At 43.0% G+C, this 119,793-nt stretch overlaps 3 protein-coding genes, 1 long non-coding RNA gene and 6 other non-coding genes across 19 annotated transcripts; 7 read left to right on the forward strand and 3 right to left on the reverse strand.

Annotated features, from left to right (window-relative positions):
* Positions 1 to 255: 255 nt before the first annotated feature.
* Positions 256 to 56,317, reverse strand: BRCA1 (BRCA1 DNA repair associated). Of its 7 annotated transcripts, XM_045526650.1 has the most exons (24): positions 56,168 to 56,317; positions 54,596 to 54,703; positions 47,974 to 48,027; positions 41,413 to 41,490; positions 40,381 to 40,469; positions 39,339 to 39,478; positions 38,216 to 38,321; positions 36,831 to 36,876; positions 35,772 to 35,848; positions 31,692 to 34,783; positions 31,406 to 31,613; positions 30,905 to 30,993; positions 24,373 to 24,541; positions 19,695 to 19,821; positions 17,871 to 18,061; positions 15,065 to 15,363; positions 12,724 to 12,811; positions 10,492 to 10,569; positions 9,942 to 9,982; positions 7,937 to 8,020; positions 5,031 to 5,085; positions 2,858 to 2,931; positions 2,099 to 2,159; positions 256 to 1,423 (listed from the first exon to the last, which is right to left on the reverse strand). In XM_045526650.1, exons 2-24 carry the CDS (start codon positions 54,673 to 54,675, stop codon positions 1,278 to 1,280), a joined length of 5,472 nt encoding a protein of 1,823 aa, XP_045382606.1. In that variant the 5' UTR covers positions 54,676 to 54,703; positions 56,168 to 56,317; the 3' UTR covers positions 256 to 1,277. The 7 variants fall into 7 exon arrangements, with proteins under 7 accessions (XP_045382606.1, XP_045382609.1, XP_045382604.1 ...); XM_045526653.1 differs by lacking the exon at positions 31,406 to 31,613 and having other exon boundaries at positions 34,667 to 34,783; positions 38,216 to 38,318; XM_045526648.1 differs by having other exon boundaries at positions 31,406 to 34,783; positions 38,216 to 38,318.
* LOC123621304 lies at positions 43,875 to 44,013 on the reverse strand. Its single transcript, XR_006729044.1, has one exon. It is a non-coding gene; the product is annotated as a U4 spliceosomal RNA (small nuclear RNA).
* Positions 56,318 to 56,541: 224 nt separating the features above from the next.
* NBR1 (NBR1 autophagy cargo receptor) lies at positions 56,542 to 85,761 on the forward strand. Of its 3 annotated transcripts, none has more exons than XM_045526655.1 (21): positions 56,542 to 56,744; positions 60,469 to 60,579; positions 62,455 to 62,517; positions 63,820 to 63,838; positions 65,242 to 65,264; positions 69,011 to 69,205; positions 69,536 to 69,613; positions 70,080 to 70,294; positions 70,801 to 70,968; positions 71,256 to 71,465; positions 72,653 to 72,812; positions 72,907 to 73,197; positions 73,963 to 74,112; positions 74,573 to 74,648; positions 75,481 to 75,591; positions 75,844 to 76,008; positions 77,866 to 78,298; positions 79,373 to 79,467; positions 80,138 to 80,195; positions 80,877 to 80,982; positions 83,979 to 85,761. In XM_045526655.1, the coding sequence occupies exons 2-21, from the start codon at positions 60,478 to 60,480 to the stop codon at positions 84,150 to 84,152; spliced, it is 2,892 nt and encodes a 963-aa protein (XP_045382611.1). In that variant the 5' UTR covers positions 56,542 to 56,744; positions 60,469 to 60,477; the 3' UTR covers positions 84,153 to 85,761. The 3 variants fall into 3 exon arrangements, with proteins under 3 accessions (XP_045382611.1, XP_045382610.1, XP_045382612.1); XM_045526654.1 differs by lacking the exon at positions 56,542 to 56,744 and adding an exon at positions 57,092 to 57,415; XM_045526656.1 differs by lacking the exons at positions 56,542 to 56,744; positions 80,138 to 80,195; positions 83,979 to 85,761 and adding an exon at positions 57,164 to 57,415 and having other exon boundaries at positions 80,877 to 80,977.
* LOC123621324 lies at positions 83,500 to 83,605 on the forward strand. Its single transcript, XR_006729061.1, has one exon. It is a non-coding gene; the product is annotated as a U6 spliceosomal RNA (small nuclear RNA).
* A 160-nt stretch (positions 85,762 to 85,921) lies between the features above and the next one.
* Positions 85,922 to 92,694, forward strand: TMEM106A (transmembrane protein 106A). Of its 2 annotated transcripts, none has more exons than XM_045526658.1 (8): positions 85,922 to 86,397; positions 87,388 to 87,604; positions 88,153 to 88,216; positions 89,128 to 89,281; positions 89,790 to 89,930; positions 90,040 to 90,083; positions 90,582 to 90,635; positions 91,006 to 92,694. In XM_045526658.1, exons 2-8 carry the CDS (start codon positions 87,400 to 87,402, stop codon positions 91,124 to 91,126), a joined length of 783 nt encoding a protein of 260 aa, XP_045382614.1. In that variant the 5' UTR covers positions 85,922 to 86,397; positions 87,388 to 87,399; the 3' UTR covers positions 91,127 to 92,694. The 2 variants fall into 2 exon arrangements, with proteins under 2 accessions (XP_045382614.1, XP_045382613.1); XM_045526657.1 differs by having other exon boundaries at positions 87,385 to 87,604; positions 91,006 to 92,693.
* Positions 92,695 to 102,163: 9,469 nt separating this feature from the next.
* On the forward strand, positions 102,164 to 102,354 carry LOC123621282. Its single transcript, XR_006729029.1, has one exon. It is a non-coding gene; the product is annotated as a U2 spliceosomal RNA (small nuclear RNA).
* Positions 102,355 to 107,344: 4,990 nt separating this feature from the next.
* Positions 107,345 to 111,112, forward strand: LOC123620999. The gene is made up of 3 exons (XR_006728988.1): positions 107,345 to 107,545; positions 109,500 to 109,619; positions 111,028 to 111,112. It is a non-coding gene; the product is annotated as an uncharacterized LOC123620999 (long non-coding RNA).
* On the forward strand, positions 108,212 to 108,402 carry LOC123621279. The gene has a single exon (XR_006729026.1). It is a non-coding gene; the product is annotated as a U2 spliceosomal RNA (small nuclear RNA).
* Positions 111,113 to 114,486: 3,374 nt separating the features above from the next.
* Positions 114,487 to 114,677, forward strand: LOC123621284. Its single transcript, XR_006729030.1, has one exon. It is a non-coding gene; the product is annotated as a U2 spliceosomal RNA (small nuclear RNA).
* A 4,117-nt stretch (positions 114,678 to 118,794) lies between these two features.
* Positions 118,795 to 118,985, reverse strand: LOC123621285. The gene has a single exon (XR_006729031.1). It is a non-coding gene; the product is annotated as a U2 spliceosomal RNA (small nuclear RNA).
* Positions 118,986 to 119,793: the final 808 nt, after the last annotated feature.

Here is a 119,793-nt window from a genome sequence, read left to right on the forward strand (position 1 = left end):
AACAAAGAAACCAGTTGAGTCACCTCAGACTTCTGACCTACAGACTGTGAAATAATAAACAGATATTGTTGTAAGCCATTAAATTTGTGACAATTTGTTACAGCAGCAATAGGAAATACAAAAGGTATTTAAGCTGCTTCAATAACCCTAGGAGGCAGATACTATTATTACCCCCATTTTTCAGATGAAGAGGCTAAAGCACAGTGAAGAGGCTCAGAGAAAGCTTGCTGGTACAAGTCTCAAGAGCAGTCGTTCTTGGTGGAAGTGTTTGCTACCAAGTTTATTTGCAGTGTTAACAGCACAACATTTACAAAACATATTTTGTACAATCAAGTCTGTACTGCCCTTACACACTGGGGGGTGGGGAAGACCTAGTCCTTCCAATAGCTATAAACAATCCTGGAAAATGAGTTTATATAAAACACTTTTTCTTCCTTCAGCAAGCAAAATTATTCATGAAGCTGTACGGTTCAGCAATAGGGAGCAAAGGGAAAAAAATTACCTCAAAGAAAGCAACAGCTCCTTTCCTGGTGGGATCAGTCATTTTATAGACATGAAATATTCATACCAGAGATCTTATATTTTAAGAGGAATGGGTTATATACCAGAGCTACAACAATAAACATTTTATTTATTACTAACGGGGAATTTAGAAGACTCTTTCTGCATACCAGTTCTTGAATATATTCTGCTGTTTCAGAGCATGTTTTTTAGACATCCAGCAACTATAGCCCAGACTTTTGGAGATCTCTTCTAATTAATCTCAAGTTTCATGTTCACATCCACTACCTGCCTCTGAATTTTCTCCCTAGTGCTCCACTCCAACATGTGAGAGTTGCCCAAGGACTGTTCTAAGTCACATAACAGATCCCAAGCACTCCTTCCACAGAAGGGTCTGACTCTTGGCCTTTGTGAACATAGGGCTTTAGAGAAACAAACTTAGGGAAACTAGCTATTCTCTTGAGGCCAAGCCACTCTCTGTGCCAACAGCCCTGGTAGGAGGAATAGGGCTGATAAATAATGAATCAGCATCTTGCTCAATTGGTAGGGTTTAAATGGTTTTAAAATCTTCTCAGGTGAAAAATTACTACAATTTTGTGCTCTTGGCAGATTTCAGAGGGAGATCTGAAGCAAAAAATCTTTAAGGGACCCTTGCGTAGCCAGAAGTTCTTTTCAGACTGATACACATCAAATATTTAGCAACCAGGACTACGGAAGGACTGAAGAGTGAGAGGAGCTCCCAGGGCCTGGAAGCTCATTCTTAGGGCCCTGTGGCGCTATACACGTGGCTGACTACAATCAGCAGCGGCTGTGGGGATCTGAGGTATCAGGTAGGTGTCCAGCTCCTGGCACTGGTACAGTGCTACGCTGTCTAACACCCACTCTCGGGTCACCACAGGTGCTTCACACATCTGCCCAATTGCTGGGGACAGAGAACACAAGCAGAGATTAGTGCCAATTCATTCTCCCAGACCAGACTCTAATCAATCTACTCTGGGGACCTGGTTGTATGAGGTCTTAGGGTTAATCAGGTAGGAGCCAAACTGTTTCTCTTAAGCAATGCTTCAGAACATAGAGCCTCAATTAGAAGCCTGAGGAGTGACTGCTGATAAAAGTCTGTAGCCTTTGGCAACTGTATTAACATGAGTTTCAATCTCTTAAAGAAAAAGCCACCAGAGAGAGCAAAATAGCATTGCAATTTAATGATGTGGAAAAACGTCTGCAATATCTTAAGTGAAAAATCAAAATAGCATAAATATCACATTTGTGTAAAATACACATGTGTACATGTATGTACACAAGCTTGAAAGAATTTTCCAGTGATCATTTCCAAGTAGTGGGATTATTTTATTGTTTTTGTGCTGGTTTATATTTTCTGTGATGAACATTCATATTTAAAACCCCTCCCATTTGAAACAGTTCATGTATTACTTCTACAATACAAAACAAACAACAAAAATTTAAAAAGACATTTTAGCCATTCAACAAATATCTAAAATGTGCTAAGAATCATGCTACTCAAGCACCAGGAAATGAGTGGTGAACCAAACCCATCCAATAGGACGCTATATAATATAGGTGTACACAGGCATCTTACCATGAAAGCCATCGTCCTCTGTCCAGGCATCTGGCTGCACGACCACAACTGGGTGAACACCCTGCATCCCCAGGAAGGAAAGAGCATTGTGTGTGTTAGAGCAAGATTTTTGAAACAGTCACTTCACCATTTCTTGATGCTTTGTTGAAGCATCAAGACTACTTTGGGGACAGCAACAGAAAGGCAGGGAAGGGCACATAGCAAAAGGGTTGGGGGAAAAAGCTTTCCCTCAGTATATCAAATACTTGTGCCTGGGCACAGTGGCTCATGCCTGTAATCCTAGCACTCTGGGAGGCCGAGGCGGGATGACTGCTTGAGGTTGGGGATTCGAGACCAGCCTGAGCCAAGAGTGAGACTCCATCTCTACTAAAAATAGAAAAATTAGCCAGGCATGGTGGTGTGTGCCTGTAGTCCCAGCTCCTCGGGAGGCTGAGGCAGGAGGATGGCTTGAGCCCAGGAGTTGGAGGTTGCTGTGTGCTAGGCTGATACCACAGCATGGCACTCTGGTCCAGGCAACAGAGCAAGACTCTGTCTCAAAAACAAAACAAAACAAAACAAAACAAAAAAACCACAACAACAAACAAATAAAACCTTGTAGTTCCCAAGTCCTTACTCATCCCTTACAGATGGAGGCGCATGGTCAGAGAAGGCTTCTGAGGCTACATTAGGGAGGGTCCATGGGGACTGATGGGTATCAGCCTTACTCAGTCACAGGAGAGAATTATATTCTCCCTCTCTCACTGAGCACCAAACACTTACTGTGCCAAGGGTGAATGATGACAGCTTCTTCACCACAGTAGCCCCACACAGCTGCACCATCCACTCCAGTTGATCTAAACAGGACATTTAGACCTAAAATCACCACGGTATTCCGAATACTTAACCTGCACCCTCTACCCCCTACTCCTCTGGATGAAGGCTAACAGCAAGACTTCTCAGTGGGAGAGTCTCTGTCTCTCTGCTCCAAAGGACTGAAAAGCCTTAAATTAGAATCTATATCAGGGATATGGATTCTAAGTCAATTTGCCACTGATGTGCTGCCTACTCTAGTTATCAGTTTCCATGTGGCCACTTGGTAGATAAGGTTTGATAGTTTCTCAAATAAAACGCTTAAGGCCGGACACGGTGGCTCACGCCTGTAATCCTAGCACTCTGGGAGGCCAAGGCGGGTGGATCGCTCAAGGTCAGGAGTTCGAGACCAGCCTGAGCAAGAGTGAGACCCCGTCTCTACTAAAAATAGAAAGAAATTATCTGTCCAACTAAAAAAAATATATATATATATAGAAAAAATTAGCCGGGCATGGTGGTGCATGCCTGTAGTCCCAGCTACTCGGGAGGCTGAGGCAGAAGGATTGCTTAAGCCCAGGAGTTTGAGGTTGCTGGGAGCTAGGCTGACGCCACAGCACTCACTCTAGCCTGGGCAACAGAGAAAGACTCTGTCTAAAAAAAAAAAAAAACCCAAGATCTAATTTCCACTAATTCGATAAATTGCTGGCTAAGACACTATGTGCAAAAACATCCACCTTCTTTCCCTCTCTTCCTGCATCCTAATTCTGTTTTGGTAATTGATAATCACGGCCACTGAGAGCACCATCCTTGCTGGTAATTACTGTAAATGTCAAGAGACGGGAAGATAATTCATCTAGTCAAAAAAAAATACATGTCATTCTGGTCAGAGACTCAGTGGGAAAAGGCTACATGCTGGGCTGGAATCAACATACTGAGGGGAATAGAAATCAGAAGATAGGAGGCCCAGGTGGGAGGATTGCTTGAGGCTAGGAGTTCAAGACAAGCCTGGGCAACACGGCAAGACCTTGTCTCTGCAAAAAACTAAAAAAATGAGCTGGGCATATGGCGTGCGCCTGTAGTCCTGGCTACTTGGGAGGCTGAGCCAGGAGGATGGCTTGAGTCTGGGAGTTGGAGGTTGTAGGGAGCTGTGATTGTGCTAGCAAACTCTGGTTTGGGTGACAGAGTGAGACACTGTCTGGAAAAAAAAAAAAAGCAAAATTACATTGCTGGGCTCTCTTGCTGCCACTAATCCACCTGTGCCCAGAAGCTAAGGCCTTCCTCTGAGGAGTAAGAGGACCTATACACACAACAGGGCCTTTGTGCTGCCCAGCTCCAGAGGTGAGCCCCACAGTAGTACTAAACATAACATCACATTCTGTGTCAAGTTTAATTAGAAAATGTTCATCAAGAGTCTCCCCCTAGGCTGGGTGTGGTGGCTCACACCTGTAATCCTAGCACTCTGGGAGGCTGAGGCAGGAGGATTGCTGGAGCCCAGAAATTTAAGACCAACCAGAACAAGAGCAAGACCCTGTCTCTACTAAAAATAGAAAAAATTAGCCAGGTGTGGTGTCTCATGCCTGTAGTCCTGTAGTCCCACCTGAGGCAGGAGGATGGCTTGAGCCCAGGAGTTTGAGGTTGCTGTGAGCTAGGCTGCCATGGCACTCCAGCCTGAGCAACAGAGCAAGACTCTGTCTCAGGAAAAAAAAAAAAAAAAAGTCTTCCCCTGCTCTGTGCCCATGTGTGTATCAGCCCACAGGTCTGATGCAGCTGCTGTGCTTTTTCTGTGTTACATGAAGATGGTTAGGAAGAACACAACTTTTTCTCAACTTACAAATCCAAAGGTATCTTCTCCCTAATATGTATAGCACTAACAGCAGCTTGACCCCACCTGAACGCAAAATATATGTGTCCTAGATATTAAATCTTCATTGCCTTTACGTTCTTGAGAAGGGACACAAGGTCTAGCTTTTTGCCATAGAGTAACATTTAGGTGCCATTTTGTGTGGAGGGTGGTAGAGAAATAGAATAATCTGTAGAACATCTCACCAATCTGAGGAACCCCCATAAGGTGATCTCACTTAGTACACTCCCCAACGTAAGAGAAAGGTAGTGCTGGAACTTGGCAGCTCTCCAAGGCTCTTACCTATGGACATGTTGGTAAAGCGCCCATAGCAACAGATTTCCAGGCCTCTGAAGATCTGGAAGAATAGAGGAAGAGAGAGAGGGACAGGGGAATGGAGAGAAAGAAATACTAGTTATAAAAGAGTATGGGCTTTTATAAAAATAAAATAAAATAAAGACTCTCCCAAAGGAAGAACTTTTTTTCAATCAGCCTTCTTAGGTTGAAGAACTTTTTTCTTTACCACCTGACAATTTCTGCTGCTACGTCCCAGAGACAATCAATCCAATGCTGATGGATTTCAGAAGGCTTTTTTCAAGTGCCTCTATAGTTGATCTACACTGTACAGTCATTCTTTGTCATTCAAGGACTGAGCATCCCACTCTGCCACCAATCAGGCCCAGGCTCCTTCCTAATGACATCTGCAGAGATTTCACTTCTTGTTAGACATGAGAGGGGGAAAAAAGCATCCTTCTTTTGTTTAGTAAAAGGCTTGGATGGGAAGAAGTTCAAAGCTATTGGCTGAAGTTTCATGTTTATCCAGACTTGGTACATCAATACTATGATGCCCTCAGCAGACAGGTCTATGTTGATTTTATGTGTACACGCTCCTTTTCTCCTCTGACTTTCTTCTGGTCCCCAAACATCTGTTCTTTCTTTCACACTGCTCTGGGAATGGTCATTGTATCTTCAGGTAACCTAAGCAGTTTTAATCTAGAAGTGAAGCCCCATTCTGTCTCTCCTCATTAACCTGGCCTGCCTGCCTGCTTTCCTGAAGACACAGATCACGCTGCACCTCCTAGGGGCCTCTCCTACTTACACTGCTCAGCAGCACTGTTCAAAAGAACTTTCTGCGATATGGAGATGTTTTATGTCTGCGCTAGTAAGGTAGCCATGAGCCATGTGTGGTTGTTGAGCACTTCAAATGTGGTTAGGGTGAATGAGAAACTAAACTTTATATTTTAGCTTTTTAAAATTTAAATTTAAACAGTCCCATGTGGCTGGTGGCAACTGTGTTGACAAATTTGTACACATACATTGGCATGGGTGCTTATGAAAGAACTTGGGTATCATTTAAAAGAAACCTAAATTTGTGTCAGTGAATGGATATATTTGGGTAACTTCTCATTCTCCTTACCCTTTCTATTCCACTAAAAAGAAAACTGCCTAAGCCTAGAGTTCACCTGGCCTCAAAGAGACTGGGATAGAGAAAAATCAGGGAGCTAAAAACACAGATGGCCTTTTAAGAAATGTCCCCCCCCCACACACTCTTTCTCTCTAACTGTAGCCAGAGGGAAAAGAAAGGACAGCAGGACAAGTCTGTTTCTGTTTTAAGTGACAGTCTCCATCTGTGCCACTCTCACTATGTGTATGAATAAACTGCATTCCCAACCTGTTGACAGGACCTAGAGGTTCATAATGCTAAAAGTTCTTCCCAGGCAGCCAGTTGGAGCCAAATGCTGCCATGAAAAGTACAAAAGATTAAAATTTTTTACATCCAGGCTGACACTCACTGATGAGGATGACTAGCTATAAGATAAATTCGAAGTTTCACCTCTACAAATACATTTCTCTTCCAGAAGAAAATACAGTGGTGACAGTATCTTCAGAATGCCATTACTCTAACCAGGTACTTTCTATCATTACTATCCTGAATAGAGGAAAAAACCCAAAGCACTAGAATTTCCTTTGAATCTGGTGCTAATTCTGCCTTGCACACAGTGGAGTCAAAACAAATGACTGGCTCACATGGAGCTCCCCTGGGGTGAAGGCAACAGCATAAACAGGGCCAGCATCTTTTCTTGGCATCTGGAACAGTTACTTGATAGGCTCAGAGGGTGAGGATGGGCTGACCTCAAGGGTTCAGAACTCTAGGCTTGGTTTGTGATCATTTCTCAAAGCAATTTTCCTTGGAAAATCACCTCTACAGGTTCTCTCTCATGTTTCTGTCAAAGGACAGAAGGTGCTCCGTATGGGGATGTTCTGAAATCACTGGCGGTGCACACTTGGAAAAGGAGGAAAAGCAGACCAGGAACATAAGCACTTAGTCAGAGACCTGAGAAAGCAGCCAGCTCAGGCCTGACATGCAGGTGCGAAATCTTGCATGGACTTCTCCCTGAGCAGAGGACATAGTTCTGGCTACATCATCTGCTACAATATGATCTGGGGAAAGTCATTGAGTCTTCCTGGGCCCTTGCAAAGTTGTTGGGATAAGCTATTTTTCTCCTCTGTGAAGCCTTCTACAACTTTTCAAGAAACTATAGTATTAAGATTTTAGACTTAGAGCTAGACTGTCTGGGTTCAACTTCTAGTTCCATCATTCACTAACTATGTGACCTTGGACAACTTACTCAACCTCTCTGAGCCCCAATTTTCTCATCTGTAAAATAGGCATAATTACAGCACACACTTAATAAGGTTGTTGTAAAATTGCTAATTAGTTAAAATACAGTCAAATATTTAGGGAAGTCCTCTGCATATAGTGAACATTATATAAATGATAACTATTATTGGTTATTAATCACTTCCTCTTCTATGCATCCATAGACAGCAATGTGTAAACCCCACTCAGATCACTTACCACACTGCTTTAGAGAAAGACACACCAGTTAAGTGGAAAGAGCAAAAGCTTTAGATCCACATCTGTTTGGAGTCCTAGCTCTGCCACTTATTAGCCGAGATTTGAAGCCCAGACTAGAATCCAAACTACACAGCCTCTCTAAACCTCTAAGTTCCTTCATTCATAAAATAGAGACAATACTTATTTACCTTGTTGGGCCAGAAGAAATAAAAAAGCTCTGTGAAAGCATCATGCTAGTGCTCTAGCAGCATATACATAATGAGCCTTACAAGATGAAGGGGACCATCTCCACAGAGGGAACTGAAATGCAGAATGGTGGGGTGGGGTTTTTGGGGAGAAGGAGGTTTACCTTTCTGTCCTGGGATTCTCTTGCTCGCTTTGGACCTTGGTGGTTTCTTCCATTGATCACATCTCCTCTGACTTCAAAATCATGCTGAAGGAAACCAAATACAAACCATCAGGATCAGAGAAAGAGAAGTCTCTTTCAATGGAAGTAGAGCAGACACATATTTAAGGCATTAGGAACTGCCAGGCAGAGCCTTGACCAAAAATAAATAAACAAAATCATTCTTTTTGGTGGACTGGGTGAAATGACCAGAATCTCAGCTGTTGAAATCAATTCACTGAAGCAACTCTTTGTGTGCAGAAATTAACAACTGGCTTTTCACCTCACTGGGACTTAATGTATTTTAACTCTCAACATCTATCTCCTCTGAAAACATTCACTTAGCATTTAAACTGCTTATACTGTGCTGTTATAAAGATAACTGAATAATTCCCGATCTCCTAAATCAATTGTACATTATTATGCCATCTAAAGAAATACAGGCTTTTCAGATTTCCATTGAGAGGTTTACAAAGTTAATGAAGACAAAATGATAAAATATACATTTAATACACTGAAGAAAGAAGTTTTTCACAATCACTATTGTGACTGGTCAAGGACTACAGAATAAAGAATGGGATTGGGGAGGTTAGAGGTTTGGGGAAGAAATCTGAGGAAGAATGCTTTGAAACAATTCTGACTGAAACTCAGATTATAGGCAAGACTGTATGTATTGCCAAGAGTATTATGAAGAAAAATAAAGGCAAGAGTATAACCACAGGCTGTTACAAGGGGAAGAACACTTAACATTTCCTAGTCACTTGAGCAAGAGTCTAGTGATAAATTTGTCATTTATTTGAAGATGCCTCCCATATTTATAGTCCTGATTGCACCCCTGAGCTTCATACAATGTGTCCAATTGCCTACTTAACCTCTCCTTCCAGATGTTTAGTATAAATCTCAAAATTCATGCATCTAAAACAGAGCTCCAGATTCCACTCCTGCCCTCCCCTCCACATGCTCCTCCCCAATGTCTTTCCTTTTCTAATTTAACATTACTAACATGACCCATTGTTCAGGCCAAAATCCAAGAGTCACCCCTTTGATTCCTCTTTACCTTATCTTCCAAATTTAACCCACTAGCAAGTCCTATCTTTAACAAACAAATCCCAAATCAACCTTTTCTTATCATCTCATGCCTCCAATTACCGTAAGAATAAAATGTGAATTCCTTACCACGGATTACACTAAATACTACCTGATCTGGCCCTTGTCTATGACCTTCTCCCATCCCTTGTCTCAACTCTGCCTTACATGATCTGCTGGTCTTGGCCTCCCAAAGTGCTGGGATTACAGGCATGAACCACTGTGCCCAGCCTGGTCAGCCTTGCTTACTGTTGTATTCCTAGTGCTCAGCACACAGTAGGCTCCCTATAAATAGTCACTGAATGAAAGCTAAAACCAACAAAAGTGTGATTTAATTAATTATGAATATACTGAATAGTGCATAATAGCTTAAAACTGCTTTCACTAATTTTATTTTGTCTGATCTGTCGTCACCAGGAGCTCTTAGATGGCTGTTCTAAAATTATTCCTCCTCCTACACTCTATCTTATTTACCTCTCACTGTTCTCAGTATCATAAAGAGCAACATCTCTTTGAAGGAGTCTGATTTCTAAACAGATACATTTGCATATTAATGTGAAGAATTCTTCAACAACAGTGAACAGCCAGTTTTCTACAAAAGTATATGCACGTAAGATTCAGGTGGGCCTGTTTCTTGTCTCTATGAATCTTTTCTTTCCCACTTTCTAAAGTCCTAAAGAAAGGACTGTTTCTTTTGAAATATAGGACACATGAGAACACAGAATGCCTGGTTTGCTCTGCATAACTCCTGATGATCCCCATCATCAAAGAAAATTCGTGGGAAGTAGTATGTTCATGGAAGGAAGCAGACAACATTTTTTTGTGACTATGTGACTCAATGGCACCAAGTCTCTCTGATTGGTTTGTAACATCAAGTACCTACCTCATCCAGCATCTTTTTTTCTTCAATTGACTGGGTCACCCCTAAAGAGATCACAGAAAAGATAGGTCACATAGAGCAAAAGAAAGTGCTCTCTTCAAGGAGGTGGAGAGGTCAGCGAATTACAAAAGAGCACAGGAAGAATGACAGAGGAGAGGTCCTCTCCCTCTAAAGTCACAGCTTTTTAAGAATAAGGCTGATAGGAGAGATTTCCTTCTGGAGACACAGTTGATGTTTATATTAAACATTATAAGCATGCCTGCTGCACATGGATTTCTGCCCACTATTAAATAAATCCCTAGTTCATATGCTAACATCGCTAGAAGCAGATTAGGTCCTATTAGTTATAAAAGAAATCCATTTTCCCAACATGATCAGCTTATCTGAACAAAGCAATAAGCATTAAAGATAAAGGTAGTTTTGTGTCACCATTAAAGATCTTTTGGTAATTCAGACTCAGTATCAGCAAAAACTTTAGGTGTTAAAACGTTAAGTGTAAAACTGCAATTCTGAGGTGTTAAAGGGAGGAGGGGAGATATTGTATTGTACTTACAGAAATAGCTAACTATCCATTTTCCTCCTGCAATTCCCAGAAAATATTTCAGTGTCCGTTCACACACAAACTCAGCATCTGCAGAATGAAAAACATTCCGAAGGATGAGAAGTAGAAAACAAAATCGAGAAGTGCTGCCCTAAGAACCTACTACTCACACTCAGCTACTCACACTCTCAAGATCAATCTGGATTGATGATTCTGACACCTCTGGTGTTAGAATCAGAGGCCAGAAATGCCACTAAGTATAATCTGTAGGTGTGGATCTTCGGAAGCCAAGAAGAGGCTGATACAAAGTTAAGACCAGAGGAAATGTCTGCCTCATCTTTTAGATGCCCAGGCTAGCTACATATTTCCATTTTTGTGTTCAAGGAATCATCCACATCAGTAGTATTAATTAATGTGTATGGAGAAGATCTATCTTACTGGATAAGAATATGTGAAAGGAGAAGAAAATGGTATTGTTGAAATCCTAAATCTAAAATGTCAACATAACAAATTTTCACCCCCAGAACTTCTACCTGGGGAATCCTAACCTCCTAATACTTCCCTGAGAGGGACAGGAAAATATGAAGTGTTTTCATAGCTTTTCTCTTATCTACATAAGTATTTCAGAAAGCAGTCTCTGAAGAATCACTTCTGTTTACTTCCTAGTGTTTCAAAGGCCCTTTTGAAGAACTAAGCAAACTGAGGAAAGACCATTTAGTTTTAAACAGGAGAAATGTATTTAACTAAATCCTAAACACAGCAGGTCATCTGCAAGCAGTAGCAGCAGCTCTTCTCCCTCACTGAATTCTTTACAGTTTTTGAAGCTTTTATTAATAAAAAAAAATGCTACAAAACTGATTTAATAATATGCTTTAAACTTAGAAATTTTAGCTCACTTTTAGTTTTAAAGTAGCAAATGTGGTATTATTGCCTTTGAGTTTAAAGACTGAACTAGAATAATTTAGATTTAATTTGCATTTTAAAGTTTTCTTTTCACCTTTCATCAGCTTTAATCCAAACCTATAGCCTAAGATATTAAACTTTAATGACATTTGTCTTTAAAATAGTAATTAGTTTGTAGTAACTTGTTCCAGTACTTGGTACCAGTGAGTCCTACCCTCTGACCCTGTGGTACAATTTTCATACAGTAGAAACCTAAGATCTTAGAGGTTCTAAGCCAATGTGTCCAACGGGTATAGACCCTCTGCTCAAGCAGCTGAAGCACTGTGAAAAGAATCATCCTGGAGAGGACCATATTATGTTCAGTGAATCGATTTTGTTAGAAAGCTGTCAGAGTTGAGTCACAATCTGCATCTCCTGTGTCCTCCACGCACTGGTCTTTGCTTTCTGGAGCTCCAGGAGTGAGTCTAACTCCTTTTCTAGAAAACACTTCTTGAGATATTTGAAGACAGTGTGTTTTATTCCCTTAAATCTTCTCATTCCTTAATTTCTTCTTCAAAAGACATTATTTTGAGTTTTTTCCCATCAATCTTTGGATAAACACTCTAGTTTGTCACTGACCATATTAAAAAGAAAGCTTGGTGCTCAGAGCAGAGGACATTATCTTCCAGGCAATCACTTCTGGAAAGAATACAGTGGGGGTCTGGATTTTACTTCACTTGCTTCAGATATTAGAACCGTATTAATAAGGCCCAGTTTCAAAGAAGCATTTTTTAGCAGCCCTGAAATGTTTACTCAGATTTAGCTTGTAGTTGACTAAAAACTGCCAAAGGTCTCCTTTATCACACAGGTTATAATTAAAATTTAAAAGGGGGAAGGTGTAGGACAAATGATCTGTCCCCTTTTTGTCCTTTTTCACACGTTAGGACTATCTCAGACTGTTATCAGATTTGTTTCCTGAAAAACTCTCCACCACACTCAAACTAGGTATTACACAAAGCTAGGGTTTCCAGATTTTGAATGAAGATTTGCTTCTGCCCCATTCCCCTCTTTGTCTCACTTTCAGAACTTGAACTCCGCCTTACCAGAAAGGCCTTCACCCAATGCACTGCAGGCAGGTAGACAGGAAGAAGTGGTTCTTCCTTCTGGCTCACCACCCTCTAAATCTCAACTCAAAACAAAAGGGGGTCAAGAAGTAGCAAAACTATTATTTGTCTTTCATAAAGTAATAACTGATTGACTATTAGAAGACTATCATTCATGATATGCTTAACAAATATTCCTATTTCTTCATGTGGTTTTATGCAGCAGATGCAAAGTATTCTGTAAAGGTTCTTGATATACCTGTTTTCATAACAACATGAGTAGTCTCTTCAGTAATTACATTCGTTAAAGTGATGTTGTGTTCTGTGGCAAACTTGTGCACAAGCATCTGAAATCAAATCAAATATTACATTATAATAAATTACCTTTAGTACACAGCTTAGAATATTAGTTATCCTAAGCTTTAGGTAGCCATTATTCTCAGAAAGCGTGCATCTTTTTTATTCTAACATGCCTGAAATCTCAAAATAAATAATTTAATAAAAATTATGTACAAAACAGAGGAAGAAATTCTAAAATAGTCTATGCTAGAAGACATGGAATTACAACCAAGGATTCAAAATAATATTAATTTTGTCTTTAATAGCAGATATCATTTGATTTCCTAAGATAGTTTCTTTGCATAGTGACACTATACTATACTATAGATTTATCAGCATATACTTTATAAGCTGAGAGCTAACTAGCCCATACAGAGTTATGCTAAAGATACATGTGGCTTAAAACCAAGATTCAACCCTCTGATAGTCACAAAACACTCAAATCAAGATGCTTCTGAAGGTCAGTGCAAAAACTATCAATTCTTTCTTTAAAGGAGGATTGGAAGAGACTCATATTCTTCCTAAAATAAGTCTAGAGTCCTCTAGCTATTGTCTATCAACCACATAAAAATCAATAGCCAGTAAAAGAAATTAACCAGATTCATTATGGGCACAGTTGGCCTAATTGGTAGCTACTGTCTGGTAAATAACTTTGTTTACGAAGGGCCATCATTTACTAGCCGTCGCCACCCACACCAATACTTATGTGCTGCGCAATATTGCAGTGGAGGTCAGGCCATCTTTCTTTCATGCTGCCTCGCTCCATACTGCCACAGAGCACTGAAAAAAGGCAGGCTAGAGAAGCTAATGACATCTTCCCCCTTTTGCCACTGCCCTCTGCCAGGATCATTAGCAATTCTGAACTGAATAATTGCTGAAATCCCAGCCTTGAAACAGTGTTCAGTTAGAAGAGTAACTGCTGAAAAGATCATATTAATATGGGCTTCAGAATTAATCATGTGTAATACAGTCAGTAGCTTTCATCATAAATTTACCACACTTCAGCAAGCCTGAATAGAGCTCAAAGTTTTCCTCTTTGCTTGTTTAAAGACAACATGTACCCAAGCCACTTGTAGTCTAATCTGCAGCTCAGAATAGCTCATGGCAAGAAAGATTAGACCATTTTAGCCATCTCTGAAAAGCTGAACTCCCCAAACAAAGGGATAAAGAATGCTAATTTTCAATGAATAAATAGGAATTCTAGATGTGTAGGCATGTGATCAAAAGCCATTTAAACAGACACAGGTAAAATTTTTTAGAGCAAAGTGCTGATCCCGGCATGGGGTTGTGAGATGAGAAGGTTAATAGCAACATGCACTTGTTTGTTGTATCTACCAAGGCAGACACAACTTATTTTGTCCATTTAGTAGTGGGGCACATCTGGCCACAGAGAATGTTATGCTGAATTATAACCTATGGAGAAGTTAGGATGAGAAATCTTATGAAGGATATATTAAGAAAGATATTTCAGAATGACTTAGTTATCTCAGTGCATAATTAACAGCACCCACTACTGAATCCATTTGACAGTCTGCTGTTATCTCATCATAGTCTTAAAAATAAATTTTCACTCAATTATTTTGTTATGAAGCAATGCCAATGATAATTAATTACAGGGGAGGTAAATTTCCTGGGATTTCTGAAATCTATAAACATCAAAGTAGAAGCAAGGCTTTAGTGGTTTTAATATTTTAGTGAGTATTTTCCACAATGTGAAACAATTTTCACTTCTGGCATGTGGAGGCTGAAGGAAATACCAAAATCCTAATAGTAAGGGGTGTTATAGGGCAGGCTATTGAACTATCTTACAAGCCAGGAAAAAGACAAACAAATACTGGAGAAATGCTACTGTCTGGAAGTATGCTTGAAACCAGTCTGGATTTAGTTAAACACGCTGGTAAGTTCATTCAGAAGTGAACCAAGGTGGGAAAGAGATGCCTGTTGGGGAGTAGAGCTATAACAACTTGCTTTTGTAGATAAAAAGATAATTCAAATTCAAAAGTGCTATATTATACCCCAAAGTGTAACTTTTCTGCTAATATTTACTAATTATTTTCTCAAGTAAACATATAGAAAATAATCCATATTATAGCTTTCTCCAGATCTAAATTTTCACTAATTACTAATAGAAATTAAATTATATAGGATTATAGTTGTTTCCTGGATTTCTTCCTATAGGTTATTCATTGCTAGTACTTATATAAAACTGCAGTTTGTTATTAAGTAGCAGTCATTAGGGAGATACATATGGAAACACTCACAGATTCTTTTGGGGTCAAGCCTGATACCACCATGGATATTCTTTTGTTGACCCTTCCTGTTGAGGATGTCAATTCTGGCTTCTCTCTGTTCATACTTTCTTCCCTCACAGTCTCAGTATTATGAGTAGCAGCTGGACTCATGTCAGAATCTGCAACTTGAAATTGGGGTAATTTCAATACAGAAGTTGAAGCTGGCATGCTGCAAATATGAGCCAAGTCTGGGGCTTTGTCTTCTGAAGGATCAGATTCAGGGTCATCAGAGAAGAGGCAGACTCCGGATTCCAGGCAAGGGCTTCCCTCTGAAAGGATTGGGAGAAGTAGTTTATTCTCATGACATTGAATCTTGAATTACAATGTTCCAGTCTCTGCTACGAATTAAAAAGACCTTCTGTGAAGTGGGATGTAAAACATAAATAAATAAATAAAAATAAAAAATAAAAAGACCAAGGAATTTAGGTTAAGAGAAAAATGGGTACGCTAATACACTGTCGGTGGAAGTGCAAAGTGGTTTAATTTTTCTAAAAAAAAAAATAATAATTTTTTCAAGGGTATTATAGGCTGGGCGCAGTGGCTCACACCTGTAATCCTAGCACTCTGGGAGGCTGAGGCAGGAGGATTGTTTGAGCTCAGGAGTTCGAGATCAGCCTGAGCAAGAGTGAGACCCTGTCTCTACTAAAAATAGAAAGAAATTATATGGACAGCTAAAAATATACATAGAAAAATTAGCCGGGCATGGTGGTGCATGCCTGTAGTCCCAGCTACTTGGGAGGCTGAGGCAGGAGGATTGCTTGAGTCCAGGAGTTTGAGGTTGCTGTGAGCCAGGCTGATGCCATGGCACTCTAGCCCGGGCAACAGAGTGAGACTCTGTCTCAAAAATAAATAAATAAATAAATAAATAAATAAATAAATAAATGGTATTAAATAGCATAAGCCTTAACATGTGTCAGTCAAAAATGCTAAGTTTTTAAAAATATTTTTATGTTTTTAAAGATGGGGTCTTTGTCACCCAGGTTGGAGAGCAGTGGCACGATTACAGCTCACTGCAATGTCGAACTCCTGGTCTTAAGCGATCCTCTTGCCTCAGCCTCCCGAGTAGCTGGGACAAAGGCACGCACTATCATGACTGGCTAATTTTTAAGTTTTTTTATAGAGACAGGGTCTCACTATGTTGCCCAGGCTGGTCTCAAACTCCTGGGCTCCAGCAATTCTCTTGCTTGGTTTAGTCATAGGGATGTTTCCTGCAACACTGTTTATATAATAATAGCATAATTTTAGAAACAACCTAGATGTTCAAAAATAGATACAGTGATACAAAATAAAATGGAAAAATGTTTCTAATATATTAGATAGCTAACAAATGTTATTTATCATGACTATATTTTAAAAATAAAAGTTTAAGTAAAATGACTAAAGAAACATAGCAATGTCTTATTGTTAACTTATAGGAATACAGGCAATTTTACTTTATTTTTAATTTTTATAGAGATGTGGTCTCATTATGTTGCCCAGGCTGGAGTGCAGTGGCTATTCACAGGTGCAATCATAGCACACTATGGCCTAAAACTCCAGGGCTCAAGCGATCTTGCCACCTTAGCCTCTGGAATAGCTAGGACTATAGGTGTGCACCACTGGGCCTGGCAATATAGGTAGTTTTAAACATTCCTCTTCTTTATTTCCTATATTGTCCAATTTCTGGACAATGAACATATAGTACTTTTGTAAGGAAGCAAAGAAAGGTTGAAAAATACTCTACTTCTGTTTCTTCATCCATGATGACATCATTACCTTTTTCACTTAATAAACCAACAGATATCATTGCCAAATTAAAAATAGCAGAGACATCATCCCCAAATCATTTCAGAAAATGTCATGCTGTCAGGAATTATATGTAGCTAAGTAGAACGTATGAGATTCCTAAGATGACCCTAATGAATATGGCCAAATACCACATTTGTTGCCAAATAGTACCTTTTATGATAATGTGTTTTTGAGGATTAATTAAAAACTTTCTTTACAGATTTAAACTTAGATTTCTAAGTCATAAAACGTACCATTCATTAAAAGTAATTTATAAGGCATAAAAAACATAGTCATTATATTAATTAATTAATAAAAGAAGAGCTTACTTCAGGATTTGACTCATTTTTCAATAAAGGACAGGACTAAAACTTCATTCTATGGCCTTAGGACTCCTGCCTAACAGTTGAATTAAAATATTTAGAGCACATCAAGACTCTCACATCCTCAAAATCATCAGTTAAACCATTTATTAAAATATTTTTTTTTTTTTTTTTTTTTTGAGACAGAGTCTCACTTTGTTCCCCGGGCTAGAGTGAGTGCCATGGCGTCAGCCTAGCTCACAGCAACCTCAAACTCCTGGGCTTAAGCAATCCTACTGCCTCAGCCTCCCGAGTAGCTGGGACTACAGGCATGCGCCACCATGCCCGGCTAATTTTTTCTATATATATTTTTAGTTGGCCAGATAATTTTTATTTCTATTTTTAGTAGAGACGGGGTCTCGCTCAGGCTGGTCTCGAACTCCTGACCTCGAGCGATCCACCCGCCTCGGCCTCCCAGAGGGCTAGGATTACAGGCGTGAGCCACCACGCCCGGCCTTAAAATACTGATTGATGGACTAACAACTCCAGTAATTTTCAAATACATTTGGATTAACACTTGAGTTATTTTTCTAAAATGGGCATCCATGATAGATTAGTATGCTTAAAGTTGATTAACCAGAGTATCTTTATGTAGGATTCAGAGCAAAATAGAAGTGTTTTTTCTATTAGAGCAGATGAAATACTACCTAGATCTTGCCTTGGCAAAGAAGACTGCTCCATTAAATCATGTGGCTCAGACTTTTCCAGTTGTTGCTCCTCCACATCAACAACCTTAACGAGTTCCTCCTGAGACAGGCAGTTTCCGTTCTCAAGACTGCCAGAGTGGCTGTGCATGTACCACCTATTATCCGAGGACTGGAGCTTAGAAAGGGAAGACCTAGAAAGATGGATGAAAGGAGAAAACCATCACCACCAATTGTGAAAGGACTAATCATGCTTCCTGGGCAGCCAAAGCGTAAGTGAAAGAGCTCACTCTCAGAGAGATCAGGAATGACTAGCAAAACAGAGCCCATGTGACAGCCCAGAAGTCTGGATTCATGCTGCCTGCCAATATATTAGGGCTGACATGTAACATCTCCCCCCCCCCTTAGGGGTTGATCTGAGGCAGTATATCTCCTAGCTGTTTAAAAGCATATCAGCAAATTTTACCAAATTATCCACTGCCACTCACTCAAAATTCTATACACTATATTCCACTCAAGTCCAAATGGATGTGTTAGAATCAGATCTCTTATGAAGACAGAAAGTTGATTGATGTTGACATCTCTACACTCATTCTACTCAATTTTGGCAGAATTTATAGAATCACCCTTACTCCCTGCCTTTCCAATGTCCAAAGTCATTCTAAAAACAAAAGCCCACTATAAAATATTGTTAGAAAAGCATATACAACAACTAATTACTCCCTCTACTCTTTCAGGTGTTTAGTACTTTGCAAAGTAAGATACTTATCAATAGATTTAAAGGGATTAAAATCAATAGATTTTAAGAGATTAATTAATTTGAATAATTATTGGGTGCTTACTATGAGTCAGGCACTAAAGCATGACCTGAATTGCTGCTCTCAAGTAATCTAGTAGAGGGAGGAAGTACAATCAATGTGTAGGTTCTATTATATGATAGAAATGTCTATTGGGTATCTGTGGAGGGAAGAGGAGCAGGAATATTTAGTCTAATATTAAATGGACAGTTAGCTCACTGGTTAAAGAATGCCAGGGAGGTCATTACCTCTAAACATGGCTTTAGTGTCTATGGAAGCCAGATGTTTTCATTCTCTGTCATAGCCACAATACACTAGCCTCAAATATATATCCTCAGTCAAGTCCAAGGGGCTTGGAAAAGATGGTATGATTATATTACTGATAACCTGTCACCATTCCCAGAAAGATAAGTGAAAAATATATACATGTGGCAGGGACTCGAGAAATGTGAATTCCATTTCCTTCCTAGAGTGGGAAGATGTGAGACCCTAACGGCTCTGTGTCTCTCTTTCCTGAACTATCTATCAAATAGGAAGGAATAATAGTCTTGAACTTGTCCTTTTATTTTCACAATCTTAATAGAAAAGATTAAAGGAGGAAGTAGGTATTTTTAAAAATATAAAGTGCTATACAGTCTTATATCAATAGTGATTTAAATACACATCCCTAAAAGGTATTCTGAACATTTCCTAGGGTAAATAAACACCTAAACTTTTTCTAGAAAAGCAAAAATTTCAATTAAGGCAAAGGCTGCCTTGGAGAAGTCTATCATCATCCTCCAGGCTTGTTCAGGTTTTAGTTCTATTATATTTTATTCTGACCTTCAGAAGGGACAGATCTGTCTAATTGCACATTTCACATGTTATAGCTTATGCTGTAGGTCCAAAAAACCTACATACAATTAAACAATAGAAGTGTCCTAGAACAACGAGAGGTTATAAATGTTTGTGTACAAAAAACTGAAGAAAATACGGTGAAAAAAAGTTAACATAAGTACGATGTTAGATACCACAACTTAACATTTCTTACCTTTCTGATCTTGGTTCTTTATTTTTACTGATAGAACTATATGGAGACATTTGGAACTTGTCAGCAGAAAGGCTTTCTGGATTCTGGCTTACAGGATACTCACTACTTTTCTGTGGAGTTAATACTGCTTTACATGGAATGAGAAAAGAAAGAAATCTACTTTATTTCTTTGTCCAGATGGTGATAATTCAGGTGAGGATATCAATTTTTTCAAAAGTAGCAATTTTCATACTCACGCATTGCCTGGGCTAAAGTACAGTGGTGTAACTCACTGCAACCTCAAACTCTTGGGTTGAAGTGATCCTCCTGCCTCAGCCTCCCAAGTAGCTGGGACCACAGGTTCACATCACCATGCCTAGCTAATTTTTCTATTTTTTTGTAGAGATGGGTTCTTGATATGTTGCCCAGTATGGTCTTGAACTCCTGGCCTCAAGTGAGATCTTCCTGTCTCAGCCTCCCAAAATGCTAGGATTATAGGCGTGAGCCACTGAGCCTGCCCAAATTGGTTTTTTGGTTTTTTTTTGAGACAGTCTCACTCTGTTGCCCGGGCTAGAGTGAGCGCCGTGGCGTCAGCCTAGCTCACAGCAACCTCAAACTCCTGGGCTTAAGCGATCCTACTGCCTCAGCCTCCCGAGTAGCTGGGACTACAGGCATGTGCCACCATGCCCGGCTAATTTTTTCTATATATATTTTTAGCTGTCCATATAATTTCTTTCTATTTTTAGTAGAGACGGGGTCTCGCTCTTGCTCACGCTGGTCTCGAACTCCTGAGCTCAAACAATCCTCCCGCCTCGGCCTCCCAGAGTGCTAGGATTACAGGGGTGAGCCAGCGCGCCCGGCCCCAAATTGGTTTTTAAACAAGTATATCAGACAAAGTTTTATAAACATAAATATTGAAACAGATAGATGCTAGTACCAAATGCAACTAAATAATTAAAAAATAATGATAATAAAAGGAACATTTTAAGACTGGGTAAATAAAGACACCCAGCTGAGACAAGGTTGAAAACCACATACATTTATATTTTTTGGCCCTGAATAAGAAAACAAGAATACATAACAAATTTTTCTCTCTGCAGCAAACTAAATTATGCACAAATCCCCTTAGATAATAAGTAAGGAAAAGTCTGGAAAGCACAAAGCATACTCTTTTTTCCATCCCCAGTGCCTCTATATCAAAGACTATGAAATGAGGGTTTGAGCTTTTGCATATGTGGGGAAACAGGAGTGGGCGGTCAGATGAGAAAGAAAAAAACAGGTGACATTTGTTTCATATTGTCAATTACTGAAAAAAAAAAAAAAAAAGAAAAAAAGAAAGAAAAAGAAAAAAAAAAAACACAAAGAAATAAACTCAAAAACCAACACATGGCCGGGCGCAGTGGCTCACGCCTATAATCCTAGCACTCTGGGAGGCTGAGGCGGGTGGATCGCTCGAGGTCAGGAGTTTGAGATCAGCCTGAGCGAGACCCCGTCTCTACTAAAAATAGAAAGAAATTATCTGGACAACTAAAAATATATATTGAAAAAATTAGCCAGGCATGGTGGCGCATGCCTGTAGTCCCAGCTACTCGGGAGGCTGAGGCAGTAGGATCGCTTAAGCCCAGGAGTTTGAGGTTGCTGTGAGCTAGGCTGATGCCACGGCACTCACTCTAGCCCGGGCAACAAAGTGAGACTCTGTCTCAAAAAAAAAAAAAAAAAAACCAACACATACACAAAAAACCCCAAGATGCTGGTTGATAAGAACCTTGAAGTAATACATGGAACTAATGATGAAATGGCACAAGAAGGGAAAAAATACAAAACAGACCCAAGACAAAGTTCTGGCATGTTAGTATATTCTTTTTATTAATTCCTCCCAATGTATTACTATGCCACTGTCTTCTAGGAAGTGGCTTAAAGGCACAAATATTTAAAAAGCAAAAGCAGTTAAAAATTATAAATGTATTCTACCCATTAAACAGTCACTGATGACTATAATTCATTTTGAGCTTTTATTAGAAAAGTTAAAATACATAAATTGAGGCAAGAAATTTAAACAAAGGATTGTATTAATTAAACTATTTTTTAAGACACTAGGGAGCCTAGGGGGGAAATAATCATTGATTTCCTAAGTAATCTTCAAATGAATTATTTATCATTTCTTTTATGCTTGCCTTTCTGGACCTGTGAGTTTCAAGGAACACAAGAACTCTGCCTGAAGCTCCCAGCTGCTAAGAGTAAGCAGGGTTTAACCACGAATATAGGTATCAACCCCCTACCCCTCCAAATACAGGATGGTAATTGATAAAGGGTAATGTGCAGCTTCTAAGGAATCACACCAAACAGAATTAATCATTAAAAGGGATTTAAAAAAAAATTAAAAGGCAGGGGTAAGGCTCAGACATAAATATAGCTATTAAAAAGTCATTCTATCACAAGAACATTTAGTATATAAATTCCTCTTTTCACTACAATGGGCCTCAAGCCATGAATAAAATAAGCTAACCTGAGTTAGGAGTCAGTAACTCAACAGAACCTAAAAAACATAGAGCAAAACCTTTCTGCTCTTTTTCCCCTTAATCCTTAATTCATTCTCTGACTAGCAAGCTCAACCTAGGCCTTGTGATGTGATGATCTACTTGTTGGCTGGTTTAGGAAAGTTTAAATGCAGGGATCCAGAGCCCAGGTTCCAGAACAATATCATAGTCCCCCCTAAATCATTCCTTTATCTGATGTCTTGCCTCTTACATTCTTCGTGGGTAGGAAATATGGGTGAGACAAAACATTTAATAAATTCACTGACTGCTTGCTGCATGCTAAGCATTATACAAGGTATTGGGAAGAATCAAGGAAGATACTGGGGAAGGAAGGAAAAAGATGTTAAGAATGATCACCCATCCACCACAACTGATTCACTTCCATTGTAAACTTTCATCATCTTTAAGAATGCTAGATCTTAAAAAATAAAAACTGGTGGAATCCAAATAAAGTCTAGAGTTTCACTTATTGATAGCAGTATACTAAAGTTTGGTTTCTTAGTTTTGACAAAAGTGGTAATATGAGATAATGGTAATGTAAGATAACATTAGAGAGAAACCGAAACTGGGTGAGGGGCATACAGGAACTCTCTGTACTATCATTGCAACTTTTCCATAAATCTAATTTTATTCCAAAATAAAAAGTTATTTAAAAAATATGTCACGAGTACAGCAGAAGGTAAACACTACTCTTTTCCCTGGGATTAAGAAGTTAACTTGAGTTTCAGTTAGACTCACAAAAACTAAAGGGGGAAAAAGGCTCAAAACTAGAGTTGGGGCTGGGTGCAGTGGTTCAAGCCTGTAATCCTAGCACTCTAGGAGGCTGAGGTGGGAGGATCGCTTGAGCTCAGGAGTTTGAGACCAGCCTGAGCAAGAGCGAGACCCAATCTTAAAAATGAGAAACAAACAAAAAAACAAAAAAAGAGTGTTCAAAGTCAGACAATAATATTTATATCTTTTGCATTAGAATTGAAAGTATGGTCTGTTTTTAGACTGAAGATAGTAAAAGCACCCCAAAGAAGAGAACTGTTCTGGAGATGGCACTCTGAACTTCATTATCGGGGAGATGAACTAAATGAAGATACAGTTACAAAGAAAGCAATTAAGGAAATACATTTTGAAGCACTGCCATAGCAACAGAGTTCCTAGCTTCTCATGCACAAGTCACTGTTTCTCCCTGAACATAAAAATACTGCATGGTACACTTGGGGACTAAGGCCATTGTTCTGAATAATTAACAGACTTGAGTGCCTACAAAGACTCAAAGGAAGCCCTTAGGGCCCCCAGCAGGACTATGGAAAGGAGTGCTGGAGAAGGAACTTGAAGTTGGTCAGCTAGGGATCACGGAGGGAAGAGCACTTTGGGAGGGCTTGCCAACCCAGCTTGTTTCTAAGCAGCAAGCTCCTTGTGTGAACCCCATGCTGAGCCTCTTCTGTGTATGTATTTGCCCCTATTTAAAAACCTGCCTGATGCGTTGTCTCTCCAATTAAAAACTCAAATTTTCATCTCACTTTCCTTCATTTATGCCATGTTATTCCTCAGCTCAGCGCTCACTTCTCACAGGAAGTCAGCTCTGATTAACCCCACCTGCCTGGTTACGCCAATGGTAGCCTCTCAGAGGTCCATGTGGCCTTGCTAATAACTATCACATTGTTATAAAGCACCTGACTCTGCTGCATAATTGGGCTTTCTGTGCATCAAAGCATAGTTCCTGAAGTATATGATGTCTCTTCCTATAATTGAGAAAGCATATTAAATCAGTCAATGCGATCTGACCCCAGTGTTATAGGAATACGTATGAGTGGTTTTTTGTTTAATCTTTCTGAAATTAAAGGGTTACCTGTTACCCCCATTCCACTCAGCTTCCTAAGAGCAGGAACTATATTCTCTATCTCCTGTGAGCTCCCCACAACACCTCTTCATTGTAGGTGCTCAGTCAGACAATGACATGAATGGCTATTGTGGGTCTCTCTGACTAGTAAATTAGTTGTGAGCAGGGACTACAACCAAGGCTCCCTAAGTACCCATGGAATGATTCAATAAATACATGCTGAGCAAAGATCATAAAATGTTGGCGCTAGGTCCTTACTTTCCAGGAGATAAAAGTTTAGGGAGGGAAAGAATTTTGTTTAAGATAACAGTGTTTGGTCAGTACTACAAACCTTTTTCTGATGTGTTTTGTTCCAGACTTAGGTCGTCAGGGGCACAAGAGTCAGCTATGAGGGAAGGGGAGCTGTTAGAAGGCTGGCTCCCATGCTGCTCTAACACAGCTTCCAGTTCGGCCATTTCTTGCTGGAGCTTTATCAGGTTATCTTGCATGGTATCCCTCTGCTACAAAAACAAGAAATGACACCAAGAAAGTTACACACTTTGAGAAACTTTCCATACTCAAGTGAAAATATATCACCCCAATTAATTTTATCACAGAAATTGAAATAATCTAGTATGGAATTATGAGTTCTGGTTGAATATCTTTAATCCAACCACATTTGTGCAATTAAAGCCCATGAAATTATTTCAGAATGATGTTAATGGGGGAAAAAAATCCTCAAATTCTTCCAAATAGATTTGCTTTATTGTGATGTCCTTTTGACATTGATTATTTTCTTTTAAAGCTAGGGAGTGAAAAAATAATTAAGGTATTTAAACACTATAGCTACTTAAAGTTAGCATTAATCTGTTAACATTTTACAGATGCTATGTTTCAAAGATTTGGTATTGTGAGACTCATAGGACACTTAGGTTAGTCCATATAAAAATGTGCGATTTTTAAACTGATGTATGTTGGAAAAAGCCTCCTGTCTACAGCATTTTAGAAAAATACTATCAGTAATCCTACCTAGATTACTGGTTCATGAGGACTCTTCCTTTTCTGGAATTCTTTCAACCTTTAGTTTCTAACAGAAAAAGTGAAGAGCTAATTCATAAATTTACCTATTTGTTCAGTTCATTAGACACTAGTCATTATGCACTAAGCATAATGTTCTACTGCTGGGGATACAGCCCTCATGGTGCTGCCATTCTAAACAGGGATAGGATACTTAGAGATCATTAGAGAGAAGGATGTGCTAGAGGGAAGGATCCAACAAAAAGAGCCCGGAGAAAGCCCATTAAGGGCCAGGTGTGGAGGCTCACATCTGTAATCCTAGCACTCTGGGAGGCTGAGGCGGGAGGATTGCTTGAGCTCAGGAGTTTGAGACCAGCCTGAGCAAGAGTGAGACCCCGTTCTCTACTAAAAATAGAAAAATTAGCTGGGTTTTGTGGTGCACGCCTATAGTCCCAGCTACTTGAGAGGCTAAAGCAGGAGGATCGCTTGAGCCCAGGAGTTTGAGGTTGCAGTGCGCTACGATGACACCACTACACTCTACCCAGGGTGACAGAGCAAAACACTATCTCAAAAAAAAAAAAAAAAAAAAAAAGAGCCTGTAAGGAGGACAGTTATTGTTTTCAATTTAACATCAGTTCTTCTTGCTTATGGAGTTCCTGTTGTTTATTGTTCCATTTCATGAAAAAATCTAAATCTAAGGTATTTGATAAACAAAGAACTTTAGGTACAGAAGTTTTCCAAAATACACATTTCTTCATCACTTTTAGAAGGAACATCAAGCCCGGGGGAAGGGGAAACACAGATTGTTTCACCCTGGTTCTAATCCTTTAAATTGACTTTGCCCTCTACCAAAAACAAGCCATTCTCTTTCTCCTGCTACACTGAGTTCATTAATTTTCAGGAGGTTTTTATGACCAGAAAATGTATTCCCAGTTTCACAAAGATTTCTACTGCTACCCCAAGACTGCTTTGCTGCCAATGTCCACAGCAAACGCCATTGCCACCACGTGGTACTCATGAGTAGTTACATCACTGACCAAACCTTAGCCAAGGCCTGGCCTCAGTAAACCTGGAATAAAACCACACATAGATTATCTGACCAATGCTTCAGAAGCTAGATTAGTCACTACTATCACAACCATCACATCCACCTCTAGGTGGCCATTAAATATTAACAAATATTAGTAGATCGGAAAATTTTAAAAAATAGTAATGGGAGAATTAGAGTTAGATAACTTTACTTTGGGTTTTCCCAAAGGAATTACTTTGTAACTTAGTCAAATTCCCTGGCAGGAAAAGTGGCCAACTTAAGAGAAAAAAACCAACAGGTTACCAAGACTTCTTGGTTCAAATTCTGAAGTATTCCTTTAATTAGCTCTCCTCTTCTATTCTGTTCCCACTATGCTACTTTGATCTGTACTTTTAATATAGCTACATTATTGCAGAAGTTCCCAAAAAGCTATGTTTATCATGTCTTTTTATTTCATAAGGACCTTAGTGGTATACCAGTGCCCAGATAATAAAGTTAATACTTTTTGAACACTATATACTTGTTAGCCATTATTGCCCTCAGGATAAAGTCCAAATTCCTAAGCATAGCATTCAAAATGCCCTTCACATCCTCTTATATCTTATCTCTCCCCAACATCTCCCATATGTTCTGTTTTCCAGTGACAAAGGACAACTTTGTGTTTCCCAAGCATTCTGTGCTTCTGTGCCTTCACCTCAATTGCTGCCTCCCCTTTTTCCACTTGGAAAAATTCTTCTCATCTTTCAAGGCATAGCTTGAATGTCTCCTTAGGAAATCCCCACCAATAATCCATCTCCATCAGGAACAGATGATCCCTCAGTACTTGATTCACACTGCTAATGCATTAGTATACCCAAGTGGAACACATGAGATGGCAGGGATATTTCCTTAATCATTTTTGTCTCCCCAGGGCCCAGCAGACAAAAAGTATTCAGTGAATGTTTAATGCGGAAATGAATTAATGAATATAGTTTATCAGTCTTCCATTTAAAAAAAAAAGATAATGATACCAGGTTAGGAATTCCCTATCCACTATATACTTCTCCTCGGTACTTTTCTCTTTTTTTTCTCACTTTGTCACCCTGGGTAGAGTGCAGTGGCGCCATGATAGCTCACTGTAACCTCAAACTCCTGGGCTAAAGTGATCCTCATGCCTTAGCCTCCGGAGTAGCAGGGACTACAGATGTGTGCCACCTCGCCCAACTAATTTTTCCCATTTTTAGTAGAGATGGGGTTTTGCTTTTGCTCAGGCTGGTCTTGAACTCCTGACCTCAAGTGGTCCTCCCACCTCAGCATCCTAGAGTGTGAGGATTACAGGCATGAGCCACCATGCCCCATCATTTTCATTGTTCTTTACAAATGGGGGAAAGATCCCATTTCAATCATTTTGCCTGTCTGTGCTACTCTAGATTTAAGTTATCCTGAAATCTGACTTCAGCTGTTTTGGGTAGATGCTTGATAAAAACACTTTGTAAAATGAATCCTGAACAAATAGACATATCTCTGGGAATAAGATCGGAAATACAAATAGCAAGGAGGTAGTTTACTGAATGTCAAATATAATACAGTCTGGCTAAGGCAGATGGAACCAGAAACTGAAACCTAAAAGTTTAAAACACAAGGGACAAAATTAGGTGACAGGCATATTGACAGAGCCCTAAATCCACATCCAGAAAGGATCATAGGAATTGCAAACAGAGAAAGGCCTCCTGAGTCTTTTCATCAATTTAGTCACCATGGCAGTCCTGCAGAAGTGGAGACACAATACTGGTAACAACTCAGGTACCGAATGGGCAGTCATCTTAAAGGTTTCTTGGTGACTCCAAGGGGCTTCAGGCCTGGAGGGATTTGCTCTGTACAGAGGATGGACAGAAGCAGGCAAGCCTTCTGTACTTGTAGTCCTCACAGCAATGTTAAAATTTAGAAGATTTAAAACTGGATACCACCCAGTTTTAGCAAAAGTACAGGAAAACGGGAACTATCAAATACCACAGGGGCTGGAGGAGCACAAATTGATTTAATCTTTCTAAAGAACAATTTAACAATATGTATCAAAGACCAAAATTTCCAGTTCTAGGAATTTACACTAAGGAAATCATCAGAGATGTGGGCAAATGTTTAGCTACCAGGATGTCTACTGTAGTGCTGTACATAATAGTACATTGTGCCTCTAACCCTGAAACCCTCAACATTTAGCAATAGGTTGAATAAATCATGATACACCCAAAGGATAGCATTCTGTATAGTAATTAAAAATAAAGTCAATGAAGAATTTTAATGACACAATAAAAACTAGATTACAACGTATGTATATTATCTGAATTGTTTTTTCTTTTCTTTTTTTTTTGAGACAGAGTCATGCTGTGTTGGCCAGACTGGAGTATAGTAGCATTGATTACTGCAGCTCACTGCAGCCTTGAACTCCTGGGCTCAAGTGATACTCTTGCCTCAGTCTCCCGAATAGGTGGGACTACAGGTGCCCACCCCCCACACTTGGCCAATTTAAAACTTTTTTTTTGTAGAGATGGGGTCTCACTATAGTCCAGGCTGGTCTTGAACTCCTGGACTCAATCGATCCTCCTACCTTGCTCCCAAAGTGCTAGGATTTCAGGTGTAAGCCACTGCACATGGCCAATCTAAATATTTTTTTAAAGATAAGGTATATACAAGCACCCCTGTGCACACACAGGAAGAAGACTGAAAGGATATATACCAATAAGTTAATAGTAACCATTTCTGGATAACTTAAAATATTAATTTACCATCTTGATAAATTTTAGGCATACAGTTCAGTGGCATTAAGTACTTCCACATTGTTGTGTAACCATCACCATTATTCATCACCAGAACTTTTTCATCATCCCAAACTAAAATCTGTACCAATCAAACAATAGCTTCCCATTCCTCCCTCCCCAACTCCCTGGTAACCACTATTTTACCTTCTGTCTGTATGAATTTGACTACTCTAGGTACCTCATATAAGTAGAATCATATAATATTTGCCCCCCCCCTTTTTTTGAGACAGAGTCTTGCTCTGTTGCCCGGGCTAGAGTGCCGTGGCATCAGCCTAGCTCACAGCAACCTCAAACTCCTGTGCTTAAGCAATCCTTCTGCCTCAGCCTCCCGAGTAGCTGGGACTACAGGCATGTGCCACCATGCCCAGCTAATTTTTTCTATGTTTTTAGTTGTCCGGCTAATTTGTTTCTTTTTTTTTAGTAGAGACAGGGATCTCGCTCTTGCTCAGGCTGGTCTCAAACTCCTGAACTCAAACGATCCGCCTGCCTTGGCCTCCCAAAGTGCTAGGATTACAGGCGTGAGCCACCGTGCCCGGCCCAATATTGTCCTTTGATGTCTGACTTACTTCACTTCATGTTTTCAAGGTTCATCCATGGATGATTTTTGTTTACTTGTATTTTCTAAGTTTTCTACTATACACGTGTATATGTATCTTTATAAGAATATTGGGCTTTTCTCAATTTTATCTATCTGGCTGTTTAGGAAGTTTGGAAAAAAATGTCATTCACTTGATGGTAGCTAAAAGTGTATTTAAGATGTAGGTGAGAAAAATAAGTCATGATAGGATGATTCAAGGGAGTCCAGATTGCTCCATTTTAAGAACGTGCCTGAGGCGGGCACAGTGGCTCACGCCTGTAATCCTAGTACGCTGAGAGGCTGAGGCAGGAGGATTGCTTGAGCTCAGGAATTCGAGATCAGCCTGAGCAAGAGTCAGACGCTGTCTACTAAAAATAGAAAAATTAACCGGACACAGTGGCGTGTTCCTATAGTCCCAGCTACTCTGGAGGCTGAGGCAGGAGGATCACTGGAGTTCAGGAGTTTGAGGTTGCAGTGAGCTATGATGACGCCACTGAACTCTATCCAGGGTGACAGAGTGAGACTCTGTCTCTAAAAAAAAAAAAAAAAAAAAATGTGCCTATTATAGTTCAGAGAAGGTAAGCAAATTACCTATGGTCACACAGGTATAGAATTCTCACCAATTACCACCAGCAATTGCTGTGTGTGTATTCCGCATAGGACCCTGTGCTAGGAATATAGAGGCAACTGTAAGATGTCAAAATAACCTGAGGTGAGTCTGAAATTTTGAATATGAAGACTTGGGAAATTTTGAATATGAAGACTTGGAAAATTTTGGTGCCCCTTTTACAAAATAAAAATTAGGAGACAGAACCAGGTTCTATGAGGAAGATGTTAACTTTTAGATGTTGTGATAGAGAATGCTTTTTCCAGGAGACTATTCTACTTTGAGTACAGAAACATTCATGCTACCCAATGTTGTAGACATGATAAAGCTGTTATCCACTTCATAAGTAACCAAATTATTGGCTTTCACTACTAGGTCCAAGAAGTAAAATTGTGTACTTTCTTTTTTAAAGAAAAAAGATGACTTATAGGCAATAAAGAACAATTAGTACATTAAAAAGAAAAAAGACAGAAATGTCCATAAAACAGTGAAAGGCTAGATGGTTTCTAACAGGAAGAGAACTTTATAGCCTCTCATTTGGTACCAAAAAGAAACACACCCCTCTCTTGATACAATAGTGCTTTCATATAAGTTTTTTCTATAGGGCAAATGGGTTTGAAGGTTTAGCTTATTCATTAAATTCAGTATTTAGTGCTCTGCAGTGAGCTAGATGGTGTGTGTGTATGAAAAGAAAGGTAGTATGCATTCCATCAAGGTGCTTATAATTGAATTTGACACCACACACAACTGTTATGCAATTAATTCAAAGGGATGATGTCAGCAAATGTAAAAATGTAGGATGTATACCACTGAAAGCAAAGGACACCACACACACATATATCCACGTGTACTTTTTACCTGAGTGGTTAAAATATCGCTCTGAGAGGACAGTCCTGAACAGTCTTCAGAGAAGCTTGTTTCACTCTGATACCCAGATGCTGCTTCACCTTAGATGACAATAAAAACAGAGGTTCATATGTAAAAACAGACTATAAACACTGCAACTGGCCACATCTTTCTCTTCCCATTAGCAGAACTGGTTTTACTTTCATGTCACACAAAATGATTAAACTGCTTTGCTTTGGGACACTTGGATTTCCTCTCAGAAAATGAAAACTAGAAGTAAGTCCACCAATAATTAGGACTTTAAATCTCATTCAATTAGAGACGACATTCTAGCTGGGTGAAAAACTTTTGACTTTTAAAGAAAAGCACTTTAGGAGGAACATGTTTCAAGTTTAAGAAGCAGTTACTTTAACTATACTTGGAAACTTGTAAAATGTGCTCCACAAAAGGAATAAACATTTAGCTCATTGCTATAAATGGACTGGGGCAAACACAAAAACCTGGTTCCAATACCTAAGTTTGAATCCACACTTTGCTCTTCTTGATGATTATCTTCTTCCAGGCTAGGTTCCCTTTCTTCATCATCTGAAACCAATTCCTGGTCACTCAGAACAACTTCCTGGTTTTCATACTGATCCCTCATTTGTTTGGAAGGAGGATCAAACATCAGGAAGGGATCCTGGGTGTTTCTATTTGCAGTCAAGTCTTCCAATGGACTGCACTGTGAAGAAAACAAGCTACTAGAACATTTTGCTGCCTCACTAAGGTGATGTTCCTGGGATGCCCTTGCCAACATTACCTGGTTACTGCAGTCATTTAAGCTATTCTTCAGAGATACTAGGTTCTCCTCTGTTTTCTTAGACAGACATTCAGTGGCAACAGTGCTTTGTCTGATAGATTGAGAAGGCATATTGGTTACTTTACCAAATAATAAGTGTTGGAAGCAGGGAAGTTCTTCATCCTCACTAGATATGTTCTCTTCTGAGGACTTTAATTTCCTGGCCTCTCTTTGGTGAGCCTGAGCCAAACATGTATGGGCTAATGGGCTAGGGCTCCTGCTCAACTCTCCTCTCTGGACATTTTTGCTAAAAACAGCAGATCTTTCGTTAACACCGTTTTCAGCAAAGCTGATATTGTCCTTTATTTCATCATCATCTAAGAGGTCATCAGGTGTCTCAGAACAAACCTGAGAAGCATGACAACTTCCCATAGGCTGCTCTAGGTTATCTGAAATTAGACATGGAGAAAAATCTGTATTAACAGTCTGAACTACCCCTTCATTTTCTTCTTGCCTTTTTATTTCAGGATGTTTATAATTACTTACAGGAAGACTTTCCTTATAGACTTCAGGTTGCATAAGACCTAATCTAAGCACAGCATTCAATCTAGGTCCTCTGTTTTTACCTAGTTCTGCTTGAATGTTTTCACCACTGGAACCTACTTCATTAGTGCTGGAGCTTCCTTCATTAGTACTAGGACCTACTTCATTAACACTGCTTGAGCTGGCTTCTTTAAAAGCACTTTCTCTAATGTTATTTTGGCTAATTGTACTCACTGTATTTGGAATGTTCTCACTTCCTAATGCTCTTTCAGGTGACACTGAATGTTCTTCAGACCTTTCCTCTGACAGGTTTGTCTTACATTTAGTTTTAAAAAATGGCCTGATGGGAGAAAGTGATGGTATATGATAGGGGTTTTGTAAAATATCATGTTTATTTTCAGTAATGAGTTCATTTTCATTGCCTCTGAACCGAGATGACAGACAAAACCTAGAGACTTCTCTAATGCTACATTTGGCATAATCATCTGGCTTCTTATCTTTCTGACAAACTACAGAAAAGCCTGCAGTGGTACTAATTGTCTGTTCATGCTTGATTTGAGATTCTTTCTTTTCTTGATTTTCTTTTTGTTCACATTCAAGAGTGACTTTTGGACTTTGTTTCCTTAAGGACCTAGAGTGGGCACAGACCGTTGCACATTCCTTTTCTGGATTTCCTGGATTTGGCAACAGAGCAAATGACTGACGCTTTGAAACCTTGAATGTATTCTGTAAATACTGAGTATCAAGTTCACTGTCTTCCATTTCTATGCTTGGCTCCTGAATGTGGTTAACTTTACGTCTCAATGGATCCTTAATGCCCTCTGTGTCATTTCTAGCATCTTTAGAACAACCATGGATTAGTTCCTTGGGGTTTTCAATGGCTGCACACTGACTCACTCGTTTTGGTGCTGTTTTTGCCTTCTCTAGGGTGTTAACTTCCAGTAACGAGATACTGTTCTGAGTGCCATAATCAGTATCAGGTACCAGTGAAATAGTGGTACTCTCTAGAGATCTTTCTCCACTTGACACCAGATCTTTGGGGTCTTTGATGCTATTAGATGCCAGAATTGTTTCTAAGCTCTCTTCTGTTTTTCCTGTTTGAAGGCTAGGATTGACAAATTCTTGAAGTTTATTAGAACTTGAACAGTTAGTATCATTGGCATGTCTTTTACTTATTTGCTCATTTGGCTTGTTACTCTTCTTGGCTCCAGTTGTGTGTTCTTTATCTTCCACAAGTAGAAGCTTTCTGCTGTGCCTGACTGGCATTTGTTCAGAATTTTTTTGCTTTATCTCTTCAATGCTAGAACAACTATCAATTTGTAGTTCATCACGATTAGGTGGGCTTGGATTTTTATTGACTACTAGTTCAAGTGCATGAATATGCCTGCTAGAATGCTTCCTCCTCAGCCTATTCTTTTTAGGTGCTTTTGAATTGTGGATATTTAATTCTATCTCCATATTACTTATACTGCTGCTTATAGGTTCGGCTTTAGTTCTGAAAGAAGATTCTTTTTCCAATGATTCTGTTGGGTTAGGATTTTTTTCTTTCTGAACATAATTACCTTTTGTTTCATTCTCATAACCACTATTAGTAACATTCATCACTTGACCATTCTGCTCCATTTGGTTAGTTTCCTGATTTCTCTTTTCAGGTGTCTTTTGAATAACTGCCAAATCTGCTTTCTTGATAAAATCCTCAGGACGAAGGCCTGATGTAGTTCTCCTTTTACGCTTTAATTTATTTGTGAGGGGATGCTCTTGTGTTATCTGTGGCTCAGCAGCAACTGTTCCTATAATTAGATTTTCAGTTACATGGCTACAGTTAGGGAGGCTTGCCTTCCTCCGATAGGTTTTCCCAAATATTTTATCTTCGATTTTACTCTCTACTGGTTTGGAGTGAACTCTTTCACTTTTACGTATTATAGGATCAAGAGAATCACTAGCCATTAAGACTATTTTCTTTGAAGAAGTGGAATATTCATCTACTTCATTTTGAACATCTAATGTACCAGCTACTTCAGCATGTGATTCAGACCCCCCATCATGTGAGTCATCAGCAGGTAACACTTCATTACTTCTGGAAAACCACTCATTAACTTTCTGAATGCTGCTATTTAGTGTTATCCAAGGAACATCTTGGGTATCTCTAGGACTCTCAGAGCATGGAGGTTTCTGCTTATTCCATTCTTTTCTCCCATATGGGGGAGCAGTACTCAGATCTACCTTTTTCTCAGTGTTGGGAGCCTGCCTATCATTACATGTTTCCTTACTTTGAGCCCATCTGCTCTGTTGGCTCCTTGCTAAGCCAGGCTGTTTGCTTTTATTACAGAATTCAGCCTTTTCTACATTCATTCTGTCTTTAGTGAGTAATAAACTGCTGTTCTCATGCTGTAATGAGTTGGAATGAGTATTTTTGCCACATGGCTCCACATGCAAGTTTGAAACAGAACTACCCTGATACTTTTCTGGATGCACCTCAGTTGCATGGTTCTTAATGGTGTTCAGATCATTATTACTGGCTTGATGATGTTCAATACTTGTTATGTCCTTCTCAGAAAACGCACAAGCAGCTGAAAATATACAAAAGTAACAAGGTGTTTAAAAACCGAATCATTATGAAAAAATACATACTTAATACAACTTAGAGGTGGAAATCATACAAATGGCTATATTCACAGAACCTAACCTCATAAGTATACTGAGGATGTAGCTCATACTGTTTTGTTTTTTTTTTTTTGAGACAGAGTCTCACTCTGTTGCCGGGGCTAGAGTGCTGAGGCATCAGCCTAGCTCACAACAACCTCAAACTCCTGGGCTCAAGCGATCCTCCTGCCTCAGCCTCCCAAGTAGCTGGGACTAGAGGCGCTTGCCACCATACCCAGCTAATTTTTTGTTTCTATTTTTAGTTGGCCAGCTAATTTTTTCTATTTTTATTAGAGATGGGGTCTCATTCTTGGTCAGGTTGGTCTCAAATTCCTGCCCTCAAACAATCCTCTCACCTCAGCCTCCCAGAGAGCTAGGATTACTGGCGTGAGCCACCATGCCCAGCCCATACTCTTTCATTTAATTCCTATTTATCTAGATTATTTCCACTCAAGATCGTTAAAATTTTAATTTCAGAATTTTCCTTATGCATAAACCCAATCTATTTCCCTAACCTCAAAGGGTGAATTAAAAGCAGACTGTGTAGTTATTAGATAGACAGTTCTAATGTACTCTGAGGATCACTGGCCATTAAGCCTACTTAATACTCTGTTCTATCTACAGACTCATACTCCCTGTATTTAAAAATCAGTAGGCAAAAGATGAAATACAAATACGTCAATTAAAAGTAAAGGGCAACAAACAGTTATGTAAGGTACTATTATAATCACATTAGTCTAGTACCATTTAAATATGTCAAGCTGTTCCATGTCATCTAAGAATGATATTCTAACTCTGCCAAGAGATTTTGTGAATTATAAAGGTCTCAAATGGTCTTCAGAATAATCTAATTACAGTATTGTATCTACTTTCTCTCTCTTTAGTTCCTGTTAAGTTGGGAAGACTTGCCATTACCGTTTTTTGCAGAATCCAAACTGGTTTTAGCCCTGGCTCCTTGAGGGGTGATTTGTAACAACTCTTGGTCTCCCACGCTATAGGAAAAAGATAGAAGTCCTAATGAGAAATACTAGTTATATGCTCACAGAACTGTCAAACGAGCAAGATCAAATATTTTAACTCTTCCAGGTAGACTTGCAGCAAGCTGACCAATCTGATTCACTTATTAAAATCTGCTCTCTCTTTCAGTAACTTATGGTTGAAATGGAATGGTCAAAGATTGAGAACACACAGTCACAAAAATCAGGGCAGTAGTGCAGAACATTGCATTAAGGACACGCAAATGAGAGCCAACATTTAAATGATCACTGAAAGATAGTTTTAAAAAATGCTTACAAGTTTATCTTAATAAGAAGGCAGGAGCAAAGATATCTAAACAGCAGGAGTACTAGTATGGAGCAGACATCCCAATAGAATGCAAAGACCACCACCTTGCTGCATTGCTTTCAGTGCTTCTCAGGCTAAAAAAGCACTTCTTTCCAATTGTGAGGTTAGGAGAGTCCTTCACAAACAAAAGCTGACAATGACACCATTATAGTTCAGACCACATCTTAGACAGGGTCAAGTAATAATTCCTAAGGAAAGCAATATGGCAGGTAACCCAGTTGTGGGCTCCTTGTAGATTATTATATAATTTATATAGACAAAGTTTGAAAGATAGGTGGAAGTAAGGAACAGAGGAAAGAACTCAAAATGGAGACTTCTAACATTCTCATCAGCCACAATCACCCTGTGTCAATATTACCATATACAAGGAACTCAGCTAGAGAACAACAATCTGCTAGAAGCAAGTATGTACAGAGTTCTGCTGTCATCTTAAACTCCTCTGGACATTACTAATTAATAAATCAAACAAACAAAAAGGATATTTCCTCAGCTATAAAATGAGGGGATTAAACTAGATGATCTTTGAGGTTTCTTCCAATACCATGATTCTAATCTAGAGAAACACCAATCCTTAATAGTAACTAAATAGGAAAATACCAGCTTCATAGACAAAGGCTCTCTTTGACTCACCTCCAGTAACTTGCCTTATTAGCTGTATCTTCAGAAGAATCAGATCCTAAAAAATTTTCCCCAAAACCCCCAAAAAACAAATCAGTAAAAGGTTTTTTATTGAAAGGGCTAAACTCAAAAAATGTACTTGTTACAAAACAGATACTCATTCACCTAGAAATATTTACTGAGCATCCATTATGTGGCAGGCACAACGATGGATATGTCAGACAATACAGCATATTTGTTAAAAGCACAGGCTCTGAAGCCCAACTTCCTAGGTTTGAATCATGGCTTTGCGACTTACTATTAATAGCTTCACTACCTCGGCAAAATTTCTTAACCTCTCTGTGCCTTAATTTCCTCATCTGTAAAATAAGTGTAACAGTAACAACCTCAGAGGTTTGACATGCATCTTAAATGAGTTATACAGGAAAAGCACAGAAGTGCCTGGAATTTAGTTAAGTGCCTTTAAATATTAAATACTGTAATATTTTAATTATTTTTATGACACACCTGTTGTCTAAGAATTTATGATCTTAAGGGGAAAAAACATATACAGCTAATTTCAATAAAATCTAGTATTACTAAGGTAAACATATGGTGGTGCTTGGGAGCTCAAAATACGGCCACCCTTTCCAATTATAAATATATTCTAAAGGATAAGCCAACTAGAAGACATATTTGAATTCTGAGCTCAGTTTTTTATTTTTTTTTTTGAGACATGAGTGGAAGATAAGAAAGTGATCAGGGAGTATAGATTTTATTTTAATTTTTTTGAGACAGGATCTCACTCAAAGTCACCCAAGTTCAAGTACAGTGGTGCAATCATAGCTCACTGCAACCTCAAACTCCTGGGTTCAAGTGATCCTCCTGCCTCAGCCTCCCAAGTAGCTGGGACTACAGGTGTGTACCTCTACGTCCAGCTAATTTTTAAATTTTTTGTAGAGATGTGGTCTTGCTATGTTGCTCAAGCTGATCTTGAACTCCTAGCTTCAGCCTTGGCCTCCCAAAGTGCTAGGATTACAGGCATGAGTCACCATACCTGGCCCTCAGCTCTTCTTAAAAGGCTTCCTAATCTAGTGCAATTTATCTTGGATTCCTCTAAATCCTGCAGCAATCCATCAAGTGCTTTCTTATCGCTACTCTCCATCTTTCCAAAATATATTTATATATACTTAAACCAGACATCCTTTCTTTTGCTCCCTTTAAAAAGTAAGATTCTTCAAGGTGGGAACTGCATCTTTTACATTATTTATAACTCACCATAGGGCTCATAAAATTCACTTCCCAAAGCTTTCTACCACATGCATAAATTATGACCAGAGTTTTTGGCATACACTGGCAAAACTATAAGATAAGCAATCTAGCTATTATTCTAAACTTAAAAAATCTGAGACCCTTACCCAATTCAATGTAGACAGAGTTAGTCTGAGGTTTTATCTGCTGCTTTGTCCTCAGAGATCTCACAATTCCAAGGTTAGAGAGTTGGACACTGAGACTGGTTTCCTGCTAAGCAGTACAGTAGAGAATGGTCAACCAATTTTTGGCCAGTTCTATGTTTTTTTGTTAGAAGAAACTTGAGGCCATGGACAAAACAAATCAACCATCATCAGTCAGCTAAAATTTATGACACCCGGAAAAACGCCTGGAAAACTATATACTAAAATGTCTGGGTTTTATGTGATTTGAATTTTTTTTCTCTTTCTGTTGTTTTAAATTTTTCCAAACTGCTTTTGTATTATTTGTGTATTCTTTTGAAATATTAAAATGGTGTATTTTGAAGCTGATACTTGATATATATTTCCAATCACATCTGATAACAGGGAGGGAAACTGAGATAAATTTTTTTAAAGGATAAATGACAGCATTAAAACCACTAGCATTCCTAAGAACATTTGGCAAAGGAAAGAATATTTAAAAGCCCAACATTACTTTGATAAAGCTTTTCTTCTTCCTTTTTAGCCCTTCTACATCTCCAGAAAAATGAATGCTGGAATTATGAGAACTATTATTTTTAAGATCTCCATTATTCATTCACATATCACTAACAACAGAGCAAATCATTACATTTTCTTTGACAATTACACCTTTTAAGTTGAAGTAATTTTCAAATGCTTAAAAATATCAGTGGCCTCATGGCTATTTTAGGCAAGCATCGGAGAAGATAAAGCTCTAAAGCAGGGGAAGGGCCTGCAGGTCTCTCTCTCTTTTTTTTAATTTTTGAAATGGGTGTTCTGCTATGTTACCTGGGCTGGTCTTGAATTCCTGGGCTCAAGCGATCCTCTTGCCTCAGCCTCCTGCGTAGCTGTGACTACAGGCACATCCACCTTGCCTCTTGACCACACCAGGTACCCTGACCTCTGAACTCCTCTAACTCTTATCAATTAGAACACTTTTCCAATCACTTAATTTACCATCTTCCCTTCTTTATTGACTTTTTATATAAATCCACGAGCATCTAGCACATTCACCAACTCATAATGGTCAATAAAGAGATGTTGTCAAAAAAAATGAAAATGGTCTTACCAAGGTAGGATTTTCAGGTTGACTCTGTCGAAATCTTTTGGCACGGTTTCTGTAGCCCATACTTTGGACGATAGATACTTCCTCCTTTAGTTGTTCAGGAGAGTTATTTCCCTTTTTCGCAAAATTATAACTGTTTGCAACTGTAAATTACAAGGGAAAATGTTATTTTTGTAGTCAGAAAAAAATGTATGCATTGTAATCAAAGAAACCAAGAGAAATCCTGTGTACGCTCTTTGTCATGTTAAGACAGTGCATTAAGGTTACCTATAATTTTTTATGAAATCAACCCTGGAAATTCTACTCTTAGAAAACAAACAAACAAACAAAAAAACAAATACATAGACCATCAAAGTTATTTCTAGTCTTTGTTTTCTACCTCAAATTTGCCTATTAATTCTGTATTTCACTGAATCTAAGACACAAACCATGTTATATGCACCATTGTTTTCTGTACCATTAAGAAAGAAAGCACACTAAATTTTTTTTTTTTTTTTTTGAGACAGGGTCTCACTCTGTCACCTAGGCTGGAGTGGAGGGCAGTGGTGCTAACATAGGTCACTCCAACCTTGACCTCCCTGGCTCAAGCGATCCTCGTGCCTCAGCTTCCTGAGTAGCTGGGACTACAGGCACGTACCAGCATGCCTGACCAATTTTTTTTGTTTTTGGGTAGAGACAGGGTCTCATTATGTTGTTCAGGCTGGTCTTGAACTCCTGGCTTCAAGAGATCCTCCCTTCCCAGCCTCCCAAAGTGCTGGGATTACCATGCCCAGACCATAAACACACTAAATTAAAAACAATGACACACCGCAGATAGTAAAATGCTCCCAATTTCAAAGATGTTAAGATATGAAAAATGTGCACTTTAGGATTGATAAGGTGTGAGACCAGTGGGAGTGATTTTAAACAGATTGCAGATACAGAGCTAATGTTAACCTAGACCAGAAGGTCTTGTCAGCTAGTCATAGAAAATAATCATGCAAACTTCCTGAGTTTTCATGGGCAGCTACTTAAGCATTGGCTTCTGGGCCTATGCAACACTTACACTGCAATCCTGTGTCAAGCTCAAAAGCATGAGTGATGTTCAATAGTTCTTCAACAAGTTGACTAAACCTTGTACTTTCTTGTAGGCTTCTGAAATTAAATTGTTTGAGAGACACACTCAGCAAGTAATTATCAACTTTTTAAAGACACTAAAATAAGGAAAGACATGAAGACAAATAAAAACAAGATATAGCAATAGGAGAAAACCTATATTCAAAGAACAGAGCCATCAGTGATATTACACCAATAATCATTGACATCAGAGTGAACTGTGTGGCGGTACTGATTGATTTTATAATTTTTTTGTCATTCATTTAAATTTGCCAGGAGCCTAAAGCTATCTGCTATAATCTTACCCTGAATCCACAGTAGATATAAATCCACTGCATAGAGAACTTACAAATCTTAACATCCAAACCCTATCCAACCCCTCACTGCTAGCTCTGTTTCTCAGGGATGTCTGTCAAATAATGATTACATTATTTTGAAAATGCAGATAATACAAAACAACGTCCACTGAGAGATTTGGGTTTAGAAAAGTGGAAGGAAAATACCATTCATTCCTTTAAATATCCAAGTGCCTACTATGTACCAAACATAGGAGAGACACTATTGATTGAGATAGACAAAGTCACTACCCTAATACAACTTACATCATGGCAGAGGAGAAGTACAATATATAAATACATTGTGTGTATAAATAATTAGGTAGAAATAAACTCAATGAAGAAAAATAAAAGCAAGATTAGCAACTGGGGCAGGGTGATGCAATCCTACTTTAGATAAGACTGCAAGTTCTTACACTACACAGAAGCATCAGAAAAAGGCAATAAGTTGCTAATACCTGTATGTGGCATATGGCCCATAAAATGTTCAGGAGAATAGCTTAGAAATGATTTATTGTGCTTAAAACACTTTATACATTTTTCTACTGGTGAATGGCTTTATAGGAATACAGCTTTGTTATAGAAGAATTTCTACTTTTTCCTGCTGTTGTTGCTTCCAATCTCCCATCATTACCCAAATTATATACCTTTTGGTTATATCCTTCTTACATAAAGGACATTGTGAAGGCCCTTTCTTTTGGTTGAGAAGTTTCAGCATGCAAACTCTATAAATTATAAAGGAAAGAACAATACAGGTTACTTTCTTTTGTAGAGAGGATACTCAAAAGACAAATAGCTATGAACAGATAATATCACAAGTCCCCTTAACAGCCATTTAAAAGGTAATGGCAGGTGAATAACAACCAATGGTTTTCTAATTGTTTTTAAATGCTGCATGAGCAAAAACCCAAACTACATAGCAATGATCTATGAAAACTGAACTTACATGCATATGGCTTACTGTTATGACCAAATAAAACCTATTGAAAGTTAACATGGCATATTTAATGATATATTCATAATTATGTCATGCTGCATAATCAGATATAAATGGTAAGTAGTTCATGTAAAATGACTATTAGTTTAAAAACTCAGCCATCACCACAAAGCTACTGTAATCAAGACTGTAGTAATAGCATAAGGATAGACATATATACCAATGGAATAGAATTGAGAGTCTAGAAATAAATCCATACATACATCTGTAACCAGCTGATATTCAACAATGATACCAAGACAATTAAATGGGGAAAAGACAGTATTTTTTAAACAAATGGTATTGTGACAATTGGATAGCCACACACAAAAGAATGAAGTTAGACTCCTACCTCATACCACACACAAAAACTCAAAATGGATCATAAACCAGAAGTAGAGAGAACAGTGTTTATGATAATTAAAAGCAGTGATTCACTCATACAATCAATATTTACTACATGTCTAGTACTGTTCTAGATGCAGGAGATTCAATGGAAGAACAAAATAAAATCCCTGCAAAATAAAATATTAATATAAAGGACATAATATTCTGGTGAGGAGGGTGACTGGCTAGGTAGTAAATAGCAGACACTGACATAGAAGAGAGCCAGGAAAGAAAAGATTAAGGGGACTGAAAAGTCATTGGGAATGGTGACTTAGACACTTAGAGAGCACTTAGCACTTTTTACCGGCCAGGTCCTTTAACATGTATTGCCCTCTCTTAAACCTTGAAGTATTATCTTCATTTTACGGTAGAGACTTGTCCTTGATCACACGGTAATCAAGTGGTGAAGGTGACGTTGGATCCAGGATTGAACTGCAGCAAAGCCCACAATCTTTCTTTTTGGTAGGGAAACTAAGTCTGGAGAGATACTCATAATCTTTCTACCAGAGAAAATCAATGTAGGCAAGTATGGACAAAAGACTCAGGGGTCCTTCTTCACCTGTACGGATGTTTCAAGTGCCACATTGCACTCAACAATGACTCTATAGTTTGGGGGATAGATAAGGGTGTCAAAAAGCTATCTGCAGTGTACATAAATATTCTTTAAAGACACAGAAGAGAGGCTACCACTCCTCGAGAAGATGCAAATACCATCTGTTCTCTAGTATAATGGATCAAGGAGGCATCAATGTATTACCCTGCCAAATGGTACAGTTGGACAATTCAGAGAAGGGGTAGGGAGGGAATTCCACATCGTGTTTCTGCAGAATACGGTAGAGTGACAAGCTAAGCTCTACTGTGTTGTAGTCTGCACAACAATTATATAAATAATGCAGGGGAACTAGGTATGCAGAAATCAACCAAGATAGGGATTCTAATCTTTCTTTATGGTGGAAAAAGAATAGACACTAAAAAGTTGTTAATTAAAGTCAAAAAGGAAAATGAATTCGTGTATGACTTGAAGACTGAGCTAAGGAACATATTGATAGATTAACAGAACACTGGCATATCTTTCAGGTCTCAGAAAAAGAATTCATTGAATTGTTTTAGAGCTCTGTGTATGATGTACCAATTAAATGAGAACGCATACATAAGTTCTACTTGAGGTTCTCAGCGTAGAGGTCTGAGACAAGTTTTGGCCTTTTTGAATTTCTAAAACCCAATGTTTACAATACATTTTAAAGCAAAGTAGTATGTTTTCTGAAGGGTGGCCTCAGCTTTTTAAGAAAAAGCTGATGGAAAACAGTCAGCAAATCATAGTGCCACAAACCAATTTTGGGGACTTTTCAGAGTATTAATTTTTTTAAGCACATCTATACCCCGAGCAGTTTAACAATGTTGTGGAAACTCATCTAATTTTGCAAATGCTTGTCCAAGTCTATCCTGGCAGGGAAAAATAAATTAATAATTCTAAGTCTAGGCAAAATAGACACAGGTTGACTCTGACTATCTTTGATTATATTGGGGGCCCTGGATTCCTACTTCTGTATCTTTCCTGTCAACAGAGCTAAGATTATAGAACCATATGGCCCCTAGGAAGGGAAATAAAGATCCTGAAAGATCCATAGCTTAGCATCTCAGAATCCATTTAGGTTACATTTAAGTCACTGGCCCTACCAAACCCTGTCAGTTTCAATAGTAAGGCTTTATTTTCTTTTTCTTTCTTTTTTCTTTTTTTTTATTCAGTCTCTGTAGAGACTGTCAAAAATTACCAATGCCAACTATATTTCAAGTTGTCATGGCGGGGTATTGGGAAGTTTTCAATTAGCAATAATTGCGCTTTGGATAAACCTCATTGGCTACAATGCTGCAATGGCGTAAAGCTTGGCTTTGTTTCCTTTATCAAACCTCTTGTTTGTACTTTAGTTCTAACAACTGAGCATCTACCTTGACCTCTTCATTTGGGAGATTCTGCCTAGGTTCTTTGCTTGGTATTCCAGTCAAGGGTCTTGTCTCCTAGGGACAAGAATCTTAACCCTCAACCTCCTATGGCTGGCTCCCTGCTACTTTTCTTATATAATCGCTGCCTTCAACTTCTGCTCATTTCTGCTGCTAGCCTCCTGAGAGACTATGTTCAAGCTATTTGCTAGATTATCTCTTGCCTATTTCTGGATCTTTCTGACAAACTAGCTCATTACTAAACTCCATAATTCCCTTATATTATGATCTAATGTATCTGGCCATCAAACCTCCCTGACACTGACTCACTGTTAATTTGGAGTTCCTCAGTTAGCTGACCCCAAGACTTGCCTTACTTGGTCTATCTGGTCTTTAGACCTTAATCATCCCTGGTCTGGTCCATCTTACTATCTGCCCAACAAGTGTATAGGAAGGTCATCACTCCAAAGCACTTCTCAAATTTTAACACGCATAGAAATCTCCTAGGGATCTTGTTAAAATGGAGATTCTGATTTAGTAGATTTAGGGTAGGGCTAAGATTCTAGCAAGTGCCTATGTGATGCTGTTGCTGGTGACCCATGAGCCCCACTTTAAGTATTAAGTTCTTAGAGCTGCACTCTCTAAAACAGCAGCCACTAGCTACTTGTGGCTATATTAAGCACTTGCAATGTCGCTAGTCTGAACTAAGGCGTACTATATGTACGGAAAAATACAGGCTTTGGAGACTTAGCACAAAAAAAGAATGTCCAATAGCTCATTAATATTTTTATATTATATATATATATATATATATATATATATATATATATATATATATATATGTTGGGTTTTTTTTCTTGAGATAGAGTCTTGCTCTGTTGCCCCAGGTAGAATGCAGTGGCATCATCATAGCTCACTGTACCTCAAACTCCTGGGTTCATGCAATCCTCTTGCCTCAGCCTCCCAAGTAGCTGGGACTACAAGGGTACACCACCACACCCAGCTAATTTTTCTATTTTTAGTAGAGACGAGGTATCACTCTTGCTCAGGCTGGTCTCGAACTCCTGACCTCAAGTGATCCTCCCGCCTTGGCCTCCCAGAGTGCTAGGATTACAGGCATGAGCCACTGTGCAGCCTATATTGAATATATTTTGAAATGATACAATTTTACTCATAATTGGGTTAAATATATATTATATAAATATACAATTAGAATTAATTTTACCCATTTCTTTCTTTCTTTTTTTTTAAGAGATGGAGTCTCATTCTGTTGCCCAGGCTAGAGTACAGTGGCTGGGCTCAAGCGATCCTCTCACCTCAGCTTCTCAAGTAGCTAGCACTACAGCAGGTACACACCACCATGCCCAACCCTATTTCTTTTTACTTTTTAAAAATGTAGCTGCTAGAAAATTTAAGTTACATCTATAGCTCACATTACACCTCTTTGGACAATGTTGTTCTAGATCTTCCAAAAAGTAGTACATATTTCATTTCTTGTTGGGAAACTTCAAGAATAATGCAGGGATGGATTTTTTCTAGACTGGTACTATTATCTTTTCAGTAATCTTCGTGAAAGATTTCAGGTTATTCAGGTCAATAGAGCTGTCTTTATGAAACAGAGATGAAATAGAGTTTATCTTGAGAAAATACAATTAATACAATAAATTCTTGGGGGTATTTTGATCATATATATAAATCAAAGTGTTATTCAGATTACAAAGGTATTATTACAGAAGACAGTTCATAGAAAAGTTGATTTCTACAAGCATTATACTGGACTTTTAATTCTAATATATTATTCAAAACAATTTAAAATATGGGTGGTTCTCCTACTGCCTATAATATTCTCCATATTAGGAGTTGCAAGCTTTCCTCACTCTCCCCTAGTTGCCAACTCTAACCCTCTCAATATCAACAGCTGTCTTTGCCTCCAATTTCACTGAACTCAAACTGCCTCAACTTGCCCCATGAAAATCTTTCTGTAAAATTACTCTCCTTTCCTTCATTACTGTTTGAGTAACAATCACCTCTCTTTCTTGCATCTATTTTCTATTTCTAGTCCCTTCTGCTTCCTCTTGGACCTTCTCTCTCTTGCAAATGTCTTCTCCTCTCCTAGGGCTCCTTTCTTTTCTAACCCTATACACATATGTAAAGTTATTTTTTTTTTCCTGTATGTATTCTATTTTCTTCTCTTTTTACCTTTGCCTATTATTTCCTCTGCCTGTAATTTCTTTCTTCCCCAAGCTTTCAAAGTAACTAATGTTTATAATTTCATCTTTTCTTAACTCACTGTAACATATATTCAGTATTCATTACTCAAGGTGCCAGGAAAGCATACAGTTCATTTCAGAAAGATCCTCATCAAGGGACACTGAAAGTCCCAGCACTTAAAAGGTTAATCTTCAACTATCTGTAACCACCTAAATACTGGGAATTTCTTATTTTGTTTTACAAAGTATCAACCTGTGAAGAAATTGGTCCTACCCCATAGCTTGAGAAGTACTCCTCTAAAACCAAAAATTCTTGAAGTAGAGAGATAAAGCTGTGTTGCTGTGGCACATGGCCATGGAGAAGGGACTAAGGAATGAGAAGGAAACTGTTGGGAACAGATCTAGACCAGCAGGGTGACACAGGAAAGGGATAAAAGACAGTGGAAATTGCCTTCTGGATCCTTACTGGCAATAGGAAGAAAAAGAATTCACAAGGAGGAAGGCACTAGCCATCTGGCAGACTTGTGCTCAAAGGGTATCCCTCCAAAGGGAACAGGTTTCCTTCAGCTTCAGCCAGCCCTCATTATCCTTAGAGCAGCAACTGTTCCCTTTTTTAACTTATGGAAACATCCTAAGAATCTGATAAAAATTATGGAACGTCTTCTTGAAAAAACGTACATGCCCACAGTTTTGAATACGACTAAACTTAAGACTGAATATAATTTTAGGAAATTTATAAAGATCATTCATGAACTCCAAGTTAAGAACTCTTAAACTAAAAAATTCTTGAAAGGATACATAAGAAATTGATAATTATGGTTGTTTGGGAAAGGAAGAGGGAAGCAAGGGTTTGGGGGTGAGAGGGAAATAACTTTGTATCATATATCTTTTTGTGTTTATAAACTCATTACCAGGTACATGGTTTGCTTTTTCAATTAAAAAAAGAAAAAACAGGCTGGGTACAGTGGCTCACACCTGTAATCCTAGCACTTCGGGAGGGCAATGCAGGAGGATCACTTGAAGCCAGGAGTTTAAGACCAGCCTTTACAACATGGTGAGACCACTGCGCACACAGATACACAAACACACAAAATTTAAAAATTAGCCAGGCATAGTGGTACAAGCCTATGGTCTGTACTTGGGAGGCTGAGACAGGAGGATCACCTGAGCCCAGGAGACTGAGGAGGCTATAGTGAGCTATTATCATGCCACTGGACTCAAGCCTGAATAGCAGAGCAAGACCCTGTCTCAAAAAAAAGAAAAAAAAAAAACCAAAAAACTGATATCAGATCCTTCCCTGTCTTCACAAGGATTATGAAGCAGACAAACACTGGACCTTTTAAGAGGGAAAGCAGAAGGACATGCAAAAATGAACAGAAGGGAGAAACTGAGAAGGCTGAAACATAATTTGCTTATTTTACAATCACTTGCAATCTGCTTTCGCCCATGGACACAAAAAACAAACAGCTATTCAAAGTGATTTTATATTCCACTAGATATGTCAAAACTTTACCAGGAACTATGGCTACAACCCACTTATGATGACTTTATAAGCACTCTCTGAGACAGAATGAAACAGAGTTGAATTTTTCTTTGTCACTTAATTGACAGAGCTTCTATAAAGTTAGGTATTTCCTGTGTTATAAAGGACAGACAGAAAAGTAAATAATGGAGTCACATAAAATATTCAAACTTACTTGCAAAATATGTGGTCACACTTTGTGGAAACCGGTTCTTTGATCAACTCCAGGCTAGATGGGTAGGAAAAAACAAGAGAAAATAAATGAAAGTTAATAATTTATTTTAAAATATTCTGGTTGGGCAAGGTGGCTCACACCTGTAATCCTAGCACTTTGGGAAGCCAAGGCAGTAGGATTGCTTGAGCCTGGGAGTTCAAGAGCAGCCCAAGTAAGGGAAAGACCTCCTCTCTACAAAAAAACAGAAAAATTTGCTAGGCATGGTGATGTGCACCTATAGTCCCAGCTACTTAGGAGGCTGAGACAGGTGAATCACTTGAGCCTAGGAGTTTGAGGTTACATTGAGCTATGATGACCCCATTGCACTCTACCCCCAGATTGAGACTCTGTCTCAATCAATAAATTCTTAGTAAAAAAAGTTCAACTTTAAGCTGCTATAACTGAGTAAAGGTAAGGCTTTAAGTTCATTCAATAAACATTATTAAATATCTGCTATGCTACGAGGTAAGAATACAGCTAAGAAGATGATCCTTACCTTCCATGAGCTTTCAGACATCAAAACAATTATACTGATCTCTTCAATACTCTATATTACCTTCAGCATTTAAAAGATCAGCTGAGAATACTTCATTTGTTTTCAATGATATATATATATATTTCTTTTTCTTTTTTGAGACAGAGTCTGGCTCTGTTGCCCAGCCTAGAGTGCCGTGGCATCAGCCTTGCTCACGGCAACCTCAAATTCCGGGGTTCAAACAACCCTCCTGCCTCAGCCTCCCAAGTAGCTAGGACTACAGGCACGCACCACCATGCGCAGTTAATTTTTTCTATTTTTAATAGAGACAGGGTCTCGCTCAAGCTCAGGATGGTCTCGAACTCCTGAGCTCAAGCTATCCAGGAGCCTCAGCCTCCCAGAGTGCTAGGATTACAGACATGAGCCACCATGCCCAGCCCTCAAGTCTCTTTTAATCTATTCATTTCCATTCCTTTTTTCCCCTTTGTCATTTACTTTAAAAATCAGGTCATTTGACCTGTAGAATTTCCCACATTCTGGATTTTGCTGATTGTAACCCCACGGTGTGGTTTAACATGTTACTCTAATCTCTTTATTCCCTGTAAACTAGATCTATACACTTAATCAAAATCGGGTTCAATTTTTTGGCAAGAACACCTTACAGATGATATTGTATACTTTTATTAGATTACTTCAGGAGGGTCATGATGTTTGGTTCATGATTACTTTGTAAAAAAAAAAAACGATGTAATAAATACTCATTAAAGGAAACTTAGAAAATATTAAAATATGCCTAGAAAAATACAAAAAATTTGAGAAAATATCACCCAAATTTCCATCGTTTATCCACAAAATCTCAAGGCGTTCCTGAGATTAATTCATTTATTAATATAACAAGTATTTATTGAGTATCTACTACTATATGCAAGCAATGTTCTTGGAGATGGAAATATAACAGTGAACAAAATAAAGCCTGCCTTCATAGAGCTTACGTTCTAGTTGTGGTAAACAGTTGATAGAAAAATAAAGAATAGGCCAGGCACGGTGGCTCACGCCTGTAATCCTAGCCCTCTGGGAGGCCGAGGCGGGTGGATCACTTGAGGTCAGGAGTTAGAGACCAGCCTGAGCAAGAGCGAGACCCCGTCTCTACTAAAAATAGAAAGAAATCAGCTGGCCAACTAAAATATATATAGAAAAAATTAGCCGGGCATGGTGGCGCATGCTTGTAGTCCCAGCTATAGGAGGCTGAGGCAGTAGGATTGCTTAAGCCCAGGAGTTTGAGGTTGCTGTGAGCTAGGCTGATGCCATGGCACTCACTCTAGCCAGGGCAACAAAGCGACACTCTGTCTCAAAAAAAAAAAAAAAAAAAGAATATATGGGAATAAGTATCAAAGAGAATAATTAAGCAGGGTAAGGGGAAACAGGGAGTGCAATATATATATGTTGGGGGAAAGGCCTGAGAAGGTGACACTGGAACAAAGCTGAATAATGTGAGGAAACAAGCTATCTAACAATTTGGGGACAGAGCATCCCAGCAGAGGGAGCAGGGAAGACAAACCCTCAGTAGGATCATGCCTACAGTACAGCAGGTAGGCCAGGGTGCTAATATGGGGGGGATGTAGCAGGAAGACATCAGAGAGGTAGCTGGAAGAGTGAGCAGGTAAGAACCCATAGGCCATTTTTAAGTCTTTAGCTTTATTCTCAATGCAAGCTTACAAAACTGATTTTTGGTAAGGTTCAGGCAGGACATCAAAGAACAGGTAACCTGGTAGTGACAGGAATGTAGTTCTTTTCATTAAACATTTAACTCTTTAGAAAAGGATCACAAGAAAAGCTGGGGGACAATAGCCTTATTGTGAAGGGTTTGGTAATATAACTCTTGTAATCATGGGGTTTCTGACGCAGCACAGGGCAATGAAAGGAAAAACACTGGACTAAGTCAGAAGGCTGGGTTTCCACTACCAGTTGTCTTTATTAGCAGACCAACCTTGGGTCAACAACTCCACCTGAACCTCAGTTTCCTTCTGTCTCCCTGGCACTCTCCTTGGGCTATTGCAAGAATAAAATTAAATGCTACTTGGGAAAATGCTTCACAATCTAAGATGACTTGTACCAATATTGGTATTATTACTGGGACAAAATATGACTTTAAAAACAACCCTGACAGGCCGGGCGCGGTGGCTCACGCCTGTAATCCTAGCACTCTGGGAGGCCGAGGCGGGTGGATCGCTCGAGGTCAGGAGTTCGAGACCAGCCTGAGCAAGAGCGAGACCCCGTCTCTACTAAAAATAGAAAGAAATTAGCTGGCCAACTAAAATATATATAGTAAAAATTAGCCGGGCATGGTGGCTCATGCTTGTAGTCCCAGCTACTCGGGAGGCTGAGGCAGTAGGATCGCCCAAGCCCAGGAGTTTGAGGTTGCTGTGAGCTAGGCTGACGCCACGGCACTCACTCTAGCCTGGGCAACAAAGTGAGGCTCTGTCTCAAAAAAAAAAAAAAAAAAAAACAACCCTGACAAAGAGAACTCTGATTTGTTACTAAGTCCTATTTCTGAGATAAGTTAGATATCAAAGAAATTCTCAGTAAAAGAGAAATTGGATTTAGCTATGATACCAGATGGCTTTCATTCTCACCACTGACTCAATTCTGAAATAATTATATTTCAGTATGGTAATTATAATCCAGGCTATACAAACACACTATAAACACAAACTTTGAACAGATGAAAACTCCAATATGTAAAAAGGTAATGACTGTTGAAGGAAGAGTGTGAAGAGGGAATAGGAAAAAGATTAAAATGCTCTTCTTCTAGGTCGTGATGAGAGTAAATGTTTACTATAAAAGTGATTCAAATATTTCAAACACTTTTCAAACCAGACAATATTTTAGGCCTACTGAATATTTGCATTTTGAGCTTCCAACTTGGATAAATGACTGAAAAAGCAGCTAGGTTTAGGTCTGAAAAACAACCTAGCAGGGTACACATTTTATTGAATTCTTCTGAAAGTCAAAAATTTCATTAATCATATGTAAAGGCCAGGAGCAGTGGTTCACGCCTGTAATCCTAGCGCTTGGGAGGCCAATTGGGAGACCAAGGCGGCCCGATCGTTGAGCTCAGGAGTTCAAGACCAGCCTGAGCAAGAGTGAGACCCTGTCTCTACTACAAAAATAGAAAGAAATTAGCTGGACAACTAAAAATATATAGAAAAAATTAGCCAGGCATGGTGGCGCATGCCTGTAGTCCCAGCCACTATGGAGGCTGAGGCAGTAGGATTGCTTGAACCCAGGAGTTTGAGGTTGCTGTGAGGCTAGGCTGACGCCACGGCACTCTAGCCCCAGCAAAGAGTGAGACTCTGTCTCAAAAAAAAAAAAAACATCATATGTAAAAAGTTAGAAAGAACTACCAATTATCAGAAATAACTTCCCCATAGTGACTTAGAGACCAGTAAATGGAAGAGGCCAGTTCAGGAAGACTTAAAACGTACCCGATAGCTACCAGAAATACCACTGTTTCCAGTCACAATCAAAAATCATATATTAAGACATAACTGCAAATTGTGCTATTCTGGGCACTATTTAAAAAAAAAAAAAAAAAGAAGAAGTGAAGTAGGTATGACCCCCATCCTAGAACTTCCCATACAAATGAGTTTAAAAACTATTAAAAATTAATCTATTTCTAACAGAAAAGGAAAAACAATAAATCAGAAATACAGAATAGTTGACTGAAAATAAAAATTTAGCATTAACTTTCATTCTTGTATTTTTAATTTTTATGTATCCGAGTTTTTAAATTGGTTTAATTTGCCAGCATAAGAAAGAATATTATGAAGACTGAGTCTTATAGAAATGTTAAAAAAAAAAAATGGACCCAAATGCAACACTATTGAGGATTTTTTTCTTTTTGTAGAAACGGAGTCTTTATATATTGCCCAAGCTGGTCTTGCCTGGGCTCAAGCAATCTTCACACCTCAGCCTCTCAAAGTGCTGGAATTACAGGCATGAGCCACTGTGCCCAGTTACTGAGGATTTTTTGAGCACTATAATTATCCTGAGTAACTGTTCTGCTTTTTCAAAAGCAATTTTTTCCACAATATCATTTCCTGTTTCCCTGGCTCTGATGTTTCATAAATTAGGCTGTAAATCTTGTTTTGCTCTTATTTTTGTTTAGCTAAAATATTGAAGGGCAAGGGAGAAGATGATTATTTATAAACCTTGTATCTCTGAAAACACAACTTGCATTTTCCTTAATGTTATTGATTCAAAATATGAAAAACAACTTTCATGAAGCACAAAGGAAAATTTACTTGAATTTACCTTCTTTTATTGAGGGTAAGGGGAAACAGGTGTAACTTTTCAATTTATTTTTTGAATGTTACCCACCACTAACCATTACTATATTTAAAAAACTTAAACTATAAAAGAACCAACTCAGTTTATTATTTAATTCATTCAATAAATGTTTGAGTGGCTACTCAATTTAGTTTATTTGTTTATTTATTTTGAGACCGGAGTCTTGCCCTATCGCCCCAGTAGAGTACAGTGGTATCACCATAGCTCACTGCAACCTCAAACTCCTGGGCTCAAGTGATACTCCTGCCTCAGCCTCCCAAGTAGCTGGGACTATAGGCATGTGCCAGGACACCCAGATAATTTTTTCTATTTTTACTAGAGATGGGGGTCTTGCTCTTGATCAGGCTGGCCTCGAACTCCTGAGCTCAAGCAATCCTCCCACCTTGTCCGCCCAGAGTGCTAGTATTACAAGCACCCGGACTTGTTTATTATTTAATTCATTCAATAAATGTTTATTGAACGGCTACTATGTCCCAAGTAATCTTCTAACTGCTGAGGATACAGAAGTGTATAAACAAACACACACCTCTGCCCTCATGGAGTTTATATTCTGTGAGGGTAGAGATAAAGGATGAATAAATTATACAAAATGTCAGATAGTAATAAGTGTTCTGGAGAAAAACAAAGCAGGAAAGGGATAAGGAGTGTGTTGGGTGTTGCAGTTTTATATAGAAATGCCTCTTTGAAAAGGTGGTATTTCAATCAAGATTTTCAAGCCATGCAATTATCAGGGGAATAACATTCCAGGCAGAGAGAACAGCAACTGTAATAGCTCAGAGGCAAGAGACTATGTCACATGTCTGAAGAACAGTTAAAAATGCCAAAATGACCTTTTAGAGAATAATAAGAGGGTAAAGGGTAGGCAATAATTCTTCTAATTTTCGTTTCTGGCTTTTTACCAAGAGATTCTGATATATGACTTTTCATTTCTTTTATAGATTTAACAGAAACTTTAGAGATCATTTAATGACTACTTTGGGTTCTTAACTTTTGTTGTGCCATGGACCCCCTTCTCAAAGTAATGCTCTTAAATGCATAAAAGAAAAAATTTCACAAAAAGGTAATTATATTGAAATACAGTTCTATCTATAGGCTTCCAAGGGTCCTGAAGGGTCTGCAAGTTAAGAACTCCTGAATACACACAAGGGAACTTTCTAGGGTAATGGAAATGTTCTATATCTTGATTAGGAATTGGGTTACACAGATATAATTATTTGTCAAAACTCATTGACTTGCACAGTTAAGATCTCTGTATTCCACTGTAAGTTATACATCAATTAAAAAAAAAAAAACTTGAATAGTCCAGGTTCTTCTTCATTTTATAGATTAAAAAAACCAAAAGCTCAGAATCAGACTTGCTAAAGACTTAATCACTTGTAGGATTCTTATTTAAATGTACTTCCAAAGACTTATCCCCTCACAGACACCAATCATTGGTGATTTTATTTTGCCATTCCAAATGCTCAAGCTGGTTTTAGACATGGAAAAAAAAGCCCAAATGCCACTTAATTCAAACCAGATTCCCTGCCCCCAATGTGTGTGCTGAAGAGGGAAAGAGGGAGGAAGAGAGGCAGAATGGAGAAAAAAGAGTAATTTTCTATATTTTTAAAGCACTTCAGTTAAGAAAAGCAGCAATTCTAATAGGCTGATCTTAATAGACATATTTTTTCTGCCTACTATGTAAGGTCAATTCTATTCATTTGCATAGGAGATAATAATATGAGGAAGAATCCCAAATAAACTCTTCTGTTGACTTACCAGATTGGACACTCTAAGATTTTCTGCATAGCATTAAGGACATTTTGTACTTCTTGAACAGAAACTGCAGATAAATCCATCTTTCTGTTCTGATGAACTTTAATAGATCTAAAAAACATGAATATATATATTAAACCACTTAGGTTTATAAAAATGATAGCTTAATTTTATTAAGTTATCATTTTTAAATAAGAGAAACTTGAGATTGAAGCGTTTTAGAATTATGCCAACCACAGAACAAAAGCCTTTATTTTTAAAGATTCTAGAAGTTGCTTTTTGTAATTAAACAATTTGAATTCTCTATTTTTTCACATATAGCTTCCAAGCTCTTCCTTTGGGTCTTTTCCTTCCTCCAAGAAGGGAAAGCCACAGTGTAGTGACTAACCAGGTGGGTGTTAGTAGCCTCAGCTTTCTCCAATCATCCTGGCTGTTTTCTATTTCTTGCTTAAAACCAAAACCAACAATGACAAAACCAACACTAACCAATGCTTCCCCACCGCTACCCTTTCCCAGTGACCTGGACTCATCTCAGGATGCTCCTCAAGCACATGCTTGCCCACAGCACGTTACTACTAAAGTCCCTCTACTTGCTTCTTGTCCCTTTTCAGAAACGTGTATGGATCCAGTTTTTTTTTTTTGAGACAGAGTCTCACTTTGTTGCCTGCGCTAGAGTGAGTGCCGTGGCGTCAGCCTAGCTCACAGCAACCTCAAACTCCTGGGCTTGGGCGATCCTACTGCCTCAGCCTCCCCAGTAGCTGGGACTACAGGCATGCGCCACCATGCCCGGCTCATTTTTTCTATATATATTTTTAGTTGTCCAGATCATTTATTTCTATTCTTAGTAGAGACGGGGTCTCGCTCAGGCTGGTCTCGAACTCCTGACCTCGAGGGATCCACCCGCCTCGGCCTCCCAGAGGGCTAGGATTACAGGCGTGAGCCACCGCGCCCGGCCCAGTTTTTTTTTCTTTTTTTTTTTTTTGAGACAGAATCTCACTCTGTCCCCCGGGCTAGAGTGCCTTGGTATCAGCCTAGCTCACAGCAACTTCAAACTCCTGGGCTCAAGCGATCCTCTTGCCTCAGCCACCCCAGTAGCTGGGACTACAGGCAAGCACCATCACACCCGGCTAATTTTTACTATTTTTAGTAGAGACGGGGGTCTCACTCTTGCTCAGGCTGATCTTGAACTCCTAAGCTCAAGCAGTCCTCCTGCCTCGGCTTCCCAGGGGGCTAGGATTACAGGCGTGAGCCCGCTAGGCCTGGATCCAGTTCTTAAGCGTCCTCCCTCCCACAAAATCCTATCTCCTCCTCTTCCCTGCCCCCTCTTCCTCCTCAAGGTCTCCTCCTCTTATATACCAGCCCGTATACTCATAGCGTCCCCCTCAAGGCATATTCCAGTTCCTATTGCCAGAATTCCCCCTCGGACACACAGTGCCCACTTCCTTATCTTCGATGCTCCCCTTGTGACCCACAAACTGCCCCCAGGTTCATAACGTCTTAGGCCTCTCAAGTTACCCCCCCCTCCGCCCAATAAACACCATCTTGCTCTCTTTCAGGAGTCCACTCTCCCCATACCTGTTTCCTGCCTGTCGCCTGGAGCACCCTTTGGGCACCTCTCCGTTCCCCTCTCCGTTTACCCAGAGCAAAGTGTCCGGGCTCCTGGGCCCAAGGGCCCGGTATCCGACAGGCCCCCCGGACTGTCCTCGGTCCAGAACGTTTCAGCAACCTAAGCCGCGCAGTCGCAGTTTCAATTTATCTATAATTCCCGCGCTTTCCTGTCGCCACGGAAACCGACCGCTGACGCCAAGCGATAGCCTCTCAGAGTAGGAGATCAAGGCACGTTACGGAAAGGCGGGACAGAAAGAGCCGAGAGTCTCTCGGGGCTCCGGATTGGCCATTGGCATTTTGTCCCTGCATGACGTAATTAGAAAGAGACGGAAGAGAAAGACTTCCACCTGAGTTTGCTATTAGGCTCCCGCCCCCTCGCCCCTACGCTTCCAGTTGCGGCTTATTACGTCACAGTAATTAGTGTGCGAGCGTCAGAATCGATACCTGAGGCCCGAATATGAGCGCAAGATAGTGCCCAAAGCAGTCGTAAGAAGAGACGCCCATTCCCTCCCTCTTTCCGCCGCAATGGACGTCTCCAGTTTAGGTAAATAAAAGGATTGTGGAGGGAAAAACTACGATTTCCAGCATGCATTGCGGAACGAAAGGCCTTCGCCACAGTGTTCTTTCGAAACTGTAGTCCTATGGAGAGTCGCTTCTATACCGGAAGTGGGCACAATTCTCACGGAAAGCTAGTTGATAGATTGGAGACCTCCCGCGGTTATGCATTTTAACAGCTATGGATTGGACTGTTATGCCCTCGTATCTTGAGAGCGGAGAATAGGTTAAAGAACCTACAAGTCCCAGGAAAACTACATTTCCCATCCAACCCTGCGAGCTTCGGGCAAGTAATCCTCTAAAGTCAGTGACCTGAGGGAACGCAGAGGGCACGGCATTTGCCTAGGAAGGGGAAATCCGCTCCGGCCCACGTCTGCGCACTCTTACATCCGCCCCTCTGCCCCAGTGTTTGTTATTGTTTTGCGGGTTCAGGTTGTTTCTGCCCCACCCCCGCCGGCGCATTGTCGACCAATCAATGGGGTGGTAGTTTTGAGAGACAAGTGGTAAGAGCCAATCATCTTGTCGGAAACTCAGAGAAACTGGACTAGGCCCTGTCTCTATCCGCCATGTTAGATTTACCCCGCAGGGGTAGTGGCGGAGCTGGCAGCCAGCTGTCCTTGCAGCGGCCTCCGGCAGGCGCCCCCCGGGGGCGGGAAGCTGGTAAGGAAATAGCGGCGGTTAACTAGGGCTGGGGTCACGTCGCGCTAGGAGGGCTTGGGGAAGTTCAAGAGAGAAATCCTGCAAAGAGGGGCGACTTTTTCCGTGTCCGGGGCCAGCGGATGTTTTTAGTGACTCAGTGAGAGAGCCATTCGTGTTTTGAGGGACCGAGGGGGTGGATAGCGCCGGAGAGATGGGGAGGTCAGTGATTCAGAGCGCCCGACTTCTGCTAATGGAAGGCCAAGACTCCCAGTACAGAGGACTGGGGCAAGGAAATGAGAGAGAGTCTTCATGGGGTGGTGACACTGTGTTGGGGACATAGGGTGCTAGAAAACGAGAGCTGGAAGACTGGGATGAAGTCTGCAAGTAAAAAAATGACACTACCCACTCATCCTCGTCATCCCCATAATCCTCTTTTTGAGACCCTCTTAAAGAGATCTCCTTAGTCAGGGATCTTCGGTATTGGAAAATCACCTTTTTTTCTTTTTGTCAAACACCCAGCTATCAGGTCCCACGTTTTAAAGGTTGGATAGCTTGGCTTATACAGGCCTCTGATGGAGACAGTAATCAAAGCTCAGGTTGCCAGGTTTGCTTCATTAAAGGGTTTTTTTTCCTGAGGCTGAAAAAAAATTGACGTAGAGGAAAAGCTGACTTGTGCCAAGGGTAGGTGAGTCAGTGGCATGAACTTACTATAATAATGCCAGTTATGAAAGCTGAATGCCTAGGCCCCAGCTACCTGACTATACTGGCTTCAAACCTTAAGAGGCAGATGGGGTAAACCATAGCTTCGGTGTTTCCACAAGTTTAAGATTAATGCTCATGCTGAAAGAATTTTCACATGTCAGCCAAAGAGAGAGAGAGTTCTTTATGAAGACCTGGATGTAGTCCAGCTAAGCTTGAATCTCCCACTTCCTGTTTTCTCTCTACTGGCTGACCAGCTGGATGAATTCCAAAGTATCTAAATTAATTTCCATTTGTGTAATTTGAGAAAAAGAGAGAAGGATTAGTTTCCTTCTGGCTCTCAAAATTGTGGTGTGTTTCTTGAAGTTGGAAAATGAGAATGTATTTCAGAATGTCCACTTTAGGCTGAGTAATCAGTCACTTTATTTCCCTGATTTTTTGCCCAAGGTCCTGAGGAGGTGACAGGGATTTTGTCCAAATCTTAAGGATCCCAAGAATTACATTTCATGTGAACAAATATTAGATGTCAGCAGGATTTTTGCTAAGAGACCAATATTAATATTATTTTGGTGGTGAACTTGGCTCTATGTTGACACAATAAATGGAGAAAATTGGGGGATAATTGTATTTGTGTTTAAAAAAAAAAAAAACCTTGATCTTCAGAGTTCAAGATCCTTAAAATGACAGTGCCAGTTGTATTGTTTCACAGGGCAGTGCATTACACTGTGGAAAACTTATATTTCAAGATTCTAAAGACTGATTTATTATATTGCTTATATTTGAATAACATTTTCAAAGAACTTGCACACACATTTTAACTTTATTATGCTAACATTGTGAGATAAAGCAGAGATATTAGTCCTATATTATAGATGAAAGAACTGAAGCTCAGAGGGGAACTGATTTGCTCACAGTTATATGGCTAGTAATGGGCCAGAGCTATGTCCAGAACCCAAAGCTTCCCACCATTTGTGTTCCCTCCACCCCTATACTGCAAACACCTGGGACTTAATCTTGTTCATCTCAACTTAAACTGTTTTTACATAAAGTTATGAAAACAAACCAACTCAATGTAACAGTTCATCAGTAAACCACATCCTTAATTAAAAACAAACATGTTGGCCTAGGCTTTGGTCATGAAAAATTAAAAATTAAAAGGATTTTTTAAAAAACAATGATCACAATAGATATTTGATTAAGGAATTGTTAACTTCTTAGGCATGATAATGGATGGTATCAAGATTTTTTTTTTAATTTATATCTTTTAGAGGTACATACTCAATTATTTATAGATGAAAAGATGATGTCTGTCAAAATAATCCAGTAGGGAAAAGTTATTTGTTTAACAAGATTGGTTCTGAGGCCGGGCGCGGTGGCTCACGCCTGTAATCCTAGCACTCTGGGAGGCCGAGGCGGGTGGATCGCTCGAGGTCAGGAGTTCGAGACCAGCCTCAGCAAGACCGAGACCCCATCTCTACTAAAAATAGAAAGAAATTATCTGGCCAGCTAAAATATATATATAGAAAAAATTAGCCGGGCATGGTGGCGCATGCCTGTAGTCCCAGCTACTTGGGAGGCTGAGGCAGTAGGATCGCTTAAGCCCAGGAGTTTGAGGTTGCTGTGAGCTAGGCTGACACCACGGCACTCACTCTAGCCCGGGCAACACAGCAAGACTCTGTCTCAAAAAAAAAAAAAAAAATTGGTTCTGAGTTGATAATTGTGGAAGCTAGCTGATGGATCCATAGGGATTCATTATATTATTCTCTCTACCTTTGTATAAGCTTAAATTTTTTTCATAAAAATAGAGTTTTTAAAAAAATTAGATTATGGCCAGGCACGGTGGCTCACGCCTGTAATTGTAGCATTCTGGGAGGCCGAGGTGGCCGGATCGTTTGAGCTCAGGAGTTCGAGACCAGTCTGAGCAAGAGCGAGAGACCAGTCTGAGCAAGAGCGAGACCCTGTCTCTACTAAAAAAATAGAAAGAAATTATCTGGACAACTAAAAATATATAGAAAAAATTAGCCGGGCATGGTGGCACATGTCTGTATTCCCAGTTACTTGGGAGGCTGAGGCAGAAGGATTGCTTGACTCCAGGAGTTTGAGGTTGCTGTGAGCTAGGCTAATACCATGGCACTCTAGCCTGGGTGACAGAGCAAGACTCTGTCTCAAGAAAAAGAAAGAACCATTCCTAATTCACAGTGAGATTCAGTTTGAACCATCTTCTAGATTATAATTTCTGTAAGAACAGGGACAGTTTCCCAAGCCTAGCCCATATTAGGTCCTCAAATATTTGTTGAATGAATGTTAATGTAATTTATAGAACCCTTTCTAATATGTTTTCTCTCTCCCTTTCCCATCCACCCTCTCAACTCTAGCCCCACAGCATGGAACTACAGGTTACTTTAAATGTGACTTTTAAAAATGAAACTCAAAGTTTTCTGGTTTCTGATCCAGAAAATACAACTTGGGCTGATGTCGAAGCTATGGTGAGTGTTACTTTGTTTTGTTTCTCAGTGGTTTAAGTATAGATATTTTTTCCAAAGGTAAGTATTTTTAGCAGTGTTGTTTCTATAGCTATAAAGTCTGTCATAGTTATCATTTCTGGGCCTTGTGGAAAATTGCTTTGATGGGGTTTGATATTCATATAGGAGGTGTGCCTTAATAAGGGAAATTAAAGAATTCCTTTTGAAGAGTTTAGAAAGAGAAGGTAAAATTATTTTTTTAAGTGAGTAGAATTTAGAAAACCTATTAATTTTAGAAACAGTATGTAGAATGAATTGGTATGGGCCCCACCCCACCTAGGCCCCAGGCAAATGTTCTCTTGACTGAGGATACAATTTGTATTTTGCACAAGGACATATTGTGTGTTTTGCAAGAGCCTATCCATGGCTTCTATTACTAGATCAGAGGTTGAGTATCTCAAAGTTGAGCAGGAAAAACTCCCATAGGTGCTTAGACAGCAGTTCATCTGTTCCTTGTTTTGCTAATGCTTTTCTTCCTCTTGGTTTGCCCTTTGTACTCTTCTGCTTTTGTTCAGATTGCTGTGGTGAATGTTTTACTTCCTGTGTGACTGTGTTTGTCTGATGAAACCCTTTGGTAAAAACCTATTTTTACCGTGGTTAGGTGTGATGGTAACTCAAAAGGAAAGGAAATGGTGGAGAGACCTTAAAAGACGATCTAATCTAGTCCTCTGCCTTCCAGCATGTATCTCTGTATACTGTCATAGACAGATGGTTATCCAGAGAGAAGGTGGACCTTGTTTGTCAAATGATCTGGAAATCAAACACAATTATCTTTTTTTTTCCTAGTAGTTAAATGAGCCAACAACTTGCCTTTTTTCTTTATTATAAATTTTAAATTATGAAAGTATAATACATCCCTATTAGAAGAGTAAAACAATCCAAGCATATATAAAGAAAAAGTTAATATCCTTCCACTCTCTCCTCCCCCCAATCCATGATTCTCACCTCTTGGGTATCCGATGTTAACAGCCCTATACGACATACTTACCCACATTTCCTATGTTCGTACAGATACCATACTAGGATCACACTATAAACATCATCTTTTAGCTTGCTTTTTTTGCCCAACAGTATCTTACAGTGGTAATGCTTAATCGGTAGATAAGGATCAAAGCTCATTCTTTTTAAAGCTATAGTCCACAGTATTATTGGTATTGTGCCATAATTTAGTGAACCACCCTTATAGGTTGTTTTCAGTTTGTTTTTCTTTTTACCACAATAAAATAAACTACAGGAGATAACTGTACATACAACTTATACACTATTCTATAGGGTAAACTGTATCCTATCCAAAAGTGAGATTGGTGAGTCACACAGTGTAAGATTTTAAATTTTACAAGATTTTAAATTTTAATAGATACTATCAAATGCTTTGCAGAACAATTATAGTAACTTACAGAAATATGTGATAATGCCCTGGATTTTTGACAACACTGGATGCTATGGGTTTAAAAAATATTTACAGTTCCGATGAGATGGCTTCTCGTTGCTTTAATTTGCATTGTTCTGACCACCAGTGAGGTTGAATGTCTTATGTATTTGTTAGGCATTCTGATTTCCTCTTTTATGAATTTTCTGTATATTTTTACCTGTGTTGTTAATCTTATTAGCAGTTTTGCTGATGCTCTATGTGTGTTACAGATATTAACCCTCTGTCTGTTATGGGTTATTATGGTTGCCTGTTGTTTGTCTTTTACCTTTTTATGGGGTTTTTTTGGCCATATAAAATAATTTAATTTTTATATTGTGAAATATACCCATCCTTTATGGTTTCAAAATTTCTGTTATAACCTGCCTTCTTGATGTCTTGATCATACAGTGTGTATATTTCATTTGCAGGTAAAAGTTTCATTTGATCTGAACACTATTCAAATAAAATACCTGGATGAGGAAAATGAAGAGGTAAAGTCTGTAATGGTACCCATTGCTAGGTATTCAGAATAGGGATCTTATTTCTCTAGAGTGATGTGGGGCTCGAAAAGTCCACAACAGTGTTTATTTGATTTGTGCAGCAGTTTAAATATATTTAATAATTGCATGTTCTAAGGAGAGTTGCGGCATCTGAGATGGAGTTGAGAAATAGGGAAGCAACTTTGAAGAAGAATATCTGAGATAACTTTTAAAATTATGTAGTGATCTTAAGCCAGGTGCAGTGGCTCATGCCTGTAATCCTAGCACTTTCGGAGGCCAAGGTGAGAGGATTGGTTGAGTCCAGGAGTTTCAAGACCAGCCTGGACAACATAGCGAGACCCCCATCTCTACAAAAAATACAAAAATTAGCCAGGCACGGTGGTCTGCAGTTGTAGTCCCACCTACTCAGGAGGCTTAGGCAGGAGGATTGCTTGAGCCCAGGAATTTCAGGTTGCAGTGAGGTATGATGACACCACTGCACTCTAGCCCAGGAGAGAGAGCTAGACTGTGTCTCAAAAATAAAAAAACAAAATCAAACAAAATTATATAGTGATTTTAAGTTAAAATATAACACAAGCTGGGCTGGACACAGTGGCTTGCTTCTATAATTCCAGTGCTTTGGGAGTCAGAGGCAAGAGGATCACTTGAGGCCAGGAATTTCAGACCAGCCTGGGCAACATAGCAAGACCCAGTCGCTATAAGAAATTTTAAAAATTAGCCAGGTTTGGTGTCATGTGCCTGTAGTCCTAGCTATTGGGGAAGCTGAGTGAGGCAAGAGCATCTGCTTGAGCCCAGGGGGTGTGTGTGTGTGTGTATGTATGTATATATATATAGCACAAGCTGCCATTTAGTTTATAATAATACAAATGTAATGGCTAGGCTTTATTGAGTGGTTACAGTGTGTCAGACTAACAATACTATGTGTTAAGTACATAATTATCATCTGTATTTTACCCATGAGGAAACTGAAGCACAGAGAGGTTAAGTAACTTGCCCAAAGGCACAAAAGCTTAGAAGTAGTAGAGTAGGGTTCAGTCCATACCCTCTGGCTGCAGAGTTCAAGCTCCTAACCACTATATTATGCTGCCTCTTAATGTACCTGAAATAAATAAAGAGGGCACAGTAGTTAAGCTGTAAAGTTCCTTAATTATCATTCATGACTGACAAGTGATACTGGAAAAGCTGAACTCCTGATGGGAGATTTTTCATCTATCCTGTTAGGCTGGTTCTAGTAACAGAAATGCTCAATTGATAAGACACTTAAAATTCACTGTTGCTTTTTTTCTTTTATAGGTATCCATCAACAGTCAAGGTGAGTCCCTGAGAGACTCTATTCAGCTTTATTTAAAAGCCTTAATGTGCTTATTGGGGCATTTCTCTTTATAGTCAAACATTGTTGCAGTATTCATTTTAGAGTAGAAGTTTGGTATACTATAAATTGACATTGCACTCATTTATCCATGACTATTAGTTACATAGGCATTTTTTATTGTATAGCAGTTTTTGTATATAGGATGGTTCCTTTGAATGGACCCTAAGGACAGCTTTAATGGAAAGTTCTCATATTTAAGATGCCAGTCCTCTGAAAATAATATGCCTCCCAGTTTGACACATGTAACTTGTTCTCCTAGTATTCTCCTGGGGTTGTATTTGTTTCTCACCTGGTATATATGTTAATATCAACTTATAAACAAGTGGTATTCCCAAAGTTTGTTTATCAGATAGTTGGTTGTTCAGAGCTTAGAGTATATTTTCCCACAGGAACTATATTATATTTGAAAGTTAGGTTCCCAGGCTAGCCCCTAAAAGCTTATTTTAACCAGCTGAAATGATAGTATTAACACTATCTATGAACTCCCTTGAGTCCTGAGCTTCACAACACCTAGTGTGAGGGAGCTGGGTTGAGATTTTGTAACTGGAAGGCTCTAGTAGCAAAGAAAGAAGGATTTAAGAGGGAGAACTGATCTGCAGTATCTTCTGTTTGCAGTGTGAAGGGACCTTGTCAGTAAAAAGGTAGTAGCGGTTCATACTCATGTAAGAATTGTAAGCTAAGAATTCTTAAAAGTCAGGATTGGCTGTACTTTTTTGATAAATGTTACTGTGTATATTGGAGGTATACAACATGATGTTATGAGATACACATACAGTCATGCGTTGCTTAACAATAGGAATACATTCTAGGAAATGCATCCTTTTAGGTGGTTTTGTCATTATGCAAACACCATAGAGTGTACTTACACAAACCTGGATGGTATAGCCTAGTACACACCTAGGCTATATGTTATAGCCTTTTGCTCCTAGGCTACAAACCTGTACTGCGTGTTATTGTACTGAATGCCATAGGCAGTTGTAACACAATGGTAAGTATTTGTGTACCCAGACATACCTAAACATAGAAAAAGTACAATAAAGATATGGCATTATAACCATATAGGACCACCATGGTATATTCGGTCTATCATTACTGAAACTTCATGTGGCAATGGTTACTGTAGTAAAACAAACTGACATATCCATCATCCGGTCATAGCTGCTCTACCATGCCCACCCGCTATGGCAAGAGCAGCTATAATATCATTTAGTAAAAATTCTGAATACAGTATGCTGTTATTAACTGTAGTCCTCATGTTGTACATTTGATCTTTAGGATTGGCAATATTTAATAGAATCTTTGGGGCTAGTGAAGAAATCACTGTGTATTTTTTGTCCTTTTAGGAGAATATGAAGAAGCACTTAAGGTAATGATTATTTCATCTCGTTTTCAAAAATTTTTTAAATTTTTATTGACTGAAACTTGAACCACAATTCCATTAGCCTTGGGGAGAAACTAGTAAGCATAAACACAGTGAAGTTTATTTTTAGGGAGACTGTGGTGAATAGGATATGCCACTCAGAAAAAGGAAGCTCCTAATCAAAAGATTCTTCTCAGCTGTCATCTCATTGCTGGTCTAGGTTTAGCATTTAAAAATACAAAGAACTCCCTGTCTCTGGAATGATGCTTTTCCTTTTTCCTTTCCTTTCTTTTTTTTTTTTTTTTTTTTAAGTCTTGCTCTGTTACCTGGGCTAGAGTGCCGTGGCATCAGCCTAACTCACAGCAACCTCAAAGTCCTGGGCTCAAGCCATCCTCCTGCCTCAGTTTCCTGAGTAGCTGGGACTCAGGCATGCACCACCATGCCCGGCTAATTTTTCTGTTTGCTCTTGCTCAGGCTGGTTTCAAACTCCTGACCTCAGGTGATCCTCCTGCCTCGGCCTCCCACACTGCTAGGTTTACAGGCTTGAGCCACCACACCCAGCCTCTCTTATCTTTTCGAGACAGGGTCTTGCTATGTTGCTAAGGCTGGTCTTGAACTCCTAGGCTCAAGCAGTCCTCCCACCTCAGCCTCCCAAGTAGCTGGGACTATAGGCACAAGCCACATCCGGCCTATAATGATGCTTTCTGGTTCACATTTTCATCTCTTTCCTTCAGTCTCTCCTCTGTAGCCTTATATAGACTTACAGTATAACGTGAGGGAATATAATGTATGAACCATCCAGTTATATACAGTCTTATGTTTTAAGTCAGTGATGATTTAGAGCATTCCTTGCTAGGTGTGCCTTTTTTTTTTTTTTTTTTCTGAGACAGAGTCTCACTCTGTTACCTGGGCTAGAGTGCCGTGGCATCAGCCTAGCTCACAGTAACCTCAAACTCCCAGGCTCAAGCAATCCTCCTGCCTCAGCCTCCCGAGTAGCTGGGACTACAGGCATGTGCCACCATGCCCGGCTAATTTTATCTATATATATATTTTTTCTATATATATATTTTTAGCTGTCCATATAATTTCTTTCTATTTTTAGTAGAGATGGGGTCTCGCTCTTGCTCAGGCTGATCTCGAACTCCTGAGCTCAAGGCATTCTCTTGCCTGGGCCTCCCAGAGTGCTAGGATTACAGGCGTGAGCCACCGCGCCCGGCCTAGGTGTGCGTTCTTTAAGGTGTGCCAAGCTGTTCTTTCATTACCACCTTTTTTTTTTTTTTTTTTTTGAGACAGAGTCTCACTCTGTTGCCCAGGCTAGAGTGCCGTGGCATCAGCCTAGCTCACAACAACCTCAGACTCCTGGGCTCGAGCAATCTTCCTGCCTCAGCCTCCCGAGTAGCTGGGACTACAGGCATGTACCACCATGCCCGGCTAAGTTTATATATATATATGTATATATGTATGTATGTATGTTTTTAGCTGTCCGTATAATTTCTTTCCTATTTTTTAGTAGAGATGGGGTCTCGCCCTTGCTCAGGCTGGTCTCGAACTCCTGAGCTCAAACAATCCACCCACCTCGGCCTCCCAGAGTGCTAGGATTATAGGTGTGAGCCACCGTGCCCGGCCACCACCTTTTTAATTAAGGTTTTTCTTTAAGGTTTGACTAATCTTTATAAATATCCATTCCAAGACTGAGCTAGTTCCATAATCACTTTGGTAGAGAAGGAAAGTCAAGGTTTTTTTAAAATAGGATGCTCTATCTACCCTTTTTGGCTTCTGGTCAAAACTATTCTGGGTGCCACTTGTTTCAATAGTTTAACCAGTGTCTTCCTGGTTTTTCCTCAGAAATCCTATTTGCTGGCTAGTCTCTTATTTTAGACATTCAGACTCTTGCTTGGTTTCTCTTAGTTGGGGTACCCATCTCTGTTTATAATTTATCATTTGTTTCCCTGTGCTCCAGTTTTCATGTGGTCTTCCTCTTTCCTCTCTGCTTTTAAGCTATTCTAACATGCTGTTCCCTATACCCCTCCATTCTTGTTCAACTCCTGGCTTTTCTCTTTCCTTATTCTCTGAAGCCACAATTGTTTAACTAAAAAAGTCTTGTAAGATCTCTACAACTCTACTACCTTTCCCATAGCCACTGGTAGCTTGCCTGATCTAGCCAAGGAAGCTTGGACCACAGGAGTCTAGCCTCAGGAAGCAAGACTTTTTATACATTTTCTTATATGGTACTTAAAATCCCATGTTGATGTTTTGACACATTTCATTATGGTTGTTTCTTGAGCAATTTTTTACACAGACATTCCCATTTTACTAAAAGCTTCTTGGTGGTTTATGGTCTAGAATAGGGGTCAAAAAACTGTTGCCAGCAGGCTGGCCAGCCTGTTTTTATTGCAACATAGCCATGCCCATTCATTTATGCATTGTCAATGGCTGCTTTTATGTGACAGTGGCACAGTTGCACAGAGACTGTATGGCCTACAAGCCTTAAATATTTATTATGTGGCCTTTTAAGAAAAAATTTGCAGATCCCTGATATAGAATAACAGGTTTCAGTTAGGTGCATGGCTCACACCTGTAATTATAGCACTTTGAGACCAAGAGTTCAAGACTAGCCTGGGCAACATAGCTAGACCCCATCTCTACAAAAAAATTTTTTTAAAAATTAGCTGGGTGTGGTGGCATGCTCCAGTAGTCCCAGCTACTCAGGAGGATCACTTGAGCCCAGGAGTTGGAAGCTGCAGTGAGCTGTAGTTGCACCACTGCAGTTTAGTCTGGACAACAGAGCGAGACCTTGTGTCTTAAAAAAAAAAAAAAATAGGATAACAGATTTCAAACTTTGGAGCCATGGAATACTTGCTTTTTTTTAAGAGTTTCTAATTTAAAAAAAAATTGTATGTGCTTCAGGTGTGTAATGTGATGTTATGATACATGCATACATTGTGAAATTATTAACACAAACTAATTAGCATATCTATCATGTTACATAGTTACCCATGGAATGCTGTTTTTAAGTGGAACCGTAAGAATTCTAAAGTAGAATGAGAGGGAGGGAAAAATTTAAAAATTAAAAAAAAAAGAAGTCTAATATTTAAAAATAGATAAAAGAGGAACAGTGAGAATAGCTAGAACCCCATCAACTTGGCCCCTGTCTCTTCTTGGACATTGGAGTACTTTCATGGAACCCCAAATACTCCTTGAAGTATAGTTTTCAAAATAGGGTTTTTAGGAAGAAGCTCTTCAAAATGACATGACTACCTAAGCTTGCTTTCCAAAATACCATTCTTAATGGAAAAGTAAATATTTATAGGATATAACTTTGTTTCTCCAGTTTTGTTAGTCTGGGATTGACTTTTTTAGAAACTTGAAATTAAGGGTCCATAGATAAAGTCTTATATAAAAAACCAATTAAATAAAAAATAATAACCCAGTTAATGACAAATCTTACCTAATAAGTTGTGACCCTAAAAACCCATTTTTGTGGGGTTTTTTTGGGGGGGGGTTGGGCAGAGTAATGCAAAACAATACTTTTGTGGTTTTAACAACAAAGCCATTTGTAGTCAACATTCTTGGCAAAGAAATGGCAGATTGAGTATAAACATTATGTAGATTGTTTGATTTATTAAAGCAAACACAAATCCTGATATTTTCCAGCATAATTCACCACACTCTTCTGTTTAGGTGTCTTTGAAATTTCACTTAGGAAAGGAGAATCACACATCATGTTTTTGTTTCATAATGTATGCTCTCAGATGGCAGTTAAGCAGGGAAACCAGCTGCAGATGCAAGTCCATGAAGGGCACCATGTTGCCGATGAAGCCCCAGCCCCAGTTATAGCAGAAAAACGTCTCGCTGCCAGGGCAGGGAAGAAGCCACTTGCACATTACTCTTCACTGGTGAGAGTCTTGGGATCAGACATGAAGACCGCAGAGGAGCCTGCAGCACAGGTATGAAGGGTATGAACCAGTCTATCCAGTTTTCGAAACTTGAAGTCCCGTTGTCATTGATCGAAGATTTGTGTATTCATCAAAGATTTGGGAGTTATTGTGCCCACCCGTCTTTGACTTTTTGAAACTGATAACAGTGGTTTACTTCTGGAGAAGGGGGAGCAAGGTGGGATAGAGACTTTGTTTTCCTTTAATACTCCTTCATGCTGTGACTTTTTAAACCATATGCCTATATAATTTGACAAAAGAAACCTCAATACATTTCTGGAAAATTATTTTAAATATAAGGAAAAAGTAACCTCCAGCATCTTGGATTGTGTTTTCTTCCAGTTGTTTCCACTTGCTCCATGTGACACAGACCAGCCTCAAGACAAGCCCCCAGACTGGTTCACAAGCTACCTAGAGACAGTGAGTGTCCACTCTGGCTTGGTTTTTAGCAGCAGTGTTTGCACAGGAGGAATGTGGAAGAAATAGAAAGCTGAACCCAGATGGCTGCTGCCTCTGGTGCAGGTGAATGAAGAGTGGTAGCTAATAATTTCTAAACTTAGAGCGGTGCTAGTCAAGAAAGCTCTAACCTTTGCAATGAGATACCAGAAAAAGGAGGAGTCTAATTCTAGGCATGTAAGAGAGAGGGACAACTCTCTGTGCTTGAGAAGGAAGAAGTTAAAAATTTATTCATCAAAAGGATTTCTTGGTATTTTCTTTGAACCAGTTTAACTGTGGAATAGATCTTTTGCTATGTTATTCAGTAGCTATGGTTATGTTTTTATGTTATAGCAGAGACAGTGAGGTTTCAGATCTATTGATAATCTTCACTCATTTTCCCAGTATTGGAACTGAGTTTTTTCCCCCCACCCTGTGTTCTGTATTCCAGTTCAGAGAGCAAGTGGTTAAAGAAACAGTTGAAAAGCTTGAACAGAAATTACATGAGAAGCTTGTCCTCCAGAACCCATCCTTGGGTTCTTGTCCCTCAGAAGTCTCAATGCCTATTTCAGAGGAAACGCTGTTTGTGCCAGAAAACCAGTTCACCTGGCATATTGCTTGCAGCAACTGCCAAAGAAGGATTGTTGGTGTGCGCTACCAGTGTAGGTAAGCATCACTTGGGGATAGGTAGCTATTGGTAGACCTTAGAGCAGTTACTTTCCTGGCATTCTGAGTAATAAAGGGAAATTTGGTACACTGTCTCTGAGCATTAGGCGTAGTAGCTCTGAGTTGGAAGCACAAGCTATTTCTTCACCAAAATGCTCCATGGGTTGAGGGGAACTATTCAGATTATTGTATTCAGATATACATTTGGATGAACAGAGCCAGGCAAAATTATATTCCCCCAAACAAAATTAGATCACTAATTCCCTGTTGTTCCAAATGTTTTCATATCTTGCCTCCTCCCATAGATTGTCTTAGAAATAAGTATGGGTTAAGTGTTGTTATCCTTAGTTTATTAATGAGGAAAATGGAGGCATGGTGTAGTCATGTGACGTGCTTAGGTTACCAGCTACATAGTAATGGAGCCAATAGAGAAGTCTGGTCTTCTATCTTCCTGCCTAGGTGCTTCCTACTCTGCCCTTCTGTACTGTGCCATTCTTTGCCCACAGCCTATGCCCATCCTACAATATCTGTGAAGATTGTGAAGCGGGGCCATATACCCATGACACTAACCATGTCCTGCTAAAGTTGCGGAGACCTGTTGCGGGTTCCTCTGAACCATTTTCTCACTCAAAGTACTCTACTACTCGTCTTCCTGCTGCTCTGGAACAAGTCAGGTAAAAACATATACATGGGGATACTTGTTCTCTGGTTGGCCTCTTGGTTCTGTTGACAGGGTATGAATCACAAAACTGCAGAGAGTCTCCTTACTTCTGCTCATTTTCAATTGATGTGCAGTAATAAAGACAGTTATCCAAAGCTAATGCAATGGAAATGAAAACTATAAAAAGAAATTAAGAAACTAAACTAGAAGTTGATTCTGGTGGAGACTGCAATTGGCTCCAAGTAGCTTCAGAATTTGTCAGGACTTTTTTTTTTAAGACTTTCATTTATTATCTCACAGGCTCCAGAAACAGGTTGATAAGAACTTTCTTAAAGCAGAAAAGCAAAGGTTACGCGCTGAGAAGAAACAACGCAAAGCAGAGGTCAAGGAACTTAAAAAGCAGCTGAAGCTCCACAGGAAGATTCATCTGTGGAATTCGATCCATGGACTCCAGATCCCCAAGTCTCCTTTGGGCCGACCTGAGAGCTTGCTCCAGGCTAATACCCTAATGTAAGCCCCAGGGCCAGGGTGGAAGCCAAGACTTTAGGTCCAGTTCTCTAAAACTGGAATTCCAGCCAACTTGTGTCTTATTTATTGGTGGTCTCTAACACCCAAACCCTTAAAAATGCCCATTTTATTTTATTTTTTTTTATTTTTATTTTTTGAGACAGAGTCTCACTCTGTTGCCCGGGCTAGAGTGCCGTGGCGTTAGCCTAGCTCACAGCAACCTCAGACTCCTGAGTTCAAGTGATCCTCCTGCCTCAGTGACCCGAGTAGCTGGGACTACAGGCCTGCGCCACCATGCCCGGCTAATTTTATATATATATATATATTTTTTTAGTTGTCCAGCTAGTTTTTTTCTATTTTTCAGTAGAGGGTCTTACTCTTGCTTAGGCTGGTCTCGAACTCCTGAGCTCAAATGATCCACCCGCCTTGGCCTCCCAGAGTGAAAATTTCCCATTTTCTGATCCTAGCTGTATTAAAGGGTGGTTTGCTTTTTACCTTCTTCAGAAAGATGAAACCGCTAAGGTTCAAAACTGGGTTGGACTGGGCATGGTGGCTCACACCTGTTATCCTAGCACTCTAGGAGGCCAAGATGGGAGGATTGCTTGAGTTCAGGAGTTTGAGGCCAGCGTGAGCAAGTGCAAGACTCCGTCTCTACTAAAAATAGAAACAAAAATTTGCCAGGCAACTAAAAATAGAAAAAATTAGCCATGGGGTGGCTCACGCTTGTAGTCCCAGCTACTTGGGAGGCTGAAGCAGGAGGACCACTTGAGCCCAGGAGTTTGAGGTTGCTGTGAGCTAGGCTGACGCTATGGCACTCTAGCCTGGGCAACAGAGAGAGACTCTGTCTCCAACAAGGAAAAAGATAAAAGAACTGTGGGTTGGTTGTGACCTCTCCTCATTGGAGGCAGTCTGGATGTGAAGCAAAAGGACCAAATGTTTTAAGAGCCTGACTCTCTAGGTGTTGTATTTATGGGCCCTTTTCATTATCCTCACCATGGCTTTTTAGCTCAGGAGCCAGATCTATTCTCTGTTTTATTAATTATTATTTTTTAAGTTTGTCAGAGAAAATTTATTGTTTCTAATACATGGTCCTAGCTTCTCACATATTGGTCGTATTTTTGCCTCTCGAGTCACAGTGTGGGATATTCACACCCAACAGCAAGTGACTAAGCATCTGAATTTCTTTTCAGGCTCCCTTTGCAACCATGTGCCCCAGTTATGCCAATGCTCAGTGCAGCATTTGTGGATGAGAATTTGCCTGATGGGACTCACCTTCAGCCAGGAACTAAGTTTATCAAACACTGGAGGATGAAAAATACAGGAAACGTAAAGTGGAGTGCAGACACAAAGGTAATTTTTCCCACAGAATGTGAAGATGAGGTGATTTGAAGTGACAGAGTGCTCCACTGACAAGCTTTTTTTCTCTTACCACTGTTCTTTTCAGCTCAAGTTCATGTGGGGAAACCTGACTTTGGCCTCTACAGAAAAGAAAGATGTTTTGGTTCCCTGCCTGAAGGCCGGCCATGTAGGAGTTGTGTCTGTGGAGTTCATCGCCCCAGCGTTGGAGGGAACATATACTTCCCATTGGCGTCTTTCTCACAAAGGCCAGCAGTTTGGGCCCCGGGTCTGGTGCAGTATCATAGTGGATCCTTTCCCTTCTGAAGAGAGCCCTAACAACATTGAAAAGGCCATGATCAGCTCAAGCAAAACTGATGATCTCACCTGTCAGCAAGAGGTGAGCATTGATAGGCTTTGGCCCAGTATCCCAGGGCATTTACTTGGAGCTGGGGAGAGGGTGACTTAAAACTAATGACCCCACTCATAGCTGATGATTCTTCCAGAAATCATGAAAGATTAGCTTCTCCTCTTCCCCCTAGCATGGAGGTCTGGCCTGGCCTATGGAATTGCTGAACTGATAGCTTTGCTCCTGAACATTCATCTCCTACAATATCCCTGTGTATGTTCCCTAAATGCTAATGAAGTCTTGCTCTGGTTGTTACTGTTTTGATGCAATTTCCTTACATGAGTGGGACAGAGTAAGTTTACTGCTTAAATCTGTAAGTCTAAAATTATGTCAAAACAAAATTTTTTTTAAATGTAGAGGTGTATAGCCAGGTGTCATGGATCATGCCGGTAGTCCCAGAGACTCAGGAAGCTGATGTGGGAGGATTCCTTAAGGCCAGGAGTTTGAGACCAGCCTAAGCACATAGCAAGACCCCATCTCTAAAAAAAATGAAAAAAATATTAGCAGTGGCAAACACTAGTAATCCCGGCTACTTGGGAGGCTGAGGCAAGAGGATCATTTGAGCCCAGGATTTTGAGGCTGCAGTGAGCCATGATCGTGCCACTGTACTCCAGCCTGAGCGAGAGAGCAAGACTCTGTCTCTAAAAAGAAAAAATGCAGAGATATGGTAGTGTTTTTGTTTTAGGGGGCATTGTCAGCCTGCCTCTTGAGTTCTGTTGAGGGCCTAAAATTTATCTCAATGATTTCTGTCTATAGGAAGCTTTTCTTCTGGCTAAAGAAGAAATTCAGCTTGGTGAAGTGACTGAGCAGGCAGAAGGGACAGGAACCTGCATCCCACAGAAGACAAAAAACATTGCCAGTGAGAGGGAACTCTACATCCCATCCGTGGACCTGCTGACTGCCCAGGTGGAACATTTAGCACTTGGAGGTTAAGGGACAGAGAGAGAGAGCATTGGTATAGCCATGGGTGGTACCCAGGAAGTCAGAGATATGCCAACTTTGATCTAGTCAGATGTACTTAGTGGGAAGGAGATCACCCATGGAAGCAGGTTTCTAAACTAGATGTTTCTTCTTGGAATTGGGAACTCAATACCGTGCTTCCCCACACCTTCCCTTTTAGTTGCATCTTCATTTCAGCCTATCTGCTTCACTGTCACACCTACTGCCTTTTCTCTTTTTCTTGCCATTTGCTCATTTGAACGTCTAGTTCCTGTTTAACTCTTCTTGATTTCACTTGACTAAAGAGCCATGAATTTGAACAGAGTTGAATCCAGGGTATGTGGAAATGGCCTAGAGGTCCCATCAAGACAAAACATGGCTCCAGTGTGCACTGCAAACAGCCTAACATTGCCTGTCTTTTTTCCAGGACCTGCTGTCCTTTGAGCTGTTGGATATAAACATTGTTCAAGAGTTAGAGAGAGTACCCCACAACACCCCTGTAGGTAAGAATGTCATTCAATTCATCTTATTTATTTTATTGACAGACACAAAAGTGCTACAGCCTAGACTCTGGTAGTGTTTTATTCTGAGGAAATAGATGGCAAGGATTTCTCCCACAGTGGGGCAGTAAAACTGCACCCATGGGGTCTTTTTTTTCTTTCCCTATTGTCTGTCAAAAGCAAGAATACAAGTTTGTGCAAGGTTTCACCACCATAAAAGGACTCCCTTCTCAGTTTCTCTCTCTCTCTCTTTTTTTTTTAAGAGGGTCTCGATGTGCTGCCCAGGCCTGGCATGCAGTGGCAGGATCATAGCTCACTGCAGCCTTGAACCCCTGGGCTCAAGTGATCTTCCTGCCTCAGCCTCCCGAATAGCTAGGACTACAGGCATGTGCCACCATGCCCAGCTAATTTTTCTTAATTTTTGTAGAGACAGGGTCTCTCTGTGTTGCCCAGGCTGGTCTTGAACTCCTGGCCTCAAGTAATCCTCCAGTCTTAGCCTGTGTTGGGACTACAGGCGTGAACCACCACGCCTCTCCTCTCTTTTTCTCTAGACATATGTGTCCCTTTCTTCCTTTACATTCAAGGTTTTGTGTCTTGGCCGTAGCCCTCTAGGCCAAATAATTATTTATGATCCTTCCTGCCTTGATTGATGTGTCTGGGATACTTGCACACCTAATAGTCTGAAGAAATTTTTTACAACAGGTGTTGAATCATCCTTGGGTTTATTTTAGGCCCGTAGGAGGCTAGAAGCCTATGCAGTGCTGCTTCTGGACACTGACTATTGATGATGTGGTGTTTTTTCTCGGTTGATGATTCTCCTGTTTTCATTCTCCAGATATGACTCCCTGCATGTCTCCTCTGCCACATGACAGTCCTTTAATAGAGAAGCCAGGCTTGGGGCAGATACAGGAAGAGAGTGAAGGGGCAGAATTTAAAGCACTTCCTGGTAAGGGGTTAAATATTTGTAAAGCATTTGTATCCTCCCTTTCCATACCACACCCTATTTTTGCACCCACCCTCTACTGATATTACCTTAGCATGCAAATGGGTTTTCTGTAGCATCTCATTTTTTGAAGTCTCCCCACCTTCACATGGCACAGATAGCAGCTGTTTCTTGACATGATTTCAGCACGCGTAATGACTGATAAAAGCTCCTTAGCACTTTAAACACCAAGTGCAAAGTTCGTGTCTCTTTCAGATTCCACAGTGTCAGGAAACAGGAAGGCTGACAATGTTGCATCAGTGGAGGAAGCAGAAGAAGACCTGAGTGGGACCCAGTTTGTGTGTGAGACTGTAATCCGATCCCTTACTTTGGATGCTGCCCCAGATCACAACCCACCTTGCAGACAGAAGTCTCTGCAGAGTGAGTGTCCCTGCATTTCCCCCACCTAGCAGGGTAGCCCCTGAATTGTGATTGCCAAACTTGACTAGCTTTAAGTGCTCTTCCCTGAGAGTGGAGGGAGAGCGATCTTTGTTAGAAATTCTGGGCATGGTATTTCATGCCTGCCATCCTAGCACTTTGGGAGGCTCAGGCAGGAGGATCACTTGAGGCCAGGAGTTTGAGACCAGCCTGGGCAACACAGCAAGACCACCATCTCTACAAAAAATTAAAAAATTAGCCAGTCATAGTGGCTCATGCCTGTAGTCCCAGCTACTTGGGAAGCTGAGGCAGGGGGATTGCTTGAGCCTGTAGGATCACTTGAGTCCAGGAGTTTGAGGTTGCAATGAGCTATGATGATGCCACTGCACTCTAACCCAGGCAACAGAGTGAGACCCTATCTCGAAAAAAAGAAATTCTGATCATGTTTGTTTCTATAGACCCTACATATGCTACCTGACTATTCTAATTAGACTGTTAGATGCAAAAAAGGCACCATAACTCATTTCTGTACTTTCTCCGGGGCAGAATTACAGCTGTATTCCATAGAGGAACAGTGGCCAGTTGTGCTGCCTGGATTCTGCAGTAGGGAGTCTTCCTGTAAATTGACAGAGCTCCTCAGCAGAGACCCCCATTGGGACCTGAGTTGTCTGCTTTCCCCAAGGGCAATAGTCCAAGAAATAGTAGGTAGAAGGACGAGTACTAAACTAAGATTCTCAAGGTTAAATTCTTCTGTAATAAATAACTTTATATAGCACTCTGGGAGGCTGAGGCGGGAGGATCGCTTGAGCTCAGGAGTTCGAGACCAGCCTGAGCAAGAGCAAGACCCCGTCTCTACTAAAAATAGAAAGAAATTATCTGGACAACTAAAACTATATAGAAAAAATTAGCCAGGCATGGTGGCGCATGCCTGTAGTCCCAGCTACTCGGGAGGCTGAGGCAAAAGGATTGCTCGAGCCCAGGAGTTTGAGGTTGCTGTGAGCTAAGCTGATGCCACGGCACTCTAGCCCGGGCAACAGAGTGAGACTCTGTCTCAAAACAAAAAAAAAATAATTAAATAAATACATAAATAACTTTGTAACAGACACTTCTAGGTATCAGATAAGTAAAGTCAGTACTGTGTATTTCAAGAACTGTCCAAAAATTCAAATTCTAGTACATAAAGATAATATGGGAGATCTCCATTTATTATAATGACATTTGGCCTATACCATTAAATATGATTTGTCTCACTTTTATTTAAAATATACATGTATATCTGTATATTTTTCCACACTTATGTACAAATGTGTAACAAAAAGGTCTAGAAGAACTTAGACCAAAATGTCCACAGCCATTATTCTGATAGGATTTATGGGTACCTTTTTTATATCCTTTTTTCCCCCTTATCCGTGATTTGACAATTTTCTCCCATGATGATGCATCACTTTTGTAAAGAAGAGGAGGGAGGTAGGCATACAGTGCTGCAGTACTCACCACCTAACTTTTTCTCTTTTTCTAGCTGTTAGCTAGTATATCAGTTTTGATTCAAACCCTTCTCAGTATATTAACCATCATTATGAAGAGGAAAAGAGATGGGCCCTCTCATTATGAGATTCATAGTGCTTCTCAGAAGCCTGGGTGTTTCTGCCCCTTGTTTTTGTGAGCTTTGATTCCATTTAGTTTTGCATAGTCTTCAAACTTAGAATACAGCATGGTTCTAGCAGCAGCTCTTCCCCTGTGGTCTTCTCTCTTCTCTGGCCTTCGTAATTCTAGCTCATGACCCAAAGATTTACCAAGTAAGGATAGCATGGGGAGCTGCTTTTAACTTCTACCTTAAAATTGGTTGCTTTCATCCTTAAGTGAAATTTGCCTCGTCTGAAGAGGGACCACCTGAAGATGAGAGGGAAGAGATTGTCCATATCGCTGAGGAAGAAGTTGTCGTGGAGGAAGAGGAGGAGGATGAGGAGGATGAGCTCAAAGATGAAGTTAAGAGTCAGTCCTCTGCTTCCTCAGAGGATTACATCATCATCCTTCCTGAGTGCTTTGATACCAGCCGCCCCCTGGGGGACTCCATGTACAGCTCTGCACTCTCCCAGCCAGGCCTGGAGCGGGGGGCTGAAGCCGAGCCTGGGGTTGAGGCTGGGCCGGAACCAGCTGAGACTGGGGAGAGACTCCCTGGCGGGGAGAACCAGCCACAGGAGCACAGCATCAGTGACATCCTCATGACCTCACAGACTCTGGAAACAGTGCCCCTAATCCCAGAGGTAGTGGGGCTTCCACCACTATTGCCCAGGTACAATCCACACTCCCCTCAGCTGGGGTGTTTTTCAGAGGTAAAATAAAGAGTGAGAGGAACCAACTTAATCTCAAAACTTGTTTTTTCATCAGCATGGGAAGAGACTGTTTCCCATAGTAAAATCTGAATTTAGACGAATAAAAATCTTGGCCAGGCATGATGGCTCATGCCTGTAGTCCCAGCACTCTGGGAGGCTGAGGTGGGAGGATCGCTTGAGGTCAAGAGTTTGAGACCAGCCTCAGCAAGAGCGAGATCCCATCTCTGCTAAAAACAGAAAAATTAGCCGGGCGTCATGGTGTGCGCCTGTAGTCCCAGCTACTTGGGAGGCTGAGGAAGGAGAATCACTTGAGCCCAGGAGTTTGAGGTTGCTGTGAGCGAGACTGACGCCACAGCACTCTAGCCCGGCTGACAGCTAGAGTGTCTTAATTAATTAAATAAATAAATAAATAAATAAATACTTTCGAGTATTTGTGGATTCTGGATTTAAAGATACACTTGTTTTAGTCAACTTTAATTATCTGAGTATAGTCTGTCTACTTATTTCTTGATTATTGAGAGCCAGATTCTAAATACAAACATCCCTGGACCTTCCCTCTTTGCTCTATTGATTCATGGATAAAGGCAGCAAAAACTCTTATTAACCCAAACAAAGCATAATTAGGAAGTTAAAATCCATTATGGGAAAAAATACACTATAAAACTAAATAGAAGTTATTTTTAATGCTCTGGTGAACATGTTTGTGTCATTGCTCTCTCCTAATAGTATGGAATTGCAGAGCCTTGACTGTGATTTAAACCATTCTCCCAGAAAGCTATATATTTCCCTTTATTGACACCACTTGATGGGGGAAGTGACCAGACTGATGCCAGTCTTTCTAGCTCAAGTGTGGCTAAAGAGGAAAACCAGGAGTAGAATGCCGCTCCTCTGACCCTAAGTTCAGACATGTGATCTGACTCAGAAATGTGAAGCCTCTGTAGAGAATTTGGCACTACTGTGCTGTGTTTACTGTTTCTCCACCGTTGCCATAGGTGTCTTTTCAACTTACTTTCCATATTGTGTCTTTCTGAAAGGAGCCCTTCTTGTGTACAGCATCATGGTTCCCTAGGAGTGGACATACCAGTTACCATACCAGATGTTTCTTCAGTGTCTGATCAGAGCAGAGGAGGTAATGACTGGCCTGAGCTTTATCTCTTTTTCTTTGCTCCCTTCCAATGGAAACCAGGTATAAACATGCTACCTTCATGATTCGTGGCAGGTTTTAGAAACTTGCCCTTTCACACTCTCTGCGCTGCTCTTTCATACTCTGATTTCTGTTCTTTAGCTAAATATTCATTAAGTGAGACCTCATAGAGGTAGGCATTGTGCTTTAGTGGACAAGCACAGGCTTTTGAACCAAAGCAGTGTAGATTCCAGCTCCATCTCCACCTTTCCTGACTAGCAGTTCAGCAGGTTTATAATGCCTGTGAGTCTGTTTTCTTGTGTACAAATTCAGGACAATAGCACTGAGAAGTTGTGAGTAGGCCCTCATAAGTCATGTCTCACTCTTCTCTAAAAAGCCAAACTAAAAATACTTGACAACTAATATATCAGTGTGATAGGATTATAGAGTTAATTTTTATGATTCAGTAAACACTCATCTTGTATTGCATTTCTGGACAGTTTCTCCTTATCACATAAACCACCCACAAAATTTCCCAAATATTTACCAAAAAGAAAAAAAAACTTCAAACACTGGGATCAGATTGCTCTCTGCCTCAATGATAGCCTTGCTGTGAGTTAGGAGACGCTGGGCGCTTATGGATGCTGCATCTAACCACCAGCTCTTTTGCTTTTAGAGCCCAGAGGCTCATCAGGACTTGTAAACAGCAGACAGAAGAGCTATGACCACTCAAGGTAACGACCTTGTGCAGTCTCTTCTTCAGAAGCAGGTGGATATCCTAGCATTGCTTCTGCTTAAAAGAGCCTCTCAGAGCATGTACCCATCTTTAAGGAGCAGAGAAGGGGAGCCCTTATTCCTTCTTGTTCTTATCTCTGAAGCTTTTGAGCAACACTTGAACTAAGGGCTAAAGCTGATGTTTAAGTGTTCACATTCCGGACAAGAAAGGAGTGCCCTCAAATTCACCTCACCCTTAGTGGCAAACGAGAAGGCAGGAAAGTCAAGCCCAGTGTGCATCTCAGTAATTTTTTCTTAGGCTCATCTGCATCTCTGCTCCCAATCACCCCAGAGCAGTGTCTAAAAAATCTCATTTCCTTTGTGAGATGTTTTCTCTGAGATTAAAATTTGAGCAGACAGACTGTCATCACCCCCCAGGGTACCTCTGACCACATTAATTTTCAGCTAGGACTGAAAGTGGCATGCTAACCAGAGTGGTGTATTTCCTGCAGTGCCCATACCTTTCCACATTGTATCTGTAGCTATAAAACTGATATGAAAACAATCATATTGTCTTTTTACATCTGATTTTTTTCTTTTAAAGACATCTCATTTTCTTTTAAGGATTAGAGCCCAGGTTATCTTGTAGGAAGGTAGTGATTGGTGTTTGTTTGGGGAGATAATTTGGTTTTCCTCTGCAGGCACTACCATGGGAGCGGCATTGCTGGCGGACTGGTGAAGGGGGCTCTGTCTGTTGCTGCCTCTGCATACAAGGCCCTGTTTGCTGGGCCACCAGTCACTGCACAGGTTAGTGTTTTATTTTCCTGAACCTCAACTCCACGTCACTAGTGAAAATGGTGGCTTCTGACTGGGTTGGAGAGTAACATGGCATTGTGGAAAGAACATGGACTTTAGATTTAGTCTTTGGTTAACACACAGCTCTGCCACTTTCTAGGTATGTGACTTTAGCCAAGTTATTTAAGGGAGGAAAGGAGAAGGATCTAATATTTGTAATACTTTTGAGAGAAGCTATTCCAGGTGCTGGCATTACAGTATGAGTAAAGCAACAATTTCTGCCCAAAGACTATGGGAAACAAGTGAGATACACAAGCATTTACAGTACAGGGTAAGGTACTGTGCCGGTGCTATCAGAAAGATGGGACATCTCAGCCTGGTGGGACCAAGGAAGGCTTCCTGATAGACGATAGCTGAACTGAGTCCTAAAGGACAAAGTAAGTGTTTTCCAGGAAAGACGGATAGAAAGGGCATTGTAGGCTGGGTGGCTCACGCCTTTTAATCCTAGCACTTTGGAAGGCCAAAGTGGGAGGATCACTTGAGGCCAGGAGTTCAAGACCAGCCTGAGCAAGAGCAAGACCGTGTCTCTACTAAAAATAAAAAATAAAAAAAAAAAAAGAAAGAAAAAGAAATTAGCCAGACAGACAATTAAAAATAGAAAAATTAGCCAGGCGTGGTGGCATACACCCTGTGGTCCCAGGTACTCGGGAGGCTGAGGCAGAAGGATTGCTTGAGCTCAGGAGTTTGAGGTTGCTGTGAGCTAGGCTGACGACATGGCACTCTAGCCCGAGCAACAGAGCAAGACTCTGTCTCAAAAAATAAAAAAAATCTGGCGGGGCGTGGTGGCTCGCTCACGCCTGTAATCCTAGCACTCTGGGAGGCCGAGGCGGGCAGATGATTTGAGCTCAGGAGTTCGAGACCAGCCTGAGCAAGAGCGAGACACCATCTCTACTAAAAAAAAAAAACAGAAAGAACTTAGCTGGACAACTAAAAATATATATATATAAAATTAGCCGGGCATGGTGGCACATGCCTGTAGTCTCAGCTACTCAGGAGGCTGAGGCAGAAGGATTGCTTGAGCGCAGGAGTTTGAGGTTGCTGTGAGCTAGGCTGATGCCACGGCACTCTAGCCCTGGCAACAGAATGAGACTCTGTCTCCAAAAAATAAAATAAAATATCTAGGCTACAAAGGGCACAAACTAGGCCCTTATAACCTAGGAAGCCTTCTTGTCTTCCCCCTCTTACCCCCAAAAGAACAGAAGCAGTTCAGGTAAGAGGAAGCTAATATTCATTCAAGCCCTGCGGTGAATTTACTTTCCTAAATCCTAAAAGCCCTGTTCTGTTATTGTCCCCATTTAGGGATGCATAAGGCAGGAGACATTTTTTAAAATGGGTGAGACTTGAGATGGGCAAGCCAGTAGCAAAACAGGTTAACAATAAAGATGAGAGACAAGATAATTAATGGAGAAAGATATCTGCAGTGGAGAGATGTAAAGGCAGCTGTACATGCGGCAGGATCAACCTGGAAAGGAGGATGGATGATCTATTCCGAAATAAGAAGGAAGGAGGAACAGTGGCATTACTTGCAGAGGGAAATGCCAGAGACTGTTCTCAACTTTACATACTTTCTCAACAATGCAATGCAAATGGGAGGTGTGATGTATCTCCATTAACAAGGGGACTGATACCACAGTTGCTAAGTAAATAGTAGAGTTAGGGTTTGAGCCTAAGCCTGTCTGCCTCCAAAGTCAATAATCTTTCTGCTGTACAGTTTCAGCAGCCCCAGTCTGAAATGGGGACAGTAACAACAGGGTTTTTAGGAGGATTTAGGAAGGTAATGTGCCCACCACAGTGTTTGAATGTATCAGCTTCCTCTTACCTGAACTGCTTCTATTCTTTTGGGGTGAGGGGAGAAAGTCAAGAAGGCTTCCCAGGTTGTAATTTCCCAAGCTGTTTTTTGTCCAGCCCCTTTGGATATCTGACAAGATTTCCCATACCATCTTCCAGTAATAATCTCTCTTTTTTTTGGGGGGTGGACAGTCTTACTCTGTCACCCAGGCTAGAATACAGTGGCATCATTATAGCTCACTGCAACCTCAGACTCCTAGGCTAAAGCAATCCTCCTGTTTCAGCCTCCCCAGTAGCTGGCACTACAGTTGTGCACCACCATGCCCAGCTAATTTTTTCTATTTTTAGTAGAGACAGGGTCTCACTCTTGGCTCAGGCTGGTCTCAAACTTCTGAGCTCAAGTGATCCTCCCACCTTGGCCTCCCAGAAGTGCTAGGATTACAGGCGTGAGCCATCGCACGTGGCCCGGTCTCTCTTATCTTGCTCATATTTGTCCCATGATCACAATTACCTTTATATTCACAGGGTCTCCAGGGCTTGTTTTCATCTTTTCCTTCATTAGGCCAACGAATGCTGCTTTCTGAAAGTGCCCTGTGAAGCATTCTAGTTCCACAGTTCCTTAGTTCCCTGGTTTCCTTTCTGTCCTCCTTCAGGTACAGACATCCCTAATCTAAAGCAGGGGTGCTCGCTTTGGCAGCACATATAAAAAATTGGAACGATACAAAGAAGATTAGCATGGCCCCTGCACAAGGATGTCATGCAAATTCGTGAAGCATTCCATATTTAAAAAAAAAAAAAAAAAATCTAAAGCAGGGCCTTCCTAGTGATACCCTCTGAGAAGAACCATTGGGATCAGGTGCACAGGAGGGCTGTACCCTTGTATCTAATTACCCAGTATTTTTAATAAATCTGGAAAGACTAGCATGACTTATAAGATAATAAAAATATATAAGATAAAGCCAGGCATGGTTGCAGTCCTCTATAGTCCCAGCTTCTTGGGAGGCTGAGGCAAGAGGATCACTTGAGCTCAGGAGTTCGAGACCAGTCTGGACAAGGTGGCAAGACTCTGTCTCTTAAAAAAAAAAAAATGTTTTTTAATAAATATATCAGATAAACATTTAAATACATAGAAATGTTCTGCTTTTCTTGTCTCTGCATAGCCAATAGTTTCTGAAGATCAAACGGCAGCCCTGATGGCCCACCTCTTTGAAATGGGATTCTGTGACCGGCAGCTAAACCTAAGGCTGCTGAAGAAACACAACTACAATATCCTGCAAGTTGTAACAGAACTTCTTCAGGTCAACAACAATGACTGGTACAGCCACCGCTATTGAAGAGTGACCTTGTATTAAATAAGTCTGCCTGCTGCTCAGAGATGATCTGTATTCTGTCATTGAGGTGTGGGGTAGAAGCCCTTGCTTGTTTCTTAATCTGATGAATCTGTGTAGAGCCCATCATTGAATTACCAAGACAATACCTGTTACAGTATTTTTGGGAGCAAATCAAAGACCAGAATTTAAACTGTCACTTTAGACATTGGATGAATAGTAGGAAGATAGTTTTTCAATTGATTTGGTTAAAAGTCCTTTCTTCATTTTAATGCATTGAGGAGTGTAACTTGAACTTCCTGTAGAACCATTTTTTTCTGCTTTTATTGAAGTTGAGTATTTTTCTTTGGTTAATGTGGATGTTTTCTGGGAATATCTGTTAATTGTCAGGTTTTAAAAGAAATTAACCTTGGAGGTTGTTTTCAAGAATTATTCTCATAATTTCTGTAAGCTACCCCAAGCTTCATAGCTATATGGCATTGAAATGACACCCAGAGCGTGATGGAAACATTGCTACTCTTCCTTTCCCAAGAAGAAAGTCATCTCCCTGTAAGACTTAGTAAATTGCACTGCTGCTTCCTAAAGACTCCTTTGGTGCGTTGAGGAGTATCCAACTTCTGGGGATCTCTGCATTTCAGTGAAAGGAAGGAAGGGTGTGCTAATTAATCCACCAGCACCTATTGATTGGTGTCTATATAGTAATTTTGCATACATTTTTATTTAAGGGAAAAAATTTAGGTAGTGTGAAATATTTTGCTAATTCTATAGAGAAGGAAAAAATTCTTCTATTACTTAAAGGGAAAAGTAAATTTAATAGTTACTGTTTTTCTTCATGTCAGGGCGGATCTTATTTTACCGTAGAGTGGGGGAAATAGAAACATGTGGAAAGTGAAAGGGAGGCTCCTGAGTTAATCTCAGTAAAACTGAGGGTGGGCAAGTGTGTGTGAGGCATAGGAAATGCTGATGACTTCTTGAATGTTTGAAATTGGTTCAGAGGTATCTAGCCCTAGAGAGCCTAGAACAGGAAGAGGCAGTAGGTGTTTTGCAAAATTTGGATGGGGGCAAACTCCCTGAAAAAGTTTTGGTTTAAGCCTAGGATGAGTGGGAAAGAGCTTGCTTCCAGGGGCCCAGGTGCTCACTTTTTTTTACCGAAGGGAGTCTTGGGTACAATTGGTGAAAAAGGTAACAAAACACGCTAAAGATTTTATCTATGATATGACTTCCAGAAAAGGAAGAATCTGAACCCCAGCCCAAAAGTGGGAAGCATAAAGTAGTATTATTTAACCTGGTTGGTATTTATAATGAATGGTGATTTTAGTTAGTCATTAGTTATAATGTTGTTTATTTGCAGTATAACTCTTGAATGCTACTTAATAAACCAAGATGCAGACTGCAAGCCAACCGGGCTGTTCATTATTTAAAACGTTTTTGTCGGGGCTTCTGGGTAGAAGGCCAAGCGGCAGGGTGTGTGTAATTGGGCTGATGAAGGGTGGGACCTGTCTTGACCATCGGAGTCTTAAAGTAGAGGCCCAGGTGGGCCCGCAGGTCCGGTCGTCAGCCCCGTTGTACGTAACCACTGAAAGAATGGCGAAATAAATGTTCTTTGAAACTCCTACCTGGATTGGCTAGTCCTTGCGGAAGCAGCTTCTGGGCCCCCGGGTGACATTTGAAGAGCCGAGGGAGTCTCCGGCAGTCTCGAGGCGAGGGGCGGGGCCCTGGGGGCGGGGCGGGGGTGGGGTTTCCCAGGGCCCGGACTGAAAGCTGGAGGCGAAGGCTCTGCGCCAGCACTTTCGATTCCCCTTGCAGAGGTTTGTGTTGCTGCCGTCGTCCCGGGGTAAGGCGCTCCTGGAACCCTCCTTCCCTGCTTTCCCTTTCGGAAGCAAAGGCCGAAGGACCCTGTATGCCGCCTCTTCGCCCAACACGCAGGCACACGCGGGTACCAGTGTCTACAAACGGCCTCTTGGGGTGTCTGGTGGGACTTGAAATCCTCCTTCAATGAAGTCACACCTTTTCCAACCGCACCGAGTAGGACGGGAATCGGCTTGTCTCTCCGGAGAGGCCAGGGTCCCTGTCCCCCCCACCCTGCAACGCGGCACGTTCACTACCGCAGGACTGACCTGAAGAGGGCTGGTTGCCCAGGAAGGCCCCAGCCCGTGCCCTCTCACCCTGCCTTAGAGGCACCTCTCCCCAAAGAAGCACTCCAGAAATCTTGCCCTCTTGCCGCTGATTGGAGCCCGGGATCACAGACCAGGTGAGGCTTCCTTTATTTTAGCCCAAGATCACCTTACCCACCCCATTCTGCTACCACTCGAGTTTTGGGAAGAGTCCAGATTTAGCCTTGACTTTTCCTAGTGAAGGACAGACCCTGACATTACTATGACTGTCTTCAGGCTTCTTCACTGCCTCAGAAAGCAGTGAGGAAGAGGTTTCCACTCCCTCCCAGGACTTTTTGAGATAGGATTCTTAACCACACCTGTGACCCTTCTGGCCTCTGTTTCAAAGAATCTCTGCCTCATCCAACTTCCTTCTCTCTTTTTTTTTTATTTCAGCATATGGGGGTACAAATGTTTAGATTATGTATATTGCCCTTGCCCTCCCCTCCCCAACTTCCTTCTCTTGAAGGGAATGACAGCTCAGCTCTGCTATTCTCTTATGGAAGTCCCTTAAAGTGAAATAACCTTTTTTTTTTTTTGAGACAGAGTCTCACTCTGTGGCCCTGGCTAGAGTGCAAAGTTATCATAGCTTACAGCAACCTCAAACTCCTGGGCTCAAGTGATCCTCCTGCCTCAACCTCCCAAGTAGCTGGGACTACAGGTGCACACCACCACACCCAGCTAATTTTTTCTACTTTTTTTTTTTTGGTAGAGATGGAATCTTGCTCTTGCTCAGTCTAGTGGAGAACTCCTGAGCTCAAGTGATACCCCCGCCAACCTAGGGCTCCCAAAGTACTAGAATTACAGGCATAAGCCACCACGCCCAGCCATAACTTCTGTTTTTCTTTTGTTTTCCCTTTGGTAGGCAGAGACTGATCTTTACAATAACGAAAGGAGTTGAAATGTATTGAGATTTCTGATTGGAGAATCCCACATAACTTGCTCAATTTTCATAGCCTATCTTCCTTAGGCTTCAGCTTGCTCGAATTGTGGTGGGACTCCTTGACAATCTTGAGAACTTAAACCAAAATTACATCTGGTGACAGTGCTAACAATCTTAGCACTGAATTTTGTTCTTTTCTCAGTAGTGAAAAATCAGGATGGGTGAGAGATTCTCCCAGCTGGGCTCTCCGTGGGAGGATGAAAAGAAGTTGATCCTGCCCCCTAACCGAGCCGTTGGCAGCAAGGCCTACTCCAGCACCGGTAGCAGCACGTCTCTTTGTTCCCATGTGCCTTGTGAAGGGGCTGCTGGTGCCAGCTTTGTGACATGCCCTACCTGCCAAGGCAGTGGTGAGATCCCCCAAGGTGAGTGACCCAAGGCTCTGGAAATAGCCTGAGATCCAGGGAAAGCTCTTAGCCAGCTGCCCCGGGGCCAGCCCCACTGAGTCTCCTCAAATGGAGTTAGATCTGCTCCCAGCTCTTGGTTCCCTGTCTCAGGCTGGCCGAGGAGATGCTAACTATCCCTGGGCTCCCTTCAGAGACCCCCCCCAGTTGTATTCTCCAGCCCCTTGGTGGAGAGGGGGGTTCTAGCCACTCTGTTCCTGAGCAACACTCAGGATTCAGTTCAGGAAGCTACAAATTACCTGTCCAAAGAAGCTGGGCTTCTCTGATTTGCTGATGACTTTCAGAGATTCTTCATACCTGTTAATAGAAATCTCATTTCCATACTAGAGATGTCAAAGCTGAGCTGCCAACTTCAGCAGCACATCCCAGGGCTCGCAGTCCTGCTTTGAGGCAGAGGCAGCATGCTTCTAACATCACTTTATGGGCTGGGGGTGCTTCTGGGAGGCTGGCACAGGTAATATTTGTCATGAATGCTTCTTGCTCCTCCCTCTCATCCTCTCTCTCTCTAGAGCTGGAAAAGCAGCTGGTGGCTCTCATTCCCTATGGGGACCAAAGGCTGAAGCCCAGGCACACGTAAGCCCCTCTTCCTCCTCCAGCTCCACAAGCTATCACCCTGGGGGCTCCCCTATTTTGATTCCCCCTAATTTTTTCCCATTAGTCCTTCTCTAGAAAGCCTGAGCCTCACCAGGCTCAGAAGTACCAGCTCCCTATTTCCAAGGATTTTCCTGGTTTGAGAAGCCCCAAGCAAAGCAGATGTCACCAGAGGCCACTTAGCATCCTTCCCTGAGCATGGAAAACCTGTTGCTCCCTGTTCTGGGACACTTCAGAATCTCAGAGGCAGCCCTGGATTTCGTTGGAGAACCTGTGACCCTGTTTATGTTCTGGGTCCATTGGACATGGATCCCTGCAACCTCCTCCCAAGTCCTCAGCTTCATCCTGGGAGCCACCACCCAGCCCTGTCTGCACCCCCACCACACGAGAACTAGAATCTAGCCACGCCCCTCAGAAGATACTATCAAAGTACTGTCTCTTTAATGCCGATCTCATGTTGAATTAGATGGATGGATGGTGTTCTGTTCTGAGTATTAATATTAAAATTCAGAACCCTCCAAATGTGGACTTATTTTTTCTAGTGATAATAGCTAGCATTCATTGAGCTTTTGCTATGTGCCAGGACCTGCAATTATTGTTTTTTCATGCATTAGCCCGTAATATATTCTATGAGGTTGGTACAGTTATCTCCGTTTTACAGACAAGGACACTGAGGCTTAGGGAGGTGAGCTGCACAATGTTATTGGGTCAGTGGGAACAGCTGGAGATGGAAGCCAGGCTACCTGCCTTCCAGCCCTCCCGGGCCAGACCTGGAAGGCCAAATGTGCAGTTGTGGAAGGAGGGGTGTGCAGGAGAGAGCCTTGTGTATGGCAAGGATTGTGAACCCCCTCCCCAAGTTTCCTTCAGACTTCTCCACTCCTCCATCCCCACAGGAAGCTCTTTGTGTTCCTGGCCGTGGTCATCTGCCTGATGACCTCCTCCTCCGTCGTCTTTTTCCTGTTTCCGCGGTCCATCACCGTGCAGCCTTCAGGCCTCAACTCCTCCACAGTGGCCTTTGACGAGGCTGACATCCACCTCAACGTAACGGTGGGTGGGTGCCCCTGGGCCCCGACCCCGCCTTCCCGGCAACACTTCTCTGTAGACTTTGTCCTGTGTTGCAAACCTGGCATGGGTAGCCAGGGATCTTGTGGCACTCAGAGGGTGTTGGGAACCTGGGGAGAAGCAGGGGCAACCATGAGCCCCATAACAGATTGTGAGGACTGGGATCTACACGGTAGGGGGCTAGAAACATAAATCTTAGAGTCGAGTCGGGGTGGGCAGTGCCTGAGACGCCTGGGATGGCCGGGGCTGAACGGAGAGAAGCGTTCAGGGTATGCTGAGATCTGAGCCAGCTGAACTTCTAAAAGGTGACTCCTCACCATTAAGAACCTCCCCCTCCCCGCCCCACGGGCTCCCAGTACTGATCCTCTACACCTGGGGTCCCTCGTGGTAGGGTGAGACTCAGGCCAGAGAGCCAGGCTCCTGCAACTGTTTGGCTTCTCCCCTCCAAGGATGGGCCACCCTCACCTCTCCCTTTCCTTGTCTTCATCCCCAGAATATCTTGAACATCTCCAATAGCAACTACTACCCCATCATGGTGACCCAGCTAACCATAGAGGTTCTGCACCTGTCCCTCGTGGTGGGGCAGGTTTCTGACAGCCTTCTCCTACACATCGGCCCTTTGGCCAGTGCACAGGTGACTCCTCTCTCCCTGGCCAGCCCTGCCCACAGGTGTGTGGATGTGTGTGGTGGTGGGAAGGGGGCAGCTGGAGTTGGAGCTAACCGTGTGCCCATTTGGCTGACAGATATTTTATGCAGTACCCAGCAGGATACAGGATGAAAATACATAGTGAGTAGCCCTTGATCTCTTCTCCCTTAGCCTCTTGCCTGGCTTGGAAACCCAGTTAATACCCACCAGATATCCAGATTGCTTGGCAAATTCTGTAGCCGGCATCTGGCCTGCCCTCTGGTGGCCAAGACTGCAATGTGCAAGGATTCAGGGTCCCCAACCTCTGCCTGTTTGGTCCTAGATTAGAATGAAAAACAGGCTGGAATTTGGTTAATCTTTACAATATGTGACCTTGGACTCTTTAGCCTGAATCGCTGAGAAACATGAATGTCTTGCTTTCTGCTGAGGGAGGGACCCGCATGTGCCTCAAACAAGTGGGGATTACAGTGACATTGCAGCAGGGTGGCCGTGCTCACCTTAGAGGGGGAGTGAAGCGGTGGGAGTGGCATCTTGGGGGCCCCTGATGAAAGGGATCTGGCAGGCAAGGAATCCTCTGAACTTTCTGACAGGCTGCTCCATGTGAAACGTGGTCCTATGTTCTCTTTCTCTCTCTCTCAGCAAAATCTGTACCTGGCTGAAAATCAAAGTCCACCATGTACTTTTGCACATCCAGTAAGTAGGGCTTGGAGCTCTGGAATCCCTCTCCCACTCTGACTACAGTCTTACCTAGGCTCCACCTCACTGGGGGGAGAAAGAGTCATCCAAGCTGACCCTGTGAATATGTGTTGGCTCTTGGGAATAGCAATCCCAGCCCCTTCCCTAGATCTTACCTTGCTCATAAGCTATTGGGACGACAGCCACAGGGCTGTCTAGGAGCTGCTGTGACACAGGTAGGGCAGCCACCCCAGGTACCTTGGCAGAGTGGGGAGCAGAGGGAAGGGAGAGGGAGGTCTGAGGGAGCCAATCCTCCCCAGACAGCAGAACAGGGCCAGAACTTTCCTCTTCCTCCCAGACATGTCAACAAGGCCTGCTTCCTCTCCAGGGGCACCCTGACCTGTTCCTACCTGAGCCATTCAGAGCAGCTGGTCTTCCAGAGCTATGAATACGTGGACTGCCGGGGAAACACGTCGGAGCCCCACCTGACGGTCCCTCACCCACCGTGACCTGTCTGCTGTCCCTGTACTCCAGGCACCTACAAGCCTGGTCTGTATCTCCCACAACTCTATGGTGACCAGGGAAGGACTATAGTGGCTTTGCCATAGGAAAAGCCCTGCTTTATTGTACCATCACCCCCCCACGCCTCAGCCCAGGAAGCTTGCTGAAGTTAACTTCATCCACGCACGTGCTCATGTCCTCTGACCTCCCCCGGTCCTTTCAGGAGCCAGCATCAGGTCCTGCCCTCGTTCTGTCTTGAGGGAAATCTGACCTGACCTTTTCTTGAGGTGCTTTAGAGTCCCTGGAGTGGCACCTGCCCTTTCTGTCCTGAGCACCTTGACTGCCCCGCTCCACTGGGGCTGGCTCTCCTCCTGTTGGTGTGTTTATCTGGCTTTTAAATCACGGACCCTTTTCAGATTTTCCACTAGTGATGAGAAAGTGACTTTGGGGATACCCAGTGCTGCCTCCAAGGCCTTTTAGGGGACCACAGATGCTTTCCTGCGGCTGTCTGCTTTGGTCATGTGGCAAAGTGATGGTGATGGCCTGCTTCTCTCTTGTAATTTGTCCGCTGTCCATCTGACAGGATTAGCCGAGGCCCTTTGGCCCTTTGTCCTTCCTGGTTAATGACTGTCCCTGGTTCTAAAGAAGACAGAGCTGTTCTCCAGCTAAAGCTTCTCCTCTCTATAAAACAGTTTTACTGTTCTCTTCATAGCCAAAGTAGTAGGGGAGAGGAGGGAGACACCTGCCACCCCCTGGACCTACACGGGAAGAACAGGGCCAAAGGCAGAGTAATTCTAAAAGGTATTTATTAAAGGAGGGTTTCTAAGCCCACGCCAAGCCCCTGCCAGTGGATACAGGCAGGTCAGACAGTGGGCACGGCTGCTGTCTTCTGAAAGCCCGCATGAGATGAAGCTGTCAGTGTCCATCCAGCGCCACTGGGCTCTCTTCCACCCCCAGCTCAGCACCAGGGCCTGCCCTGCCTCCCAGAGGCCTCTGCTGTCCCCTGGGCTTTGATAGTGCGGAGCAGCACATCAGCAGGGACCCCTCACTTTCCTGTCGCCCGGCTGAAGCTAAGCCCCAGATAACGCCTCCCTGCTGGGCTCCTAGTGGAAGTGGTTTCTGTACTTCAGTGGAACAGGAAGGGTTATTTGTTAAATGCGGCTGGGTCTTTATCATTCAGACAGGCGGACATATGAACAGAGGTGGGTAGGGAAAGCTGAATTTGAAGTAGAATGGGTGGAGAGGGGAAATGGTGACAGCTTAGCTGGCTGGGGCACAAGGGGAAGGAAGGAGGTCTGTCTCCAAGCTGAGGCCAAGACGGTGCTGGCAAGAGCATGGAAGTCCAGGGAGGCCAGGCCAGAGCTGCTGTGTAGGTCACCAAATGTAAAGGATTTATATTGCGTTCAATAAACTATACTTAGCAGTGTTCAAAAAAGTCTCCTGGGGCTGGTGGGAAGGTAGTGAGTTATCTCAATTGATTGTTCACGGTCAGTTGCAGATCGAAGTCTTTGTTCTACTCTTTCCCCTTCTCACTACTGCACTTGACTAGTCTTTAAAAAAAATGGCCGGGTGCGGTGGCTCACGCCTGTAATCCTAGCACTCTGGGAGGCCGAGGTGGGTGGATGGCTCGAGGTCAGGAGTTCGAGACCAGCCTGAGCAAGAGTGAGACCCCGTCTCTACTAAAAATAGAAAGAAATTATCTGGTGAACTACAAATCTATATAGAAAAAATTAGCCAGGCATAGTGGCGCATGCCTGTAGTCCCAGCTACTCGGGAGGATGAGGCAGGAGGATCGCTTAAGCCGAGGAGTCTGAGGTTGCTGTGAGCTAGGCTGACACCACAGCACTCACTCTAGCCTGGGCAACAAAGCGAGACTCTGTCTCAAAAAAAAAAAAAAAAAAAAAAAGCATCCCGAGAGTGGGAAGGGGGCTGGTAGACACTCCTTATTTCATAAACTGTTTCTTTTTTTTTTTTAAGAGACAAAGTCTCACTCTGTCACCCAGGCTGGAGGGCAATGGTAGATCATAGATCATGGCTCACTGTAACCTTGTCCTCCTGGGCTCAAGTGATCCTCCTGCCTCAGCTTCCTGAGTTGCTGGGACTACAGGCATGTGCTACCTGGCTAATGTTTTTAAAAATATTTTTTAGAGATGGAGTCTCACTGTGTTGTCCAGGCTGGTCTCAAACTCCTAGCCTCAAGTAATCCTCCTACCTTGGTATCCCAAAGTGCTAGGATTACAGGTATGAGCCACCTTACCTGGCCACAAATTGTTTCTTAATGTTTGAGTAGGCATCAAGGTCTCTCCACAGGCCCCTGAGCCCCTCTGATAACGTGTCCTGCTTTTCTGGCTTCTGAGATGTTGCTCACAGGGCTTGTTCTCTCCCTCTTTCTCTCCTTGTGTATTCCTAAGGTCTCTTTCAACTTTAATGTTCCTGTTCTGCGCCACCAGCCCCCATTACCCTCCCCATCTGCTCCGATCAGGAAACGTTTGGCCAGGCATGGTGGCTCATGCCTGTAATCCTAGCACTCTAGGAGGCCGAGGCGGGAGGATCGCTTGAGGTCAGGTGTTCGAGACCAGCCTGAGCAAGAGCGAGATCCTGTCTCTTAAAGAAAAGGAAGGAAATGTCCCTGGGCTGCAGAGACGGGTCTCCTTCAGCTGACCACAGGCGTTGCTACACAGGCTACAATAAAATGACTCAGCTGACCCTTCAGACCAGGGTTGTGATTGAGGTGACTGAAGCACCCTGTCCCATCATGGGGGAAGAAAGGACTTCCCAGGGCTTGCACATTTCTGAAGTGAAGTCTGACAACCAGGATCCCCAGCCCTGCCCCTTCTTCCAACTTGGGCTGCTGAGGGGGATACTTGGGGCCTTCGCAGCCTCTGGGTTGTCTCTGCCGGATGGAAGGTCTGTGAGCCAGGAAGAGAGTCAGGTGTCCCTGCCCAAGGCCACAGCCCCCCTTTCCTCTGAGCTCTTTTCTCTCCACCCTGTCCCCATGATCCACTTAACAGCTGAGTGCCCATGGGCCGGCATTGCCCTGGGCTTGGGGGCATCCCTGCCTGCCATCTTTCTGCTGCTGTCCCAGGCCTGCTCTGGTTTGGTGCAACCCCTCCTTCTGCAGCCTGTATCCCCATAAGCATGGGATTAGGAGAAGGGGTGATGGCTCTAGTGACAGTCATAAACCTGAAGCCCCCAACAGACCTATCATTGCTGAGTAAGAGCAGGTAGTAATGGTAGGAGCAGTTGCAGACACAGGGGGGCCTAATATCATGGGCTTTGCTGAGAGCAGCATGGAATTGCCTTCCACTGTCTTCTCCCACCTGCTCCATCCCCTTTGTGGGTCCCCTGCCTACTTCCCAGTCTCATAAAGCTGACCAGTCTCTCGATTCTTTCCGGAAAGAGATCACACTTTATCCCCAGCTAGCCTCCTCTTTGAGAGTGAAGGCTTTTGGAATGGAGATGGTGCTGGGTGGTAAGGAGCTGTGGTTGCTCATCTGCTTTTTCACAATGGCCGCTGGGGTCTTAGGTTTGATCTCTGCATCACCATTGCTGCAGGTAATTCGTAGACTGAGAGGGGAAAGAGACAGGAAACAAAACAAGTTAGTTAGCAGCTTCTGGGCCTGTTGGTTTCAGACATAACAGCGGGCCGGGCATGGTGGCTCACGCCTGTAATCCTAGCACTCTGGGAGGCCAAGGCGGGAGGATCGCTTGAGCACAGGAGTTCGAAACCAGCTCTGAGCAAGAGCGAGACCCCCGTCTCAACAAAAATAGAGAAATTATCCAGGTGGCGTGGCGCATGCCTATAGTCCCAGGTACTCAGGAGGCTGAGGCAGGAGGATCTCTTGAGCCCAGAAGTTTGAGGTTGCTGTGAGCTAGGCTGACACACTCTAGCCCGGGCAACAGAGTGAGACTCTGTCTCAAAACAAACAAACAAACACCGTAACAGCGGTAAGCCCTTCGAGGCCAGAGGAATCAAAGTGAAAGGTAGCAACCCAGTCCTCATCCTAAACATGCTAGCATCAGGTTTTCTTATCCTTTACATCTGCGTCAGAGAAAGCTTTCCAAAGCTTGCACCATTTTATATTCTTAAGAGTTACCATCCTGGGTTTTGTTTTTTGGTATTGATTGATTGAGAGAGACAGGGTCTCACTATGTTGCCCAGGCCGGAGTGCAGTGGCTATTCACATGCGTGATCATAGCACACTAGAGCCTCAAACTCCTGGCCTCAAATGATCCTTCCTGTCTCAGCCTCCCAAGTAGCTGGGACTCCAGGTGCACCACTGTGCCCACCACCCTGGGTTTAATGGCCAGACTGTAAGTGCTGTCTCCTTTAATTGTCATGTTCAGTCCCCATAGCACCTCTGTTGAGAAGGTGGTCTTATCATTCTTACTTTATGGCTGGCACTGAGCAATAGGCCCTACCCAGACATTTTTACTTTTTTCTTAGAGATGGGGTCTCACTATGTTGCCCAGGTTAGACCCAGACTCCTGGGCTCAAGTCAAGTGATCCTCCCCTGCAACTACAGGTATGCCTCACCGTGCCCAGCTTCCCACCCAGACATTTTTAATGGGGGCAAGGAATGGTGGAATGGGCCATCCAGAAGTGAGTTTGAAATAATTCCAGTTTCTCCCCTGACTCCTGCTAAGGCAGCCTCTCTAGACTACACACACACACACAGACACGTGCTTGCTCTCTCTCTCTTTCTCAGTCACTCTCAGACATCAGAGTATCTGTCCTTCACATTCTGTGTGTCACTCACATTGAGTCGTGAATACCCGGTGGATGTGGTAGGGCCAGATTGGCACGGGCCTCTGAGACCTGCTGAGGAATCCAAGCACAGGTTACTCGGTTTTCCGAGGGTAAAACATGGCAGGGCTAGACTCCTTGTCTGCAGGCCAGGCGAGGGGAGAGGGGTGTTCCTACCTAGGGCGAGGCAAACACTGAGCCCATTCTGAAGATTTCCAACTAGAAAGCCATGCTGTGGTTCCCTGTTCCACACCTCACAGGGCTCCACGTGTCTGTTGATAAGCCTCCAGCTCATGTCCCACCCTCTGATTTCCCCCACCTCCTGTCACTTGTGCCCTGGAAGAGGGGCTGACAGCTTTTCTGCCACCCTCTGGAGAACTTGGCAAGCTTCTTTACAGCCTCAGGTTGGCACAAACCCACCTGAAGAGAGCGGCCACCAAGGCAGAAGAGGCCAAAGGTACTGGGGAGAGTCAGGCGGTGGGGAGGCAGACATGACTGCTGGACTGTAGGGCTGGCGCCGGAGCAAAGGGCTCTCTCAGCACGTCCCCCTGCCAGGCACCTCACCAGAGCCTGTAAGGGTTTCCTGCCCTGCCTGGAACCTGTTCTTCGTTCCTACAGTGGGGTTGCCTACCAGCCTAACAGGCCCCCCAAGCCGGAGACCTGGCATCTGGGAATCCTGGGGATTGTATTTGGGGGGCTCCTGAGGAAAACAGGTTTGAGCACTTTGCTGCATCGGCTGCGGTGGTGGCTGTGGTGGCCATGGCAGTAGCTGTGGCTGCGCCTGTAGTGGCTGCTGTGGCTGCGGTGGTGCTGGGGACTTCAGCTGCTGCGGTGTTTGTGATTTTGCCAGTGATGGGAGTGGTTCCTTTGACTCCTGAGGTGGCTTGCTGGTTTTCTCCAACTGGTGTTCCTCCTCTGGGAGTTTGTTCAGTTCCTGGCAAGAAGACCCTGGTAAGTGGCATCTTCCTCTCTCCCCACCCAGTCACCCATCTACCAGAGGGACTTCTAGGAGCGAGTGAAGAAAGAGGTGCAGGTGGTGGTGATGGAGGGCCCTCACTGATCCCTGGAGTTGGAGGCTGAAGCTGGCCTAGGCTGTCTCCCCTCGCCCACCACAACACCCAAGAACTGTTTCTGGGTGACAGCGGCCCTGGCACAGCCCCTGCCCAGGAAATAGCACTGTCTCTGAGCACCTACCTCCTAGCTTTGGAGCTGGCCATTGAAAACAGTTTTTAGTGAGGGGGATAAAGAATAACCTTGCAAATGCTTTGAAACAGCGCTGTCCAATAAAAATATGATGCATGCCACATGTATAATTTTAAATTTTCTAATACCTATGTAAAAAAGAAGAAACAGGTGAAACTAACTTTAATATATTTTATTTAACCCCATATATCCAAAACGTGATCAATGAGACTATGAATGAAATATTTTCTCTTCTTTGTTTTGGTACTAAGTCTTCAAAACCTAGCATCCATTTTACACTTAACAGCACCACTTGATTTGGACACTAAGTTTTCATCAAAAATATCTGATCTACGGCCGGGCGCGGTGGCTCACGCCTGTAATCCTAGCACTCTGGGAGGCCGAGGCGGGTGGATCGCTCAAGGTCAGGAGTTCGAGACCAGCCTGAGCAAGAGCGAGACCCCGTCTCTACTAAAAATAGAAAGAAATTATCTGGCCAACTAAAATGTATATAGAAAAAATGAGCCGGGCATGGTGGCGCATGCCTGTAGTCCCAGCTACTCAGGAGGCTGAGGCAGTAGGATCACTTAAGCCCAGGAGTTTGAGGTTGCTGTGAGCTAGGCTGACGCCACGGCACTCACTCTAGCCCGGGCAACACAGTGAGACTCTGTCTCAAAAAAAAAAAAAAAAAAAAAAAAAAAATATCTGATCTAGGCTGGGTGCGGTGTGCGGTGGTTCACGCCTGTAATCCTAGCACTCTGGGAGGCCGAGGCGGGTAGATCGCTCAAGGTCAGGAGTTCGAGACCAGCCTAAGCAAGATCGAGACCCCGTCTCTACTAAAAATAGAAACAAATTATCTAGCCAACTAAAAATATATATAGAAAAAAATTAGCCGGGCATGGTGGCGCATGCCTGTAGTCCTAGCTACTCGGGAGGCTGAGGCAGTAGGATTGCTTAAGCCCCGGAGTTTGAGGTTGCTGTGAGCTAGGCTGACACCACGGCACTCACTCTAGCCCGGGCAACAGAGCAAGACTCTGTCCCCGCCCCCCCCAAAAAAATCTGATCTATATTTAGATTTCATAAAATGTACAGTTGAAAAGATAGATTCACATATCCAAGTTGTCCCAAATATGCTTAAAATTTTTTCAGTAGGTAGAGTATTTTTTAAATTTATATTTAAATTACACTTGTATAAAATTTAAAATTTAGTTCCTTAGTCTCATTAGCCACATTCCAAGGGCTCCGTAGCACACAGGCTGGTGGCTACCCTATTGCACAGCACAGCTTTAAAAACTCCCAGGCCTAGAACCCTGTCCTCCTCCAGTCTAATACAACAACAAAACTTGGTCAGGTGGTAGCATCCCCACCTCCACACTCACGTACAGTTGATTCAAGAGAACCCCAAATGACCTTGACCTTGCTTTCCTCCTACCCCCAGCAAACAACATTCACCAGATAGTAGGTAGCCTTCTAGGGGTCTGTCTTCCTTCCCCATTCCTTTCCTGCCCCAGGAAGGACCCGGATGAACCTGGCCCCTCTCATGTACCTGCTCTTGTTGCTGCTGCTGCTGCTGCTGGGCCATCAGCCACCTCCTCTGGTCCAAAGCCATCTGCCTGCGCCTGGCCTCCCAGTGGTAGCCGCTACCCATGACGGTGGGATAGTGGAAGGCCCCAGGCAGGGGTGGGGATGGACAGAGCCTAGGCCACTGCCTCACTGTCACCACCACCTCTGTTTCCTCTCACCCAACCCTGCTACCTGTAGCCAGAACCACCTCACAATGTGGCCACTACCGGGGCAACTGGGCAGCACCCCCTCGCTGCCCCACCTTGTTGGGGGAGGGAGATGTTCTTCCCAAGGCTCCTAGGGGACATCCGTGAAGTACCTTTCTCTCCAGGGTCCTGACCAGATAGAAGACACTTTCTCACCTTAGCTTTGAGTCTTGGTGGGCCCCAGGGACAATTCCACAATAAAGTCTACTCACTTTTCTCTGGCTTTTTTTCCCCCTCTCTTCCTAGGAGGCTCCCAACCTCCTCCTCTGGCCTTGTGCTGACCGCTCCCCTCCAGGTCTCTGGAATTACCTATTCCTCACTCCTCCATCTCCCTTCCTCCTGCTCCCCCACATAAATGCCTGTGTTGAGTCAGAATGGAAGAAAATACAAAATCCAGCTAATCTTCACTGAGGTCTGAGCCCCCCTAGAAGGCAAAGTGGCTTCTTAGCAAATGCCCTAGTCCTGGAGGTCTCTATGCTGGGCTCAAGCCTAGTGTCTACCTCTTCCTATGATGCTGGACACCCTACCTAAACTGTCTGGGCCTCAGCTTCCTTGCCTGTAGGGTAAGAGTATTACTTGTTACCTTCCTCACAGGGCTCGTATAAGGACCAAATGGATTAATGGATGGGAAATATAAAAGATAAAGTTGTTTAGCTACAGGTTGGTATTATTTATTATCCTACCTGACTCTTCCAGAGACTATGTCCCTAGTAGGTGGAATGACCCAGGTGAAGAGACCATTCCCTGAAGCTCAAGAAGGCTTTTTGAGAGTAGAAACTATGTACTTAAAATCACCCCAAGTAGATTATTGACCTACCTTCTACATATACATATGTTTATCCACAGATACACGTCTTTCTGGAAGCAGTAAGCCTCAGTACAGCTTCAGGCCTGGGGGCAGAAGGGTAGGTGAAAAGGAGGCTCCAAACCCAGCTCCAAATAGTCTCCAGTGTAAGTGGGGATTGGGGTGGGGGCCAGCCCTTAAATCAGAGAACAGTTTCCAGGACAGTTGGTCAATTGTAGCAGCCAGTGTAGTGGAGTCAGCTTGGGCTCTGGAGTCAACTGGACACAGGTTCTATCCTGGCTGTGTCACCTTATTTCATTCTGCCGAACCCTCAGCTAGAGTTGCCCTAAAAGCAGTAGCAGGGGAATTCCCACAAGGGAGTGCCCCAAACTGTGCCAAGATGGGATTCCAAAGAAAGAAACACTAAAGGCCAGGGTGATCCATCCAGAGTGTTTATTAGGAGAACTTACACATATGGAGTATAGGCTACAGCAGTCCTTGAGATGGAGAATTAGAGAAAAGGGGTGTTCTACTCAGGTATGTCCACAGTTTGCAGGTCAGAGTATGGAGTTTACGTGAAGATTAAAGGAATTTGGCTCAGGGCCGGGGACAGGTTTTTTTCCAGTAAATTTAGATGCCTTTATGAGTGCACGGGAATGTTTAAGGGCCCAGTTTGAGTTCAAGCCTGTTGGGAAAAACTTGCAGCTGGCTGGGTTATAAAATGGTCAAGGCACTCTAGTTTTTTGGTCAGGACACAGAAAGAAATCAGAGGGAACTGGGAGACCTGATATACCTACTAACTGGAGGAACTTGGGCAGGTTACTCCAAGCTTTCGCTGTAGAGGTTGTTGGAGGACTCCAGAGAATGCTTAGATGTTTGCCTGCCCTCACCAGCTGCTGTTCTTAGGGATGCCGAGTCTTGCTAGATCTCCTCTTCCTTTTGCAAAGTTCCTTCTCCTGCCAGCACCCAGGGATGCCATCTGCAACACTAGCTATAGGAGGGTTTCCAGATGCAAAAGATGAAATTGAGGGTTGTCACTGGATATTTATCTCCAAAGCACATTTAACAAACTAAGCCTAAAAGTATTTAGATGAAAAACAGTGATAATAAGAGGAAGAAAAAGGCACTTCAACTATCTCAATAACTAAATGGGCAAAGGAGGAAGTGGGTTCTTTTTGGCATCTCTTCCTCTCTCCTCCTACTACCCTGGAAGGAACAGAAATCAGATCGGGAAGTGCTTAGGGCGTAGGAGGGGGCTTGGGCTGAATTTGGGGAAAAGTCTCCAACCCCCCAAGCCAGTCCTCATGCCAAAGGAGGAATTTTCAGAGTGATTCTGCCAAGATTGTGTCCTTTCCCTTCTCGTGTGCCTTTCTGAGTCCCTTCTTCCTGTCTTGTGCACACTGCCTCTCTCAATTCCACCTGTGACCTCAGACTTCCCTCCAGCCATAGGATTCTACTTCACATTCCTGTCTACTCCTTAGAGTCTTAATCTGAACTCACATTGGCCCTCAGGGAACTAAATTCCCATGCTGTCACTAACCACTTGCATATTTGCATTTTAAAATAAAGCCTGTTATTATTCAAAACCCAGAGTCTTTTGTTGTGAAAAGAGCAAAGTGTGGTTAGAAGCTTGGGCCTGGGCATGGGTGGGTAAGTCCTGTGATATACCAGCTGCATTATTTATTGGTTGTGCTAACGTGCTCAGTTGCTCTACCTTTCTGCTGAGTTTCCTGACCCTCAAAGTAGGGGTAATAATACCTCCATCCTAGAGATACTGGGATATTAAAAGAAATAATCCGGCCGTTTGTGGTGGTAGGCACCAAGGTGGCTGGTCCAGGTGGCCACCCCAGTGGAGGAGCTGGTCTCAGGGGGGCTGCAAGCAGCAGACTTCGCAGAACAGTTCGACTGCTACTCAAAGAGCAGGAAGCAATGGAAGGCCTCCGTGGAATTCATCTTGTGTCACCTGCACAAGTCCCCCGCCGGCAGGCCAGGCCAGGCCTTGGCAGGGCGGCGGCCCGACTCGTCTCTGCGGCCCGGAGGGGGCGCTCGTCGGGTCCCGGCGCCGGGCTCGGTCCTCGGCCCGGGGCCAGCCGGCCGGCGGGGCCCTCCTGGGTTCGCAGAGAGGAGCCGACCGACGGCTTCCTTCCTCCAGCAGCGCTCGGGCCGCCCTCCACCGCCGCCCTTCCGCGGGGCGCTCCCGGTGGGTGGCGTGGAGGGGCAGGGGCGGGCGCCGCTCGCGGCCGCCCTGGGTCCCGGGTTCCCGCCCGGCTCCTCCCGGCCAGGAGCTGAGCCCCGGGCCGGGAAGGGGAGCGCCGCAGCCACGCCGGCGCGCGCCGGAGTGGGCGGGCCATGCAAATGCGAACGGGCGCTCCCGCCACGGTGCAAACGGAGATGTGAGGGTTCGCCGGAGAATGTAGACGCCGCACAAATATGCGGACTAGCCTGGTGTTGCCCATGGGCGCGCGGAGAGAGGCCGGGAGAGGTGGATCGCGCGAGGCGCGGCTCACCGTGAGTGTAATGTCGGCGGCAGCAGGGCGCTGCCGGCGAGAGCGAGCCAGTCGGTATCGCTTCTCGGCCTTTTGGCTAAGATCAAGTGTAGTATCTGTTCTTATCAGTTTAATATCTGATACGTCCTCTATCCGAGGACAATATATTAAATGGATTTTTGGAGCAGGGAGATGGAATAGGAGCTTGCTCCGTCCACTCCACGCATCGACCTGGTATTGCAGTACTTCCAGGAACGGTGCACCTCCTTGGGGGTTTGACCTGTTTGGTTTCAACGGCAGAAAATGCTTTTCAGTTTGGTGTTTTCGAGGTACCTGGCATCTTGTTGTTTTGTTCAGAACAGTTGTAAGTCTCAGTGTTTTCCGAGCGCTCGTTTACAGCTCTTCTTGCGCTGGGTGCGGGGCTGGGCTCTGCTGTGGTTTTGTGAGGGACGCCTGGCAGCAAACACCGGTAGTACCCGACTGTGTTTTCTTTCCTGTGGGGAACGTACCTTGTAGGACTCTCTCCCAGTACCACAGCGGGAAAGTTCGCTTGTGGTTTCACAACGGAGAGCAGTGCCGCGAGGTAAGTAGTGGGGGTCCAGTTTCTCAACTGCGCCTCACCCGTTCCTTCCACAATAGTGTGCCCGTGCCAACTCAGGACACAAGGACTCATCCTGTCACTCCAGTCATCACAGACAAGTCCAGGGCTCCCTCTCCCCTCTCGCTGCTCCCGACCCCTAAAACTCTCAGTCACCTGTCAAAGCTCTCCTACATTTGCCGCCTCTTCTCTGACGGCTTTCTTCCTTCGCCTGCTTTGACCTTGCCTTCTGGCCGCTGGCTGTTTTTTCTTCCCCACCCTTCGGTCCTGCTGCTGGCCCTGTGGATAGGGGTAGACAAGGTGTTCCCCTTGTCCTTGTTGCTGCTTCCAGAACATTCTCCCTCAACTGATCTTGAAACCCCTGCAGCTCTGCATCTTCGGACCCCCTTCCTATAAATGCTATGCTTCCCGAGAAAGCCATCTAGTAACCCCACCCCAAGTCGTGCCTTGAAGGTTTCACCTTCTGGCTCATACTTGCTCTCTGGAACACGACTTTAGTCATTACTGGCAGTGATCCTACGTGGGGCGCTGGGGTGGGGAGTGGGGGATGGCTCTCTACTGGGGACCACTAAGATCTAAACCTAATGCAGGGGAAAATAAATCATTTCTTTGATTGTGATCCACCATTAGTAGATTTTGACCTTTCCACCGAAATCCCAGTGGTGGTTACAAATCAGGGGTGGAGAAGAAGAGGGGCCCATGGGGGCCGAGGTCCTCCATACCAGGTCTCTATTAAGATCGTGAGGTTGCAGTTCCCTTGTCTCAACCTATGGCAGGGGGCTTCTGCTGGGGCAGACGGTATAATGAGGGACGTTTTCTGGCGGTGTTAGGTCCAGAGCCCAGAGGGAGACACACAAAGCCTCAGGTATGACAGAATGCTGTTTATTAGAACATTTGGGTGCAGATGGGTGGAGGCCGAAAAGAGGGTCCACGCGAGGAAGGGGAGAGCCTTCGGTTTTATAGAGGGTTTTTCAGGGGGAAGTAGAGTAATTGGGCCAAAACAGCCACTGTAATGAATTCTTATCAAACAGCTAGTTGCTGGGACCCCTGTGTCAGTCACATCCTGCAACTCTAGTGCCATCCTTATCAGGAGGGATAAGGAATAGCGAGTTCCCCTCTGGCATTCCATTCCTCTATCTCCCTAGGGGTCTGGCAAAGCCTACATGCCTAATAGGTGGACATACACAAGGTAGATGTATTCAAGAGCCGGCAACCTGGAGATGGCAGACTCATGTCAAAAAGGCCATCTCAAATGCCTGAGGGATTTTAAAGGGGAAGCAGCTGTGGCAAGTTGTGTGCCTGTGCGCAGGTGGAGTCATCTCGAGTAGTGGCCATCTGGTGGTCTGGCTGGCGTAGCCAGACTGCATCAGAGTAGCTAACCTCTCATCATTTTTCTCCAGGGTGAGGCGGTGGGGGGGGGGGGTAGTCCTGCAATCTTGGCTTCAGTTGGCTGGTCCAGGCCAGTTCCCGGGAATCCTTAAGCAAGCACACAATTAGGGATTGAAAAAGGAAGTTAGGCCGGGGAGGCGGTTGCTCACCCCTGTAATCCTAGCACTCTGGGAGGCTGAGGCAGTCAGGAGGTCTAGACCAGCCTGAGCAAGATTGAGACCCTGTGTCTACTAAAAATAAAAAAAAATTAGCCAGGCGTGGTGGTGCACACCTGTAGTCCCAGCTACTCGGGAGGCTGAAGCAGAAGGATCACTTGAGCCCAGGAGTTTGAGGTTGCTGTGAGCTAGGCTGACGCCACGGCACTCTAGCCTGGGCAACAGAGCGAGACTCTGTCAGAAAGAAAAGAAAAGAAAAGAAAGAAAAAAAAAGAAAAGAAAAGAAAAGAAAAGAAAAAGAAAGAAGGAAGGAAGGAAGGAAGGAAAGAAAGAAAGGGAAGAAAGGAAGGAGGGAAGGAGGGGGGAAGGGAGGAAGGGAGGAAGGAAGGAAGGAAGGAAGGAAGGAAGCAGAAAAAGCCCACAAAGTTATTAGTTTTAAGATGGAGTGACTGTTACATCATGAGCTTGCCCAGATGTTGGGCAGAAGGGAGGAAAGATGGCTCAGGCTTAAAAGCTCTCAGCAGTCAAACATCAAAAACGAAGTCAGGAAAATACTGCATGATCTCATTTGCATGTGGAATCTTTTTTAAAAAATTTAAAAGGTCAAATATACAGAGATAGAGAGTAACACAGTGGTTACCCTGGGCGGGGGTGGGGGTGGGGTAGGAAACGGAGAGATGTAGGTCAGAGGGTATGAAGTAGCGGATACGTACAATGAACAAATCCAGAGATCGTGAGGACTGTAGTTAATAAAATTGTATTGTTAGGGATTTTTGTTGATTTTATGACTGTGCCTGTGCACAGCGACTGCACTCCAGCCTGGGCAACATAGTGAGATCGTGTCAATAGATAAATAAATAAATGAATAAATTTTAAAAATCTGAAAAGGTCTGGAACCCAAAATACATCTGGCCCTAAGGATCCAGCATGGGAGTGAGGGCGGAGAGCCGTGAGACCTCAGAGTGCCTGAAACCAAGGAAAGAGAAGATTTCAGGAAGGAAACTTGAGGGGCCCTCAGCTCTGGGGGCTGAGAGGAAAGAGGGTACTAGCCAGGGGATGGGGTTACAAAAGGCATGCCCAGGGAGTGGCTAGGAGAGGGACTGGTTGGGTCCACCCGGCCTCACCTCTGCCCCACAACCCTCTCCCTCCTCACAGTCTGGCTTTTGGTCTTAGTGTTCCATGGGCACTGCTCCCTCAAGGTCAGTACCTCCCAGTTGTCAATCCCAGGGGACCTGGAGTGGACGACGCTGCTCTCCCCAGCCGGCAGGGGACCCAGCAGCCTTCTGGTGCCTGAAGACCGAAAACCTTAGGAGCACCTGGCGCTGGCAGCCTTGGCATGACCAGGGCAGCCAGAGGAGGAATGGAGAAGCATGGCAGGTGTTCCTCGCTGACCACCGGGACGAGGTCATGTTCACCTGTGTGGCCCCAGGACCTACACTGTGACAGGCATAAAAGTAGGGGCACAAAGGTGAGTACATACAGAATCAAAACATTTAATAAAACAGCCAGGATATCAGAAGATTTTTTTTTAAGGAAAAGTTCAGAAATAGACCTAAATGCATATGAAGGATTTTATTATATGATAAAGGTGGTGGTATCTCAAGCTGCTGAGAAGAAGGGCTATTCCTTATAGCCCATGCTGGGGCAAGTGGGTAGCCATCTAGAAAAAATATAGTTGGATCTATGCCTGATATCATACACTAGGACAAGCAGGTTAGAGATGTAAATCCTGATGGATGGATGGATGGATGGATAGATTCAAAGGGCAGGGGGAAAAGGATCTGAGCAGTCAGCTCAGAGAAAAGAAAATAGTGGATCTTAGGCATATAAAAAGGACTGACATGATGGCTCACACCTGTAATCCCAGCACTTTGGGAGGTAGAGGAGGGAGGATCCCTTGAGGCCAGGAGTTTGAGGCTGCAGTAAGCTATGATCATGGCACTGCACTCCAGCCAGGGCAGCAGAGCGGGAGGCCCTGTCTCTAAAAAAAAAAAAAAAAAAAAAAAAAAACAAAAAGTGCACAACCTTACTGCCATAAGAGATCCCATCACTTATTATGCAAAAGTTTGATAACGTGATGGTTGGGCAGGGCTGTAGAAAACAGGCACTGGTTGGGAATGCCAGCTGTGCTCTTCAAGTCATTGTTACTGGCTCTTAATTCCCAACTGCCTCACAGAGAGGTAGCGGGGAGCATGATTTAGCAGCGCCATAGTGAGGGTACAGGACACTGGGACAAGGGATGGCCAGGCAGCCATGCCCTGGTGCTGCCAGAACTTTTGCAAGCTCTTTGTTCTGTGAACGTTGAGGTGAGCTGGCCGAGGGGGACTGACTCACATTCACCCAGCTCACAAGAGGCCGGTGCATGAACTAGAATTCTAAATCGGTAGTTTGCAATGGGAGATGTTCCTTTGCCATGACAGAACATGCATGTCTGCAATTTGGGGAACCTGGTTCTGAAAATAGGATATTAGGATTCCCATCTTGCAGGGGAAGAGGGTAAACTACAGAGAAGTGACATGCCTAAGAGATTTCCCCTTGCCCTGGGTCCCTGAAGGTATACCGTATGCAAGGCATTTCTCGGGAATCTCAAAAAATTATGTCTGATCATTTCTCTTTTTCTTTCTTTCTTTCTTTTTTAAATTATTATCCCACGATTCCCAGAATTTTTTTCTTCTTTCTTCTTTTTTTTTTTAAATGTCTGTGTGATAATTTCTCATCTCATCTGCCATTTACAGCTAATACACGGAAGCCAGAGGAGTTAAGCAAGGAGTGCCAGTCCCACCCTAGGTCGCATGGCCATTCGGGGGCAGACAGGGGTTAGAACCAGGTCTCCCCCGAGTCCGTGCTCTTCACCGCTGCAGTGGACAGCCTCGCTCCTGCCTCTCTGCAGACAGAAGACCCGCGACTCAGGCTCAACACTGCGTCTCCTCGTGGTGCCGGACACGCTAAGAACAAATTCTTCTTCTCTAGAGGCGGATGGAGCGGCGGTGGAGACGGCGGGGCCAGGCACGTCGGTTCTTACCCTCCCTCCGCGCGGTCTCGGGCAAGCCGCTCAGCCGCTCTGCCTCAACGTCTCCGTCCGCAGGGTCACTGTGCAAGTCCGTAAGGAGGAGAGCACTCCGCACAGAGCCCGGGCCCAACAACCACCGCTTCCTACCGCGGGGTCTCCAGGTGCCACAGCTGCTCAGGTGTTTCCGTTGCCCAGCCCCGACCCCTCCAGGGGAGCCTGGTCGGACACCGGGAGTCCACACCGCGGTGTAGACGACGAAGTCACGGTCGCCTCCTTGGCTCCGCTTCTGCTCCTTCTAGCTGACAAGGTAGGCACGGATGTTTCCACTATTCAGCCGGGAAATGTGCCCAAGTCCCCCGCCGGCAGGGCAGGGCAGGGCAGGGCGGGGCAGGGCAGGCCAGGCCAGGCCGTGGCAGGGCGGCGGCCCGACTCGTCTCTGCGGCCCGGAGGGGGCGCTCGTCGGGTCCCGGCGCCGGGCTCGGTCCTCGGCCCGGGGCCAGCCGGCCGGCGGGGCCCTCCTGGGTTCGCAGAGAGGAGCCGACCGACGGCTTCCTTCCTCCAGCAGCGCTCGGGCCGCCCTCCACCGCCGCCCTTCCGCGGGGCGCTCCCGGTGGGTGGCGTGGAGGGGCAGGGGCGGGCGCCGCTCGCGGCCGCCCTGGGTCCCGGGTTCCCGCCCGGCTCCTCCCGGCCAGGAGCTGAGCCCCGGGCCGGGAAGGGGAGCGCCGCAGCCACGCCGGCGCGCGCCGGAGTGGGCGGGCCATGCAAATGCGAACGGGCGCTCCCGCCACGGTGCAAACGGAGATGTGAGGGTTCGCCGGAGAATGTAGACGCCGCACAAATATGCGGACTAGCCTGGTGTTGCCCATGGGCGCGCGGAGAGAGGCCGGGAGAGGTGGATCGCGCGAGGCGCGGCTCACCGTGAGTGTAATGTCGGCGGCAGCAGGGCGCTGCCGGCCAGAGCGAGCCAGTCGGTATCGCTTCTCGGCCTTTTGGCTAAGATCAAGTGTAGTATCTGTTCTTATCAGTTTAATATCTGATACGTCCTCTATCCGAGGACAATATATTAAATGGATTTTTGGAGCAGGGAGATGGAATAGGAGCTTGCTCCGTCCACTCCACGCATCGACCTGGTATTGCAGTACTTCCAGGAACGGTGCACCCCCTCGGGGGGTTTAACACGTTTGTTATCAATGATAGATCGCGGAGTCTTGCCTGCGGCGGGGGTTTCGCTCTGCGGATGTAGACACTGATTTTTTGGACGTTTTCTTGTTTTGCTTTTTTGCGTTGGTGTGTGTGTCAGTTAGTCGTCCAGAGTTGAGGGAGGCCCATTGTAGCTTGGTAAGTGACAGGAACGAACGTCCGTCCATACCCAGAAGAGTCGTCTGCGTTAGTTCTGCAAGTCCGGGGTTTTCTCTGGTCCTTCTCTTCTTCACCTATCCCCTGAAGCTCTGAGTCATCTGCCAAAGCTTTCTCATCATACATTTGCCGCCTCTTTTCTGACGGTTTTCTTCCTTCGCTTGCTTTGACCTCAGTTTCTGGCCGCTGGCTATTTTCTCTTCCCCTCCTTTCGTGCTGCTGGCCCTGTGCATAGGGGTAGACAAGCTGTTCCCCTTGTCCTTGTTGCTGGCAGGACATTCTCCCTCAATGATCTTAAAACCCCTGCAGCTCTGCATCTTCTGACCACCTTCCTATAAATACTATGCTTCCTGATAAAGCCGACTAGTAACCCCACCCCAATTCATGCCTTCGAGGTTTCAGCTTCTGTCTCATGCTTGCTTTCTGGAGCAGTACTTTAGTCATTACTGGCAGTGATTTCAACTTCTATATGGATGATCCTACTTGAGGTCGTGGGGGAGGGGGTGGCTCTCTGCTGGGGGCCACCAAGAGCTAAACCTAATGCAGAGGGGAATAAATCATTTCTTTGATTGTGATCCACCATTAGTGCCAGATTTTGACCTTTCCACCAATATCCCAATGGTGGTTACAAATCAGGGGTGGAGAAGAAGAGGGGCCCATGGGGGCCGAGGTCCTCCATACCGGGTCTCTATTAAGATCGTGAGGTTGCAGTTCCCTTGTCTCAACCTATGGCAGGAGGCTTCTGCCCGGGCAGATGGTATAATGAGGAACAGTGTCCGGTAGAAATACACAAGGTAGACGCACATGTGAAGAAATGGGCACTACCTCTCTTTCGGCCTCCAATTTGTAGGACTTAAATCCCATCCACTGGATTTAGTCTTAGCCCTAAGACTCTCTCTTTCCAGACCCCTACCATCCGGAACAAATGACAGGCACCCGAGGTCATACCTACAAAAGTCTTCCCAGATGGGGAAGGAAGATACGCTCTTCTGCGTCTATAGCAGTGCATGTCAACCTTGGCAGCGGTAAGTCAGAACCACCTGATGGCTGGATTGCATCCTGCTGACGCCCCATGCTCACCAGATGCCAATTGAATTAGAATCTTTGGGGCAGGCTCCAGGCTGTTGTACTTCAAAGCTCCCCAAGTGATGGGGTGGCTCGGTGTGTGCGTCCAGAAACACCCCTTCGAATGTCCAGTGAAGACGCCGGTCCGCTCGGTCTGAAACAATGAATTTTCCAAGACAGTGAAAGCGTTCCACGGTGGGCTCTCGGTAACCAGCGTGCGAATGAGGGAATGGCAAATCCCCTGGTTTTGTCAGACAGGAGGCCACCTGGTCTAGTGGGGAGGCCTTCCGATCCAGATTGAGACACGTCGAGGGCCAGTTCCCTGCCTTCTGTGTGGTGGCCACTCTGCAGAACCGCACAAGTTTATTTTGGCTATTACAGAGACTGGTGACACCACACAGGCACCAAGAGGGAACGAAAAGGCCTGTAACTCACGTAACAAGGCTTTCCTGGGAGAGCAGAGTGGCTCCCAGGCAGGTTGGAAAATGGCTTGAGAGCAAGGAAAAGAGACTGACTGGGTTGGTGGTGTTTATGGCGGTGTGGGGGCGTGGCCGGACTGAGGGTTCCCGAGGGCGGGGGCAGACGTGTGATTGGCAGGTGCCAATGGAGGGAGCACTTGGGCTTTGTTGTTAGCTTGCCCAGATGTTGGGCAGGAGGGGAAGTAGGATGGCCGAGGCTTAAAATTAGCTGTCAGCAGTCAAACGCCAAAAATGAAGTCAGGAAAATATTGCATGATCTCACTTGGATGTGGAGTGTTAAAGAAAAAAAAGAAAATGAAGCATTTATTCAGGGCAACTTGAATCCATGCTCCTGGGCAGGGGGGAATATTATTATACATAATTTTAAAAATTATAAATAAAAATAAAATGTTTAAGAAGATCAAATATACAGAGATAGGAAACCAAACAGTGGTTCACATGGCCAGGGGTGGGGGCGGGGTCTGGAAAGGCAGAGGTGCAGGTCAGAGGATACAAAGTAGCAGATACGTAGGATGATCAAATCCAGGGATCTCATGTACAACATGAGGACTACAGTTCATAAAATTGTATGAGGGATTTTTGTTGCATAAGTAGATTTTAGCTGCTCTTGTCACACACAGAAAAGTAACTATGTGAGGTGACAGAAATGTTATTCTGCTTCACCATAGTAACCATTTTACTATCTATGTGCATCCCATAACATCATGTTGTAAATCTCAAATATACACAGTGATATTAAAAAAAAAAAGACCATTTGCATAGTTTTCCCCATTCCCACTTCTGTCAATATCTTCCTGTCTCTAGCTTCTCTAATGTACGCACACATAATTGCACGCAGTTATAACGTCTCGTTAAGCTAAATCACTAAGTCTCAACATTTACTCACTAGGACAAAGCCAAAGGCCATTACATGTTCCCAGGACATCCGGCTTTTTGAGACAGACACAGGTATATAAGGACTCCTCAGGTAAGGCTTCCCGGCCGTGAGGGCTCTGAGACAGTCGTGTGCTTGGTCAGTCTCCTCACGTTAGTAGACCCCTACTTTAGGGTGGTAGGCAAGCTTTCTGAAAGGGTAGCTCAGACCCCGATGCCGACACCCTGAATAATCCTCCTAAAAGGATAACCGGGATGGTGACAACGTTCAAGCATTAAGCGGGCCTACGTCCTCAAGAACCATTATATTTTTCATTTTACAATCCCAACTTTTGAGATCAGCAGGAGGGGTCGATATAGCTGTCCGTAGTGGTGAAGAAAGGGTGGTAATCTTGACATAATTCATTTATTTAACAACGTCTACCGCTATCTAGTGGGTTCCGAGTATCCTTTCGTGTAGCATGTACTGGTGGCTGCCCACGGCTCTTTGGTTTACCACTCTACTGGGAATGATTGATCTGAATAGTTTCTTTGTCGTTAAAGCGGTTAGGAAAGATTTAGAGGTTTAAAACTTTTTAGTCCATAAAGATGTTACACAGTGGCTGAATCATCCCCTGAACTGCTGTGAAGATGAGATTTCAAAAACAAAGAAGTGGCCTGGCCGGGCACGGTGGCTCACGCCTGTAATCCTAGCACTCTGGGAGGCCGAGGCAGGAGGATCCCTTGAGGTCAGGAGTTCGAGACCAGCCTGAGCAAGAGTCAGACACCACCGCCCCCCCAACCCCCGTCTCTGCTAAAATAGAAAAGAATTAGCCGGGCGTGGGTGGCGCCTCTTGTAGTCCCAGCTGCTCGGGAGGTTGAGGCGCGGAGGATCGCTTGAGCCCAGGAGTTTGAGGTTGCTGTGAGCTAGGCTGACGACGCCACGGCACTCTGGCCCAGACAACAGAGCGAGACTCTGTCTTAAAAAAAAAGAAAAAATTCTGGCCACTTCTCACCCGGTACACTGCTACCACCCGGGCCCAGGCCCGCAGGATCTCTTTCCTGGGAGAACAGATGCAGTGTTTTCCTCGCCGGTCTTCCTGCTTCTCTGCCCTCGGCCTGGCCGCGTCAGGCTGGTCGGAGTGCTCTTGTGAACAGGTAAGTCACGGTGGGTCTTACCGGGCCACTCCCCTACGCAGAAGCCTTCCTCGGCTGGCCTTCTCCCGCAAGAGGGGAGTCCACAGGGCCCTGCCCGATTCGACCCTCCTTCCTCTCCCCCTTACCTCTCCCACCTCATCGCCTCCTCCTCCCTCTCCTCCAGTTCAAATCTCACCGTCTCAGTGTAGCTGTCCCTAACTAATCAAGATACCCACAACCATAAGACGTTCTCACATTATCATGTTATTTTCTGTACAGCTCTTTTCGCTCTTGAGTGTTATGTTAATTTAATTTATTGCTTGCTTGTTTGGTATCTATTTCTACCCTGATCAGAATGTGAACTTCTTGAGAACAAGGCCTCCCCTGTGCCTGGAAGAATGTGTTTGGCACATAATAGGAGCACAATGAATATTTTTGAAATGAATAAATGAAATTTTTCATCTAACTTTAACATCATATTGTGAATATTTTCCCACAGTCTTAAATATTCAGAACAAGGGGTGTGAACTCTTGATCCACAGTCCAGATCTGGCCTAAAGATACATTTTATTTGGGTTATTACATAATGTTGTCTGAGCTGTAACTTACAGTCAAGTGCACATATCTTAAGCACACAACTTGAATTGAGCTAATGTGAATACCAATGTAACCATCTCCCAGATCAACATGTAGGACATTTCTGGTACCCAAGAGGGTGCTCTCAGATCTCTCTCCAGCCATTCTCCCTCCCACAGGCTAACTTGCTTAGAGTTAATTTTTTAAAATCAGCTTCTAACATTTAAAACTTGGGAGACTTCACATAAAATCCAGAGTTCCCACATCTCTTACAAAATTCAAAGATCTGTCAACACAGGACCTGCTTTCTCTTTGGCCACAGTTTGTGGTAGCTATCCGAACAGTTGGCATGTGTTCCCCAGTTTGCCTGCAGTCTTCACCCCTCTTCCTTCTGTCCATGACCTTGAAATTAATTGCCAGTTGCCATAATTTCATTTGAATTGTTTTTCTTTTGATGGAGAAATATTTCTCTTCCAATGTCTCTATAAAAAAGTAAAAACATGAATGGTAGACAGAAAAGGTGTCTTATACATGGTCCACTTCATTCATTTGTATTTCTGGCCTTTTAGGTGTGTGTTAGGCACCCTAATTCTACATAATTGTGTTTAAAGTACGCGCAGTGTTCTGTTGTATGTACCATTTATTTACCCAGTCTTCTGCTGTAGAACATATAAGTTATTTCTGGTTTTTTGATATTATAAAGAATAATTTACAGATTAATCTTTATACACATCATGATTTTATTAGGATAACATTTTAGAAGTGGAATTTCTGGATCAAAACACAGTTTTAAGATTTTTGATGCATATTGCCAAATTGCCTGGTTGTGGTATGAATTGATATAATCTGGAGATCGTGGTGTAATATGGAGTATTCATTTCCCTACATCTGTGCCTACATCTCCTCCCCCTACTCCCCCCCTCGCCCCTCGCCCCGCCGGGGCCAGTCGGGACTCCCTCCCACGCGGTTCCCTGAGGCCCACGCTGGGGCACCGTGAACTGGCGGTTCCCTCTGCCTTTCCAGGCTCCTGCCTCCTCCCCGCGCAGAGGCGGACTGACAGCGCAGCCGAGGAAGCTCACTTTCCAAGGGCCCCCTTTCCCGGGACTCCGTCCACCCCTTGAACCTGCCAGAGCGTGCCTTCCCCGGGGACTCTCCTCTGGGGACGCCCCCACCCCCACCCCCACCCCCAAAGTCGTTGATCTCGTCTCTTCAAAAACTCCTGGGGCAAGACGGTTGGGAAATGGATAAGCAGGATGGAGACGTCAGTATCGGTGTCTGGGTCTGTGCGCGCGTACCCGTTAATATAATAAAGCAGGGACAGTGGGCTGACGTTAGGTGGCGGGTATACGGCTGTTCACCGTACCGTTCTGTCAACGTGTGTTTGAAAAAAATTTTTTTAAATGTTGGAAGGGAAAACCTCATAGAGTTCTCTTTTTTGCTCTGAGCTTTTCCTCCCTCAAGGCGATGACGCTGAAGGTACCCTCCCGCGAAGCCTGCGTTTTACCCGCGCACGGCCGGAGGGCCCGAGCCGAGAGCCGGCGCGGCGCGAGTGGGGCGGGGCATGCAAATTTAAAATGGCTGGTCGGCCCGGGAGCTATGGGAGCAGAAAAGAGAACGTGATTAGTCCCCAAAGAAGTAACAGTCTAACAAACTGTGCATCTCTTACAAATTGTGACAGTAAACACACTATCAAACGCGGGGTGGGTGGGGCGCTGACTTTTCTCACCGTGAGCTGAAGATGTGTGGAAGAAAGAGTGTTGTGGGCGAAGGCAACGCTCACGTTATCGCTTCTCGGCCTTTTGGCTAAGATCAAGTGTAGTATCTGTTCTTATCAGTTTAATATCTGATACGTCCTCTATCCGAGGACAATATATTAAATGGATTTTTGGAGCAGGGAGATGGAATAGGAGCTTGCTCCGTCCACTCCACGCATCGACCTGGTATTGCAGTACTTCCAGGAACGGTGCACCCCCCTCGGGGGACCACTTAATGTTTGGTTACAAGGACAGGCTAATAACGGTCGCTCGTCTTTCTCCTCTTGGTGATGTCGGTTTTCGCCGCGGGATGTCTGACCGCGGTCGTGGTGTCTTGTACTTGCGTCTTTTCCACGTTCGACAGCGAACAAGCTGTGTGGCCGCGCGCTCGTCCCTGCGTTTGCTGGCAGAGGAAGCAGTTTCTGCTGTGCTTGTCCGACCCTTCTCGCGACTGAGTTGTTTTTTCTGTCTTGCCTAGTGTGCCGCCTGCTGGAGACGGACAACCGACGTGAACTGATGATGCTTGACGGGTAATACGTTAGTGTGTTGTGGGAATTCCCTGGACTTGACAATAAGAATACAGACCAAGGAAGTATACGCCTGTGGGAGAAAGGGTTTCTTTGGCCTTGAAAGCTCGGAAGGGCAGCTCTCCAGAGTCCCCGAACTGTATATACCACGTAGGACCTTGTTCACCAGATGAGGATACTCCAGATGTGGTCAGCTTTCTCAAGATGTAATGTATAACTATTTGTATGCCGTCTCTGACGCTCTTTATCTCCCAGAGTAAGGAAACATTTCTGACGTAAGCCTCATTCTTATGCAGTGGAGGGTGTGGAGGGTAGGGAGGGCTCTAGAAGGAATTAACAGAGTGCCCAGGATGGCCTTTCCAAACAGCTTATGATACTGCTGGACTAATAAATTGGGAAGTACTCCCTGTTGTATTTTTTGGAAGAGTTTGGTGTAGATTTGGCGTTATTTCTTTTTAAGTGTTTGGTAGAGTTTGCTGGGAATTTTATGGAAAAGTCTTGTTTTTGTTGTTTTTCAGGTTTTTTTGTTTTTTTTTTTTGTTTTTTGTTTGTTTGTTTGGTTGGTTTTTTTGGAGTTTTTAAGAGCAGTTTTATGTTCTCAGCAAAGTTCAGTAGAAACTACAGAGTTCCCACATTCCTTCCTCCCCTACTGCCCACCCCCATTGCACACAGCCTACCCCGCCAGCAACATATACTGTACCAGTGTGGTACAGTTTTCACAATCAGTGGACCAATATTCAGACATCATCATCAACCAGTATCCATACTTGACATCTGGAGTTCATGGTGTTGTACATGCTATGAGCTTTGACAGACAGTATAATGACATGTATCCACCGTTATTGATTCAGACAGAATAGTTTCACTGCCCTAAAATTCCACTGTGCTTCACTGATTTATGCCTCCTTCCTCCAAAATCTCTGATCTTATTACTGTCTTCATTGTCTTGCATTTGCCAGAATGTCATATAGATGAAGTCACACAGTATGTGTGATTGGTTTCTGTCACTTGACAATGTGCATATAACGTTTGTGTGCCTTTTTGTGACTTCGTACCTCATTTCATTTTAGTGCTAAATAACATTCTACTGTCTGGGTGTACCATGGTTTATCCATTGAAATAATGCATAGGACATTATCTTACTTACTTTTCATTTACTTTTTTTTTTTTTTTTTTGAGGCTGGTCAAGTGAAGCAGTGGAAGTGGAGAAGGAACACAGGAATCTGTAACTGGTCAAGCAATCCAGCTGCCTAAGCCTCCAGAGCAGCTGGGACTCCACGCACATGCCATGACACCTGGCTAATTTCTATATTTAGTAGAGATGAGGTCTTGCTCTTGCTCAGGCTGGTGTCAAACTCCTGAGTTATTAGGGGATAACAAATGTTCCCAATTAATTTGCACTGCTGTAAACCAAAGTGATATGCAAATTATGTCCAAAGTTAGTAGTAGATAATAATAATAGTGTAGAATTAAATTCAAAAGATCAATAGAAGAAAGCAATTAATACTCAGGCCTTTTACCCTACCACTTTCAGAGACTGATGGGAGGATCACTTCAGCGGAGGCTGCAGTGAGCTATGATGATGCTACCGCACTCTAGTCTGGGAATTAGAGTGTCTCAAAAAAAAAAAAAAAAATCCAAGGACTACTTACTTGATAACGTCAACGTCAATAAAATTGACTCTTGCTCAGGCTGGTCTCAAACTCCTGAGCTCAAAGGATCCATCTGCCTCGGCCTCCCAGAGTGCTAGGATTACAGGCATGAGCCACCGCGCCAGGAGAAGACACAGAGCATTCTATTTCAACTTGGGCTGTAGATTTATCAATTTTATTGACGTTGACGTTATCAAGTAAGTAGTCCTTGGATTTTTTTTTTTTTTTTTGAGACACTCTAATTCCCAGACTAGAGTGCGGTAGCATCATCATAGCTCACTGCAGCCTCCGCTGAAGTGATCCTCCCATCAGTCTCTGAAAGTGGTAGGGTAAAAGGCCTGAGTATTAATTGCTTTCTTCTATTGATCTTTTGAATTTAATTCTACACTATTATTATTATCTACTACTAACTTTGGACATAATTTGCATATCACTTTGGTTTACAGCAGTGCAAATTAATTGGGAACATTTGTTATCCCCTAATAACTCAGGAGTTTGACACCAGCCTGAGCAAGAGCAAGACCTCATCTCTACTAAATATAGAAATTAGCCAGGTGTCATGGCATGTGCGTGGAGTCCCAGCTGCTCTGGAGGCTTAGGCAGCTGGATTGCTTGACCAGTTACAGATTCCTGTGTTCCTTCTCCACTTCCACTGCTTCACTTGACCAGCCTCAAAAAAAAAAAAAAAAAAGTAAATGAAAAGTAAGTAAGATAATGTCCTATGCATTATTTCAATGGATAAACCATGGTACACCCAGACAGTAGAATGTTATTTAGCACTAAAATGAAATGAGGTACGAAGTCACAAAAAGGCACACAAACGTTATATGCACATTGTCAAGTGACAGAAACCAATCACACATACTGTGTGACTTCATCTATATGACATTCTGGCAAATGCAAGACAATGAAGACAGTAATAAGATCAGAGATTTTGGAGGAAGGAGGCATAAATCAGTGAAGCACAGTGGAATTTTAGGGCAGTGAAACTATTCTGTCTGAATCAATAACGGTGGATACATGTCATTATACTGTCTGTCAAAGCTCATAGCATGTACAACACCATGAACTCCAGATGTCAAGTATGGATACTGGTTGATGATGATGTCTGAATATTGGTCCACTGATTGTGAAAACTGTACCACACTGGTACAGTATATGTTGCTGGCGGGGTAGGCTGTGTGCAATGGGGGAGGGCAGTAGGGGAGGAAGGAATGTGGGAACTCTGTAGTTTCTACTGAACTTTGCTGAGAACATAAAACTGCTCTTAAAAACTCCAAAAAAACCAACCAAACAAACAAACAAAAAACAAAAAAAAAAAAACAAAAAAACCTGAAAAACAACAAAAACAAGACTTTTCCATAAAATTCCCAGCAAACTCTACCAAACACTTAAAAAGAAATAACGCCAAATCTACACCAAACTCTTCCAAAAAATACAACAGGGAGTACTTCCCAATTTATTAGTCCAGCAGTATCATAAGCTGTTTGGAAAGGCCATCCTGGGCACTCTGTTAATTCCTTCTAGAGCCCTCCCTACCCTCCACACCCTCCACTGCATAAGAATGAGGCTTACGTCAGAAATGTTTCCTTACTCTGGGAGATAAAGAGCGTCAGAGACGGCATACAAATAGTTATACATTACATCTTGAGAAAGCTGACCACATCTGGAGTATCCTCATCTGGTGAACAAGGTCCTACGTGGTATATACAGTTCGGGGACTCTGGAGAGCTGCCCTTCCGAGCTTTCAAGGCCAAAGAAACCCTTTCTCCCACAGGCGTATACTTCCTTGGTCTGTATTCTTATTGTCAAGTCCAGGGAATTCCCACAACACACTAACGTATTACCCGTCAAGCATCATCAGTTCACGTCGGTTGTCCGTCTCCAGCAGGCGGCACACTAGGCAAGACAGAAAAAACAACTCAGTCGCGAGAAGGGTCGGACAAGCACAGCAGAAACTGCTTCCTCTGCCAGCAAACGCAGGGACGAGCGCGCGGCCCACACAGCTTGTTCGCTGTCGAACGTGGAAAAGACGCAAGTACAAGACACCACGACCGCGGTCAGACATCCCGCGGCGAAAACCGACATCACCAAGAGGAGAAAGACGAGCGACCGTTATTAGCCTGTCCTTGTAACCAAACATTAAGTGGTCCCCCGAGGGGGGTGCACCGTTCCTGGAAGTACTGCAATACCAGGTCGATGCGTGGAGTGGACGGAGCAAGCTCCTATTCCATCTCCCTGCTCCAAAAATCCATTTAATATATTGTCCTCGGATAGAGGACGTATCAGATATTAAACTGATAAGAACAGATACTACACTTGATCTTAGCCAAAAGGCCGAGAAGCGATAACGTGAGCGTTGCCTTCGCCCACAACACTCTTTCTTCCACACATCTTCAGCTCACGGTGAGAAAAGTCAGCGCCCCACCCACCCCGCGTTTGATAGTGTGTTTACTGTCACAATTTGTAAGAGATGCACAGTTTGTTAGACTGTTACTTCTTTGGGGACTAATCACGTTCTCTTTTCTGCTCCCATAGCTCCCGGGCCGACCAGCCATTTTAAATTTGCATGCCCCGCCCCACTCGCGCCGCGCCGGCTCTCGGCTCGGGCCCTCCGGCCGTGCGCGGGTAAAACGCAGGCTTCGCGGGAGGGTACCTTCAGCGTCATCGCCTTGAGGGAGGAAAAGCTCAGAGCAAAAAAGAGAACTCTATGAGGTTTTCCCTTCCAACATTTAAAAAAATTTTTTTCAAACACACGTTGACAGAACGGTACGGTGAACAGCCGTATACCCGCCACCTAACGTCAGCCCACTGTCCCTGCTTTATTATATTAACGGGTACGCGCGCACAGACCCAGACACCGATACTGACGTCTCCATCCTGCTTATCCATTTCCCAACCGTCTTGCCCCAGGAGTTTTTGAAGAGACGAGATCAACGACTTTGGGGGTGGGGGTGGGGGTGGGGGCGTCCCCAGAGGAGAGTCCCCGGGGAAGGCACGCTCTGGCAGGTTCAAGGGGTGGACGGAGTCCCGGGAAAGGGGGCCCTTGGAAAGTGAGCTTCCTCGGCTGCGCTGTCAGTCCGCCTCTGCGCGGGGAGGAGGCAGGAGCCTGGAAAGGCAGAGGGAACCGCCAGTTCACGGTGCCCCAGCGTGGGCC

The sequence above is a fragment of the Lemur catta genome, chromosome 15 (assembly GCF_020740605.2).
Source record: "Lemur catta isolate mLemCat1 chromosome 15, mLemCat1.pri, whole genome shotgun sequence".
NCBI lineage: Eukaryota > Metazoa > Chordata > Mammalia > Primates > Lemuridae > Lemur > Lemur catta.

Bases quoted from the DNA above. Each gene is read 5' to 3' on its own strand.
- NBR1 (XM_045526655.1), top strand. From the start codon at position 60,478: ATGGAACTACAGGTTACTTTAAATGTGACTTTTAAAAATGAAACTCAA. The intron at 72,813-72,906 runs GTAATTTTTCCC...TGTTCTTTTCAG, and splicing joins AGTGGAGTGCAGACACAAAG to CTCAAGTTCATGTGGGGAAA. The intron at 80,196-80,876 runs GTAACGACCTTG...TTTCCTCTGCAG, and splicing joins AAGAGCTATGACCACTCAAG to GCACTACCATGGGAGCGGCA.
- TMEM106A (XM_045526658.1), top strand. From the start codon at position 87,400: ATGGGTGAGAGATTCTCCCAGCTGGGCTCTCCGTGGGAGGATGAAAAG. The intron at 87,605-88,152 runs GTGAGTGACCCA...CTCTCTCTCTAG, and splicing joins CAGTGGTGAGATCCCCCAAG to AGCTGGAAAAGCAGCTGGTG. The intron at 89,282-89,789 runs GTGGGTGGGTGC...CTTCATCCCCAG, and splicing joins ACATCCACCTCAACGTAACG to AATATCTTGAACATCTCCAA.
- BRCA1 (XM_045526646.1), bottom strand. From the start codon at position 54,675: ATGGATTTATCTGCAGTTTCTGTTCAAGAAGTACAAAATGTCCTTAAT. The intron at 9,983-10,491 runs GTAAGTACAATA...TGATCTCTTTAG, and splicing joins ATGGATAGTTAGCTATTTCT to GGGTGACCCAGTCAATTGAA. The intron at 2,932-5,030 runs GTAAGAGCCTTG...TGTCCTGTTTAG, and splicing joins CTTTACCAACATGTCCATAG to ATCAACTGGAGTGGATGGTG.